Here is a 108,975-nt window from a genome sequence, read left to right as displayed (position 1 = left end):
TGCATTAATTTAAAGTAAACTTTATCCGGTATGAAATACTCATAATGTTTTTCTTTTTTTCGGGGGGGGGGGGTTTCTCGTGTATTTTCTCTATATTTGATCATTAACTATGTATAACATTGATAATAAAAACGGGGTACATCGTTTAAAGTAGATAAGGAATTTAATAGAGTTAATTAAACTTTTTTTGCATTAATCTTTGTTACTATTTCCGTTTTAAGTATTATACTAGTTTCTCATTATTATAACAATGAGCAAATGGTGTAGAGATTCAACAGTTTCTATTAATAAATAAATTGGTAACAATGTTTTGTCAGAAAGGGTTTTGTGGAGATTTTAGAAATTTCAATAGTTGAAATCATGAGTCAATTGAAGCTAGACCACCATGGAAATCCTGGAAGCACTGATAGGTCATTGGTTCGAATCTAACGGGGGGCGGGATCGTGGATGCGCACTTCTGGGGAGTCCCATACTAAGATGAAACGGCCGTCCAGTACTTCCACGTTTTCGATGATGGTCTAGCTTCAACTGACTCATGATCTGAACCATTGAAATTACTATAATATCCACAAAACCCCTTCTGATACTAATCAACATTTGCTCACTAGTGACTGGCTTCAAGAGATATATCCTGGAGTTCTAGTGAGAAGCAGTGACCAGTTGTGTTCAACCGGGTCAGTTGTGAGGTAGTAACTCACTGATGACAATGGTGGATATGTCACTCAATTTCGTGGATTAGTTGAAATTAGACATTAACACCGTTGGATGCCAGCTCAGTGGTCTAGTTGGTTAAGCTCCTGGCACGAGACTGATAGGTCCTGGGTTGGAATCCCGCGAGGCGGTGTCATGGATGCGCACTGCTGAGGAGTGTCACAATAGGACGAAACGGCCGTCCAGTGCTTCCAGGTTTTTCATAGTGGTCTAGTTTCAGTTGACTCGTGATTTCAACAATCGAAAAAATATTTTGTTTTATTACAATCAAAACACAAGGATTATAGCTTCCATGGTTCATTATAACAAGTGGATTAATTAATTAATTAAATTGTTGAATACATAGAAGTTTCTAGAATGATTGATAATGAAACAATCATTAGATTATTATTAATTAGTAAGATTTTTACATTACCAGATTTCATAATATATACTGAAAGTATTCAAGAGTATCTTGTCATTATCAAATGATTATTCAGTAAGATTCAATTTCATAAGATTTATGACTGATGGCATCAAAAAAATGATCTTTTATCTAATTCAATTACTGTCAGTAAACTAATTATTGAAGCTTCAACTTGATTAGATCTAATTTATAATAATCATTCATAGTTAGCGACAATATTGAGGTTAAACTTGATAATTTTCAGCAAATTGAGTATTGCGTAAGGTATTCATTGTAGAATAACGATACGTTCATGATATAACAAGGATTAGAAATTTAAATTATTGACTATTCATGAGACAGTGAAAATAAGTAACCGAATTCGGTTAGTAAATTATTAAAATGTATCAAAGAATAAGGCAGAATATTTGGTTCAATCAAAATTAAAATAGGTTTGATTATATCCACGAGTTAGTTTTCTACGGGATGGGGTCGCTAACTCCATGCCTAAACCTCTTCTTTTACCCGAGCTTGGGACCGGCAGTAACTCTGAGAGAGCTACAAGCGAATAAAGAGGATCGGATGCGAACATAAAGATAAGGATTGGCAAAACAAGGGTAAATGACATCGTGTTATCCACTTAGCCACTGAGCCCAGATAGCCAGTAGCTTGTACAATGGCGTGAAGTTTTAGTTCATTTTAGTTCATTTAAAGATGGAAGTACACTCAGACGAAGAGTCTTAAATAGGGCGAAACGCGCGTACTGGATTCCACTGCTAGTCACCATTCATCTTTGCTTGTAAAGCTTATGATTTAAGGCAATATTGAGGCAATCCTTACAGGATGCACATATGCCAATAAGAGACTGATCAATCGCAGTGATCATCATCGATGGTATGATTCAAACAGCCAATGCAAAAATTAATTATAAGAATTAAATAGCCCAGTTAAGCAAATACTTCTACTCAGACGTTTTGTATAAAGGTAAATCGGACAAAGAAATATTTCTTTTTTGAATAATTTTTCATCGCTCCTCTACACCACTATAGTTATCAAATTAAAATGTATGAATGAGCTAACTACGATCTAGAAAGCAACTTCAACTTCACGGTGCACACATCAAACTACAATGAGGATTATCTTATACATCATGATTATTAGAGTTACGAAATGATGCTCAATTTGACATACTACCATAAAGGTTAAGAAAAGTTGCACAGAAAACATTCATTGTAGTCAAACTGATCACTTGTTTTAATGATTATCTGACAATGTAAACGACCAACATAAACAGACTGCCTAAATTTGCCACATCAGTGTATTTCATTCAAATCAACTACTTCTGAAAAGTTAGTCATACAAGGCATACAACTAGACTAATCCGTTACTGTATCGCTGAACAGCATCCAGCCAGCTCAAGTTAAAGACAGTTAAGGATGGCTAAGATTTCTATATTCTTAATAACCTGGTTGACAAACGGCATCAAACCCATTTGAATGAAGCTCCTAAAGTTATCCACCGGTTACCATGAGATTCACAATTACATGGTTTTTATGTCCCCGGAACTGTCGAAACATGCATTTAAAAATAAAACCGTCCTTCGGTATATCAGACCCAATATTCACATGAGAACACTGAAATAAATAAGTTTAATTACGAAACTGAATTTTAGTACATACAAACCATAGGTATAAACACGATTGTTCTTCCAATACAAACAAGAAAACGTGAGGTGTGTAATCGACTTCCTCCAATAGTATGTCTCGTCCAAAAGTTCTTACCCACCGCCTAATCTTTAAATAACATTTGGGCACTGGCATGTAAATGAAAGTTTAGTTGTGTCGCACTCCTTGATGCATGACGTTTAATCTTCGAGGAATAAATTTTTTAGGATGTGAAATTGTATTTCGGTATATCATTATCTCCCTTATCATGCAACTATTCAAAAACGTAGTTCTAATCGTCCAATGAAGAACTTACTTTCCGATGAATAAAAACTGTGAACTTCAATGGAGTACCATTTTACAAATCTTGTTACCACAGTCATGTCATTTGACATGTCTGTAGCGAACAATTAGGTGAAGAATATGTTTGAAGAAATGTTTGTCAGCACTGGATTTTCAACAGAAGAAGAGTTTGTCAGACAGTTAACAGTTAATGGGAAGTAATTTTTCACTCGTTTTATTGTCTGTGATAGCTATCGAAAAGCGAATGACTTTTATATTAAGTATGTGTTCAAAGTTAAAGGACATAGGCAGTGGCTGACAATATCATCTACACAAAGGTACGTGTCACTAAATATCATGTACGTACTATTTTAAGCAAGTTGTTGGTTGCAGATGTTAGTCCTTTGCTCATGTTCGTCTGGTGGATGGACTGTTCACCGTAACCAGATGGTCAATGACTCATAAACATGACTTGCGACATATTTCTTATGAGAGAAGCTCATGTTACCATCATTTAACGGAAGATCAAATAAAAGGTATTTGTCCACTACTGTTGTCTGAACCTCTAATCTTCGTTGTAATGAACCTTGTTTCCCTGAATTATAAGTCTTTAAGACTTGAGAAACGAGCTTAAAACGGCTGTAGCAAATTACCATCCAGTTCTTGGCTAATCAGAAAACGGCTTTTATAAATAAATAACATATTAGAAAAGAAAGCAATACTATTTCAGTCATTGATAAGCCTGATATCTTCTAAAAGTCATTCTGCTTGTACATTGGAAAAAAACAATGATATATAAATTCGTGCTTATAGATGTTGATTGCCCATCTTCTCGAACTGTTATGAGGTCATGAATAAACTTTTAAAAGTCCTTTTATTGTTCCAAGTTAGCGTTAGGTATTTAGAGTAGGGGATAGGGGGTTAAAGTTATTGAAGTCATATATAAGAGGGACTTTGTGGTTAGTTCATCTGTAAAATATAGTACCAGCATGTTATTTTTTCGCATTAATTAAGGGTTTAGTGTTACAATTTAGTGATAGTAAAGATTTACCTGTTAATTACAATTCGAAGATGTAGAATCACATATCTGATTCATTTACTACTATCAACTGGACTATGATGGCAAAAAGGTAATTGTTTAAGTAGTCTATAAAGATTATAAATAAAGGTATTTCCCCCGCTCATTTTAAAGAATATTTGAATTTCGCCCAAAAACTGAAAGGTCCCATTCTCATTTTGGAATGACTCGTACATAAAGTGTACTGTTTTCTAGCTTTTATTGTAAGTTTCAAAGGTAAATCGTTATCTCCCAAATACACGTCAAGATCTGATATTCACGAATTTAATTCCTGACAGGTTTATAAATTTGTCCACTGTTTACAGAATATCAATTATCGCACAATCATTTTTGTATTTTCTTTTAATAAAATTTTTTCATCCCGTTTTGTCCAACAAAATGATTAGTATCAGACAGGGGGTTTGTGGATATTATAGTAATTTAATAGTTGAATTCATGAGTTCGTTAAAGCTAGATCGTCATGAAAAACCTGGAAACACTGGACGGCTGTTTTTTCCTAGCATGGGACTCCTCTGCAGTGCGCATCCACTATCACGCCTTGCGGGATTCAAACCCAGAACCTATTAGTCACGCGCACGAGCACCTAAAATCTAGACCATTGGGTTGGTATCCAACGGTGTTAATGTCTAACTTCAATTAATCCACGAAGTTGCGCAACCGTCCACCATTTTCTTCACTGAGTTGCTATCTCACAAAAGACCCGGTTAAACTCCTCCACTGGTCACTACTTCTCACTAGGACTTCAGGAAATACCTCTTGGAGACCATCACTAGTGAGCATATGATCAGATTGAGGGTTTATGGATATTATAGTAATTTAACAGTTGAATTCATGAATTCATTGAAGCTAGACCACCATAGAAAACGTGGAAGCACTGAACGACTGTTTCTTCCTAGTATGGGATTCATCAGCAGTGGGCATTCATGATTTCTGAAAAGTGATATTTTATTGTGATATGCAGTATCCGAAAATTTCATCACTAAGCCTCAGCAATCACAATAATCGTGCAATAAATATCAGCCCCTGTTTTACAATTCTCAAAACTAGGGTAAATCAATAAATATCAAACATAAATAATCATTCAATAATGATTAAGTGTATATCCTTCTATGATTTGAATGAGTTTGATTAGAACTACTTTATTTTCATTTAGTAGTTAGTTACATAGTTGAATGATTGATGGATTGGTTGAAATAACATAGTCTTTGTTTCACTCATATATTTCCGTGATCCTTTGATGTTGTTATTCTCAATTGAAAGACGTGCTTTATTGTTACTTTGATGATATCCTTAGTATTATCTCATTAATGAAAAATAAACTATGAATTGAAATTCCTACATTAAAGTTGATGTTTCAGTTGAAAGTAAACTGTGATTGATCTCAATGAACAAACACAGGCATTTCCGGGAAAATTAAATAGTAGAGATTATGTATAACTTAAAAATTCAATGTTTAGGCATTAAACCATTAACTAGTCTTAGCTAGATAGCCATTGTAAACCTGTGTTCAAAAGATATTTGTTCCATTATAGTAGTGAACTTCTTAGTGGCAGTACTCTTTTAAAATCCTTCCAGAGACTGAACCTTGGAAATTCTGTGTCCTGTGTGAACGCCTAATCTCTAAACCACTTAGGTGATATCCAATGGTTTGCATGTCAAACTTCAATCCATTCATGATGTTGTATGACCGTCTAGCTGAGTATATGATTTAAACTATGGAAACTTTACAATCTCAACAAACCCTCTTATACTACTAACAGTAAGCATGTGCTCACTGGTGACCAGCTTCATGATGCAACACCTATAGTTCCAGTGGTAAGCTGTGGTCAGTTGAGTTCAACCATATCGAGTTTGAGACAATTATTCACCACAGGCAGTGGGATATGGTCTCGCACTACCGTTGGCTGATTAAAGTTAAACCTGTACACTGTTGCTTGCTAGCTTGATGATCTAAAGGTAAGAGTCTCTGTGAGAAACAGAAGGTCCGAGGTTCGATCCATTTAGGAGTGGTAGATGTGCAATAGTTAGAAGTCCCATACAAGGTCAAAAAAGTTGTCTAATCTGCACATCAAATCCTAACTCCAATTCTTTAGCCTTAATCTTTAATTTTAAACACCTAAACCAATCTTCAACAATGTGGGGACTCTTAAGTATCTAAAACATCTTTATAACGCTTCTAAAAGATTGATAATCTATATCCATATGAATAAATTTATATTTTTTGATCTTCTTCGGCTGAAAAGCAGAGTAGTCTGTATCAGACTACAATAGATTTATCGATCATGTAAAATCTATTTCCTCTTTAGAACGTTATTGTTTTTTTCCCCACAAAACTATTCACTTACAGGAACGATCTTCTGATAGACTAACAGTTGGATAAAAACTCACCAGTTTTTTAAGCTTATCCATCTACTAAGTGTATTCTCTGACTGACAGGAGTTTAACAAGTGGAAAGACAGGTTGTTAATTTCAAAACAAATCTGGATCCACTAACAAAAAGAAGTAGAATGAGTATCCTACAGAAAATTCTAATCAAACAAGACTCAATGAAAGGATTGGTAAAACAGAAAGTTAATTATGTCTACCTAACAATCCCAGAATATAATAAAACCTGCTTTCAGGAAATTATTCTATCTCGTATTTTATTTATAGATGAACCAAAATTTATTACTAACTAACTCCTGATACTCCTCATGGAGCATAGACCATCAACCGGAATTCTCCAATCTACCCTGAGTTAGGCTCTCCTTCCCAGCTGTTGCCAAATGCTATTCGTCCTTTTGATGTCATGGTTGTAGTGTTTTATTTTATAGATGATATTGTGTTCATTCTCTTCCGCTGTTTTATCATTTGGTCTGTATAAAATAGTGAAAACTGTTTCCATTTGTTTGTGAGCGAATGTGATGACAAATTAGATACCTCCTATATCGAGATATACATGGACGTAGGCGAATCATTAAAACGATATAACAAAATAACTTACATATCAACGATCATCAATAGCCATGGAGATGAGCTCAATTGAAGAAAAACATTAGAATTCTGAACGGAGAAAATACAAAGAATAAAGAGGAATTTCTGGAAATATAATATTCAAGTCAGTTTGTTATTAAGAAGCAGATTGGCATGTACCGCGTTTATTAATCTATTAAGAAAAATTCATCCATTTCACGTACCCATCTTCTGTTTACAAAACTAGTACACTGTAGATAGATTTCTCAAAAGCTAATGAAATAACCTAAGTTATGTGCTTCTTTTGCAACCACGAATCACTTTGCTTATCGTAATGCTGAAAATTTACTTGGTATTTGAATCTGTGAGAACAACATCAATTGGTTCATGATCTCAATCAAAAATTTAATAATCTCCACAACCTCTGTACTGATAATTAACATGTGCTCACTAGTGACTAGGTTCGTGAGGGAATTCTCGGGGTTCTAGTGAGAAGCCGTGACCAATGGAGCTAATTCATGTCGGGTAGAGACAGGTATCTACCTCAGTACAATGGTAGTTGGTCGTGCAATTTCGTGGATCGGTTGATGTTAGACACTATCACTATTGGATTCCGGCTCAGTGGTCCAGTAGGTTAGGAGTTCGCGCGCAGGACCGAAGGTCCTGGTTTCGAATCTCGCGGGGTGTGGGATCGTGGATGCGCACTGCTGAGGAGTCCCACAAGGGGACGAAACGGCCATCCAGTGCTTGCAGGTTTCCAACGATGGCCTAACATCAATCGGTTCATGACCTCAATCAACTTAATAATCTCCACAACCCCTATACTAGTTAACTTTATACATTGAAACACATGTTCGTATATATAAATTAACCGAAAAGAAAATACTTTACTTTAGGTCGAATAGGACCTAATCAATATTGTTTGTTTCCAGTGGTTATTCAAGTTGTTGTCAACATGGATGTTGATTTGCAAATCATCTTTAGCATAGTCAAAATTAGGAAATATATGAAACACTAGAAAGATTAAACAAATTTTTAGGGTCACAAATTAATTAATGTTAAAAGTTCGAATATTTTCTTATTGCTAACATATTCATTTATTAAGTATTTTAGGGCAAACCTGAAGATCCTAAATTGACTTCCTGTTGATCTTTTTAGTGCAGACCGTTTAAGAATCTTATACAAGGTTAAATAGCTTTCTAATTTTATTTAAAATAATTTGGATTATTCTATTGTTGTAGATATCCAAACTCAGTAGCTCATCGGATAAAGCATTGGGATTCGAAACGAAAATTACTGAGTTGAAGTCCCGACGTGAATACTGATATTAAGATACTGTTACATCTAGATGATGAGTGCTAAATAGGACGGGAAGTGCTTTTTTGACTCCATTCTTAATCACATTCCCTCTATTCTATTGTAGTGACCTACTTTTATCAAGAGAACGCGATTGGTGTAATGGAAACAATTATTATTATAACCAATTGTACCAGGGATTATTTTACCGTACTTGTTTGTTTAACTGTACCAAAACACATGCATTCTTCCGTTGATTGTGACCTTGAACTAATTCGGTTACGCTTAGTAACTACACTTGTAACCTCGCACGATCTTGGTATTCTTTCGATACCACGAGATCGCTAACAAATACATCTCGACTACAGCCTTCAACTGCCTTTTGGTATTTGGCTTATGGGGGATCTTATCGGTTAACTGGCACGTAGTCCTTCCTGCGGTGGTGATCATAGTCAACCGCGACTCGACACCGCACTCATTATATAAATAGTTTTCTCTTTCTACCTTGATCCTAATGATGTTCAACTGTGATATCGATTACTGACAAATACCAACTATAAGTAATTACTATAAAAGAAGATATATTAAGACGAATCTGATCTAATCAATTGTTTGTATTCTGTTTTGTGTATCAACTTATTGATTTTATACTTTAATCATTTCAGAAAGATTAATGGTTCCATCAAAGTCTATGGGGAGATAATCCTAATATTTTGCATGTGTGTGAATGTGTGTCATTTTATGTTATCATCATATTTATATCATAGGTTTATTTTTGAAGCTTGTTAAATTATTATAGTTTACATTACGGACTGATCTTAGTTAGATAGTCATCATTAATTGAGAAGTAGTGGATAAACTTTCTGTATTAGAATGGGATTCCTCAGTGGTGCTTATTCATATGTCATGTAGTGAGTGTTCAACACTTAAAAAATTATTGAAAATGGTTTAGAACAAGTGATCTAATAATAGAAAATCTGTGTCAGTCTATCCTTATCTACATAGGAGAATATTAACTAGAAATGATTCAGGAATGATATTGGCTTTAATTAAGTAATGTACAAATGAATATCATATACTGCTGATACTTATTACTACTGAAAAACGATATCCTATACATCACTTACACCGATTCTTATAAAGTTCTTAAATTCATGAAACAGTAGTATATACGGATAGCTTTGGATGGAAATTTTAAAAGTCAAACTTCTGAAATAGACAAGATAAATAATCCACACAGTTACACCTTGATCATCTGAATCTTCTTCAACTATCTTCACGAATATCCTACAGTTGTTCCTTTGATCATTTGAGTAATAACTGACAAAATCTAAATCAAGGATAGGAATATAAATAGTTTAAATGGCAATAGATTGTCTTAGGTTTGTCAGTGTATGGAAAATGTGATGTTATAATGTTTTTGTGAATAGAAAGCATGACATAGTAACTTCTTTTCTGATCACTTTCGAAGGAGAAAATCTCTTTGATTTATCAGATTACTTATCAGCTGATATTAAATCTAAAATTGTCCCACTGAGTTAATAAAATATGGGTTACAAGTGCAAATTCATTTGGTATTGTTTGTTTGGATCTTTCCATTGATGTTTAGGACTGTAATTGGTCAGTCTGTTACTGGCATATATGCATCAGTAGGCATGTCCAGCTGACGAGTCTTAAATAGGACCAAATGCGCGTCCTGGATTCCTTTCCTAGCCACCATCCATCTTTGCTGGTAAAGAGTACTGTTACATATAATCAATCGTAGTTACTATCAATGTGTATGCTGCTGAATCCTGACAACTTCATGTCCTCTTACTATGGAGTTTAAAGTAAGTTGGAGAGAATGATTTAACGAATTATTTAAGTGTACATATAAGAGTTCTAGATAGGTACAACGAAGTAACATCGATTAGTATTTGTTTCGAAAGTTGGTTGACTTCAAACAAACAAACAAAACTTATACAAATGTAAATATGTCTAGAAGAAATAAACAGACATCATCTAATAAACTTTAATACACTTTAATGTATTTGTGTAAATAATTGAGCTGTTTATATTCATTTACTGTTTTGATGACGAACCAAAATAAATTAGATAACCATTGAAAAACTGTAAGAACTAAACAGCTGTTTCAGCCGAGTATGACATTCCACAGCAATACGCGTTCACGACCCTACCATTAGCGATCAAACTCTGTGTAGTTTTGCACATAGTAATAAATTGATATCCCCAAATCAGTTCTCGTTCACTAAATTACCACTGAGTCACAAAAATTATAAGCACAGATAGACGGTGACTAGCAGTAGAACCTAGGATACTCGTTCCATCCTGTTTGTGACTACGGGAAAACAACATCCATATCTGCTTATGATGTTTATGACTTAATGGAAATATCAAGGTAATCCTTATTGGATGCATATCTCCCATTAAGATACTGATTAATTTCAGTTCTCAAAAACAATCGAAAGATTCCAACAAAAAATACAAATAGACCATAGACTTTGTATTAATATTCTATTCCTAAGTGATGTGCACATCCCTAAACTGACAACTAAAAACAAGCTATCACAATAGAAAACCTCTCGTCTAGACTGTCTCTATAATAAACAATATACTGTCAGATGAAAGAATTCATATCCTTTTTCATGATGGCGTACATATTACTCAATAGCGAAATATATACACGATTGAATTTCCTTCGACTAACTAAAATACAGGTTTTGATGTCAACAAATCTACAAACAGACCCACATAAATTCATATACTGTAAGAAGAAAACAACTGTACAGATGTAGGCTTATTTAACATTGAAAAATAGAATTCCAAGTGTTACTCAATACACTTAATTTTAAAATATTATACGTATTTCTATTTAAAAGTATATATGTTACAACAGAGTAAAAAGCGATTGATTTACTGAGTTATTTCCCTGTTCGCAATATAGGGTCTAATGTCAAATGTCAGTTAGGGAACAGAAATAGCATAACAAGTTGAATGTAGATAAAAGTGCAAACCATCGGATACCAACTCAGTGATCTGGAGGTCAAGCTTTCTCAATGAAGCCAGACGTTCTTCAATCTAATCCATGGTGGAGTCTTAGTCGTATACTACTGGAAATTTCCATACTATGATGAGATACCTAACCCATGTATCATGCATTTCAGTTATTGTTTACGTGAAGTTGGTCAACAATGTTAACAACAAAAAAGCAATTTAATTAGTGAATATGTGCCGACATAGCCAACGTCCAACGAAGGTCGTAAGTTGATTAAACTTGGAAACGTGGACTACTGGATTTTAACCTAAATATATGACGATGTAACGTAATTACACAGACCTGTATCGTTCCTTTTTGGAGTTGTATGTACGCATTACAGAGGAGTTATTACAGTGAGACAAAAACGGCTATATTGTGCTTCATAGTTTTTGGTGACGAAGTAGATGGTGTCAGCTGATATTGGAAGTTAACTTCACATCGAATAACCTTTATAATATTTATCGTTCGAATATGTTTCATAAGTTCTAATGTAAAATGTAGGTTGTATTTCATCCAGGTTGATTTCTAATGAAGTACCAATGAAAACCAAAAAGTACTCAACAACTGTTTCGTCCTAGTTTCATACTCTTAAGCAGTAAACGCCAACGAAGTAACTAATAATACAAACCACTAAAATCAATTTTTCAGTTGATCACCTTCTCATCAGACTACTGAGATGACTTCTAATGTTACATACTTCCTAATTCGAATAATTATCAATGTTGTATCCATTTATTTTTGAATATAATCATTATGTGTTTAAATTACTTGAGATTCTGATACTAAGACTAATCATTTGTTGATTGTCCCATGATTCTCAGTCATATACCAACAGTGATCAGTTAGTCGCTAATATAACCTATCAATGAAATCGGTCTCCACGAAGCATCAACTAATGCAATATAACATATCTTTTTGTTGTTGTATCTTGTTACAATGTTTGCTTATGACATTCAGAGAATTTTTCAACATGCATAATATGATGTATTCATTTCTTTCATTGTTTGATACATTTGGGATATTAATAAAAGAAGACAATTTTTATGTTATAATAGAGTCAATGTCACCAAGGCTTAATTACAGAGGAGTATTTGTGTGATTTAGTTCGGGTATCGATTATTTCGTCTAGATTGTCTCTATATAGAACCAATGATTTTCGACTGGCAAGTGGCATGATGACAGTAAGATAACAACTGAGAACAGTACTTACGATTATTAATCTAAAATGAAGTTCTCTCATATTCACTCTCTAGTCCGATAACCAGAACAGAACAGAAACCAGTAAACTTCTAATTATGCAATTCAGTTTTATGATTCAACTTACATAATAGCGTAGAGTAAGATTTTCACCTCATAAACATAATTATAAAATTACAATATAGGCACAACTAAGCCATAAGTGGAATATTATGTGATAGGTTCATCATTAGTTAACACTAACTTGAGATAAGTCAAACACGTAATAATAGTTTGTAGGTCAGACAAAAGGTTACAAATATTAAAATAGAAAGATAGATGAAACTATAATTTTTTGATTGAAATCATGAGTCAATTGATGCTGGACCACCATCGAAAACCTGGAAACACTGGACGGCCGTTTTGTCCTAGTATGGGACTCCTCGACAGTGCTCATCCATTCTTGAGAAAATTCCCGGAGTTCTGGTGAGAAGCCGTGACCAGTGGAGCTAATCCATGTCGGGTAGAAACAGGTGTCTGCCTCAGTACAATGGAAGATGGTCACTCAATTTCGTGGATTGGTTGATGTTGGACAATAACACCGTTGGATGCCGGCTCACTGGTTTATTTGGTTAAGCGCCTGGCGCGAGACTGATAGGTCCTGGCTTCGAATCTCGCGGGGTGTGGGATCGTGGATGCGCACTTCTGAGGATTCCCATACTGGGACGAAACGGTCGTCCAGTACTTCCAGGTTTTCCATGGTGGCCTAGCTTCAACTGACTCATGATTTCAATCAAAAACTTAACAATCTCCACAACACCTAAACTGAAACTATAATTGATGGATGTCCTTTAAGCGATACTAAAATGATCTTGAAAATATTCACCTACTTACCAAAGTTAAAAGATTGTTATAAATCAATGTGAAGATTAGAACTTCGAGTTGAACGTTAAAGTTAAGAATTAGAATTAAGATTTCATCACGAATTAACATCGGCTATACTTTTAAAAAGCCGTATGAATGAACAAGTTACTTACCTACATTACAAACCTACTAACTTAAATCTGATCATTTCATACATAAATTATAGTGTCACTTAATGATATATATATATATATATAATGTCCGGGCGGCTTGTTTGAGTATCTGGGTTACCTGCTCCTGCCATCTAGATATTCCAACAAGTTATTTGTTCCCTTGTTTGTTTTAACAGATCATTATGTCAATTATTTGCATAACCTATCAAGGTGGATTTATAAAAAGTTTACAACCTTGCACTGTAGAAGTTGCAGAAAAACGCTCAGTCAGAGACATCGTGTTTGTTGGCAATATGCAACGAAAAGAATGTACATTATTTAGATATCCATTGACTAGACCGCTAGCTTCCAGCTAGCGGTTACTCCATAGCTTATCGTCAAGATCAACCGAGAAGTAAGAAACAGAAACTCGCTGAAAAACTTTGTGCTCATAATTCTATATTGTACCAAAAAGTACAATACTGAATAAAGTTAATAGTAATAAATAATTTTAATAATTGAAATGATGAGTCAATTGAAGATAGTTCATCATGAAAAACCTGGAAGTACTGGACGGCCGATTCATCCTAGTATGGGACTCCTACGTAGTGCGCATTCACGATCCTGACTCACGAGATTCGAACCCAGGACCTATCAGTCTCACAGGTGAACGCTCAACCTATAGACCACTGAGTCGGCATCCAATGATGTGAATGTCTAACTGAGATAGTAACTCATTGAAGACAATGGTGGATGTGAGATGGTGGAGTCACTCACTTTCGTAGATTATTTGAAATTAGAAATTAACAGTATTGCATGTCAACTCAGTAGTCTAAAGGTTGAGTGTTCACACGTAAGGCTGATAAGTCCTGGGTTCAAATCTCACGAAGCAGGATCGAGGGTGCACACCGCTTAAGAGTCCCATACTAGGATGAATCGGCCGTCCAGTACTTTCAGGTTTTTCATGATGGTCTAACTCCCCTAAACCTTCTCTCATAATTATAAATAAAATAAAATAAAAATATTGATCCTATTTCATTAATTATTTTTATCAAATTCCCTAAAATAAGATAACTCTATCTAAACATTCTTTCAACCAAATGATGAACATAAATAAACAACTCATTAAATCATATAATTTGTATATAATCTATATGAATTGATTGACGATTGAACAATTTTGGAATAAAACAACAACAACAACAAAAAGAATAATCCGCTTGATTTGAGAATTAGTTTTCTTTTGTTATTTTGAATTTTAGAAATGACACTTGTTGAATAAAGAGAAAAAAGTATCGATGAATGTTTAGTAAGAGAATGTATTAAATCTCTTGGTCTATTTTCAATTTCCGCTTGTCAAAATTTTCTATAAAAAAGCAATCACAGAACACTATCCGGCTTGGCTTCTAAAAGGAGAATGTAAGACAATTACTAATTCTATATAGAAGCATTTAATCAATTTTAGACACACCGCTCCCAAGTATTCTTCTTTTAAAGTGATCTGCAGAGTCAAAGGAATTGGATCGAAGGGGTGTCGAATCAATATTCTATGCATTGCTGAGGCATTGGCTATTCACGTACTCAAGCCTGAACTTTGCGTGAAGAAACGATTTGTCCAACCTCTCATCCTTCCTTGACCCTACTTCCCTTCATGGGTATGTCTCTGTTTTGTTTTGTTTTCTGAACTTTTGTTTGATTATTATCGAATTATCAGAATGGGTTTTGTGGAGATTTTTAGAAATTTCACAGGTTGAAATCATGAGTCATTTGAAGCTAGACCGCTACGGAAAACCTGGAAACACTGGACGACCGTTTCGTCCTAGTATGGGACTCCTCAGCAGTGCACACCCACTATCCCACACCCCGCGAGATTCGAAGCCAGGACCTATCAGTCTCGCGCCAGGCGCTTAACCAACTAGACTACTGAGCCAGGATCCAATGGTGTTAATGTCTAACTTCAACCAATCCACGAAGTTGCGCCACCGTACACCACTGTCTTCAGTGAGCTGATATCTCAAAACAGACCTGGTTGAACTCCACTAGTAATTTTACTTATAAAAGTTATCGTCTATTTGTTAATATTCTTAACTAAATTTTAATTAATCATTGACGGTATGTGTGTATCATGTGAAGATTCTCTCAATATAACTATTCTAGAATAAATAAGATGGATGAATTGTGTTTAGAGTTGGAATCGAAGTAGAACGTTTTGTTCTCTTTGAGACATTAATAGTCCATATAATCACTAATTTATGTAAAGGATACGATTTTGTTTTCTAGAAAAGCTTATAATATAAAAGTAATGTCAGGGCAATCTATATAAAATGAGCATATGCTAACTAGAACTAGAGTAGTGAAGGAGAACACAGGTGACGACAACCGAATTGTACTTAGCAAAAAAATTACAGAGTAGATTGGTAAAACAGGAAAACCATACTATAATACTTAATTTGCAAAATGTTCAATAATTGTCTCGAACTTCGTTGTTCTTGCATTTCCATACTAATTGCTTTCTATTCCCGCTCTCTCTTTCTTGATCTTCCCTATCTTCTGCTACCAGACATTACATTCCTGACTCACGTCATATACTACTTATATCAATATCAGTAGCATGCACCACACTAGAACTGTCTTGAATATCAACAATTAGATGATTTAAACTCTCTTCATCTAGTTGATGAGTACTCAATAAAATGGAATGCACCTTTTGGATTCCACTGTTAGTCTCGGTCTAATCAATTTTATGTATTTACCAATCGATGAACTACTATCCTATTAGATTAAATGTTAATCTTACGAGAAAGAAAAATGTAAATGTATTTTTATACCATCTCCAGTCTATTGAACTGTTATTCTCTGATATTACATCCAAGAGTAAGATTTATCTATTTAGTTACATTCAATTGAGAAGAAGAAAAAGCAAAGAGGATTGTGAAATTTCATACACATAGTTCCCTTTATTATTTTAAAGAGAGCAAGAACAAAGATTAGTGCAGAATAATATGAACCTAACGAGATAAAATGAATTCATATTATTCTGCACCAATCATTGTTCTTGCTCTCTTTAAAAGAGGATTGTGTTATCGATCGTAATCATAACGACATCTCTCAATGTCTAGTATATAACCATATAGAAAGGAGACGTTTGAAAGTTACTCTTTAAGGGTTAAAAAGGATAATATTAAGCATTGAGTAAGTTATTCTTCTCAATGATTACGACTGTTTGTACATAACTAGCTATAACTATAGCCTCCATTAAGCTGATTTATTATATGTGTATTTTAAGTGTACCATGGTTAACATAGATTCGAAAGATAATTTATCCAAACAATCGAAAATTTTATTTAAATCATGAACTAATCTAAGTCATGCAACCATTCGAAACCTGAAAGAACTGAATGGCCCATTTGTTCTAGTATGAGATTCCTCAGCGATACGCGTTTATGGTCCCACCACTAGGGAGCGAAACTAGGATGTTTCGATCCCACACATGAACGATTAGCCTCTAGATCAGTTAACCACCATCTAACGGTGTCAGTGTCTAACTTCGATTAATCCACCATATTGAGCAACCATCTTCCTTTACTTTAGATGGGTTTAGTCTACTTAGATCATCATATTTGAAAGCTCGTCACTAATATACACCAGCCGATTTAGAAAATCTTTATCATGTACGCTACTAAATAAAATTTTTGAGATGCTAAAATTATAATGGTTTAGTATTTCACTAATGTTGTCCATGCTAACATCAAGAATCCAGCTTCAAACATTCTCATTGTGCCGTACAGTATCGAATTTACAACAACCGACGTCATACATTTTTTCTAAAATTATTCACTGTTTACTTCCTTAAACTGAAGGTCATCTAAATTATGTAATTCACTCTTATTTAAACTTTAAACAGTCGTACTGTTGTGAATGAGACCACAAGTGGGGACAGTCAGACGTATTTTAATACAACATTACAGAATATCTTAGTAGAATATGAGAACCATGCAAAATGTCAATCAATCGTCTCAGACTTTATTGTTCCTTTATTTCCACACGAACTATTCTCTGTTTTCGTCCTCCTTTCCTCAATCTTCTTAATCTTCTGCCGCCAGGCACTTCATTTTCAACTGATGATACATACTACTTATATCTGACGACATTAGTAGTCGCACACCACAACACCATTTATGTTTAACCAGTGAGAAGAACTTCAATTTATGTTGTAAAGCTTCTGAATTCACAGTTTCAATGTTATCAACCGAATCGTCGCTCTTTTTTACACTATACTCATTCATATTTTTCCCAAGAACGTTAGCATAAGATCTTTCTTCTATACTGATCAAACCATATGAAATCTTTTACAATTTGATAAGATAACAAAATTTTCGAATTCAGTGGTTGAGATTATGAGTCAATTAAAGCTAGACTACCATAGAAAACCTGGAAGTACTGGAAGGCCGTTTCGTTTTATTGTGGGACTTCTCAACATTGCGCGTCCACGATTCTGACTTGCAAGGTTCTAACCCAGGACCTATCAGTTTTACGTGATATTGTAAGTGGAGTTGTTGTGCCAATGTTACTGATTTGTTTAAAAGGGACAAAACATTATGTAATGGCATTCATTTTTTCATATTGATTGGTTATGTTCGAATTCAGTTTGATTTTTACCAGAAGGTGTTTTGTGGAGATTGTAGAAATTTCACTGGTTGAAATCATGAGTCAATTGAAGATAGACCACTACAGAAAACCAGGGAGTATTGGACGGCCATTTCGTCCTAGTATGGGAATCCTCAGCAGTGCGCATCCACGACCCCGCACTTCGCGAGACTCGCCGGCTCAGTGGTCTAGTTGGTTAAGCGCCTGGCGCGAGACTGACTGGTCCTGGGTCCCATACTGAGACTAAACGGTCGTCCAGCGCTTCCAGGTTTTACATGGCGGTCTAGCTTTAATTGACTCATGATTTCAACCAGTGAAATTTCAGTTTGATTTATAATGGTCTAGTGTTTTATAGTTAACAATAAATGATGTGGGGAATACTTGACTGATTTATGGTTATTTTGTCGTTGTAATTAACTGCAGAACATTTCTAGTTGATTCTGTAGCACTGATATAATTTGTATACAAGTACTTGAAAAATATGATTATCTTAGTAAATTAATTCTGTATAGTTCCGTTGTTTTGGTGACAGTAAATGGGTATAATAGTTAAAGAAATCCTCTTCTGGGCTCTAAAAATTGACCGTTTATAGCCGGTAAGCTACAGTTGTTTTAAATGAAAGAATTGTTTACTCTTTTATTAATAATTATTTACAATCACAAATCAAGTTTTATCTTCTGACAGATATCTTTTCAAATCAGTAATTCATAAGTTATGTCCAAATTAGTTCGGTTAGCGGGCTAACTTACTTGATTGTATCAAAGTGGTTATCAATCATCTAAAAATATTTATATGAAACGAGTTATTGAATTGTTGTCATTCTCTTGGTTAATACCAGTTTGTAATGAAATATTTCCTTACATAATTCACATCATGTACTAGTCATCTTAGTGACTGATGAATGAGTCAATTCTTTATCAATTCTAGTATGGATAAGTTTCATTGTTTTAATTACGTAAACATAATAAGTAATTTCAACTTGGACTGACGTTATCTAGAAAATCATTGAAAACCACAAAGAATTGAACAACTGATTCGTCCTAGCATAGAACTTCTCATTAGTGGACATTTCATCAATGACTGGCAGATCTAACTATGAGATTGTAGTGTCAGTTATTATGCTAAGCCCATATACCTTATTCTAGCTTTCGGACGTCCCATTCTATTCATTCTACTTGAGTCATATTCTGACCTTGTCAATCTATCCGCTTATCAGTCTTGACTGTTTTTATATGAGCATATATGTGTGTGCCCTTCTTATCCCAGTAATCACATGTCTGTATCTTATTTTGTCTGACTATAAATATTGAGTAACGCTTGACTAAAATGGAGTTGGCTTCCCAGCCATCTTCCATACGTATCATTTTGCTATGCTATGTTTCATTCGCTTCATGTACGAAATATATGTATTCTCGAGTCAATTCTCGTTATTTGACTTATTTAATTCCGTTATTGGATAACGCGATTTAAGTCGACGATTATATACGAGAATAGGCGATAACAGACATTTATACGATCTAAATTGGAGTCAGATCCATGGGCCACCAAAAGATCTTAGTTGTAAGACCACCGATTTACATCATAATATACAGTCAATAAACAGTAAGTTTGAACTTCATACGTCACAGCCTCTTAATAGTACTCCAGGAATATCTTTTGAAAGCATAGGCTTATTGTGAATATATGTGGCTCTTGAGAATTTTAGTTTGTCATAGTGGTTATGTTCTAATCGCAATATACAAAAGGTTTTGAATTCAATCTCCGAGATGTTATGGTCTCAGTGGAGGATGTATCAGCCGTCCGTTTCTCTCTAGTTATCGTAGTTATCTAGCTAAATTTAGTCCGTACTATAAAATACAAATTGAACAATCTCCAAAAGCATATGTACTGACAAATATTTATCTTTTTTATATTAGGAAATCATTAAATGAATAAACCTGTCTTCCAATGAGTTCTAGTTTCTCTGACATAAATTGAGTACAATATACATGATTTTGAAATCTAAATTACCTACCGTATTACATAGATACTCTTAGATTAATTTTTTGGCGATAAGCGCATTAAATACTTTGCAATGGAGTTAGTTTTCTATCAGCTGATGCAAGATTGTATGATGGTTAGAAGTATTCGAATTAATAATCTAACTAAGAATTTCCGAGATAGTACAATTTAAGTCAGGTAGAAATAGATGAGCATAACTGAATTCATTCTATTTGGAATCCATAATAAGCTCACTAGTACAAAGGAATCAACGGTTAGTACAAATACCACAGATTGATTCTTTCTGATCCCTTGAATAGTGTTTACATTCGTTTACAAACCACATATTTTACAGTGGTATGGAACTTTTTACATTAGACTTAAGGAAAGAAATTCTCTATTGAAGAAAAAAATAGAAACCATAAAGTACTAAATTGCTATGTTGTTTTTATACATGACTCTTTGGTAGAGATCGTGTACAATCCAACTAGAGAATAGAACCCAGGACTTTCAAATCTTGCTTCGAGTGCTCAACATCTACACTACTGATCTGAAATCCATTGAATTATATGTCAAACTTCTACCAATTAACGACATCTCTCAACAATCTTTTCACTGATGATTAATTTCAAGATTTAATTTCCAGAATTTTGTTAAACTTGTATGATCAGTGGAGTTCAATCATAACATGGCAAATCAATTGATGAAGTAGTGATACTTGTTACGTATGCCTAAACACAAACTGCCTCGACGAGCGATGTTTTATGGTATAGGAGTAGGTTGGAAGAAAGCTAGGAGCGGCCAAAGCAAAACATGGCACAAATCCATCAAGTCACTGACAAGTGGACTGAGCCATGTTGGTAAGTGTAGATTACCTGGTTGAGATCCGCGAGATGATAGCAACAGATGGTTAGAGACCTTGAATGACATGGCTTAAAGTCGTTTGCAATGGCGCAGGTGTATCCACTCTCCCAAATTCTAATCTACTGATTCCTCCTTATCTCTTCCTTTTCTCTTCCCAAATTTATTTCACTGGATTATACTGATTGAATAACATCCTCAAACCCCGATCTTTCCTATTACTGCCTATACTCTTACTACCTCTACCACTACGGGATTTGAATCGACCACTGGATCCCTGTGCTAATGTGGTATGGCAACTCGAGCTGATGTACGTACGTACGAACTTCTAAGTTGTTACTGACTGATTGACTAACTGACTATCTTCTTATCAATGACATTGGAGGATAATTGTGTAAAAAGACCTATTGTATTAATTTTCCAAACATTTATTACTTATTCATTATCCCAAATATAATCATTTACATCTGTAACCTTTTCAATACAAATCTAATCAATCGAATGAAATATACCATAGAAACTAAGTGTAACAATATGTTTAACTAATAACCCGTTAAATTATCACTAATCGAAATACCACATTCCAATCTACAACCTAATAATGTAATTTGAAAGAGGAGTTAGTCTATGGACACACACACACACACAAATCAAAATGTTAATTACTTTGTACCAAATGGCGTCTTAGTTTTAAATTACACGGAATTTCATTCATTAATTGTTATTAATCTTTTAGCCTGTACATATTCTGAATGGATTGTCTTGATTTAGAACTTAGCCATTAGTTATATTATAGTATATAGTATGTATCTAGCAGTGGAACCTTAACATTTCATACCATTTTGGAATTTATCAGATAATGTTGATATCTGAATAATCTGTTGTACATGTAGTTGGTGAAATCTGAAAAGTCTTTTTACATTATAGATAAGATTTCTAGCTTGAGATAAACATTTTGAAGATGTAATCTGATTAGTCTTCTAATTAAACACTAGATTTGGTTCCTAAGCTCTTCTAGTAACCTCTAGGCTAAATCTATATAACAACTTGAACATAAGAGAAAGGCATGAAACGCTTTACTTCAAAAGGTTCGTTGATTTACAGAAAATCTAAGGTTTTTATAGTATTTTAGATGAATTTTGAGTCCCAGAAAATTCTGGAACGCTACTAAACACAGTCTAGTCACAGAAACTCAACTTGTGACTTCACTTTCTAGATGTTTCTGGCAAAACGTCTAGTGTATGCTGATTGGATAAGATGCTTCTTAGTGTTTTCAGAGCTTTTTTTGGCTTTTCTTCTATTTTTCTGGATCTGCTCAACAATCTTTGAATGGTTTTATCGTCAAGCTTTCATTGTTCTACTCAAACTTATAATATATTTCAATAAGAAGTGAGTAGCTAGAATTTCTCCAAAGCTGACAAACAGCTTGTTCCGGTAACATGGAGCTTGGTTGATTATTTATCGTAATTATTTGGGGTTATTTGTATGATTTTGTTAATCATTCTTATTACTGATCTTTGACTTTGGGATTGTTATCACTTTTCTTATTGGTTGAAAGCTTCATTTGATATCGGTATGTGTGTTGATTGATGACTGACTGGAGTGCTAGGCTTCTAATAATTCTCATGATTGTTTAATGTCACCTCTGTCCAGTATCTCTACGTTATCGTAATTGAATTCATAACCATAGTTGACCACATGAATTGATATCAGTAGGATAATGTCGTGATGCTTAACAGATAGTCGGTATTTACGTAGACATAGACACAGTGCTTTTAACAAATGCTTCAAATCATCTTGCAGATGATGTATAGTTTATTTCTTAAGTATATACCAACAGTTATAGCCAGTGACTTTTTGTTATTTCGGCTAAAGTTACAAACAGCCATGAAGAATCCTTAAACTTTGGTAAATTAATATAATTACACAGTTTATCTTTACTCTTACCTCTTATTAGTAGTAGTATTTTTCATGATTCTGTCAATCACTTAGATTTAGCGTCGCAAAACAACTATTGAAAACTGGAAAGTAATGAAAGGTTGTTTCATTCTGGCATAGGATTTCTAAATAGCGCGGTCCCACCGGGTGTTCAATCAATAACCTTCTGATCAAGCAGAAAACTCTTTCAACTTCGGATAATTCAACCAATTGTCAGAAGTTTACATGCCTAACTTTAATCAGTTTACGATATGGTAAAATCTATTTCATTTTCAATTACATCAAAACAGTATTTCACAAAATGATATTCAATTAATTTCACTAACAGATGATAAACACTCATCTTATTTATCCCTTTAGCTGTTATCAATATTCTTTGACGTCAGAATTTCACGACTTAGGTTTTATTTATTTTACAGTTTGTGTTTCTCTATTACACAGAATTCATATTCATATTTACTTAACGTTTTTGATAAACGGACACATTTTTTCCATCAGATATGAAAATGATGAATAACCACTGGAAAGTTCTGGAAAGGATTGTTCAGAACAAGGTTGGATGGAGATTGTTGTTGGGCGGCCTATGCTCCTCCACGAGGAGTAACAGGTGTAAGTAAGTAAGTACAAAATGGAGAATTATTTTCTTTTAGTAATAACACTTATGTCACATTATTCTTGTCTTGCATATTTTTTATTAAATAAATGAAAATAAACAATTAACACCGTTGGATGCCGGCCATCTTAGTGGTCTAGTAGTTAAGCGTTCGCACGCAAGATTAAAGGTCCTGGGTTCGAATCCCTTTAGTGCGGGATCGTGGATGTTCACTGCTAAGGAGTCCTATATTAGGGCGAAACAGCTGTTTAGCGCTTTCAAGTTTTTCAAGATGGTCTAGATTTAATGGACTAATGAATTCAACTATTAAATTAGCTATCTCTCAATGTATATCTTAATAATTCAGTTATTTAGTTTATATAAATACTGTAGGAAATTGTGCCAAACCAAACAATAAATCCCAATTAAATTCTGCTTGAATGAGTCTGAGATAATTCAGTAATAATTTGTGGTGTACTTGATATGCTTTACTCATTTTATGGATAAATCACTAAAACATTATTTGACGAATTATTTAGTAGAGCATTGGGATGCATTCGTCAATGTTTGTCTTATCCACTCCAAGTGCTTCTTCCTCCGATGGAATCTGGTTTGTTTTCTGTTTAAAATTATTTTTATTTCTCGTTAGAGTTTTAAGAAAAGGTGATTTCAAGGATGGATACAAGACAGTTCTACTGTATGAAATGGAAAGTTGGAGAACTACGAAATCCATCATCAAGGAGATACAGGTGTTTATTAACACTTGTCTACGCAATATACGTCGAATCCGTTGACCAGAGACTATCAGCAATAACCTCATATGGGAGAGAACAAACCAGATTCCAGTGGAGGAAGAAATCAGGAAGAAGCCCTGGAAGTGAATAGGATACACATTGAGGAAAACACCCAACTGCGTCTCACGGCAATCCCTCATATGGAATTCTCAAGGCCAAAGGAGAAGAGGAAGACCAAAATACATTACGGCGAGAATCGGAGACAGACATGAGAAAAACATCACTAGTGTAAGTAACCTCATTCATTTATGTTTTATTTTTACCTGATTTTTCATTCAATGATTTCTCTTATTTCATCTGTAATGAGTTACTAGTATAGGGGTTGTGGAGATTGTTAAGTTTTGATTGAGATCATGAACCGATTGATGTTAGACCACCACAATTGAAAACCTGGAAGCACTGGACGGCCGTTTCGTCCTACCGTGGAACTCCTCAGCAGTGCGCATCCACGGTCCCGCGAGCGGGATTCGAACCCATGGCCTTCGGTCTCGCGCGCGAACGCTTAACCAACTGGACCACTGAGCCGGCATCCAATGGTGATAGTTTCTAACATCAACCAATTCACGAAAAAGTATGTAAGCTGGTTGTCTAATGATGATTACTATTATGTTTAAATCATAAGTAACTGACAAGGAACTGGGAAATATGTTAAATCCTTATTATTCTACTACGTTAATTATTCTTCCTTTAGCCAAATTTATCAAAGAGAGAAATGGTATGAAATAAATGAGAGATTTTAACCAGCAAAGTTTTGATTTCTATTCAGAAGTTATATAAAAATAGGCTACTGGTTAAAAAAGTTTGCTTCATCTCTTTTTTTTAGGGATATAAATCTATTTTAGTGAATTTTTTATGTATATTACTATGAAGTTGGTTAGCTGAAGTTAGCTAGAAGTTGAAGCGTGTTCCCAGATTTGGCTCACCAGTTGTAGTGTTGTAGCGTGGCGTTGAGTCGCGGTTGCTTAAGATCACTACTACACTGAAACTATGTGCCAGTTACTGCGTTAGATCCCTCCGTAGCTCAAATATCAGAAGGTAATTGAACGTTGCAGTATGATGTATTTGTTGGCAATCTCGTGGTATCGAAAGAATATCAAGACCGTGCCAAAGAGTAAAAGCGGAACGTCTGAGCGTAAACAAGAGCGTGCAAGATCACAGTCAACGAAAGAATGTATGTTTTTAGTACAGTTAAACTAACAAGTACAATAAAACAATCACTGGTACAACTGGTTATTATAATAATTGTTCCCATTATACCAATCACGTTCTCTTGATAAAAGTAGGTCACTACAAGCCTCCCATTCAGTTTATTATTTTTCGTTTATTTTTTTTTATCAGAAGAGGTTTTATGGAGAATGTAGTAATTTCAATAGTAGAGATCATAAGGAGTCCCATAATAGGACGAAACGGCCGTCTAGTGCTTCCAGGTTTTCCATGGTGGTCTAGCTTCAATTGACTCATGACTTCAACTATTGATATTTTTTTATATTACTTACTTTCCCAGATAATAAATTATTATCCCCCCCCCTTAGTTGTGTGTTTTATTTTCTTGTTGAATACTTGAAAATAATAATGAAGGATAATTTAAGCTAATACATTTTCTATCCATTATTATATGATCAAGTGTTTTTGATATTCTAATCTAATGTTCTATAAAGCTCAATTCACTCTATTAGGGTTGTAATTGTTTCGATATCTGATATATTCAATATATGTGTAATTGATAATAAGAAATAACGATTGTTTGACATTTCAAAGTGTACGTTATCATCGATATTGAGATATTTTATTGTTTCTTAAATATCATTCTTCATTGTATGTTTATATTACAGATTTTGAAAGAAATCAAAACCGATAATTGAGAGCTAAGGTTTTCCAATCGTACTTTACAACTCATCTAACACTGTTTTATTTAAAGAATAAATTAATTAATTACTTATTTACGTCTGTTACTCACCTCCGTGGAGCATATGCCACCGATCAGCATTCTCCAACACACTCTATCTTAGGTCTTCCTTTCTAGTTCTATCCAATTCTTGTTCATTCTTCTTATATCTTTCTCCATTTCTCGACGTAATGTGTTCTTTGGTCTTCCTCTTCCCCGTTGGTCTTAAGGATTCGAAGTAAGGGCTTGCCATGTGACGCAATTGGATGCTTTCTTCAATGCATGTCCTATGCACTTCCAGCGCTTCCTCCTGACTTCTTCCTCCACTGGAATGTGGTTTGTTCTCTCCCACAATAGGTTGTTGCTGATAGTTTCTGGCCAACAGATCCGAAGTACGGATTAAGTCACTACTGTAAAGCAATCCTCATAAGTATATTTAAACTAAATTTATGCACTTAAAACAGACTCAATTGTCAGTTTTTCTTTTGAATGAGGTCACTACTGTAAAGTAGAATTGATCATTGAGTCATTTTTAAGTGCATAAATTTAGTTTAAATATACTTATGAGAATTGGTTCAGCAAACGTAATAAATTAAACTTTTTTTGTTTGTATGATTAATTATTTAGAAGAACTATGAAACATGAACACTATGATCATTGTGAATTAAATGGCTTGTAGCCATACTATATAAAACATGTTGTATAATTAGTTGAAGTTTCTATGAAATGTGCTCAGTGATCCAAGCATTAAAGATCATTTTTGATCTTTCAATGTATGCGCTTTGACACGTACATGTAAATTAGTTGACATAATTGGATGTAAAATTAAATGAGACTTTTTCCGAATATGACGGTGTTAATGACCACTTTGTTTTGATACCGAGAGATTAAATCACCATTCGAATATGTCTTTTATGTTATCACCTTTAATCTGAAATCAATCCTTTCAGCTATTTTATTACTATTGAAGTCAGGAATACATACTTCTTCTTAACCAAAACATACTACATTTCATTTTCAATCGTATCAGAAGATCATGTTCAAAATATAAAATTCAAGAGGAATCAACCATAGTTGAACGTTGTTTATGTGATAATGGTTACCCTCAAAAGCTGATAACCATCTATGGGGAGACTAAAGTAAAAGAAATGGAAAGTGGTTTGATTGAGTAGATGTCTGTGTTTCTAAGAAGTGATTACAGATTAAATGTCTTAACATAAAGAACATATTCAACTAGTAATTTAATCTCTCAAAATCAAACAAAAGGGTAATTAACACAGTAATATGCGGACGAATTGCTAGTTTATATGTACACGCAAAAGTTTATACATCAGAAATGCATATTTTTAGATCTGAATTCAGTAATCGGATATCCCAATACCAACCATGGGGTCTGAAGTACCAGTGTTCAAACCCTGATGAAGTTGTGGATATATACTACTGATTAGTTGTATATCAATACAGAATAGCTGGCCATTTTCTGATAATAATTATGACTGTTTATCATAAATAGTTTTGAGAAAAATACTATATCATATCCTTTTTTAACTTCATCCTTATGTATATACATTGCGAAATGTGCTAATTATCAATAGGTCAAATTATATTGTGAAACCAGTGTTTGCAAAATCATTCACTTAATTGTTCACATCAATCTATCTCAGTCAGTCAGCTTCAATGAAGGATCAGGCACACATATGCATCGGTACAGTTGCTATACCTGATTAGCACAACAAGATAAACACTGAATTCATAGAAGTAGTTAATTCAATGGTGGTAATATATAAAAGAAAGATTGCATATAAGGATGTAGTACAGGAAGAAAGAATTAGTTCGTAGAAAGAGTGATATCTAGCGATTTTAATCTCATAGTTCAAGGGAAGACAAAGAGTGTATACACCTACTCCATTGTGACCCAGAGTCTCCAACCATTGGTTACGATAGTCACAAGGACCCAAACCAAGTAGTTTGCATCTACCAACATGGCTAAGACTAGAAGTTATTGATCGGTTTGGCCTCCCCTAACTTTCTTCTAACTTCCCCTTAATAATAAAGTGGAAGATAGACAAGTATAGGTAAAAAAAGTACATGAAAATAACACTGTCAAATATTTTTTATGTTTATAATGAAATATTATAGTTGAATTCATAAGTCGATTGAAGCCAGACCACCATGAAAAACCTGGAAACATTGGTGGTCTAGCATCAATTAACCCATGAATTCAACTATAAAATTAATAAAATCTCCACAAAGCCCCCTTTAGATAATTATAGTGAAATAATTAGAAATAATAACAAGAAGCTTTTATCATGAAACATAAGCCTATAAACACTATACCTGATAGAGACTAATTTATACGTATGTTTATTACCTGAGAATTGTAACGAAATTGAAATTATATGTCTTATGGTATTCTGTATCCAATAAACCTAATCATTCAGTGACTAAAGGCAGTAAAAAATATTAATGAATGAATCAGGAAAAATGAATTAATCTAGACATTGATCATCAACATAATAACTAATAAGTAATATACAATATCATGTCATTACCAGAAAAGGTTTCGTGGAGATTTTAATAATTTCAGTAGTTGAAATCGTGAGTCAACTGAAGCTAGACCATCATGGAAAACCTGGAAGCACTGGACGGCTGTTTGGTCTTAGCATGGGACTACTCAATAGTCGATTATTGTCAACGATCTTACGTCAAAGCATATTGTATTCAAGATCAAGTCAATTAGACTAATAACTATATTCTAAATTAGTTAGCAGAACTTGATTAGCAGTTGTGAACTAAACAAATATGGTATTGATTACTTCTCATCGATCAATCAATCTACATATCTCATTTCTATAGAGAATCAGTTAGGAACTGAATACGTCCGTTTGATATTCCATACTTTAAGGCTATAATTTTTAACTGGGCCTATTAGTTCCCTTAAAGTAAACCTTATTGATGTGTGTAAACTGTCATAAAACCTTACTTATTTATTTAAACATATAAAAATTGGTAAACGAAGGCACCAAATATATATGCGCCACATAAATCATCCGATTTGTGTGAGGGCTGGGATACTGGTCGGGTATCCGAAACGAAACAGGTGGTTTTCGTAGAGGACAATATCTGGAACCTTCGACCTAAATCTCTCATCCACAAGGCAGTAGAGTAACGTCAAGAGATGCACTCCCATGGTAGCCAGTGACAAACGATTGCTTCATACACCATTTATTAATTCAGAATCATGGAGTCCATGTGCATCATTGGTTTGGAATCAAGGTTTTCCAACTCACCTATGTGGTCCCTTCATATCCACCAACTCGGTTAAAGCACCTGACATTTGCTTTTCATTCTCTCAATTTCGTAAACAACACCTATGTTTTGAGAAGGCAGTGAGTAAGATTTCGCTAGCAGTGGTTGTATGTACGTGTCCATATGAGAGCATTTCGAGAGGGAGAGCTAACTCTCCCCACCCTCAACCATACAAGGGCATTTGAGGGCGTCATAAAACCTAATTCATGCAGAGTTCCCTGCTAACTGCCATCATATAGTTATCATGAATGAAGTCATCACTGTGAACAATATCATTGTAAATGATGAATTTAGATTTTGTAAAGAGAAAACTAAATGTGAAACTATAATTACAAATTTAATATCCTACTAATCTCAATAAAATTTGTACTGGTTCATTCAAAGAAATATCTTCATAACTTAATTACAAAGTAACAACCTCTATACCCTAGAGATATATGTATATGGTCACTTAAAAAAAAAAAGAAAAATCAGAACTCGTCTAAACATTTGCGTAATAATTCTGTTAAGATAATGATGTCATAATCAGAATTTACAAAATGCTTAAATCTATCAGAAATAGAGAAGAAAAATGATGAAAATAATTTTTGTTACACAAAGAATTTAAAGTTTATTATGCTAGAAACATATGAAGTTTTATATTATATGAACAGATATAAAGCTAATGTTATCATTAAAAGAGATATGGCCCCCAAATAACCTGATAAAGTTGAGGGTGGGGGAGAGTTAGCTTTCCCTCTAGAAATGCTCTCACATGGCCACATGCATACAATCACTGCCTTCTCGTGGTGGGGGTGTTGTTTATGAAATTGAGAGAACGAAAAGCGAATGTCCAGCGCTTTAACCGGGTTGGTGGATATGGAAGGACCTCGTAGGGGGAGTTGGAAAACCTTGGTTCCAAAACAATGATCCACATGGGCTCCAGAATCTTGAAGGAACAAATAGAGTATGAACCAATCGTTGGTGATTGACTACCGTGGGACTGCATCCCCTGACGTTGCATCACTGTCTTGTGGATTAGACCATCAGGTCGAAGGTTTAGGGTGTGGCCTCCTAAGAAAATTACCTTCTTTGGTCTGGGCACCCGGGTAGTATTATAGCCCACACACAAATCAAGTAACTTGTGTGGTGCATATGTATTCAGTTCAAATAAATAAAAAGAAATAAAAAGGACTTAAATATGCCCATTTTCGATGATCATAAATGGAATGAAAGTAAATCCATCTGACTAGTCTCAAAATAATAAGAAGCTTATATCTTTCATCCGACTAATGACTACAGTCCATCTATTTTGAATGAGTATCTAATTAGTGCATTTCAGAAACTCGTTACAATGTTAATAGTAGTCAGAAAATGTTACTCATACTACATGTAAACATTTTCACCTCACACACTCTCATCTTAATTGAAAATTATTTACTTTGTATTTATAAGGTTAGAGTCATGATCAAAATTTAGGTTTGAGAATTAAGAGTAACTATTAGGGATATTATGAACGAATGATTGGTAGTTAGTTATTGATTTTAAATATCTAAAACTCATCAATCATGATTCTTTTTCATTACTATCGTGATGTTTATTAATGTCATACGTCTTACTAAATACATATTGTTACCGTTAAATTTTCAATTTGTACAGACCCATGTTATGATAAATTTTGAGTAAAAATAAAATAGACCTTTATCCAGAACACATGTTTCGTTCTATTTGAGACCCGTCAGCTGGGTGTACTTGGATCTAAGAGTTGATGTTTAGTACTGGACTAGAATCCAGTACTGTTCGCTTCAAACGCCATCGCGTTATGTACTTAGGCACTGAATACAGATAGTCAATGACTTGTATAATGGGGTGGACTTTTAATTCATTTTTGATTTGTTTGTTTGAATCTTTCCATTTATGTTTAAGATTACAACTGATCAGTCCACTGTTAGCGATTATCCATCTTTGCTTACAATGATTCTAACTTTAGGCAATATATCGAGGCAATCCGCACAGGATGCATATATGTCAATAACAGACTGATCAATTGCAGTCGTCAACATTGATGGGACGATTCAAACAAAAAATACAAAAATGAATCAATGGTTTAATGTTATTTAGTTCACGACAAGATTATGGGTTTAATCCTGGTTATGTGATTCTACACTTTTAAGTATTGTCCTAATAATATAAACCGACTTTCAACGTTTTTATAGTTATACTTACAGTATTTTAAAGCAAATCAACAACTTAATAAAATATAATATTCGCGAAACCCCTTTCCGACTATAATCATCAAATGCTCACTAGTGACAGTCTTCAAGAGGTATTTCCTGGAGTTCAACTGTGTCTAATGTGAAAAAGTTACTCACTGAAGACCATGATGGGCATTCGCGCAATATCATGAATTGGTTAAAGTTAAACATTAACACCGTTCGACCCCACCTCAATGGTCTAGAGATTAATCGTTCGCGAGTGAGATCGAAGGTCCTAGGTTCGAATTCCGCGCGCGGGATCATGCATGCGCACTACTTATGAGTCCCGTACCATAACGAAACGACCGTCCAGTGCTTCCAGATTTTTCATAGTGGTCTAGCTTCAAATAACTCATGAATTCAACTATGAACAATTCTATCTATCATCATTTAAAAATATTCTTCTCTTTCAAATATTTGTTAATAAATTATTTTTTTTAATTTTTTCTTAAAAAAAAAGAAAATTATTGACGAATGAATTATACTTTACGAATTCATTAACAGTAAAACAGGGAAAAAATAGAAGAAGGAGAAGAAGAAGAAGAAGAGAACAAAGAAGAAGAAAAGAAGAGTGACCTGAAATTATTTGACTGTTAATTTAATTCTATGCTTAAACAAACAAGCAACAACAACAACACCAAAGAAAACAACAAATTTTTCAGTGATTCAATCACATAATTAACGGAAAATTCATTCTATGCCTTAATCAGTTTAAACGATTTATCATTCAGTTTCTTAATTAGTATTTTTTTAATTATTCCGTATGATAAGTGATAATTAAATGGGTTGATTTAAAAAAATAATATTTAATACTATTGAGTGACTGTTAATAATGTCATGAATTATTCCAAGTTATAATTATGTCACAGGTTGAATTCATGAGTCAATTGAAGCTAGACGAACATGGAAAATGTGGAAGCACTAGACGGCCGTTTCGTCCTAGTATGGGACTCCTCAGCAGTGCCCATCCACGATCCCGCACCCCGCGAGATTCGAGCCCAGGAGCTATCAGTCTCGCGCCAGGCGCTTGACCAAGTAGACCACTGAGCCGGCATCCAACGGTGTTAATGTCTAAATTCAACCAATCCACGAAATCGCGCCACCGTACAACATGGTCTTCACTGAGTTCCTATCTCACAACAGGCTTAGTTGAACTCCACTGGTAACCACTTCTCACTAGAACTCCAGGAGTATCTCCTGAAGTCAGTCACTAGTGGATGCGCACTGCTGAGGAGTCCCACAATAGGACGAAACGGCCGTCCAGTGCTTCCAGGTTTTCCATGGTGGTCTAGCTTCAATTGACTTATGACTTCAACTATTAAAATTATCAAAATCTTCACAAAACCCATTCTGATAATTATAATTATATATTAGACACCGATCCATAGAGTTCAAATGATTAAGATCTGTCTTCAAATCTGAAGATTCCAAGATCATTTTCTGATAGATATTTTGAGTGCATACTAATGTGAAATTTCATGTTAAGACCCTCAAATGCCCTTGTATGGTTGAGGGTGGGGAGAGTTAGCTCTCCCTCTCGAAATGCTCTCATATGGACACGTACATACAACCACTGCTAGCGAAATCTTACTCACTGCCTTCTCAAAACATAGGTGTTGTTTACGAAATTGAGAGAATGAAAAGCAAATGTCAGGTGCTTTAACCGAGTTGGTGGATATGAAGGGACCACATAGGTGAGTTGGAAAACCTTGATTCCAAACCAATGATGCACATGGACTCCATGATTCTGAATTAATAAATGGTGTATGAAGCAATCGTTTGTCACTGGCTACCATGGGAGTGCATCTCTTGACGTTACTCTACTGCCTTGTGGATGAGAGATTTAGGTCGAAGGTTCCAGATATTGTCCTCTACGAAAACCACCTGTTTCGTTTCGGATACCCGACCAGTATCCCAGCCCTCACACAAATCGGATAATTTATGTGGCGCATATGTATTTGATGCCAATATTTATGTGTTTAGATAATAACAATAATAATAATAGTAATAATGATAATAATAATAATAAAGCTGTTCAATGCTTCCTAGTTTTAAATTGCGTCCGGTGTTTCAACTTACACAAAATATAACTACAGTTGACGTTATCTGTCACTTTTCCATATTCATTAATCTTATCGTGCCCACTAACTTAGGTCATTGTTCAGTTGGCTTAATAGATGATTACTGGATATTAGAGTGTAAATTTGTTTAAGAATTTTGTAACAATTCTTAGGGATTTTTATTTTTCATCTTAAAATGGGCTCCATCGGATATGTTAATAACAGATAAATGAGGATAATTCCAGCATCTTGAACGGAAATTTTCAATGAAGTTTAAGCTTTATCATTCAACAATTACTTATAAAATGAACGAAAAAATGGTTAAAAGTACTACGTACTTTCACAATCTAAATGTACCAAAAATTTACAACATACTAGAATATTGAAGGAATTCATTCAGTACAGATATGGTACCAGAGAACAATTCAGTGTCGTCATAAATGTCAACAACTGAGAAATTTAAACAGTTTGATAGCATAGTGGAAACTTTCACTTACCAGAACAGTATCATCATCGATGAACAAAGAGGATCGGATGCAAACGTAAAGGCGAGGATTGACAAAGCAAGGGCCACTGAAGAACATATGGAACTCAAAACAACTTTCAACCAATATCAAAGTCAGAATCTTCAGTACGAACGTCAAGACAGTCCTACTGTACGGAGTTGAAACTTGGCGAACTACAAGTGTTTCTAAATAGTTGCTTACGCAAGATACCCAATATCCGTTGACCGTATACCATCAGTAACAGCTTACCGTGGGACAGAACAAATCAGCTTCCAGCTGAAGAAATTAAGAAGAGGTGCTGAAGGTGGATAGGACATAAGATACGGAAGTCACCAAACTGCATCACAAGGCAAGCTCTAATTTAGAATTCTGAAGGGAAACGGAAAACAGAAAGACCAATGAACACACTGTGATGACAATTGGAGGCGGACATGAAAAGAATGAATACCAACCAGAAACAACTGGAAAGGACTTTCGCGGACAGAATTGAATGGAGAATGCTGGTGGGCAGCCTATACTCTTCCACGAGAGGCAACAAGCGTAAGTAAGTAGGCAATATCATAGTCCACTATTTGGCTTCTGACTTCTGAATATTTTTAAGATTAATATAAACGTTTCACTACTGACTGATACCTATTGAAAAACTATTGTAAACTTCTCGAAAGTTGATTTTTAATCTAACCCACATTAACAGTCTCTATCTATGAGTTTGTACAAGATCAAAGTAAGACATTCATGTATCGAGGCGACTCTGATACTTATCTATCATTTGTGATAACTATCACAATCTTTATATGGCTGAACCCTCAGCTGATGATTCTCGCAAATAAAAATTCACAAACGTTTCTTGAATTACCAGGATAAACATTCCTCAATTGGTAGTTCAGTTAAGATGTTAAATGATTATAGGTAGTCAGAGGAAAACACCCCATAATTCAAGCTTCTTGCTAGTCTGCACGAGTTAGCAAGACCTACCTAGAGTGTTCAGTACACTGATGCTTCCTGTAGAGTTCGAACATGAGTCACTAAGCTTCAAATTCTAAGCGGTTGCCGTTGGTCTTTTAACGTCACTAGTGACTTTTCGTAAGACCGAGATATTAACAATCCATTGATCACCACGTAGTGACTAATATCATGTTTATTTAGTTAACTAGTGTTGATCTAGTCATTCAATTGACAGAGATATTATTTACTACAGTACTGATCAACTGAAAAACTCCTTTTTAAGAGAAATGCTTTTCTTTTCTATGCATAAGCATAGAGGTGAAGCGACCTGCTTAGAAACAATAACTTTCACGTTCCATCAAGATTTGAAACTAGGTCATATCATACTAAACATTTGTTGTTTTTTCTCATTCATTCACCGAATTATGATACCTGCTTAAAGTTTTTACAATTTAGAGAAGTTTCACTGTTCATTTGATATTGAACAGGTTAGTTAGGTCATTATTTCAAACAAGACTGTAATGAATAAACTAAACTCAATATCTCATTAATTTAGAACAGTTACAATGTTAGATGATAATAGAATAGTATGATTATTGTATCATTCATGTTAGAAATGCGGCTAATCCATAGTATAATTGAATAAAGTTACCCTGCTCTTTATCCACTTGTGACATATACACATACATGCATACATACCTACATACAGTAGCAAACAAATACATTCAATTCAATGTAATTAATTTCAAACTGTCATCCTTGACCTCAAGCATCAAAATGATGATTATTTATATCAGAATAACCTGAATAGGCATTTTATCAGTTTGCTTATTGTAACTTTAGAGCTAAATGAATGACTGATTCTACGTTGAAATCGGCAAAGTTAACTAATTGTATCCAGAAATCAATTTCGGAACCTTCTCTGTTGCGCGCGAACGCTCACACCTCTGGACCGATGAACGGCCATCTTCCATTGCCTGTAGTGAATAAACATCTCATACGCACATTTGGAGAATAACTGAAAAGCTGTTGATTTTGTCCAGAACAATAATGAGAGCTTTTCCACTACATCATTTAGGTAAAATAAAAACACAACACCACTAATATCATTCACCTAAGTTACAAATTTCTTCTATAATTTCAACAACATCAGTGTTTGTTTCAGTTTTTTTCCTAATTATTGTACATGCTAACTATTGTAACAGCCATTTGAGGAATGAGTTTAAGTCGAAATTATTCCTTTTGCCATAAACAGTAACACTGTTTTGCAGAACGATGATAAACCTATGATCACAGCTCAAATTTCATAAGTGTTACTATTTTCTTGAAACAAGAACTGAGAACTAACAGCTTTAAATATACTACGAAGGGCATCTCTTATGCAGTGATCGGTCAAATTTAAATATATCGTTACCAAAGGAAGTCATTTATGGCATGAATGATCCAGCGTTAACATCATAGATTGTGAAACTGGGTGACGTGCGTTCGAATCCACTAAGGATTTTTAGTTCCTCAAACATTATAGGTATACTCTGTTAACGAATATTAGAAAGTATGAAACCTTGGTGATGCCGGGTTTACATCGACTTCCATCAACCACCCAATATCTCAACACAACGTACGCGTTATGGGGTACTTACACTAGTGGTCACATTACAACTTGGTCGATAGAATTCGATCAGCATTAATGGTTAATTAAACATGTCATTAGTTACCACTCATGAAACATTCGATTGTAAATTTCAGACCATGCCACCAAAAATCTCCAACTATTATCATATGTTCTCTGAACAGGTAGTTTTAATTTACTAATTGAGCTCAACCTCTCAGTCAATGAGTGTTAGTCCCCTCAAAATTCAAGGCGCTCCCTAAGGAAAAACGTCAACTAACATGGATCTAGCCTCTGGGTTTCCAAACGTCTACATTGAGTCACTTAAAATTTGAATTTATCATTTCTAATTTAAGGGCTACATTATTAATCGAAGAGTTTTACATATCAAATGTTTTGATAATGAATTAAAAAATGCTTCCGACTACTCCAAAATATGTATTGATTCCCGTGAGAGATGATATCACTACATCCCAATTATTTTTTCGAATACATTTTATAGTTGACACAAGTAGTCACTTCTGTAAATTATCAGATTGGAAGTTTTTGTGGAGATTGTAGCAATTTAATAGTTAAATTCATGAGTCGACTAAAGCTAGACCACCATAGAAAACCTGAAAGCCATGACCAGTGAAGTTTAACCGTGCATGTTATGAGGCGGTTGCTCACTGTAGACAATGGTGAACGGTGGCGCAATATCGTGGATTGGTTGAAGTTAGATATTAACCCAATCTCAGTAGTCTAGAGACTAATCGTTCGTAAGTGAGACCGAAGGTCATAGGTTCATGTCCTCTTGCTACAAGATCGTGGATATACAATACTTAGGAATTTCATACTAGAACGAAATGGTCATACAATGTTTCCAAATTTTTCATAGTGATCTAGCTTTAATCAACTCATCAATTCAAATGCTGAAATGCTAAATAAAAAGAAATACAATCAATGTCAAGTTTGGATGTTAATCCATAGAAATAAAAAACAACAACAACAGAACAAAAAAACAAGTGTGTTCATCTATTAAACTATTAAATCATTTTACTTAAGATCATGAACCGATTGATATCAGACCACTATTGAAAACCTAGAAGCACTGGACGGCCGTTTCGTACTATTGTGGGACTTCTCAACAAGACAAAACGGCCATCCAGTGCCTCCAGGTTTTCAATAGTGGTCTAACATCAATCGGTTCATGATCTCAATCAAAACTTAACAATCTCCACAACCCCTATACTGAAAAATTATTTTACATTGAATAAAGTATACAATTACTTATATGAATCAATTCATGTGTCATATTTGACCTTAAATATAAAACACACATACTGAATAAAAACAACTCGAAAGAAAGAAATATCTATGTATCTATGTATCAATGTATTAATTGAGCTTATCAAATTCCGGTTGTTTTTCATATAAGATCTGTTATGTTCAATATTGGAAAGGTTGAACATTTGGAAAGATATTTAAGATTCGTTTAATGAAAAAAAATGTATGTATATAGATGTCATTCTTAAAATGATTATCTAATTAAACTGAATTTATTGTTTATTTATTATAAGTTTCCTGATTATTGATTTATTGATTGATGAATGATTAGTAACTATTGAATAGAATAAATAAAAATCTACTTGGTATTCTTTTATTTGAAACTTCGTAACAATGTTCAGGACTGCAATTGATCAGTCACTTATTAGTATAAATGCCTCAATATTGCCTGAAATCACAAGCATTATAAACAATTATGGATATTGGATAGCAATGGAATTCTGGACTCGTGTTTCGTCCTATTTGGGACATGTCAAATAGATGTAATTGCATCCCAGAGTTGATGGTCACTCTGGGGCTGAAAATCAGTAAAGTTCACTTCAAATGCTATCAGGTTATTCACTTAGCTACTGAGTCCTGATAGCCAATTGCTTGTGCAATGGGGTGAAGTTTAAATTCACTTGATATTGTCCACTTGAATCGTTCTATTGATGTTTAGGTCTGCAATTGATCAGTCTCTTATTAACATAGGTGCATAGTGTGTGGATTGCCTCGGTATTGCCTTAATTCACAAACATTAAGAACAATGATAGATATTGGCTAGCAGTGGAATCCCAGAAGCGCGTTTCATCCTATTTGGATACTGAGTTCGAGTCCCAGAGTCAACATCAACACTGAGATGCAGGTACATCCAGCAAATGAGTCTCAAATACGACGAAACACGCATCCTGGGTTTCACTACCAGCCACCATCCAACTTTGCTTATATTAAATAGTTATGTTACGTGAATTAAATTTCCTAATTTTTTCTTACCAAATATCAGTGAAATATAAGTTGATGCAAACACGAAACTGATAATATCCATCACTGCATTGTTATTCCAGTTATAATTGAATGATTAAGACAATGGATTAACTCACATTTTAAAAAAAAAACTAAATATAGCTGACAATCTTTACAGTAGATTTAATTTTAGCTATGTGATTATCAGTCTGAAGAGATTAAATATTGTGACGTATCATAATTAGATAGACAGAATATCTTAACATTGAATCTTTACGTTAGTATAAATTTCTGTCATGATTGTACTGTAAGTCTTTTTCTTGATAACTGTCAACATGTATTGAAATCGAAACTCTAAATAAGCTTCTTAGTTCCAGACTGCTTAGTTAGGGTTCATGCAATACTTGTGATGTTAGATATGATACTTCTTTAAACACATAAAAGATTACACGAGTCAGTCTTTATCAGACTTGAGGTTCTGAATATTTTAAACTTATCACAGATTTTTAATTTCGTCAAACCTGCCATCATGAATCATAATCGTTACTACTACTATTATTACTACTATTACTACTACTACTAATAACAATAATAATAATAATAATTCCAATACTAATACTAATACTATCACTACCGCTGTTTCGACGTTTATCTTGATAATTTAATGTCGCTAATACCAATCTGCAAAGTTAACTTAAGCTAATGCACATAAATGCCAGATTATTTATTGGTGAACTGATTAAAATTCTCTATTCATTCATATCAACTGTAGTGTGTGCAACTTATACTGACGTAAGTAGTATATGATGTTAGCCGTGAACAAAAGGTCTGGCAGCAGAGAGACAAGAGGATCGAACAGTAAAGAATGGAAACAAAGTGCAATTTGTATGGAAATGCAAGAACAATGAAGTCTGAGTCATTTTGGGACAATCGATGAACATTTTGCAAATTAAGCATTTACTTAGATTCTATTAACAAGTCCTGTAATTTTGTGTTACATACATTCGATTGTTACCACCCGTGTTTTGTTCACTACACAACCACTTTTCGTTTTGTTTAAACTTGTTCAATGTAATTCAATTACTATTTTTGTAATTCCGATTTTCTTGTTTTCTTTGTTCATTATTTTAACTTTCATGAAACTGGGTTATTGGGCCTCTTTTTCAAATTAGCAGATCTTATCCTTATTTTAATTAACTTCTTAAATAAATAAAGAACGGAATTAAATTGTATTAACGTCAAACTACCTAATACATAATTCAACACATGATATCTTCTAGGAACTTCCTTGTCAAAGATGGACGAATGGTTTTGTAATAGTTGGGCAACGACTTTCTGGAAGATATCGAAATAGAAACCACAATGTAAAATTCTCGTTAAATGATATGTAAATAACTCCAAAAATTCACACGACAGCCTCGTTTGGGTTCCGTCAGGGATATAATCAAAAATCTAAAATTATCAACTGTAAATAATGTTTTTGGGAAACTACTTTGTGCTAAACTATTACCCAATGGTATTTAGATGATGAATTTGGAAGTGGTCAACATGTGAATGTGAATATAACTTATGTAGTGTAGAATATGGTGAAACTTGAAGAGAGTGAAGAAATGTTTATGAATATGTATACAAATCACATGCTAATAACCGTAGGCTAAATACATTGCTATAAATTATAGTCCTGAATAAAATTACTTAACCTGACAGTCAGTCATAATCCCAAATTGCCATGGGATGCACGAAATAAGAGTCAATAAATAAATGAATTTTTGTATTGATAATGAAAAATAGACTAGTTTTTCATGAAATATGCAAACATTATAACTGATTGAAGGAAATGAAAGTATGTTGCGGATATATATAAGATATGAGATGAGTAAAAAGTCGAAAACTAAAGTTATATTTACTGTATTGTCATTAGTTGTCATAATGCAGCTAATCAATCATTCGATCACTTACGTCTGCCTAAATATACAGAGCCTTAGCTGTCGGTCTAGTTCCACTGAAGTCTATTAAGTACCCAGTTTTTACCATGGGTTTCCAGGTTGTTTTTTTTAATGTTCATGTTCTATAAAATAATATTTGGTAATTCCAGATTTTTGATTATTTCCCTGAAGAAAATCAACCAAGACTCGAGCGAAATGTTACAGTTGTTTAGATTTTGTTGATAGGGAATTTTACATATTTATTCTTCTTTTTAAAGGCCTTAATAGACAGTCAGATAGAGAAAGTATGGATTCATCACACTGTAAAAAATAAGTCAAAATAGTGTATCTTAACCGTTCTATCTCCAACAACTATCAATTAAACCTAATATATATGATAAAAAGTAGAAAGAAAATTTATTTTGAATCACTGTGCTGTTAATATGTGGGATGGAATTTCGACCAATCTTTGTTGTACTATGTGCGTCCTGTAAGGATTGCCTTGACATACCCATTGTTTCGCAAGCTTTTACGAAGAAAAAAACATATATTAGTTGCACATGTATGTGGTTATCTGGACTGAGTAGCTTGGTGGATAACGCATTGAGTATCTGAGTTCTAATGTTATTATGAACACTGATATGTGGCAAATGTATCCCCTTGATAAGTTTCAAATAGTATGAAACTTGAATTCGGAACTCTGTTGTTAGCCATTTATTTTATTTTTAAAAAATCAGTTTGCCACGAGACGTATTTATTCATTTAATATTACTTCTGTACTGACCAGCTCCAATGAATGGGGAGATTCTATAAATTAACGCAGATAAATTAGACTTCATCCCATTAATTATATGAACTCAGTAGTTATAAAGCTTAGGTTGAAAGGTACTGGATTCGAACTCTAAAGTGAAAAACAATATTGAGATGTAGATACGTTCAACTGACGAGTCTCAAAAAGAATGAAATTCATTCTTCTCAAATTCCACTACTAGCCACTATCCATCTCCGCTTAAAATGTTCAGAATCTACTAATAATATGGAGACAATCTGTACGGGGTACACTTATATTCCCCCCCCCTTCAAAAAAAGAAGAATGATCAATTACAGTCCGAAACAGCCCCATAGAAACGTTTGGAAAAATCAATATAAATGAAGTCATACTTTTATTTATTGAAAATTTTATTTCTTACAGTATAAATGAGACAAGAAACAAACACAGAGGATTCAATGAGAAGATAACAATTAACTTTGTATATTCGTTTGTTTGCTACTTTTGTCACAAAAATAAAAGAAGACAGACAACCATATATTATTATATTACTTCCGGTGTTAAAATCAAAATAGTCTTAATAATAATAACAACAACATTATTTAATCATGTAAAGAAAACAACATTCACATCTCATTGTCAACACTAGATTCCCTTATTCAGTCACACACACACATTTGTCTATATAGATATATGCTAAGACACACACACACACACAGAGAGGACAAGGAAGAATAGAATATTTTCATTGTCAAAAGTATATTTTCAAAGAACAACTGATGAAAGATATTAATCCATATGCTTGATACTGTTTCTTTTTTCACTCATTAGTTACTCTCACATAAGTTGACATTGATTTGAAGAATGTTGTTAAACTATTACTTCACTATTATTATGATGATTATCGTTATATATCTTCATCTTTAGGCAATATATCGCTAATGTTGTAAAATTACATTACACATAAATACAAAAAGTCTCTTCTTATATGAAACATTAAAACTTAACAAAAAGCCGACAACTACAACATGTAAGTGTATACAGGTATGTAAGTAAGCAAGTAATTAAATGAGTACATAGATGATTAGATAAACAAATAAACTAAGATTAACATCAATATCAGAAGATAACAAAATATATAGATAAAAGAAATTAAGTATAAAAATGCAATAATACATTATAGATAATATTGAAAAAACATTTTCCTCTCCGTATACAAGCACTTCACACAAGTGTATTCTTATTCAAAGTACTAAAATGCTTGATAACTTGTAGGGAAACAATGAAATAGAGGGAGAGAGAGAGAGAGAGAGGAAACCATCTCGACTCAACATACTTGATTAAACGACTAAAATCCAGAAAAAAAAATAATGTAAACAGTAAAATTTTAACATACTTTACATGTCAAGATTATGTTGAGAATAACAGAGACACACAATGTGAAAAATATTGATGTGATGTAATATGGATAATCACCTACAATAATCATTTGAGGATAAGTGGTATAATAGAAGAATAGCAAGTTATTTTCTGTTATCCTTATTGATTTTTATCGTTGTCATTGGTGGTGGTGTTTGTTCTTCTACTGTTTTAATCGTTGAATTTGACAATGTGTTCACAACATTAGGAACTGAATATGAAATACTTGTTGTTTCACAACAACTATCCGATTGATCAGATTTTCTATTCGATAATTTATCGATAATTGTTTCATGTTCCATATTAGAGAAATTCCATTCAACATCGGATTTGTGTTTGGACGATTTGGACAGTAATGAAAGTGAATCATCAATATTCGTTGCATGGATAGATCCACTGGAATTTTGCTTAGTTGTTTGATCAAATTGTTGATCAGTAGCTTTCATTTCGTCATGGTCTTCTTCTTCTTCTACATTTTTCTCAGCTTCCATTTCTACCTCATCGTCACCTTCCACACCGGGCAAAGAGACACGATGTGCTAGAACAGCTTTCAAACTTAATCCATCAGCACCTTCTAAGTCTACCAAACGACGTTTTTGTTTGAATTCTTTACGTCTTGATATTTCTTCAGGTGTTAATTCTTCTTCGGTTACATCAGGAGCGATAGGTAGTTTCTAGTGTCAATGAGAGAGAAGTTCGAAAAAAAGGAAATTGTTCACAGTAAAATGAAAAACTTCACTGGGGTTAAGTAAAATTGTTAACTGAAATTGTAAAACGTAAAAAAATGACCGTTCGTTTTATTAATTTTGAAATCTTGTTTTTTCTAAAGCGGATACAATGTGTCAGTAACGATATCTAAATATTCGTAAGCTTCAGTACTTGCTTAGTCATGAGATTTAATTCATTTCTTCAATAGTTGTTTTAATAAAAAGGTTTAACTTCGTGGGAGAAAAAACAAATGGGAATGCCATAAAATAATCAATAATTAATTTGTAAGTGGTATCCATCACGGACTGAACTCAGAGGAGGTGCCATTATAAACCACGACACACTTGATTGCTATCTCGTCCTAGTATCAAACTACTCACCTTCAAACATTCATGAATTGAATGTAGGATTCTCAAATCTCAGGGTTATTCTTAAGATCGCAGGGTTTTCATTTAATTGTAGAAATTCTCGACTTTAGTTGATCTATAAAATTATGTATTGATCATCCAATGAAATCTGATTCACTCCTACCATAACATATCTTCACAAACACCCTTAGTTACCTAAGCTTGTTACCACCCGTGGGATATAGACCAACAACGAGGGATCTACAATCAACTTTTTTCCTGGGCTCCTCTTTTGGATTGTTGCTAAGGGCTCCATAAACCCTATTTAATAATTATATAATCTCCCTTACTAGTGATCCAGTTTGAAATGAGTTATTGAGAGTTTCATGAGTTGTCATTTATGACCTACAAGAATATCTGAAGTAAAATAGTTATCATTAATGAAATTAGATGATTGACGCTTTATAGCTTATAGTAATTGATGATAAATATTTCTTCTCCTACTTGGATGAAATCAAACTGTTATAACGTTTCATCATTTGTAACCATATGAACAACTTCAATTAATTACCATAAACATCCCTCTATATACAATAAAAACTTTGTAACGAAATGTTTTATGTTATATGTATCTTTCTAACTATAATCCATGTCTTGAAATATTGAGCTCTTTACGTGTACAACAATTTGAGTGTATATTTAGTTGGGTAAATTACTCATTATCAAATTATATTGTTCTAATTAAAATTCTTGATTATCATCGGTTTTATATGAACTTTATATCATATTTTAGGTTAGTAATATACGTATTTATTCTATTTTATCCCTAAGGATTATGTATTCTCTATATTTTATTAATTCCGTTTAGTTGGTAACAACTATGTTGTAAAAAAATGTTTCTTATATTTGTTAATCTAGAGATTAAAAATTAAAAATTAAAACAAAAATATTCTGAATTAAATTCATTTGATGTTGTTTTACTTGTATCTTCCCATTGTTATTTAGGACTGTAATTGATCAGTCTCATATTGGCATATGTGCATCCTGTACGGATTGTATCGATATTGTCTGAAGTCACAAGCAATTTTTAAAGCAAAAATGGATAGTGGTTAGCAGTGGAATCCATGACGCGTGTTTCATCCTATTTAGGACTCAACAGCTGAATATATCTACCCCTCAGGGTTGATGTTCATCCTGGAATTCGAACCCAGTACCGTTCGCTTTAAACACCATCGCGTTATTCACTTAGCTACTATGTCCTAATAGTCACCTGCTTGTGTAATGAGGTGAAGTTATATTCACTTGGTATTGTTTACTTGTCTCTTCCCAATGTTATTTAGGACTGTAATTAATCAGTCTCATGTTGGCATATGCGCACCATATGTGAATTGCCTCGGTATAGTCTTAAGTCACAAGCATATTTTAAAGCAAAGATGGATAATGACTAACAGTGGAATAGAACGAAACGCACGTCAAACTGGATTCCACTGCTAGCCACTATTCATCTTTGCTTAAAAAAAAACACATTCCAGATTACAGCAAAATGTTAGTCGATTTATTGTATTGAAAATATTTCAGCCAAGCTGATATTATAATATTAAATTGAACTCAATAATTAATTGGACTGAAAAAGCACAAACAACATTGATCTGATTGATAAACATGTTATACTAATTAGAATGATCAATAGTTAACTGATCTCAATAGTTTTGTGTATAATTTCTTTCTATGATTTGAAGTGAAAGGTATTAGATTTCAGTCTCTATGTTGATATTAGTTATTTGTTAGGCTCTAGATAAGATGACATTCAAATTCTGGATCTTAATGCTAACCATAGTTCAAATATATTAAACATGAGCTTATAGTTGTTACATTTTCAAATTTACAGTACATTTTTATATCTATCATTGATGAATTGAAATTGATTTAACAATTGGAAGTGAATTAAACCAAACCTTATCCATTGAAACTAAGCAGTTAGCATTGTTCGACTCATCAATTGGACATTCCTGTTCTCGAGCCCAGGATCCATAGTTCCATGATAAGGCTTTGGCACGTGGTTTGTTACCCTATTACAGAGTCTGAATATGTACTGCCAAGAAGTTTAACTCCAAGATGATATATCTGTTAGATGTTTCAAAATTTTCAATAGCTATCAAATATAGATCGATCCATGATCTTTATAAAGTTTGAAAATTTTACACAAACTCCATATTGTACGATTTCACTTTACCAAACTAAATGTTTAAATAATTACTAATACAACATATAGCTAGATAATTAAACACTATAAAACTTTGTTTTTAAATATATTCCCTTATGTTTACTCGAGAAAATAAACTACTGCATTGATGGTCTGTGAAACTTTGTGAAAATTCCCATTTCGACTTTTGGTAAATAAAGAAGGAACAAATCGAGCGAAGAAATATGAAAAAGAGAAGGAACAGAATATTTTGATGAATGATCGTCATCGTATAACAGAGCACCATCCATCGTGGTTGAGCAAAGGACAGGTAAAAATGATTAAGAGTTCTATTCTCGCTCACTTGGTTGACACATGTCATCAAGTTGAACTGAATAAAGCTTTTAAAGTTATCTACCATATTTCATCGAATATGCCACATGGTTTACGAGTTCGTCGTTTGCACATTGCTGAAGCGATTGCAATTCATGTTCATAAACCTAACCTTTGCATCGAAAAGAAGTTTGTACAACCACTTTCGTGACCTTTGCCATCGGTATATGGGCGTCTGTAGCACAACACTGATAAACTATTTTCTTATTTCTTCCATTTTTTGTTTTTTGAACTTTGTATTTTACTTATTCTCAACAATGATCTCTTAATTCTTACATAACTACTATTCTAATGACCATTCATCAAAATATTCTGTTCCTTATCTTTTTCATATATTATGTAACGTAGCAACTGCTTGATTTTCGAATAATTACTTTGTTTATTATTATTAATAATCCTCTTTCTTCCAATTACTCAATATTAATTTTGAATCGAAATGCCATTATGTAATTGGTACGTAACATATCCACTCGACGAGTATTATTTCTGATTGAGATCATGAGCCGATTGATGTTAGACCATTTAAAACTTGAAAGCACTGGAGAGCCGTCTCGTCCTATTGTGGGACTCATCAGCAGTGCCCATCCATGATCCCGCTCGCGGGGTTCAAACCCAGGGCCCTCAGTCTCGCGCGCAAACGCTTAACCTAATAGACTACTGAGCCAGCATCCAATGGTGTTAGTGTCTAACCTCAACCAAAGGCATTTCTTCACCCGATTCGTTCCTTCTTTGTTTCTGAAACTGACAAGCATAAAACAATGTATAACAATAAGGAAAAAAAGGGAAAATTTATGGAAATAATTAGTTGTCTCAATAATAACCAACATATTTTCCTAAATAAATCGAATTCCTCTATAAAAGAGAAAAATAAAATAGAACCATGATTTCGTGGGAAAATATAGTCTGCTGATCATAATCTAACATAGTTTGTTACAATGTTGTGATATTTACCAATTACAATGTAAAACAAAAACAAAACATGTTGAACGAATTAAAAGTTATAATTTCTTTGGATAGATAGATAGATATCTTGGTTAGTTAGAAAGAGGAAAAATTGCCCTGGGCAATATTATCCATTGAAAGAATTTGTACTTTAGTTTGGTTTCCTAGTTGTAAGAAACTGAAATGTTAATTATACACGAAACAGCTGATATAATCATCATACTATCATTACTACTACTGTTATTATTATTACCATATATACAGCAAGTTCAAAACTTATCCGCTCATAGTTTTGTTAAGAAAATCATCCCTGACAAACATACAACAATATATTTTAGCCAAGAGATAATAGGTCTAAACAACAAGATAAACTTTATTATACGAAAGAACTGATTATTATACAATTCTCTTATTTTTCTCTATTAACAGTTCCTGAATAAAAGACAGATTTGATGATTAAGCAAAGATGGATAGTGGTTAGAAGTAGAATCCAGGACGCGCGTTTCGTCCAATTTGGGACTCGTCAGCTGCATGTACCTGCATCTCAGAGTTGATGTTCACTCCGGGATTCGAACCCAGTACCATCCTACTCAAGCGCCATCGCGTCGTCCACTTAACTACTGAGTCCTAATAGTCAACTGCTTGTGCAATGAGGTGAAACTATTTTTACTAGGTGTTGTTTGCTTGAATCTTCCCATTGTTATTTCGGACTACAATTGATCGGAATGCACATATGCCAACTAGAAACTGATCGATTGCAGTCCTAAATAACAATCGGAAGATACAAGTAAACAACACCTAGTGAAGATTTGATTGTTATTATGCATTTTTTGTTGACAATATCTTAATTAATCTTTCGTTGTCAATTAGAATAAGCGTAAAACTATTCTCGTTAGATATCAGTAATTTACAACTGTGGTGTGTGCTACTTATGTAGACATAAGTAGTATATAACTCTGGTCAGGAATAGAACGAGAAAGCAATAAGTATGAAAATACAGGAACAATGAATTCTGAGATGATTGACTAATATTTGCAAAAGGAACAGTCACGTTTGAGACAACTGATTGACATTTTGCAAATCCATAGACTTTTATATTTCTGCTTTTATAAATAGACTTAGTTTTTAATGAACTATGAAAGGTTTTTTTAATTAACACTTTAATCAATACATCAGTAAAGAAACATTAGTTGGATTATCAGGAACAATGAATTATAGCCTGTATCACAAACTGACAGTAGTTTAATGACCATTGATAAATAGGGTAGAACTGAACAGAGCTCTTTTGTTTAAGTATAAGATTCTTCATTGGTTCAGATCTACGATCATATAGTGGATTGATATAAACTATAAGAGTTAGCAATCTCTAAAAACTTGTTTCGTTGATAAATAAACTATACAGATACTCATTCACTTTTGTATTGCTTGTTTTAATATCTGTGATTTATGACAGTATTGAGACAATTCACATAGAATGCACATCAACAGGAGGATTCAAACAAACAATACCAAGTGAACTTAAACTTCACCCCGTCGCACTAGATAGTGGCTGTCTGGAATCATTAGAGAAGTAAATAATGTGATAGCATTTAAAGCGAACAGTGCCGGGTTCGAGTCAAAGAGTGGACATTAACTCTGAGATGCAGGTACATCCAGATGACGAGTCCCAGATAGAACGAAACGCACATCCTGGATTCCACTGTTAGCCGCCATCCAACTTTGCTTATTATACAGGTACTAGTTGAATTATGCTGAGAATATAAATGAATACATCTAGAAACTAGAATAATGAAAGATTTTTTAAATGTTAAATATTGTAAACTAAATAGTCTGTAATATATATGAAGTGGTAGCTATGAACCACAAAATATTTTAACCTCAATCTACCCACTTCATCCTTGTTAACTGCATAGTATCAACCAACCCTAAAACTAATGGGTGTGGTTTGAAGTTAAGTATATTTATTTATACCTGACTAATGAATGAATAAACGATATGAATGGGCTGCTAATATTATTTACTTTCGTATATCTCTACCGATATAACTTAGCATAGCTTGAATAAATGATGTTATCGGAAGAAGAAAAAAATCTTTTTTTAATAATTTGCTATTAAATTTATTTATAAGTTTCTTTTTTCCAATCTAAGGAAATTTGATACAGAAACTCAGTTATATTGGTAGAACCAGATACAGTTCGCTTCAAAACTGTTTATTTATTTATCTATCATATTGATAAAACGGAACCATAAGATTTCAATGACGAAACTCATCATGTTAAACAACTCATTGATTGACAACTCATCTAAATTGAAAGGCAAATCACTAAGTGATAGGTTGTTTAGTTAAAACCCGGACGAATATGATTAGTGTACTGAGGGGAGAAGTGAATTTTAAACACGATACATATTTAGGATTAAGTAATAAGTTTATACATATTGATATGAAATAATCCTTCAAATATTATTAATCATCCTAAGAATACAACTGCGCTGTCTGCATGTTAAAACTCTTTTTTTTTAATAACCTCTGCAACCCTATACTAACAATTATCATGTGCTAACTAGTGGTTAGGTTCAAGACGTAATTTTCGAAGTTCTAGTGAGAAGCCATAACCAATAGAGTCTAATCCATGTCGTGTGGAGACAGTTATCCTGCACAGAAAATAGATGAAGAGTTGCGCAAGATGGTGGATCAATCAAAGTTAGACATTAACATCGTTGAACGCCAGCTCAGTGGTCTAGAGGTTAAGCGTTTGTGCCTGAGACCTTCGGTCTCAGGGTCGAGTCCCGCGCGAGAAGTCGATATACGTTACTTAGGAGCTCCATACTAGGTTGAAATGGCCGTACAGTGCTTCTAAGTTTTCAATAGTGGTCTAACATTGATTGGCTCATCACCTCAATTAGTACTCAATAATTTCCACAATCCTATACTGATAGAGAATATCCAATACTAAGTCCTATCTTCATAGCTTTCAAGTGATGTGAATTATACGTAACGAGGACAGTAATGAATAGTTCACTACCGTTTCCCTAGAATCGATATTGTGTTCAAATGTAAACCATATCTTAGTATCGAACTAATCATAAAGAAGTATTTCTTCGCTTAAGTTTTAGTTTTATAGGAAGATATAGTAGTGATTAAAGTTTCAACAATAGAAAACAATATGTTTAGATAAATATCTAATAAACGCAACTGGAATATATGAAGTGAGAATATACAATCTTCACATTTCACATAAACTGCTTACGGTATAAACATAAATTAATCGTTCTATTCTTCAGTTATTTTGACATCACTTTTAGATAAATAAGAGAAATGGTGAGAATTCATCTCTTATGTACCCAGGCCTGTATTTGTAGAGAAAATTACTTAGAACTTAGTGTCCTAAAAATATCTAGTATATAAATAAGCGGATACATAGTTTAAAGGTAAACACCTATTTACCGTGAAACAGTTATTCAAATCAAGATATAAGGTGTATTGTATGCTTAGTGAGAAATGAGGTTATCTATCTATCTATCTATCTATCTATCTATCTATCTATCTATCTATCTATCTATCTATCTATCTATCGGATTGTTACCGAAATAGATATCCGTGGAATGACTATGATATTCCATAGATTGCTTCGTATATTATGAATACTTTCTTTAACACGTACATATGTCATCAAGAATATAGTTGAAAATCAGTTACGTTTAACATGAAAATGTGACTGATTTAATCAACGTAAACTGATTCACTAATCACTGTGATGATTATGAATTGATTAGGCGTGAAAATATGAGCTATTTGAATATGATATAAAATTTCTGAGATACCAAATTTATAACCCTTATAGGTTTGAAAGTCCATACACTATAGGATTTACCAATTTACAGATAACAGTTATCAATTCTTCCTATTTTGCAATGGTTGATATTAGATTGATGTACATTTCAAAGGCAAAACATTATCCATTCGTCTACTTTATTTGTTTATATTTGAAACGGCTTTATAATCTCATAATCCATTTTCTAGTGGGAAGCCGTTACTAATGGAGTTCAATCAGGTCTGTTGTGAGATATCAGCTCACTGAAGACAGTGGTGTACGGTGGCGCAACTTCGTGGATTGGTTGAAGTTAGACATTAACACCATTGGATGCTGGCACAGTGGTCTAGTTGGTTAGGCGCCTGGCGTGAGACTGATGGGTCCTGGGTTCGAGTCCCACGGGTTGCGGGATAGTGGATGCACACTGCTGAGGAGTCCCATACCGAGACGGAACGGTCGTCTAGTGCTTCCAGGTTCTCCATGTTGGTCTAGCTTCAATTGACTCATGATTTCAATCTGTGAAACTTCTAAAACCTCCACAAAACCCGCCTCTGATATTTACTAATTGTCAACAATATAGTTTCAAAGTTATCTGATATTAACAAATTAACTAGTCTAATCTAAACTTAAATTTTATTTTATTAACAGAATTTGTGTATGTATTAGATCATAAAACGTGTGTTAGATTTCACCATTCATTACAGTGACATTATATACAACATTCATAGTGCAAAGATTGCCAAACAGTGTATACATTCACTTGCTGTTGTTTTACTTGTATCTTCCCATTGTTATTTAGGACTGCAATTGATCACTCTCATGTTAGCATATGTGCATCGTGTGCGGATTCCCTCGATATTGCCTTAGATACTGAGTTCGAGTCCCAGAGTGAACATCAACTCTGGGATGCAGATATATCCAGCTGACGAGTCCCAGATAGGACGAAACGCGAGTCCTAGATTCCAGTGCTAACCACTATCCATCTTTGCTTAAACATTGTATACGTTTACAAAAGGAGTTATTGAGTATGTTATTACCTAATAAACTATAAAAATGAATAATATATAAAAACAATAATGTATTCTTACTGTTCTAATCTATTATATATATATAGGATGAGGTTGAATTGACTAAAATCATATACGCTTAAGTGTCGATTAGCGGCAATGTATTTCAAGATATATTACAGTAACAACTGCCACTTGTCATTACGTATCAAGTCATTTTGATCGAAATAAACTTGTTTACATAATGTAGATCAGAGATTGGTTGAGATATATAGTACTATACTATTTTATTCATTTACGTATATGACTTATGAGCTAATTTAGTAATAATGGAATTTTAAAAAAAAACACAAATCATACAAATAATCCCATTAATTGCAGTATCCAAAACATTAAATTGTAATGAATGATCACCGAGTTTGTTTAATTATTAGTGTCGATTAAAATCTAGGAGTAGAATTTCACCGCCAGCTACATTTAACCACTTAATAATATTAAAGCGTAATTATTATGGTACTTAGATTGGTGACTGAGACATTACAACTTTCATCAACAGTAAATCGAATTAAATCAGTTATAATCTGATGATCAATCAATTTAACTATCTTAATCCTACAAAAAGTCAATCACCGCACAACTTGCTCGATGGTAACGTTACAAAGTACATGTGGAATATACTTAAGATCAGTTGAATAATTCCAGCGGTTATATTGTGCTTTAATCAACAACAAAAAAGTTCAGATTTACGTTTAGAAAATAGGTCACAAGTTGTTCATAAATTACCATAAACGTTTAAAAACATTGTCCTGTTTGATTTTATCAATATAAACTGGCCGATAGAATAAATAAACAAACAATCTCAGCTTGTTTTGATATGAGTTCATAGACCGAAACAAAACAAATGAACACTGAGTTTAAAACACTTTTTAAAAAAAACAAGCTATCACTATGAATTTTCAAACTGAGCAATTCTATCATATTAGCTATTTTATTTATTATGGTAATACACTTGACCTCGATATAATAGTGTGTATATTTTCATTTCAAGGTGTACAGGAGATTACTGACATTATTTACTGGCCTTGGTTGGATTATTGATGTAAACCAGAAAAAACTAAACTGTAGGGGACTCGACAACGTTGCTCGAAGTAAAGCTTGAAGGTCTTGATTTTCATCGCCTATAAACTTACAGATATGGATCGGTGTGGAGTGTTATAGTAATAACATTTGGTTCTTGGTTTTCATTGATTGTCAAATACAAATAATTCTATTATATGAAGGCTTATTTATCAATATGATATATGCGGGTATGTCGTTTTGAATGCAATAATTAATGGTTACAGTTCCTTATAGTTTCTAATTCGAATGCCGTTTGTGTTATTGAGTGCTTGATATATGATCTTGATTATTCCGTATGTTTTCTCAATGAGAATTAAGTGATCTCAAGAACAAATTAGATTGTAAGCAGATATAAATGACAACTAGCAACGGAACCCGGGATACGTATTTCGTCCTATTCGGGACTTGTTAGTTGGATGCACCTGCATCCCAGATTTGATGTTAAATCCAGGACTCGAACCCGGTACTATCCGCTTAAAACATTACCACGTTATTCAACTTTGAGATGCAAGTACATCCACATGACGAGTCCCAAATAGGATGCAACACGCGTCCAGGATTCCATTGTCAGTCACCACCCATTTCTGCTTATAATGGTTGTGACTTAAAACCATATCGAGGCAATCCACACAAGATACACATATGCCAATAAGAGACTGATCAATTGCAGTCATAAATGAATTGATTAAGCTTTACTGTATTTAACAGTTTTCTATTAGATAAGTCATCTTGTCATAAAAATTATCATTCTGAGTTTGTTAATTCAATAGGTTATATCAGTCCATTTAAAATTTATTTATAAGTGTTAGGTAGCGCGATAGTAAATTATCATTTAGTCAAAGAAGACTTAAAGATGTTCAATACTTCATGTCCATCAGTATTCTAATTATCTAGGATCCATTTTAATGAATGAATAGTATATCTACTGTAGTCTTTTTTCCTGGAACATGGAAAATATGTCTAATTCTTTTGTTATAAGTATTCACAATATTTGACTGGTTGAGTATCCACTTAATAATGTTATATCCTGCTTGGTCAAATTATTTAATAACATATACATGTTCTTCAAAGTGCACAGTAGTTTATGTACAATCTTCCTAATAACGTAATAAATGGTGACCGAAATTTCAAACGTAGTATTTGTAACAATCTTGTACTAAATGAGATAGTTACATTATGAAATTCATTGTTAGATTAATTGCTATCTTCATTTTCGTAACAATCAGTTTTCTATAACTGACTAGATCACATTCCCATCAGTAAGATAAATAGTTACAACGGATTGATTACAAGGAATTTAGTCAGTTTTATTTGTAAACTTTAAACGATTAAATTTATCCAACGCAAAACCCTTAACCACCTAATTTGCTTACTACTTGCTGTTCGTCTGTAAAACGTACCTTAAATCTTGAGTAAACTAATCATTACATTTGTATTTGGGTGTATATCATCCAGTGTCAGCGACATTACGACTGAATTATTGTTGAGTCTATTGAACTCCAGTAGGACCGAATTATTTAAATTGATCAATCAGTGAGTAATGATCAATGTGATTGTCATCTATTTGTTTAGTGTCGACGGAATTCAGTAGATCACTTTCCAACCACTTAAAGTATCAACATAGTGCATGCGATATTGAATCCCTCAGACCAGTAGCCACATTGAAACCTGATTGATGAAATCCGGTAACCACAAAAATCACTACTCAATGATCAACTAACTGTTCTTAATTCCGGTTTCTTCAAAGAAGTTTGTAAGTGACATCATCAATCATTTTGTAATAGAGAGTACTAAAAGCACAGCACTTGGGGAAATACACCTCCACATTGTTCTGATCACTGTTCAAGTAATCATACACAATAAACATATTAAGTAGTTACAGTGATGATATTTTATTACACTAAAATTTCTATTTAATGATTGAAAATATTGTAGTATTGCTGAATTTCCGAATGAAAACAAAATCGCTACTGACTGATTCTTCGTTTAATATAAAATACCATCATTCATAAGCTAAGTACAAAACTAGTGAATTAAGAATTATCATGTTATAAATGAATAATTATAAATGAAAATAAAGTATGAAAAAGGAATCCATTAGTCTTCATGTATATTTATCATTCTGTTAACTAGAATTAACATGAATCAATGTCCACTAGGCAACGTATTACTGGTTTCTTACTTATTGACTAATTAGTACAAATAAACTAAATTTATGGCTTTGGTTTTGTGAAAACCTTTGAACGTTGAATAGTTATGATACATAATGAATCTACTTAGTTCAGAGATCACAACAACTCTAGTAGTAGTTAATGTTACTGTTGCAGGAAAGGTAGATGATATAAATAATAACATCAAGTACTTATATCTTGTAGATGTAAGACAATGTTTGTCGTTATAATTTTGATTATATAACTTACTGTTATTATGATCTTCATTACAATATCATAATGATAATGTATTTTTCATACTTCTTCAAGAAGTCAGCCCATTAGCATTTGTTTGAAACATTACATAACTTGTCTAACAAGTAAAGATTTATAGAATTGACTTTAAACGAAATCTCACTGATTGAAATCATGAGTCAATTGAAGCTAGACCACCTTGGAAAACCTGGAAGCACTGAACGGCCGTTTCTTCCGAGTATGGGACTCCTTGGCAGTGAGCATCCACGATCCCGCACCCTGCTGAGGAGTCCCATACTAGGATGAAATGGCCTGCCAGTGCTTCCAGGTTTTCCATGATGGTCTAGCTTCAATTGACTCATGATTTTAACCAGTGAAATTTCTAAAATCTCCACAAAACCCCTTCTTTTAATGTAATCGTGTTTTTTTCAATATGGAAACTGACGAAGCAAACAAAAAGATATTATCACATTCATATAAGCACCGCTTTAACCATTAATAATCTGGTTCATTCAACCACACATATATCTTATCAATGAGCAAGTTAATAATCAATTTACTGATAAAATATATTCTCTTACTGAATCAATTACTTTTTATTGATATTCTGATGAGAGCTATAATAGTAGTAAACTGCTTTAAGTAAATTCTTTATTGATACCTTTTGTTAGTTAATATCATATTCCAAAAACAGAATGAAATCTTAATCAAGGTATAAAATTCTAATTAATTCCTAATAAATATATATATATTAGAATGAAAGTTTGTGGAGATTATAGCGATTTTATTAGTTGAATTCATGAGTCAATCTAAGCTAGATCATCATGGAAAACCTGGAAGCACTGGACGGCTGTTTCGTCCTACTATGAGACTCCTCAGCAATACCCACATATTCTGGAAATAGTTTCTTCAATATTTGGATTATATCTAAGCATTAGTTTGTTTGTTTGTTTTTCTTTCAAAAGGACTAAATGGACCATTTTTATATTGAATAAGAAACTAGTAAATATCCATATATGCTAATGAATTAACATTAATAGGTTAACAAAATACAGCTTACAAGTAAATTGTATTAAAATGATCGTGATTTTACACTAATCCTTAAACGAAATGACGCCAAGTTAACTGAATTACTATAATAACATTATTAGTAGTAGTTATATCATTATAATGCTATTTATGTATTTGCTTATGCATATCTGAATACTATACAATATGATTTGTGATGAATTATAAATGAGTCAGTTGTCCTGTTGTTGAACATTTGACTAATTTTAATCATCGGGATTTTCATTTGGAACCATTCATCAAGTTAGAAAGACTAGTTCTAAAAGAAGTTGTCGTTTTGAAATTTGTACCGAACTAATGCATCATTAATTCATTGATTCAATCCAGGAGTTGATATTTAGATTTAGTATATCTGACTACGTATTTTGTCATGATTCTAACACTATCATTTCATATTTTTAATAACTTATTTCATGTTTCATTGCATTTTTATTCTCACATTTGCTTATCCTCCTTATATGAGTTAAGTGGACAATTATTTTTCATACCTATCTTCTATATGTTATTTTCACCTTTATCACAATTTGATGATTAAATAAGTAAACACTTCATTACAAGTGCAACGATTTTCTATTGTATATTTAAACTGGTATATATCAAATAACTATAAATACAATCCACTTGGCGTTGTTTTACTTGTATCTTCCGATTGTTATTTAGGACTGAAATTGATCAGTCTCTTGTTGGAATATGTGCATCCTGTGAGGTTGCCTTGATATTTATTTCCTCAAGTCACAAGCTTTTTAAGCTAAGACACTGATCGAATGCAGTCCTAAATAACAATGGGAAGATACAAGTCAAATAATACCAAGTGAATATAAACTCACCCCATTACACAAGCAACTGGTTATTAGGACTCAGTAGCTAAGTGGATAACGCGATGGCGTTTGAAGAGAATGGTACTGGGTTGGAGTCCTAGAGTGAATATCAACTCTGAGATGCAGGCTCATGCACCTGACGAGTCCTAAATTGGACGAAACACGCGTCCTGGATTCCACTGCTAGCCACTATCCATCTTTGCTTAGAAAACTATAAGTACAGTTGTTCTGTCTTAGTATGAACAATTATTGAAAAGATATTACTGACAAGTGCCAACTAAGATGAAGCGTAACTTCATCACGTTTTCCTGTCGGCTATCTTCAATCGTAGAATGAAATTTTATTCGCCAAACTATTTTTATTATACCTCATTCCAAATTTATGTTAAAAACTGACTACCGGAAAATCAGGTTTACATCTCATGACTGGAAAATGAATATCCGGTAATCAATTAATTATACGTATCAATACCATGGTTAAACTTGATAATTTCAAATAAATTGAGCATTGGATAGAAAGTTAATAATAAATATATTTTTTGGTTAAATCCAAATCTGTAGAAAATTATATAGAGAATATAAGTTCAAGAAAAGTTTACTTCCTTTTTAATTTAGATCATGATTACCAATGAAAATCAAAAAGCCATTGACAACTATTCCGTTATAATATGGGATTTCTTAGTAGTCCATATCAAAGATCTCATTATATAGGGGCTCAATTAAACGTTTAACCTTTAATCTTCTAACCCATATCCAATAGTACATACGTCTACAATCAATTCATTGATGATATTGTTCAACTATCTACAATTTCCTACTCATTAGGATATAACAAAAAGTCATTTGTATAAACCTTCATTTTTTCACAAAAAGACCCGTTGTGAATCCTGGATTACATAATAATTGAAGTATGAAGAGATAACAGAAGCCCCTATTACATTAACAGTTTATTACAATATGTTTTCACTTATTCAAAATCAATAAAGTGTAAAACAAATCATTGATTTCTTTTTTTTCTTTTTCTTCCTTGAAAATGTTAAAATATTATTGAAACAACCATTAAGTCAAAGTGTCACTCTATAACAACTAACGTTTTTACGTCAATTATATTACAATCAACAACAACAAAATATGTGCTTAAAATGTTACGAAGAACTTCTGTATTGAAAAAAAACTTAAAACAAGAAACACGGTAACCTTTTTTTTAGTTTTTTATACCAACCAAAAGTTTCCCTGATTAAACTCATAGGTCAGTTGAAGCTAGACCACCATGAAAAACCTGGAAGCACTGGATGGCCGTTTCATCCTAATCTGGGACTCCTTAGTAGTGCGCATCCACGATTCTGACTCACGAAATTCGAACCCAGAACTTATCAGTCTCGCACGGGAGCGCTTAACTACTAGACCACGGAGCCGTCATCCAACGGTGTTAATGTCTAACTCCAACCAACTCATGAAATTGAGCGACACATTCACAATGGTATTCAATGATTTAATATCTCACAGTAGGACGAAACAGTCATCCAGTGCTTCCAGGTTTTCCAAGGTGGTCTAGCTTCAATTGACTCATTATCTTAACTAGTAAAATTACTATAATATCCACAAAACTCCTTCCGATTTATTTTTATGATGAAGTGATTTAATCACTATCTATCTACCTAAGTAAAGTGTACATGATGACTTACTATTGAATATTCAGGTATAATACATAACTAATATATTTATTAGAAAAAAAAATTGATTAACAACAGTTCAGCGGTTAAACAATTGCGGAATGAAATAATTACTAATTAGATATCAGGTTAAAAGAAGTACACTGTCGTAGAATATATTGACTGTACCAAAAAGTAGAATCTACATTACATGTGAATTAAATGGCGTTTATCCTCACTATCTGGTCAATTTTACTGGATTCTCTGTTCAATGTGTTTTAAATACATCCAAATCAATTGTAACTTGGGTATATGATGACTCAAAATTATTTCGCAGGGGAGGATGAACTCGGAAAATTTGCAATCCGGATGTCAACTCCGGATCTTCAGGAAAGGGGAGGTGTGTTATGTCCCAACAAAAACAATGAATGGTAACTTTTGGGATCCATATTAAGTAACTAAACTATGCATATTCATATTCCTCTTATTATGAGCTTTCTTTTGACTCATAAACTATTATTATAAGTTATACCATTCTTGAGTTATACCCAGTATATTAATTACTACCTCCCTCATTCACAGCCACATCCGGCTAATTCTTGTACAAATATTGTCTCATATTTTATTGGTACGTTGTGGTCTGTTTGATTGGTATATAAACTCAGTATGTTTGAAATATAATGATTCATATCGCAGAGACTGAGACTTGTGTTGTGGACTTAACTGGCTGGGCTAGGCGGAAAGCAGGACCAATCAGGACTCTAGGCTGCTCCCACGTGTTTTATGCGTCCTTGGTCCGATCGACAATTCACTGCTCTAATCGGCGATCACAAGTTAGAAAAAATTGCTACTTAAGACTCGTCTCCTGGATATAATTACCATGTTCAAATATTGATATTGACACCGGGACTCAAACCTAATCTATTTTTTATATCTGACACCAAATGAGTTATCCAATTAACTACTGATCTAACTTGTTCAGTTAGCATTGTGTAGATAAATCCGGCTGACGAATTCCAAGTAGGAAGAAAATCTCATCTAGAATTAAACGTTTAGCTTTCATTAATATCAGGTTGATTTGTAAATGATACATATTTATCATAGAAAACTTATCGAAGTTCACAAATTCACTTAGAAACATTTTGATGGAGTTTTATTCTCTGACCTAGATGGTTTGGTCATGGAGCTTTCATCGTTCTTATGAACGACATCATCAGCACAATCAGGAAAATTATGCACAAGCATAAAAACAAAAATCAAACCAATGGGAGATAAAATCAAAACAAAGAAGTAAACAATAACAGGTTTAAGGTCAACAAGAACCAATCAACATCGAAGTGTACAGAACAATCTGTGAACCACATGTGGAGAAATTCGAACACTTCACTTCTATCTGAAGTTTGTGCTGTTGATGTCGTTCAGAAAAGTGATAAAAGCTCCATGACCAAACCATTCAGCTCAGAGAATAAAACTCCATCAAAAAATCATTCATCTGAGCTACAAATCTTCTCTACCACTTAGAAGAATATCAAGTAAATTGAAGTTTATTAATCAAGGACTACATCAAACATAATCCTGTACTTAACATACTGATGTAGAATTGAATTATTTTGTAAATTACATATAGGGAAAACAATACAGAAAATAAATAATCATATAGACATATATATGTACCATAAACTTTGCATAAATTATTCGATTCTTTATAGATGAAATGAATCAACTTTATACACATATATGAACACATTATGAGTATTCATAATAAGAATGAACAAATATAAGTGATAATTTCATTATATTTGGTACACTACATGTTACTTGCTTCATGGTTCTACACACACAAATATAGTTATATGGTCTTTAAAAATAATTAATAAAAAAAACTTTTATCCAAGTCTCCACAACTACATCTCTAAATTAAAGGAAAAAAATTATAATGTAAGGTAATTTTGTAAGCAATGATGGATAGTGGCTAGCAGTGGAATCCAGTTTGACGCACGTTTCGTCCTATTTGGGACGATACAAGCCAAATAATACCAAGTGAATGTAAGGTATTGTTTGAATAACATATACCATGAAGTTTGCTATTAGTATAAGTTTACAGAGAATGATATTGAAGAGACTTAAGTAAGTCAATAAATAAATCAATCTCCGTATTTAGACCATATTAAAAATATCGTTCATTTCTTCTCAATTTCAGCGGATTCTGTAAAGATATTAGCCCCTTTGTTATTATTTTACATTAATGAAGTATCATGGCCGAATTTTCATACAAGCTATTATGCATATATAAGTGAGTAAATATTTATAATAGTGGGTACATTTAAAAATAAATGAATATCCAAGTGTTTACCACATGGTCTTAGTATTATGTTGATAAATTAAAGTATCGATACTCTTATTGACTTTAAAAACTTCTAGTCATCATTGACCATTTTTAGGACACATCCTTTCTTCTGATAATAAATAAGCTTACACAAGATCATTCTAATCATATATGAATATACAGGAAATTTTTACCCACCCAACTACTGTTTATTATCATTCGTGTCGTACAAAAGGGGATTAAACGCTATTGACACTATTATTCAGATTCATGAAAACGTTTAATGTAATCAAAAATAAATCACACCGAAATTTAAAAAATCCAGTCACAAATAAAAAAAATACAGTCACTATATACATATATATACATCAATTTCGGAAATTTGTGTAGATTGTAGTAATTTGATAGTTGAATTCACAAGTCAATCTAAGCTAAACCATCACTGAAAACCTAGAAGCATTGGACGGCCGCTCCATTCCGGCGTGGGACTCCTCAGCAGTGCGCGTCGACTATCCCGCACGCTGGAATCGGACCTTCAGTCTCGCAAGCCAACGTTCGACCTTTAGACCAATTAGTTGAGATTTAGGTCTTTAACGGTGGTCTAGCTTAGATTGACTCATAAATTCAACTTTGAAATATATACATATCATTCAGTTACTAATCAGGATACACATTCACTAAGACTATTTACGAAATAACATCAAACAAATTGAATGTTAATCATACGAATTATCGAGCTACGCGTATATATCAACAGAACCAAGTTAGTGAGTAGTATTTATATCCAATTGCAGAATACGAAAGGCATATAAAATACAAGTGTCTTCTTCATGATTAACAATATAATGAGAGTTTATTCATTATAGAAACAAATGATATACTTTTTTACATCTACATATGGCAAAATAATGCTAGATTTGAGACTTCTGGTTTCTTTTAACTGTAGAAGAATATTTAGAAATTAATAGAGGAACACTAGTACCTTAAGGATTGTAGATTCCTTTGATCATTGAAATATCAAAACACAACACAAGTAACGTCGAGTGAGTTACACTAGTGACCACAATGCAACATGATTGATAGAGTCTGATCAATACTAAAAGGCCATACTCACATGACAATGATCACTACTCAGAGATCAATTAATGTACATTTTTCTATTCTAGATGCGGCCAGTCAAGATTAAAATGGCCCAGTGGTAATGTCTCACACTCTAAAGTCGGGTGATATGGGACCTAGTTCCACTGGGACCACAAAATTCCTCAAGATTACAAGTAAGCTTATGAAACTAGTGCCAACTAGCTTTAAACCATGTTTTTTCAAAGTTTCCTATCAACTGCCATGAATCATTTAATAACTGATCATTTTGAAGACAAGTGTTGGTTGGCAAACTGATGGTTTTAACTCAATATCTGGTTAATTGTCTAATCCCGCCATAAAGAGTTCAGAATATTTAAAATAACACTTAGAACCTAATATGATGGTGATTGATATGACGGGAAGAGAAGTCAAAATTCGATTAATTTACTCATTATGAGTTTTGTTCAACATTAATTCCGTTTTGACTCAACGTGATGATTATTCAGTGTAGTATTCGGTTTTGTTTTCCCTTATAATATTTCATCAATTTCTTATAACTGTGAGTATTTTTTATATATGTGATTTCATCCTGGTTATTAATCAAAATGGGTCTACAAATCAATATATAAATGAGTGTATTTTTGACTAACGTCGTCCTCGTCATGTTTTGGGGTTCATAAATCTTTACTTATACCAGTCTTTGTGTTCTTACTTTTAGATTGTGGGAATCGCAGCGGTCCATCGTTTCGAGTATAAGTGATAAGCGTTTCCTACGCAATAATCAGCGACAACCAAGTATAACAACTAGCGTCCAAACAACAAAACATATCAGTGGCCAAAATCTATAATTCCATATTAAATCTAATCAGTAGTTTTATTTATTATTGACAACTAACATTTATATTAAAGGTAAGCTGTAACAAAGAAAATTAAAGTACACAAAAACAATATGATAACCGCTATGGATAATCAATCAGGGTAGGCTAAAGGTAAGAATAAATTGTTTTTTGAACATATAAAGGGGGTTTCGCTTTCCGTATTGAATGTGTAACATTTTCGAACAGTAACAAAAACAGAATGGTAAATAAAAAAAGTTAAATTTTCGTAGTTTTTACATCAAATACTGACAGTTTAGAATAATCCATTGTTCATTATCAATCATTATTAAAAACTTTGACAGTAACGGTAACCTCTATTCATCATCTAAACTAAGATAATATAAGAGCCAAAAAAAATAGATTGATTTTGTTGTTTTTGAATAGACTTTATTTTTCATTAAAATCATGAACTGATATAAGTTAAACCCGTTTCAAAAACCTGGAAATCCTGGACGAATATTTTGTCTTATTATGGAACTCTTCATCAGAGTCCATTCACAGTCCCTTCATGCAGGAATCGAACCGACGACCTTCGGTCTCACATACGAATGCTTGATTTCTAAATACCTTATTATTATTGGAAAAGAATGTATTCACCCTTGATGGAATAAATATATGATATTTTTGAAGATATGAAACGTGTAATTTAGAACGTTTTTGTAACTGGATGAAAAATAGTGTATTAGTGATGTTTTACTGCTTTTACGTAGATAATTTGGTATATTTATATGCATAAAGTGAAAATACAATCAAATATGATAGCTGATAGTCATCCTTTTTTCTTAAATTGAATTGAATCGACTTTTCATTCGTTTCTAATGGATATCAACAACAGGTGTAAAATATATTACTAAGTAAAAAGGAAATAATTATAATTTGGTTAAAGAGATTTTATAGAGATTTGTTTAACTTGTATGGTTGATCTAGTTCAAGCGGTTCTGACATCTCAGTAGTAAAACGCTATACTATAGCTTGAATAGACTGAAGTTGAACTTGTGTTACTGGACTCCATTCCAATGGTCTTAAAGGTAAGGCTTGCATCGGAAGACTTGTATGTACATAGGTTTGACCATTGATAGAGCATGATTATACACTACTGAGAAGTCCTACACTAAGAAGAAACGCCTTTTTCACGACAGGTTATTTAAAACAGTAAAATGCGGTGATATAGTTCATCTTTGAAAAAATTATGATGTATTCCGTTAATGGTGTATTCAAAACATTCACTTTTGTAGTTCACTTCACGGACTAATCTTGGACGAAAACCACTGAAAACCAGGAGGCACTGGCAAGTTATTTCACCCTAGTATGATACTCATTGACATTGTACACTCTTAACCCTTTCAAGAATCGATACGCAGATCACCAGGTCTTGCGACAAAGACTGAACGGAAGTACCATACCAGGACTAAATAACTATCCGATTTTCAGTGGTTGCGTAACAAAGATCAATCTTTGATGTAAATAATGAAATTCAAAAATCTCCACAAACCACTTTAGCTAAAATTTGCTTATCAAAATATCTTATCCGAAAAGCGAGAAGGATCAAATCGATAAAAACCTAATAGAGATTGTATCATAATACGAGGAATAAGAAGTTATATATTTTTCATTATTAAAATAGATTTTAAGGACATTTTGCCTATATCGAGCATAGTTCTACTGAATAGGTCACAAAAGACAATTGTTATGTACGTCCTCATTTTACTTTGATCATTGAAAGTCCACATTTTTGTCAGATAAATGAGATGTTTATGGCTGTAGTGTAATCAGGTTGAGAGTTACCCAACTTAATTACAATATAATATTCATTAACAATATCTAGATGTTAATTAAACAATCTTATTCAGTTCAATCATGTAAAGAAACAAAACCAAACATATATGCAAATAAACAATGACTGTTTAAAGTTGACATCAATAAATTGTAACCAACGTTATGTTTATCTAGCCCTTTACTGTTAATCGACTTCAACCAAACAAGGTATATTTTACTAGTCTCTAGGCTAAGTGACTCAAAATCGCCTAAACTGTTTTGTCACTAAGTCCTTGGAGTTAATCATCAGAAATCCCTGCTTGACTAAGGTTTTGTGTTGATTAGCTCTCAATATTAGATCAATCGCAGACTGGTAAAGTCTTCTGCCGTCAAAATGAGTGATGCTGGAGTTAATCTATCAGGTGGCATCAATTTTTACTTGAAATTCCAATCACGTTTTGCAGAAGATCAATTAAAAAGAAACCTAATCTACTGAGGGTTCTCAGTTGATCAGCTCAAACCGTCTACATTAACAATAACAACAATGATAACAATAAGCACAATAACATTTGATACTGATATGGAGAGCCAATCAGAAGTGACCTAAAGGACACACTGAAGGCAGGTTGAACATCGGGGCTACCTGTTCCTGCCATCTAGATATTTCAACAAGTTATCGAATTTTGTTTGTTTAAATACATCATTATGGCTATTAATCACATAACCTAGTCAGGTGCATTTCTGAAAAGCGTACAACATTTCGTTGTACAATTTACAAAAGGTATAATCATAAATATTGTGATTGCTGGCAATATGTAGCAAAAAGAATGTACATTATTTCAATGTCGATTGACTGGACTGCTAACTTCTAACTGGCGATCACTCAATATTTATCGTTAGGATCGACCAAGAAGTAAGAAACGGAAACTTGTCGAAGTACATTATGCTGAGAATTCTATATCATACTAAAAATATAATAATGAATAGAGCTAATAATAATAAATGCATTTTATTGGCTACCAAATGAATCAATTTCCTGAGGATTAACCACTAGACCACTGAACAGACATCCAATGGTGTTAATGTCTAACTTCAACTAATCCACGAAATTGAACAACACATACACCATTGTCTTCACTAGGTTGCTACTTCACAACAGACCCGGTTGAACTCCAGTGGTCACAGCTTCTCACTAAAACCACAGGAAATACCTCTTGGACACCGTCACTAGCGAGCATATGATGATTATAATCAGTTAGAGGCTTTGTGGATATTATAGTAATTTAATAGTTATCTTCATAGATATATGATAGTTTTTTTAAAAGATATTATTTTGCTAAGTTAATGTTAAACTAATTTTTAACCAAAAGTGCATATTACCATAGAAGTTAATTAATACAGGAAGAGGAAGTGATCATTATTGATACAGGTATTTATATATATGTGTAAATCTATCTGATAACTGTTAGAACTTATCTACTAATACATTGGATATAAATGAAGAAATTACATAATTAATTAACACTTATTGATTGGTTATAATGTGAACGTCCTGAATAGTATGTTTGTGTTTCTATGTAATTGTGTGATACATATACACAACAATCCAAACTAATATAATAAACCTTAGTTGAAATCATGAGTCAATTGAAGCTAGACCACCGTGGAAAATCTGGAATTACTGGACGGTCGTTTCGTCCTAATCACTGCTCACTGGTGACTGACTTCAAGAGGCATTTCCTGGAGTTTTAGTGAAAATCCGTTACCAGTAGAGTTCAACCAGGTCTGTTGTGAGATATCAACTCACTGAAGACGATGGTGTACGGTGTCGTAACTTCGTGGATTGGTTAAAGTTAGATGCTGGCTGGCTCAGTGGTTTAGTTGGTTAAGCGTCTGAAGCGAGACTGATAGGTCCTGGGTTCGGATCTCGCGGGGGCGGGGGCGGGGTCGTGGATGCGCGCTGCCGAGGAGTCCCATACTAGGACGAGACGGCCGCCCAGTGATTCCAGGTTTTCCATGTTGGTCTAGCCTCAACTGACTCATTTCAACTAGTGAAATTTCTAAAATCTCCACAAACTCCTTCTGATAATATAATAAACCTTACCTTATTATTCAATGGATAACAAATATAATAAAAAGAATAGTTTGTAATATAAAAACGTTACTGTACTAAAAAGAAACAAAACTCAATTAACTTTATACGACAAATCTGATCAGATTTTTTATTCGTATCAATTCATAATGTATAGAATAGATTCTATTTGAAAACTGACGTTTATATTGATTAATAGTTCTGATGAAATCAGTTTATAGTTTTATAGATTGTCAGTGTTTACTGATTTCAAAATCTGTTTAATCATCAGGTCATTAGAGATATACTTCAAGATGTTACTGTAGATTTATTGTGAAGTTGTAACTGATGCAGTTTGAAGATATTGGGAATGAAACAGTTATCATATGGTCATCGAGCTATATCACGTAATGATTGATGACGAAATTATATTGTTAGACGTCAATAATAATAGCTTTGTTTGTCAGAGAGTTGATAACTAGGCCATGAGGTCCTAAATTGAATCTCTGGTGGGACAGTAGGTATATACCATAGGGGAGTTCTATGCTAAGACGACATAGTTCTTGAGTGTCTACCACAACTGAGGTCAGTATGTGATGAATACTAGCTATAAATCAAACTAATCTCTATGACACCCCTCCAAATAATAAATCGTTGAAAGTGGTCACCTAAGATAGTTTTTTATGATTCATTCCAGTCGGTATTCGTTAACATGATGACAATGAAATTTGTTGGCTAAATTTCATTCTATATTACAGAGATGTATCAGTGAACTCTAAGCATCGAGATGTTTAATTCATTAGAGCAGTGATTGTGTTGACAGTCAATTTATTTAGATCTAATCATGATTACTTAGGGTTTAATAACATAATACTGACTGTGTTTACAATTTTCCCTTGATATCAAATGACTACACATTGAAATATCTATGCCCTAAACATGGTAATTTATACAAATTTCATAGTATTAACACATTGTGCAAAAAATGCACAATGTCTATATCTTACTTTAACTGATCATCTACCGGAAACGCTCATAAATTTATATCGCATAAACCCGAAGGAATAGTATCTAATATCTATCTATCTATCTATCTATCTATCTATCTATCTATCTATCTATCTATCTATCTATCTATCTATCTATCTATCTATCTATCTATCTATCTATCTATCTATCTATCTATCTATCTATCTATCTATCTATCTATCTATCTATCTATCTATCTATCTATCTATCTATCTATCTATCTATCTATCTATCTATCTATCGGATTGTTACCGAAATAGATATCCGTGGAATGACTATGATATTCCATAGATTGCTTCGTATATTATGAATACTTTCTTTAACACGTACATATGTCATCAAGAATATAGTTGAAAATCAGTTACGTTTAACATGAAAATGTGACTGATTTAATCAACGTAAACTGATTCACTAATCACTGTGATGATTATGAATTGATTAGGCGTGAAAATATGAGCTATTTGAATATGATATAAAATTTCTGAGATACCAAATTTATAACCCTTATAGGTTTGAAAGTCCATACACTATAGGATTTACCAATTTACAGATAACAGTTATCAATTCTTCCTATTTTGCAATGGTTGATATTAGATTGATGTACATTTCAAAGGCAAAACATTATCCATTCGTCTACTTTATTTGTTTATATTTGAAACGGCTTTATAATCTCATAATCCATTTTCTAGTGGGAAGCCGTTACTAATGGAGTTCAACCAGGTCTGTTGTGAAATATCAGCTCACTGAAGACAGTGGTGTACGGTGGCGCAACTTCGTGGATTGGTTGAAGTTAGACATTAACACCATTGGATGCTGGCACAGTGGTCTAGTTGGTTAGGCGCCTGGCGTGAGACTGATGGGTCCTGGGTTCGAACCGATTATACTAACCGAAACTTTTTAATTACGATAGTGTTTAAACCCATAACTATTTATTACATAAACGTGATCAGAATCTTTATTACATAATCAAAGAAACATGATTTTCATTTAATATCTTGTTACGAAACACAAAATATACATTAGGTTGTTGGTGAGACTATAATTTATGGACGAACCAATCAGATATAAGATAACAGGTGTCGGACTTTGGCGCGAAATTTACTCAACCATTTGGCTAAATGAAGTTCGTAATAAAAACCCTAAATGTAATGCCTAACCTTAACCATCAACTGTAAATCATAATTCAAATTCATCACATTAATTTATAACCGTCATTTAGTCCTAATTATTAGGTGGAAACTCTCAAGGTCAGTCTAGCGTCGCTCAAAGCTCGTCCATAAACTATAGTCTTACCATCTATATATATTGTACAACATGATATTCTGTTTCCACAATTCCCATCTGATTTCTTCGTTTCGTTTTTTTGGTTGTTTGTTTGGAAATCAGTTTACATGTTTATATCATTACAGAAAATACAACGATCAAATTGTAATAAACATAAAATTGAAACAATAAAAACAGGAAGGAACATAATTTGGACTAGTTAAATATGGGGAATTCATCTATCTATATGTTTATCATTTGAGAGGAAAAGTAATGGAAATAATGAAAACCTTTTTTGTGACGATATTATTATTATTTATAATAACTTGTAACGGAAATACTATGTTGAAAGTACTGCCACAATTGAAAAAGGAATATAGTTTCTGAGACTATGTACATCTTTGAGATAAATTTCTTAATCAGAGGAGTTCTGTTTAGTAATAAGCTTTTCTGGGTAAGTGTTTACGATAAACTTCTGCTTTGGGTCACTTTATTGTCCAATCATCAGTTTTTTTTTTAAATTTTATTTCATAGACCATGTTATATTGGCCGTACAAACTATTCACATGGTAAACGAATATTCAAACATTAACCTAAAGAGGAATCGAATTCAATCAACTGCTTAATCTTTGAACACATAGTCAATTCCGATCATTTGTAAATACGAGGATTTCTGTTTTTAGTTTGGAAAACTGACTCAAAAAGAAGGTTTGCATTAGGAATTTGTTCACAGATGAAGCTATGGGAATTCACTATTTTGTATCTGATCTCTATGTTTAAAACAGTTATGCTCTATTGCTTATTCTTCCAAGATCAAAGCATTCTTTCTAATTTTACCAATTATAAGTGTGGATTATTACTCCATACTACACCTTTAATTAAATGATGTTATACCACTTCATGTTTCTAGACTTTTACACTCGATACTTAAATAAAGTTGACTATATTTGATAATTTTGTAACACTCCTCTATCGTACTATAATCTACAATGCATAAAACATTTGGTGAGATTATAATTTATGAACGATCTTTAATAAGGGTTATAAAGCAGTGTGATGAATTAGGATTAGGATTTACAGTTGATGGTTAGGGTTAGGAATTAGATTTAGAGTTTTCATTACAAACTGGCATAAACAAAAATGTCAAAAATTTATTTAGCCAAACAGGTCAATGATCGTTTTATCCTGTACTGTAGTTTGGAAGATGTAAAAACTTTTACATTGATGAAGGCGCGGATCGGTAAAGCAAGAGCAGCATATTTATAACTAAAGAACATATGGAACTCAAAACAACTGTCAACCAACACCAAAGTCAGAACTTTCAATACAAATGTCAAGACAGTTCTACTGTTTGTGGAGGAAATTCGGAGAACTACGAAAGCCATCATCCAGAAGATACAAGTGTTTATTAACAGTTTTCTACGCAAAATACTTCGGATCCGTTGACCAGACACTATCAGCAACAACCTATTATGGGAAAGAACAAACCATATACCAGTGGAGGAACAAATCAGGAAGAAGCACTGGAGGTAGATAGGACACATATTGAGGAAAGCACTCAACTGTGTCACAAGGCAAGCTCTTACTTCGAATCCTCAAGGATAAAGAAGAAGAGGAAGAACGAAGAATGCATTACATCAAGAAGTGTAGAAAGACATAAGAAGAATGAACAACAATTGGATAGAACTAGTAAGGATTTTTCAGGACATAGTGGGTTGGAGAATGGTGGTTGGAGGCCTTTGCTCCATTGGGAGTAACAGGCGTAAGTAATTAAGTAAACTGTAGCTTGGTGAACAAAGCTCCTTGTCTGAAATTTAGTAAACATCGGTATTTAGTTTTGTTATAATATGTCCTTGAAAATTACTGCTTACTGCCTCATTTGGGGGATCCTGTTTATAACTCCGTGGTTCTAATAACCCACTTCTTTTTTAAGTTTATATTAAAAATGTTTTTTAAAGTGACAATGGAAAACGTTTTGACTAAACTATCTAAGTCAGAAAGAACGTAACACTGACAAAATCCAGCTACTCCAGTACAAATATTCCCATTAGATCAACGATTATTTAATCCGAGGAATTGATTTAAACACAAGAAGCATAAAGTATTTATATGCCCAACAATTGTTTTTAAAGGTTTGGAAAATATGCTAAACTGACTAATCATATTAGAAGACAGCATAAATGTATTTGATTCTAGAATGCATTCAAAACATTTCCAAGTAGTGTTTCGACTAATTGTAAGTAAATTAAGCAAACTTTTTCTCAACCAAAGATTTTGTAATTACCATAAACGAAAGAGTTAAATTATAATTAACGTCGTCAGTTTTTTCAGGTAATCCATAAACTATGTCTTCCAAGGATGAGCGGTAAGCGATTAGGAGTTCTATACTTGAACATCTAATCGACTGTAATTATTCTACAGTTCCAAAGTTTGATTTTAAGGTTGTATATATGATTCGTTCAAATCTACCTAGATTTCTTCGTATCTAACTCCTAAAAGTAGCCGAAGCTCTTACCATCCATGAGCTTACACCAGAACTATGTGTACAAAAGAAGTACGTCTTATCGTTATCGTTACATTGGCCTTAATTATTATTATTATCACTTCATTCCCCCTTTACTTATGTCTTATATTCTCACAATACTAGACTACGTAATGCAGATAATAACAATAAATTTAGTGAATGTAATAAGATGATTAAAATGATTAAGACATTTTGGTTGCGATAATTAAAGGTCATAGAGGTGTATGAATAAATAAGGTGATATAATGAACATTTTTATTTATAAATGTAGTAGTCTAGTATTGTGATCTTTCTATTACGTCATCTCGGTTAATCGTGTTCACATTGACTCACGGAATTAGTACTTTAACAACAACAAAATTTCATATATATAAACAACTATACAGCTTGATAATAAATTCATTATCAGAATGGGTGTTGTGGAGATTTTTAGAAATTTCACAAGTTGAAATCATGATTCAATTGAAGCTAGACCACCATGGAAAACCTGGAAGCACTGAACGGCCGTTTCGTCCTAGCATGGGACTCCTCAGCAGTGCGCATCCACGATCCCGCACCCCGCGGGATTCGAACCCAGGACTTACTGATTTTGCATGATCGTGGATGCGCACTGCTGAGTCCCATACTAGGACGAAACGGCCGTTCAGTGCTTCCAGGTTTTCCATGGTGGTCTACCTTCAATTGACTCATGATTTCAACCTGTGAAATAAATTCATTGTAAAGAGATCCTTTCGCTGAACTTCGTATTTTTAATTTTTAATGTATAAATGGGAATTTTCTATAAATTGATATACAATTTCTCTGATCATAATAAAGTTCCTGGTAGATTATTTGATATATTATACTGAGAAGTGGTTACTAGGATGAAACATCTCATCTATAATCACTTGTTTCTAACTGATTTTTTTGAAAATAAAAATCAATCAGTGAGATGTAATTAAATGTTATGTAAAATCAATTGGCAATAGAATTCTTAGATTTGTTTCAGATATTTAGTTAAATAACTCAAGATAACTAATAGTGTATGTTATATACATTTATCTTGATATTCGGGTGTTTCCTTCTATTCTTTATTGTTTCTGATAAATGTTTATGAAAAAAATAATACATCACTAAGTACATAAACAAATGGATTTATATCAGTTAGAATAGAAAAGATCTACAATTATATGTACACGGATTTATAGTGTGTGTGAACATGTATAGGTTAACAGTTACTTAAGCGCATCATGATAAGGTCATTGTATATTTATACAAAGACAACATTTAATGAAATAAAAAAAGTGCAATCTACATACAAACACTAAATATTATACAATTTAGACTATAAGATGACTGATGCTTGTAATGCAATAGATAACTATTTCACAGTAAATAGCAGATGCAAATAATATGAAAATGTTTGTCAGTCATTATAAACGATTGTGTAGTACCCAAAAGAAATAGTCTCAATCAATGTAATACGTTATTTATCTTTTTAAGCAGTAAGAAAAACTATGTCAAGGTCAATCACGCCTTACTCTTATGTTTCAATAATAATCTATTCAATGAATATCAATTATATCATTCGTGTTACATTATTCTGTATATATTGAAATCATTTAATCAGTATTCACTGATCATTTGTAATACTACATTAGTGATTTCAATAAATATACACTGATAAATGCATAAGTACAAATATTCATTTAAAATAACTAAACAGTTTAATGTTATATGAGCAGATGGATAGTGGCTAGCAATGGAATTCAGGACGCGCATTTCGTCCTATTTGGGACTCGTCAGCTGGATGTACTTATATCTCAGAGTTGATGTTCACTCTGCGACTCGAACTCAGTACCATTCGCTTCAAACGTCAGGACTCAGTAACTAATTGGATAACGCAATGGCATTTGGAGTGGACAGTACTGATTTTGAGTTCCAGAGTGAACATCAACTCTGAGATGAAGGTACAGCCAGCTGACGAGTCCCGAATTGGACGAAATGCGCATCCTGAATTCTACTGCTAGCCACTATCCATCTTTGCCTATAATTCTTGTGAACTAAGGCAATATCGAGGCAATACGCACAGTATGCACATATGCCAATAAGAGACTGATCATTTGCAGTCTTAAACATCAATGGGAAGATTTGAACAAACAATATCATTTGAGTTTAATGATAGATTATAAAAAAGCGAATTGTAACTTTCCTATTCTATTATTTTATTGAATTGACCTTTTATCTATTATTTGCCATCAGTTGTCTTTTTTAATAGTTGAATTCACGAGTCACTTGAAGCTAGACCACCACTGAAAACTTGGAACGGCCGTTTCGTCCCAGTATGAAACTCCTCATCAGCACGCATCGACGATCCCATATGCGGAACTCGAACCCAAGATCTCCGGTCTCTTATGCTAACGCTTAACCTCTAGACAATTCATAGTTTTACCAAGATTTTTGGTAAGGTCATTCAACGTTGTATTAGTAGAATAAATTTAAATCAATAAGAAATTAACTCCCTTTCAAATAACCAGTATATGATGATAATGCGAAACAGTGAAATATGATTGTCATATTAATGTCATTGTCTGTGATTATAATAATGATTTAAATCCTATCAAGAAAACTAAGATTACGGATAATTACTTTTTACAAGTGTTGACTAGTAATTTCCCTAGTTAAGATGATTTCTATAAACGGTTTCTACCTACGAAACACCAAATAAATTTATTAGAATGGAACAAGTAGTAGAAACGTTGGAATTTTTGGAGTTTTTCTTCGCATCAATTGATTTTTATTGGTTTTCTAATCTCGTTGACGTTATGGACTGCAATTCATTAGTCTTTTTTGGCATATATGCAATCTAAGCAAATCGCCTCAATAATCCCTTAGTGACCACTTAAAAATTGGGCTGAAGATATGTACACCTGACGAGTCCCAGGTAGGACGAAACGCGCACCCTGGATTTCCTTGCTCGTCACTGTCCAACTCTGCTTATATTTATATGATTAGGGTTATTAGTAATTTTATTGTGTAAGTAGCAGTTAACTATATAATTGTATTTCGTTATTCTTTTTAATGAGGAATCCTGGTTGCCGTATTAGCTATTTTGATGTGTTTTGTCACTCTATAATTATTGCTAGTAAATTCTAGACTGTTTGTTTCGCTCTCCCACTTATTGCATGATAGTGTCTTTAAAGTATAATCTTTTATTCAGCATACTGTGCTGTCTGATAATTCATTTAAATAAGCTGGCTGTTTGAATGAGATGATGAACTGAATGACTGGAATATAGTAATGGTAGAAGCTCGTCTGTGGACTACTTTTCGACCTCAAGACTGAGAATAGAGTAAAGCTTACAGATGGGAGACCGATAGAGGAGAGGCATATGTCATCTTATGGCCGTTTATGGAAGATATATTATATAATCGCTCGAGAATAAGGAAGCTAGACTATAGTCGGAATAGCAGATGCGGTATAGAAATGTTATAATTAAAATTTTGATTCGTGAATTTACCACGTCATAACGATTAGCGTCACTATGTTGTATCAGTCAAACCAGTGACTAAATTGGCAAGTTGACTAAAAAAATATTATTATCAATCATGACAAAAGTTGTTAGTACTCAATGATCGATTTATGTCAGCAACATACCCACAGAGGTGATTTACTGCTCACTATAACTATACAGTGTTCTGTAACTCGGTGTATAAATGTATGTTATCGATAATGATGCATGGTTTATGCAGTTAGCGATATAATTGACAAGTATGTGTTTCATGTTTTCATAATGGATGAAGCGCGTGATCTACATGCTTCATCATGTGTAATAGATTGTTTTCAGCTATGCAACCATTGTAAATTGAGAAATATTGAAAAGTAATAGTCATTCGCTCACTGGTAACTAATTTCTAAAGGCAATCTTCCGAGTTCTAGTGACTAAGGGAGTCCACCAATATCAGGTCTGAGGTAATTACCTATCAACAAACACGAAGATGGTTGACCAATAACACGAATTAATTTAAGTTAGAAGTGTAAACAAATTATTTCCACCTTATTAATATGAAGGTTATACACTATACCTGAGACCTAAAGATCTGAGGTTTGATTTTTAGTGAGCACTATACCTGAACAAAAAAACAAGAGTTCAACGTGCCCTGGTTTTCAAAAACGAAGGAATGTTCTGGTCATGAAAGAAAACATCTATTTCAGTATTGAATGTTCTACAAATCAAATGATAAAGAATGTTACACTTTTACATTTATAATATCAGGATAATTCATTGTCTATCCTTTCTTTTTTTAAAAAGAAATTATGTACAAATACTGTTGTCCTCAGAGCATATCATGTTTAATTTACGTTTTATTGAAATCTTCCAAAACGCATACTTCAGACGACCCATATATATATCAAAGTTACAGTTTAAATTATACGGATTGATACTCAATCAATAAGACAGTAAACATAAAAGCAATAATCATTTGCCGATGTGATAATCAGTCAGTTAGTTATCCAGCTACAACATCGAGCCAGGCACATATATACATCGGTCCAAGTTGCCATACCTCATTAACAAAACAAGATGAATACCGGATTCATAAAAGTAGTTAATTAAGAGGTGGTAATATATAAAAGAAAGATTGCATATAAGGATATAGTAAGGTATTTCTATATACTAATATACACTAAACTTATTCCATAAAATCATTCACATCTCAAAAATACCTCACACTACTGATTAAATCAATATAATGTGAACCTAACACTTTAGTGTTTGGAAATATAACACATTCACAAAAATAAGATGATACGAAAAAAATCACTTCGTTATGAAAATTAAAACAAAGAGAATAAGAGGATAAATAGAGATATATTTGACCTGGATCCTTCAACAATTAATTGAATAGTTTTCGAATTCAATTATGATGCTTCAATGACCGATCAATCGATCTATCTATCTATCTATCTATCTATCTATCTATCTATCTATCTATTTAACTATCTATTCATATATACATATCGCTGATAAATGTATACAAAATTTAAATGTTCCGCATTCTATATATCTGTCAGATGATTATTTTACAATTATACAAATATCATAATTAATTACTAATAGATTAACCTGATTTAATATTTGGTGGCATTTAAATTAATTGTGATTGTTTTACTGGTGAAAATCAGTGAATACAAAAACACTAATGGAATAATGTAAAGAGAAAAGTTGTTGAAAGCGGTAGAAAGTAGGCAGAAATATCCTGTCATATTATGATGTATATCAACGTATTACAATTAAAAATCAACAACATACTGAACTCGAAAACATCAAATTTCTCTTCTTTTATGTTCCGATTTCAATGCTTCATCTGAAAAGTAGTCAATAGTTTTGTCCATTTTGGTCAGTGGTGTCACGTATTGTCACAATTGTCTATTACACCTCAATCTACATTAGTTCTACAACTGATATCAGACAATGCTGAATACTCTCTCTTTTAATTGAACACATCTCCACAAATCGTGTATGTGAACAACTACAATGCTAACAATTCATTTCACACTCATTTCATTATCAATGAAACCAACCAAACACTAAATCATTAGAGAATAAACAGTCATCACCTAATTCAAATAAATCATTTCGAAGTAATGAATTGGAAATAGTTCATTGGAAATTACTGTCTTATTTAGCCTATTGTAAACATCCTAAACTTTCCATTTTCTATTGTATTTCATTTCATTTGAATAAATTTAATAATCATTCAAATAAGCGTTATTTATGTCACATATAAATGGGTTGTAATACTAGTAGTAATAGTATTATTATTATTATTGTTATTAATAGTGGTAGTAGTAACAGTCAAAGTAAATTTTATTGCTGTGGTAATTGTTTTACAATAAAGGTTAATTATTTTGTAAAGACCATAGGACAGATTAAATGAAATAAATATGATATCTCACTAATTTGAAAAGGTACAATTAAGACATTATTCAGTGACCGATTAGTTAGATGGTTGGAGGTAACTGATAGGTAAACTTAACTAATCAATTTTTCGTGCTATTTATTATGAATCAGAAAAGCATACCTTCCATACTTCAGTAACTGATGCTTCTTGTGTGATTCGATCCCATATGCGGCGGCCTGCTTGAATATCTGGGCTACCTGTTCCTCCGATCTAGATATTTCATCAAGTTATCTGTTTTGTCGTTTGTTTTAGCACATCACTATGTCTATTGTGCGCGCAACCTATTCAGGCGCGTTTATGAAAAGTTTACAAGCTTTCGCTATACGGGATACAAAAAGGTACAATCAGCGACATCATGGTGGCTGGCAATATGCATTGAAACGAATGAACAGTAATCAAATGTGGATTACCGAACTTCTAACATCTAACTGGTCATCATTCAAAATTTATCGTCACAATCGATCAAGGTATAAGAAAAGGAAACTTGTTGAAATACTTTATGCTGAGAATTCTATGTTGTACCAAAAATATAATGTTGAATAAAGCTTCTATTAATAATAATAATAATAATAATAACTTGCTTTGAAGTTTTAGACGTCAGTTCTAACTTATTTGTTCACGATTCATCTCGTACGGTATTGGGATATTTACAGTGAACAAATAAGTGAGTAATCCCTAATGTTATACTTTTCCAATCCTTTAGTATTGATTAAATTCCATCGATTAAGTGGCTATGTACTGGCCTCTAGTTTAAGTGGCTCAATTTCGAGTGTACAATCTTTAGATGTTCTGTGATTAGAATCAGTAGACTCAGCAAAACCAATAGCCACTACACTAATTCTTGACCTGTAGAATTTGATCAATACTAGAGAATTTACTAAACATTACGCAGTCCACTACTAAATGATTGATTCATTATACACATTTAGATAATATTCATTTCATATCAACTATTTATCTTAATTTATTAAGTACTCAAATCAATATTGAATCTTAATGTTTCCCAGTTTTTCTTAGTAATGTTGACTACTATTTGAATTTAAGATAAAGATCTTAGTAAACACTTAGAAAAAAACAGTTACATTTATCAAATTCATCTTGAACTCCTGACTTCATTTCAATGATCAATTCATCGTTGGCTCCGGTAATTTAAGTTTATGTGAATAGAAGATAATATAAACAATAATATTGAAGAATGATTTATGAAAAAACAAACACATCATAAATCAGAAGGGGTTTGGTAGAGATTGTAGTAATTTCAATAGTTGAGATCATGAGTCAATTGAAACAATACCATCATGGAAAACCTAGAAACACTGGATAACCATTTCGTCCTATTGTGGGATTCATCAGCAGTCCACATCCAATATTCCATACACGGAACTCGAACCTAGGATATTCGGTTTCTCGTGTGAACGCTTATTATCTAGACCAGTGATTTGGCGTCCAACAATGTTGTTGTCTAACTCCGACGAATCCACCAAATTGAGTGATACATCCACCATTGTCTTCAATAAGTTACTATCTCACAACCGACACGGTTGAACTCCACTGGTCAGTGCTTCTCACTATAGTGAGAAAATACTTCTCGGAGACTGTCAATGTAAACATATGTCGATTGTTATCAGAAGACGTTTTTGTGGAAATTATAGTAATTTAAATGTTGAGTTCATGAGTCGATTGAAGCTGAACCGCCATAGAAAATCTGGAAGCACTGGATAGCCGTTTCATTCTACCATGGGATTACTAAGTATTAGGCATCCAGTTCTTAAATTTTTTTAACAATACGCCTATATTAATCTCAATTTGTAAGACTGATCGATAAGATAAGGAAGGAACAGTAGTGATATGTCAATTTTTTTTAAAAATTGACATTGAATTCAGCAAATACTCTTATAGGTTAAATGTATTTTGATTAGATCCCAGCTTATTATTAACTTTTATGAGGTATTTGTAAACATCTAAACTTTACTCATTCAGCTTCATTAAAAAAAGTTTATTGAAACTGATGAATTATATATCATAGATTCTATCAAGTTGTTTGATTTGTGGCTAAATATAAATTTTTTTTTATTCCCAAGCAAAATTTAATTAAGTCATTGCCGAATCATTACAAATTAAGTTAAAAATTCATACCTAATGCACATATGTATGGTTATTTGGACTTAGTAGTTGAATAGATAATGCATTGAATATGATGTTTGTATTCTGGAGTAAATATCAATTCTGAGGTGCACGTACACCTGATTAACAAACCTATAAATAGTACGAAACCTGAGCTGTAGATTTCACTCTTAGTCACATGCTGTATATACTAAATCACTATAAAATCAGTTTAACTTAACGCCTATTACTCCTCATAAAGGAGTATAGGCCGCTCATCAGCATTCTTCATCCAGATATGTTGCATTGTGATTTGTCACAATATTCCGTGATCAAGCATAGGTCCTTACATATAAAACTTTGTCACATATACTTTCTATAGGATTGAAACTCCCCACTGTCATTCATATATTTTTCTATTTATGTTACTAAAGTACAACTTTACATTCAAATATATCACTGTATATAACAACTTGATATTCATAATAATATTATTTGATAAATCAACAAAATAAAAACTGACATTAATATATAATAGGAATAATTCATAAAGAAACATAAAGGGAATAAGTCAATTTATATTTTGTTCTGAGAATATAACCCCTAAAGATAAAATCTATTATGATTAACGTTTAAAGTACACTTAAGAATCAGAAATAATCTACAGTAAACAAATGAAATTGAATAATTTAAAAAAACGCGGTTAGTTATTGTATAGAAAAAAAAACAAATAGCGAACAACATTGAGAATATTACACAAGTTAATCGTTATCTTGGCAAATTTATGAGTATACTAACTTTATCTACAATAATATATTAAATTCACTTGATGTTGTTTTACCCCTTCTATCTTCCCATCGTTATTTAGGACTGATATTGATCAGTCTCATGCTGACATATGTGCATCCTTTGCGGGTTGCCTCGATATTGTCTTAAGTCACAAGCTTTTTTTTCAAGTCTCGGGGTGAACATCAACTCTGGGATGCAGGTACATCCAGGTGAAGAGTCTCAAAAAGGGCGAAACGCGCGTTATAGATTCCACTGCTAGTCAATATCCATCTTTGTTTAATAATATATTAGTATCAGAAGGGGATTTGTGGAGATTGTAGTAATTTCAGTAGAGCTCATCAGTTAATTAGTTGTGAGATAGCAATTTATTGAAGATAATGGTGGATGTATCACTCAATTTGGTGGATTCGTCGGAGTTAGACAACAACATTGTTGGATGCCAAATCACTGGTCTAGATAATAAGCGTTCACACGAGAAACCGAATATCCTAGGTTCGAGTTCCGTGTATGGAATATTGGATGTGGACTGCTGATGAATCCCACAATAGGACGAAATGGTTATCCAGTGTTTCTAGGTTTTCCATGATGGTATTGTTTCAATTGACTCATGATCTCAACTATTGAAATTACTACAATCTCTACCAAACCCCTTCTGATTTATGATGTGTTTGTTTTTTCATAAATCATTCTTCAATATTATTGTTTATATTATCTTCTATTCACATAAACTTAAATTACCGGAGCCAACGATGAATTGATCATTGAAATGAAGTCAGGAGTTCAAGATGAATTTGATAAATGTAACTGTTTTTTTCTAAGTGTTTACTAAGATCTTTATCTTAAATTCAAATAATAGTACATGATCGTGTAGATTATTGAACTTCATTGATATCAAGAACCGGTCAAAATTAGAAAACCATACTGACGATCTTTACAACCCTATACTGATATGTATCATGTGTTCATAAGTGACTATCTTCAAGAGGAAATCTCCAGGGTTCTAGTGAATTGATGCTAGATGGAAGGTTATATGTTCTATTTCTGATTGTAAGATGGTGAATATTGAAAATTCTCATACGAACAAAGCTATCCTTTCCTTTCAGGCTTGTAATGGTAGTCTGACTAAGATCTATCTATGGTGTACATTATAAAAAATGGATATTACCAAAATTTGAACCAATCAATTTAATTTTTGAAAAAAAAATAAAAACATCCCTTCTTTCCCCCCCCCCCGAGAAAAAAACAAGTAGAATGAGTAACTTACAGCTTCAATGACACAAGGTGTAGTTGGTTCACATTTGTCTTGGATAAATTGTTGTAAAATTACATCATCTTTGAAACTGGCACGTTTTGTATAAATATTATATGTTCCAAGTGTAGCTAAATTTATGGGTAATTATTCAACAACAACAAACAAAAAGAATATAAGTCAGTGTTATTATTGCAAATAGTATTTATAAATGTTAATAGTATTTGTAAGCTATGATGGATAGTGGCTAGCAGTGGAATCCAGACAATACCAAGTGAATGTTAATAGTAATGTTGATAATTTCCTAACCAATACACCATTCATACATTACAATTTGTAAATAATAAACTAACATAAACAGATTATCACTATAAAGGATTTGTAGAGATTGTTTAATTACATACTTGTCAGAAAGGGCATCGGTCTCGTGACTTCCAAAGAAATTCGGCTTTCATCATGAGACGTCATAGTTTTTCTAAATGAAGACCTTCTGACTCCCAGGGCAAAGTTTAAAAGGTTTGAATAATTTTTTCTGGTTAGCGTTTTTTAGCGAGTTAGTTTTCTACGAGATGGGGTCGCTAACCCCATGCCCAACCCTCCTCCTTTATCCGGGCTTGGGACTGGCAGTAGCCCCCAGAGGGACTCTAGACGGAGTTGTTGAATTACATAATTTACATAAATAACTAATGTTATTTAGATAACCATTGAAAACTGAGAATTTGTGAATATCTGTTTTTTATCTAAGTATGGCAATGTATATTAAAGACCTAAGTGAAGATCGAACACGTAACCTTCATATTTCATGAAAAGTGCATTGAATTTGAACTATGGATTCGGTATTCAATGGTCAATATTTCTAATCAAGTCCAATGTTAGATATTTAACCACCAATGAGATTGTATAAAGGGTAAGCAATATAGAGAATTGATTAAAGTTAGGCACAAAATTCAGTACATAACTAAGCAGTAGTTTAAGGGTAAAAAGCTCACCGCAAAACCTGAAGGTTTTGGGTTTAATCCTCAGTAGGATCTTGGATGTTCAGTGTTAAAGAGTCGTAGGACGAAACAACTGTCCCATGCTTCCTGATTTGCATGGTGTTTTTTGACTAAAATCAGTCCATATTTATAAAAAATGACACTTAACAACTTTTACGAACCCCATAGTAAATATATTTAACCAATTAGTAGTGTGTATTTTTTGCGCCATTCACAAATATCTAAGCTATTCGAAATAGGGATTTTTGCTTAAATGTCATGGGAAATAAAGTGATGGGATTATACTCAGTTCAAGGTTGAATGAAATTGATTTTTTTCTACTTTGATTACTGGTTAACTTAATGCATAAAATAAAAAAGCCATCTATGATGAATAGAATTATTTATTGTAGTCAATATCGGACATTGTATAAATTACATTTACTTTTAAAAAAGGATACCGGAGAAGAAAGAAAAATTTATTACCATACCTTGGAGATTACTTAGGTTTTGTATAGATGAACTAAAACTAAGTTGCATACATCAGAAGGTAGAGATTTAGTGATTTAATATAACGGAAAGCAGTCATCAATATGATGTTGTGGAAATTGCTGAATTCAATTGAAACCATAAACCGATACAAGTTTAAAAGAAACACGGAAAATCTAACATTTCGTCCTACTATGGGAATCTTCAGTAGTGCACGCTCACGACCCCTCAACCAATAATCAAATTCAGAATTTTTGGTTTCTCACGTGGACGCTTAACCTGTAAAACATTTGGTCAGTACTCAGTGGTGTACAAGTCTCATTTAAACCACTCTATCGTATTGAACAATCATCTTTCATTGTCTTCAGTGGTTAACTTCCTCATACCCGACACGCACGAACTCCACTGATCACGGACTCCCACTAGAAATGTGTCATTGATCAATCACCGATTCGAAATCGAAAGTGTATGCTTATCTACTCTCTTCTGTCTCCGCCAAAACAAAATGTGACATCAGTGCTTGAAGTCACTAACTTCTAGTCTTATCCATGTTGGTAGATGCAGACTACTTGGTTGGAGTCCGCGTTACTGTCGTAACCAATGGCTGGAGACTCTGAGTGATATGGCTTAGAATTGATCACAATGCCATAGATGTATACATTCTCTATCTTCCCTTGAACTAAGAGATTAAAACTGCTTCATATCTTTCTTTCTACGAACTAAATCTTTCTTCCTGTTCTATACCCTTACACACAATCCTTCTTTTATATATTACTATCATAAAAGTAACTAAATCTATGAATTCAGTGCTCATCTTGTAATGATAATGAGGTGTGGCAACTTGGACTGATTCATATACGTTCCTGATCCTACGTTGTAGCTAACTGACTGACAAACACATTTACAAATACATATATGTATGAGATCAAAGAGTAAGTCACGTTACAGTATATAATTAGACAATTAAAAGAAAATCCGTTGAAATACTTATGGATAATATTTATTCTCAACACTCTTTCTTCTAATTCTGTTGAGATGAATATCTGCAAAGTTTTTCTCTTTAAGGTTGAATAGCCAAGAAATTCGGTTAACAATGCAATTTCATCAGTTTGATTCATCTCATGTGTAAAATTGAAATTTATACATGTCACGTTTCATATAAACGATTTCAAGTGAATACTTGAAGTCAATAAATGTGATATGAATTTTCTATTGACTCATATTTCCTTATATTTCAATCCTATAATTAATTTTACAACTGTAATGGTTTAGACTAACGTGTGGTTGATATTTTTAGCGAGTATAAACTTTGTACGGATTACGTTGATATAAACTTTATGACACAAGTTTCTATAGAATAGGTAGCTAACAGTGGAATCTAAGATGTGGGCTTCATCCGATCTTGGGACCTCTTAACTGGATAAACCTTCACTCAAGAATTTATGTTCACTTTCGGATTTAATCCCAATAAATTTCACTTTAAATGCTAGCACATTGAACTAGTAAGTGTCGATCTGAACTCAGTAGTTAAGTGGGTAAATTGTTGGGTACCGAGTTCTAGTTCATAGGTGAAAATTAAATCTAGGATACAGGTACATCCTAACTAAAAGTTCTAGATAAGACAAGACCCTTGTTCTGGTTTCTATAGCTAGTTGGATTCCATATACTTTAATTTACAACCATTTATTATAAGACAAATCAGTATTCAAAGTACCTTCTAGGTCAACTAAATTGAATTCCAGATATATCAAACAATATCATTCTGTTAACTATGGTGTATAATATTTTAATGACTGAATGAAATTCTTTACATCGGAAATCTTCTCCTTCTAACGTACAAAAGAAATCAGACTAATTATGTTTAATAAAGCATATAAAATAATTTCTGTCCTCCAGCATAAATGATATATATCATTGGTGACTTAGTTAGTAGCATGGTATATATATTCACATGTTATACTGAGTGAGATAGATACTTAAAATGGTATTATTTGTTTCGACTAACAAAAAAAGACAATGATTTTTAAGCTAATCTAGTTTGAACCTAAAAGCTCAGTACTATACCAGAGTTTTAACAACGATAATAACGGATTAATTTAATGAAGTATTCTTGGAGTTAAACCGAAAAACCGTGACTAGTAAATTTCAACCATATTAGATCTGTGGTAGTCACACATCAATGGCCGCAGAAGATGGTCGCTAGACATCGTGTATTGACTTAAGTTGAAAATTTAAACCAATGTTTTCAAACTCACTGGTCTATGAATTGAGAGGTAGTGGGTTCTCATTGACAGGGTTCAAAACTAGTGTAAATGAACTATCCAGTGCATGCTACCTTTCGGTAATTATCTAACTAACATCAGTACATAATGTAAACTATAAGTGCAGAGCATCACTAAAAGTCACTAATTGTAAAACAGCTACATTTGTCATGGATGCGCACTGCTGAGGAGTCCCATACTAGGACGAAACGACCGTCCAGTGCTTCCAGGTTTTCTATCGTAGTTTAGCTTCAACTGACACATGATCTCAACTATTGAAATTACTACAATCTCCACACAAACCCCTTCTAATACAAATAAAAATGTCTTTTAAAAGTCATTTATTTAAGTAATCTATCATTTAAATCCACTTGGTGTTGTTTTACTTGTATCTCTCCATTGTTATTTAGGACTGCAATTGATCATTCTCATGTTGGCATATGTGCAGTCCTAAATAACAATTGGAAGGTACAAGTGAAACAACACCAAGTGAATTTGAACTTCATCCCATTGCACAAGCAAGTGGCTATCAGGATTCAGTAGCTAAGTGGATAACGCGATGGCGTTTGAATCGAAAGGTGCTGGGTTGGAGTCTCGGAATGACCATCAACTCTGGAATGCAGGTAAATCCAGCTGACGAGTCCAAAATAGGACGAAACGCGCGTCAAACTGGATTCCACCGCCAGCCACTATCCATCTTTGATTAAAATCTATGATTTCTTTATTACTAACTAGTCTAAAAACGAAATAGATTTTTCACCTTTTTTTGCAGACCAAAATGTCTTGATTTGTATATACTCAACCTTGATGAAATAATAAAACAGTAATTCATTTAAAACACTGGGTAAAATAAACTATGGTGCATTGTAAATTAACTAAATTCGATTCAGCAATACAAAATTTAAAAAAGAGATTCTCACTGAATAAAACAAATTCCACAGTCATAAACTGTAAGCAAAATGGTGTAGTAAATGAATACTACTAACAAATTACAACACTCAGTTCAAAAATTATGGCCAACCGTACTTTTTTTGACAAAATCAAACAAACAGACAAATGAGCAAGATTTTGTTACTGATGACATAAAACATCAATCAGGGCCCGCCCTCCCTCTCGACATGCTCTCATACAGCCACGTGCATACAACCACTGCCAGGGAAGTCCTACTCACTGCCTTCTCCCAACATTACTGTTGTTTGCAAAATTAAGAGAACGAAAAGTGAATGCCCGACGATTTAACCGGGTCGGTGGACATGGAGGGTCCACCTTGGAGAGTTGGAAAACCCTGATTCAAAACCAATGGTGCACATTGGCTCTATGATCCTGACGGAACAAATGACGTATAAACCAGTTATTGGCCACCGGCTACCATGGGACTGCATCTCCTCATCTTGCTCCACTGCCTTGTGGATCAAATCTCTGGGTCAAAGGATCGGGGTGTGGCCCTCTGAGAAAACCACCTGCTTCGATCTGGGCACCCGGGTATTATCACAGCCCAAACACAAATAAAATGAAATACAAATCAGTCTGAATACTACTTCCAAACAGATTTTTGTTTAATCAGTAGTAAAATGAAATGTACTGAATAGATAATAATAATATTTAATAGAGTTTTAAGAATGATCCATCCATAAAGAATAGAACATCTAATCAACAATTGTATTCAATAAAACTATTCAATTATATTACATGTTTGTGTAAATTTTGAGAAGGAACTGAACTAGCTTTATTGAACTTACACATATGAAACAAGAATTACATATTGATAGATTTTCTTTTTGTGTTTAAATTCAGTATAAAACTTAATGGATGACTTTCAATATGTTAGTAATTCTATGAAATTGTTTAAAAGCAAAAAGATAATCACTATCTTATAGTGGGAACTAAACTGAGGGTTACTTAACTGAAATACAAAACAGTCTCCAGGTATATATATATATATATATATATATATATATATATATATATGCACTTAAATATGTTAGTTTGTCGTTTGTGGTTACTAGATTAGTTACCTGTATTCTGTAGTTTCATATTTTCCATCAAACACTTAATTAAACAACCGCTGAAAACCAGAAAATATTGCCCAATTATTTTGCATAGTATGAAATTCAATAGTGTCCATCCATAACTCCACCTTGTATCTAACAATTAACTTTCAGATCTCATGGTAAACATTTAACCTTTAAACAACTGAGTTGATATTTAATGGTGCACGTGCTCAAATTTATTTAGTTTGCGATATTGATTAATCATATTTTAATGTCAAACAGTGTTATAAACTCTTAACTGACATTTATAGTTGACTAGCATAGCAACAAGAAAAAAGTCTCATTCATGTTTTACACAATGAATGATTCAGAAATTTTGATATTATTGACCATAATGTAAGTTCATCAGTCCAACTGTTCCTATATAAAAGCTGTAATGGTTACAGTCCAATATAGTATTTTATCCATTGTTTAATTCATCATTAATAATCTTTTTCAACTGAACAGTTGAAAAATTAGAAAAAATACACAATTCATTCATATCTTCTTTATGTTCAATTCAAACAGTATAGAATAGATTTCAGTTATTCATCAGGATTAACTCTAATGTATGTAAATTAAGATTGTAGTATTTCAGCAGTTGAATTCACGAGTCGATCGAAGCTAGACCACCATGGGAAAACTAGAATCACTGGACGACCGTTTCATCTCATTATGGGACTCCTCAGCAGTGCGCATCCACGATTCCGCACATGGAACTTGAACTCAAGACATTCGGTCTTGCTCACAAACGCTTAACCTCTAAACCACTGAGCTGACATTCAGTGATGCTAATATTTAACTTCAACCGATCCATCATCTTTTGCAACCCTTCATCCATTGTCTGAAGTGTATAATTGTCTCCACACGACATGTATTTTACTCCACTGATCACGGTTGAAGAGTTCCATACTAGGACGAAATGACCCTCTAGTGTTTCAAGGTTTAGCTTAGATCGACTCATGAATTTTTCGAAAGTTTATCTACTGAAAAAAAAAACATTATTTATTATTTCCATAGAACTATCTATTAAGAAATTAACTCTTTATCATTACCTTTTAATAAGGTTTAGATAGAATTTTATATATCCTGATCACGTCAACATTAATTAAGTATTCATGAGTTAATGAATAGTATTTAAACTTAACTATGAAAATAATGATAATTCGGTATTGTGGAGATGAGTTAAAAATCCTATTTAATACAGTAACATTAAAAATGTCATAGATTTATTCATTAAACAAAGTGAAATCAGTTATCATTACTGATTACATAATAAACCGCTGAAACCTTTTTTTGTTAACTGATCAAATAACTAGATCACTTATAAACATGTAAATGTTCATAAAAGTTAAATAACATTACAGATTTTATAAAAATGTTTATACTAAAATTATAATATATGAAGAACACAATAACAATATGATAACGTCTTACATAAGTTACGGAACTTTTAAAATCATTAACTGAGGTTGGGCTGTAGTAAGTATACAATATGAAATGGGAAAACAAAACAGTTGTTCAATCCATTTTAGTTCTTGTCAATTTCTTTTTATCAGAAGGGGTTTGTGGAGATTTTAGAAATTTCAGATTGAAATCATGAAAAGATATGTAAACATAATTTTTCCATGGTAGTCTAGTTTCAATTGACTTATGATTTCAATCTGTGAAATTTCTAAAATCTCCACAAACCCCTTCTGTTAGTAATAATTTGCTCATTAGTGACTGACTTCGAAAGATATTCCTGGAGTTCTAGTGAGAAACCGCTACCAGTGGAGTTCAACCAAATCTGTTGTGAGATATCACCTCACTGAAGACGATGGTGTACGGTGGCGCAACTTCGTGGATTGGTTGAAGTTAGACATTAACACCATTGGATCCTGGCTCGGTGGTCTAGTTGGTTAAGCGCCTGGCGCCAGACTGATAGGTCCTGGACTCGAATCTCGCGGGGTGCAGGGTCGTGGATGCGCGCTGCTGAGGTGTCCCATACTAGGACGAGACGGCCGTCCAGTGCTTCTAGATTTTCCATCGTGGTCTAGCTTCAAATGACTCATCATTTCAATCTGTGAAATATTTTCTGATTAATATCAGTTTATGCTAAAAATATAATGTTTTCTTTCACTAATAAAGCACTTAGTTATCATAGTTTAATCAAAGTGTAAAAAGTAGTTGTAGTCCTGTAGTATTGTGTTGTGGATTACTTATATCCACATAAGTAGTATGTAACGGTGGTCAGGCATAGAATATATTTCAGCAGAAGATCGACAAGAAAAGAATGGAAACGGAACGTAACTGGTATGAAAATGCATAAACAATGAAATCTGAGACAATGGACTGATATTTTGCAAATTAACTATTTACTGTATTGTTCTCAGATTTTAGTAGGACGTTCTGTAAATTTGTGTTCAAATACATTCGATTGTCCCCACTCGTGTTCTTGTTCACTACAGTACTACTGGTATTATAACCCATTTATATGTGACATAAATAACGCTTATTTGAATGATTATTAAATTTATTCAAATGAAATGAAATACAATAGAAAATGGAAAGTTTAGGATGTTTACAATAGGCTAAATAAGACAGTAATTTCCAATGAACTATTTCCAATTCATTACTTCGAAATGATTTATTTGAATTAGGTGATGACTGTTTATTCTCTAATGATTTAGTGTTTGGTTGGTTTCATTGATAATGAAATGAGTGTGAAATGAATTGTTAGCATTGTAGTTGTTCACATACACGATTTGTGGAGATGTGTTCAATTAAAAGAGAGAGTATTCAGCATTGTCTGATATCAGTTGTAGAACTAATGTAGATTGAGGTGTAATAGACAATTGTGACAATACGTGACACCACTGACCAAAATGGACAAAACTATTGACTACTTTTCAGATGAAGCATTGAAATCGGAACATAAAAGAAGAGAAATTTGATGTTTTCGAGTTCAGTATGTTGTTGATTTTTAATTGTAATACGTTGATATACATCATAATATGACAGGATATTTCTGCCTACTTTCAACAACTTTCTAGTTGATGTCTTTTCGTGAATGTGTGTTGTATTCTTAAAACACTAAATTGTTCCGTTGATATAATCAGTGTTGTTAGCTACTTTTCAAATAACAACAATTTTCTTTATTTAATTTCATTGTATAATTGTATGTAAAGATACATGACTGATTATCATAATACTCAATGATTGTTATCATCAGCAAAAAAAACCATTAATATATTATGTGATTACATATCTGAAAACAATTTTCAATCACGTGTACCTGTAAAACTTCTTAAAGATTTACTATTACTATGTACTGACAAAGTTCAGTTCACTTTTGAAGGTGAATACTTTCGTCAGATTGATGGAGTTGCTATGGGTAGTCCGCTAGGACCATTACTAGCAGATGTGTTCATGGCACATGTTGAAAATCAGACTGATGAATTAATCGGAAACATGTCACTTTATAAGAGATATGTGGACGATATCTTAGTTGTTTGTGAGAAAAAAGAGGATATGTACGGTTTATTAAATAAACTCAACACTCTCCAAAACCATATTAGTCTCTCATGTGAAGAAGAGAAAAACGATCAGCTTCCCTTCCTAGATATACTCCTGAGTAGACGAGAAGATGGTTCAGTAAAGCGATCTATTTTTAGAAAACCAACGTGGACAGGTCAATATCTTAGTTATTATAGTTATTGCCCTGTGCAATACAAACGTGGTTTGATAAGGTGTCTTTTCAACAGACTCGACCGTAATCGTGATCTCAACATTAGGGTGAGTGAACATGTACCCAAATGGCTTCAGAAACAAATACAATCAAGTGACCCAATAAGAGCAGAGGATAAACATCCATCATCCTCTATTGCTAAACATATAATTGAAACAGGTCACAAGATTGATCTAAATTCAGCTTTTGTAGTGCTGTATAAAAGTGTAAAAGGGCGTATACTAAGGTTCATTGAAGCCTTAGCCATACGAAAATTCAAACCCCCTTTATGTGTTCAAAAACAGTTTGTTCTTACCTTAAACCTACCCTGGTAATATTGACTTATTATCCAGAGTGATTAGGTTTCAAATTGTGTTCACATTATTATTATTATTACTCTTATCATTATCCTTATCTCCTCTTACCCCGTTTCCTGTCTAGTTGACCTTTTATTTTTATATATAAATGCTCTTAACAAGTATATGTGTGACCAGATTGTTCGAAATGTATTGCGCTAATATATCACATAGTTCTGATAATCTTCGTCTTTTAATATCATTATCGAAATTTATCAAAGGGACTAATTGTTTTAAATCAGCAATAGTGTTTAACACATGATATGAGAATCTGTACAAGCCAAGTTGTAAATTTATTCAATGAACAGTTTAAGAATGAGGATTTTGAGGAATTATACTTAAACATTAAAGAAAACATGGTGTGTTTTGCGAAGGACTATATTATGTACAGAGACGTTTTTAGAAACTGATAAACAATGGATTATCTTTATATTAAGAATTAAAAAATTGAAACATTTGTTTGAATTTGAAAATCAAAACAAATGGTATTCTGTTGTCAAGAGCACACATGTACTTGTTTTCGTTTTAAGTTTTAAATATGGTGTCTGAAAAAACATTTGGGTTGAAATTAAGTTATAGAAAGAATATTTTCTCGAGGATGTTAACAAACCAGCTTCCAGCTGAAGAAGAAATTAGGAAAAGACGATAGGACATATATTACGCAAATCATCAAACTGCATCACGAGGCAAGCCCTAACTTGGAATCTTGAAGGGAAGAGGAAAAGAGGAAGGCTAAAGAAGACATTATGTCAGGAAATAGAAGCAGATATGAAAGAGATGAGTGACAACTGGAAGGAGCTGGAAAGGATTGCCTAGGACAGGGTTGGATGGAGAATGCTGGTGAGCGGCCTATGCTCCTTCACGAGGAGTAACAGGCGTAAGTAAGTAAGTAAGTAAGTTAATTATCCAAATTATTGACGATTGTATCTAGCCATCAAACTATCAACAATTTATGTAAATTTCATAAATGTTAATTTCTGAATTTGAATTGAATCGTTTGAATCCAATGATTCACAAAATTTAAATAAAATTTAGTGAATAAAACACAATATAGACACATCCAAGACTAATATCTAGTGTTTCCTTAGTAAAATATAGGTAAGCTTAACTTATCCAAATACTATTAATGATCAACTCTTGTGTTTGAAGTTCATCTCAAGCTAAAATAATGACTTGTATAAATAAAAGATATTCATTTTAATAGGATTCAACATATAGTTATCTGCGATATTATCAGTTGACCAGACAATATCAGCAACAATCTATTGTGGGAGAGAACAAACCAGATTCCAGTGGAGGAAGAAATCAGGAAGAAGCGCTGCAAGTGAATAGGATACACATTGAGGAAACCACGCAACTGTGTCACAAGACAAGCCGTCACATGGAATCCTCAAGGCCAAAGGAGAAGAGAAAGATCAAAGAACACATTACGCCGAGAAATGAAGACAGATATGAGAAGAATGAACAACAATTGGATAGAACTAGTAAGGATTTTTCAGAACAGAGTGTGCTGGAGAATGCTGGTCGACGGCCTATGCTCCATTGAGAGTAACAGGCTTAAGAAGAAGAAGACATTAGTAATTAAATGACAGTGAAATATTCACAGTTTAACTGAATGATACTTCAAACATAAATCTGAATTCATTATTTTATGAGTATTGAATAAAACGTATTATAAAATATATGTATACACAAATAGATGTATTCAGTAAGAATAGCTTCTAACTACTGACATTTAAATGAAGTGGGATCATAAATCTTCAATGATGTAGATTGATAAATGTAATGTAGTTTTCTGAATGTATCATACAATTAGACTGCTTCTTTTTAACGGACTGATATAATCAGAAGAACTATTGAAGACAATAAACACCTCTTCTTAAAAATTTTGAACAAATACTTAATAGAGGTTAAGCGTCTGCTCGCAAGACCGATAGGTCCTGGGTTCTAATCTCGCGGGGCAGGATCGTGAATGTGTACTGCTGAAGAGTCCTACAATAGGACAAAACAATCGTCCAGTGCTTCTAGGTTTTCCATAGTGGTCTAGCTTCGATTGATTTATGATCTCAACCAACAAAATACTTAATAAACAAAGGATTTTATTATTAGTCAATCAGTTATCTGGATTTCTTTGATGGTTTTATGAAGACTAACTGTCAGCAGTTTAGCCAATCACATTAGTCTAAAATGATATTAAAACTATTTAGATATTCAATTCATTTTTCCATTGGTTGTTTGAATTTTTCCATTGCTGATCCGAATTGATGTTTAGGAGTGAACATCAACTCTGGAATACAAGTACATACAGCCGACGAGTCTCGAATAGAACGAAACACATGACCTGAATACTACTGCTAATCACTATCCATCTCTGTCTATAATACTTATATATTTAATTTTTATAATCAAGTATCAATTTTATTATTCTTGTCATTATAAAAGCTAAAAAGTATTATAATAAATAATCTAGTTGTTAGACAAAATAAAATAAATTCATCAAAAAGTCTGATTGTTTATCATTTTATGTGGAGGTTTGTGGGGATTATTAAATTTTATTAGTATGGGGATTTATGAAGACAGTAGTACTTTAACAGTTGAATTTACGAGTCGACCTAAGCTACGCAGTTCACTTAACAGTTGACATCACGGACTGATTTTAGTCAGATAACAATTGAAAATCAGGAAGCATCGGATATATGCTTTCATGAGTTTAAGTGAGTAACTGTGGTCACTGGAGATAGTCGCATATTACGGTGAATTTATTGAAGTTGAAGGCTTGCCACAAGTCCTGAAAATCTTTGATTCGATTTCCGGTAGTGTCGTGGATCCACATTGCTGAAGATCCCTATACTAAACCGGATGATTTGTCCAATGCTTTCATTGGCTTTCTAACTAAGACAAGCCCGTGATGTAAATTGTAGTGGTTTTTTACTATAAATTCATGAAATATATATCAGAAAGAAATTAACTGAAAACTGAAACAATGAAAGGATACTATAGATATGCACTTCATACTGCCTAAATAATCAACTTTTTTCATGCATGTCTCTCAAAAAAGTTAATACTTTTTATGGATTATCAAATCATCCAATGTTTATGTATATTAAACTAAATACAACAGAAGCAGTTAGTTAATGTAAGGTCCAGTATAAACTCAGTATGAATGAGTTCGAATTTCTCTTACCATGCAAGTAAATTCCATAACATAAGCTGGTAAACTATAGATAATAACTTGATAGCACTGAGTTCAATCAGCTTTGTTTTTCATGAACAAAGAAATTATGAGTAACAAGAAGATTGCCTACTGACCTATTGTGATGAGGTTTTTAAAAAAAGTATGCCAGTAACTAAAATAAATCAATCCTCAAACAATATCATACTTTGAAATACTATATTTTGCGCTAAACTGATTCCTTTAGTCGTAGGATCATATCAGACTGTTCGAAAAGGTTGGCTATATAATAGTGATAGAAGACATATTACGGAAGTCATCAAACTGTATTGTAAGGCATGCCCCAACTTAAAATCCTTAATGCAAAAGGAAACGAGACAAACCAAATAATATTTTGCTCCAAGAATTAGAGGCAGACATCAAAAAAATAAATAGCAAGTAGCAGCAACTGAAAAGAAGAGCCCAGGACAGATTAAATTGGAGAATCTTGGTCCGTGCTCTTCCATGAGGGGTAAAAGGTGCTAGTTAGTAAGTCATACTACTTAATTTGATATCTTTAAACTATGCACATACTTCTATGTGATGCTGTTGGTGTTCACTGCTATACAGTCCTAAAACATCAATTATAGGAACAGATATACTGTAGTTTATTGTTTCCAATACTTTCGTCTGATCAGTGTTAATTCATGGTGAAAATCATCACAACCTTCCCAACTTTGAATAATGGTAATAAATTGTTATTAAAATGAATTCAAGTCATAAAATTCAATTTCAAACAGACAATAATAATCTGAATGAAAAAAATTATCATCGAATGGATTGTTTATAAACTGCGCAAAATGAAGGTGAAAGTAACAAATATGACATTTGATGAGTTTTATACTACTTACTGTTTTATAATGCGTTTATTGATAGAACAGATATATGAATAAATAATCATTTTTAAAATTTATAAATAATATGAATATAAGTTAGAGTTTATACAATCCACACACAACCTATGTGGATCGCCATGATATGGTCATTCTGTCACACATTTTATAGAAAAGATAGATTAAAGCTGGTAGGGTTGTCCAGCTGGTTTTGTCTGCATCTTGGTGGTGATGTTTTTATTGATACTCGAGTTTAGTCATTTTCATTTCAAACACCTAATGAGTTATCTACTGAACTATTGAATTCAGATGACCACGAACAAATACATTGTGTTATGTCCCTATTATTATGGGCTTTATTTTGACCTATGAACTATTATTCTACGATTTACCATTATTGAATTATGCCCTGTCCATTAATTACTACCTCCCACATTCACAGCCACATTTGGTCAAATCTTGTATAAATGTTGTTTCCTATTTTATTGGTACGATGTGGTCTGTCTGGTTGGTATATAAACCGACTATGTTTGAAATAAATGATTTATATTGCAGAGGCTGAGATTGGTGTTCTGGACTTAACAGGTAGGACTAAGCACGAAGCAGGACTGTTGAAGACTCTAGACTGCTCGTACGTGTTTTATGTGTCATTGGCCCGATCGATAATTCGCTGCTCTCTAATTCGCAGTGTCGTTACGTCATACATGAACAGGGCACTCAGGCCACAAGTTATAACTATTGTTTCAATTATTATTTGTATATCGAGCCAATTCATACAGGATCTATATATGCCGATAAGGACTAATCAAAATTCAGTCTTTATTATCAACAATAGATTAACAATAGACATTAACACCGTCGAGTGCTGGCCGGCTCAGTGGTCTAGTGGCTAAGCGCTCGCGAGCGAGATAGATAGGTCCTGGGTTCGAATCCAGAGAGGCGGGGTCGTGGACGTGAGATAACTAGGACCAAATGAGGGTTATAAAACAGTGTGAGGAATTAGGATTACTGTATACAGTTGATGAGTAAGGTTGGAAATTAGAGTTAGGGTTTTTATCACGAACTGACATCAGCTATAATGCCAAAACTTTATTTATCCGAATGAATGAGTGAATTTCGCGCCGAAATCCGAGACCTGTTATCTTATACCTTGATTGGTTCGTCTATAAATTATAGTCTAGCCTAAATCTTCTATCTGAAGTTTTGATAGTTAACTTAGAATGCATATACTGTGAAAATGAAGAGCATTGTGAACCCTATATGAGTAACAACGCAAGCATATTTCGTAGGCATTATTCTCCCTCTAAATGTAAAATATTATTTCAAGACTGCAAATGTGTCAAGTCATAAAGAATAAGCTTATTGTACCCATTGACAACTTTACTTACCTCTAAAGTTTTATCAGCCTTAGTAAGTGTGTAGTTAACTTCATTTTATGTATTATTTATGTAATAAATTTTCATTAATTAGTTTTTCATTTAAGTAACTGCTAAAATTGTTATTTATTTATGTATTTTGAAGCTTCTATTAAAGGTTTCTATCTTAAACTGGTGTGAATAATGTGTATCAATTTTGACGTAAATGGGTATTTTTTTCTTACCAAGTTTAATATTGTTTCCAATTGACTGAATATATTCTCAATTTCAATGTAAATCATTATCAAATATCAATAATGTCTACCTGATAAGAGAAAGCTTGATCAATTGAATATTATATTTAAAGTGATCAGATTAGAGATTATAGGACTATTGTCATGGAATTACATTTCACTAATTTCATTCTCTAAACTACATTTTCATCAGTTTTATAGTTGAATTCATGAGTTCATTGAAACTAGACCACTATGGAGAACCTGGAAGCACTGGACGGCCGTTTCGTTCTATTATGGGACTCCTTAGTGGTGTACATGCATGACCCCGCCTAGCGAGATTCGAGCCCAGGACATATTAGTCTCGCGCGTGAACTCTTAACCTCTAGACCACTGGGCCGGTCAGCATCCAACAACTTTAATGTCTACCTTCAACTAATCCACGAAACTGAACGATACATCCACCATTATCTTCAGTGAGTTACTATCCCACAACAGACCTGGCTGAACTCCATTGGTCAGGGCTTCTCACTAGAAATCCAGGAAATACCTTTTGAAGCCAGTCACTAGTAAGCATATGTTAATTCATATCAGAAGATAATTTGTGGATATTATAGTAATTTTAATAGTTGAGATCATGAGTCAATTGGAACTAGACTACCATGGAAAAATTATGTTTACAAATCTTTTCATGAATCCAACTAATATATTTTTTCCCTGAATGAAATAAATAAATAATTAAACAAATATGATTATTTTAACATTATACTATCTAACATTGAAGTCTATCCTGTGATGGTGGAGAAGATTTGTAGCTCAGGTGAATGATTTTGATGGAGTTTTGTTCTCTGAGCTGGATGGTTTGGTCGGAGAGCTTTCATCGTTCTTCTGAACGACATCATCAGCAAAAACGACATCAGCACAGACTTCTATCTGAAGTTTGTGCTGAGGATGTCGTTCAGAACAACGATGAAAGCTCCATAGCCAAACCATCCAGCTCAGAGAACGAAACTCCATCAAAAAATTCTATTTTGTGTTTTAAACATTTGAAGGTAATCACTAAGTCATAAACGTGAACTTTATACTAGTTAGAACAGTAAAATATTAATGTACTGACAGAACAGTCAGATTTGTTATAGAAAATAAAAACATAATAAGAGAAGACAAATTAAATTCAAGTCAGTATAGTAGTTTAACAATGATTTATCCATTTTTAACAAGAATCTGTAAGTTGTTTAGATTTAAAATGGAAAAACCTATTTATGTGACTACAAACCATTCTCATTCTATGATCATAACTCCTAATTATGAACAAAAATAATAATATTAACCCATTTAAAAGTATACATGTACAGTTTTATTATTGTTTTCAAAAGTGATTATGTTGATGATAATATACAAATCATTTATAATGTCAGTTGCTACGAAAGCGGCTGAGTGATATCTTCTCTAACTATGAAGCTGAATAATGTGAGTTTCAGTCTCACTGGGATCATCAGTCTTCTCAAGATTGCATGTACGCTTTGCTGACAAGTGCCTAATAGTACATAATCTGAGTAATTCGGGATTTCTTGTCGACTCCTTTCAACAACCACCTTAAATCTCAACACAGTATGAGCGATGTCGTGTAACTTGGACTAGCGATCACATTGCAACTTGTCCGATAGAATTCTATCAAGACTAATAACTAGATATATATAGCATTGGTTACTATTGGGTGATCAATAAATTCTAAAGTGTGATTATAACTATACAAAATAAACGTTTTTTCAGCATGCAAATTTTCTTGCTGTTGAAATACAGTTTATAAAGAAGAGTCATAACTGAAACATTTTAGTAGACTATGTAGGTAGTTACAAAACATAGGGTAAGTACGCATACCTCACCAGCTGTAAATAACGTTTAAAGTCTAGTGAACTATGGCTAATGGTTAACAGAGCACTGATTGAAATTCAACTGGAACTCGGTTAGTATTCTATTTTAGTGTACCAAAATACCAAGGTTCACTGCCCTAAAATCATCGTTTACACTAATATATTACCGAGCATTATCTAAGACTATTTTATCTGACCCTTAGTGTTAATCAAGTTCTAACAAGTATCAACTAACTAGAAAAATGGATCTAGGCCTTTGATCTTATATTCTGAATAAGATTTCACCTTTTTTCCCAATTTTCAAGTGCAACTAGTTAGCGTCACTTGAAGATAATCATGCTCTGGATTATTGAAACAAGTTGTTTAAGAGTACAAACATCAAATGATGATATATTTTGCTTAAATAATCAAGTGATAGGGAATCGTCTTTATATAGATGGATAGATAAATAAATGAATAGACTTAATGTCATCATTTACTTTTGCTATGACATGAACTCTAATCATTCATAATCTAGGTTAGGAGGATTATCAGTCAGTCGATTTTCAGGCACAAACCAAACATACAAGGCCCACATATACTTCAGTTCATAGTCTACTAGCCATAATCAACTGAATTCTATCCGTTTCTAATTACTAGACAGCGTGACTTTCATCATTATTATTATCATTGATTGATCAGTTAGTATGAAAGAAACAACATTATGATTGTCTGATATAATTAAATGCAATTTAACTAGATACTTATCATTAGAAACATGATTTATTCAATATTTTTGTTCTCATGTATTTCACTAGTTCCTAGCTATTTGACATGTAAATCTTGTTCAGAGATTTTGTAAATTAGTTACACGTAGCTTTTACGATTTAAGTGACCTGTTAATCAGAGAATATAAGTTATAAATATGTTATATTCATGGATTTAGATCATCAAATAAAAAAAATGAATTGCTTTATAACCTACTATTTAGATTTGTTCTATAAAATTTAACACAAGAGTACTGACTTTAAGTGAACAACAAATACGGGGATATATATATATATATATATATATATATGCCCTGGTACGGCCGAGAGTGAGAAGAGTAAGCCCTCCCTCTCGAAATGCTCTCATATGGCCACGTGCATACAACCACTGCCAAGGAAGTCCTACTCACTGCCTTCTCACAACATTACTGTCCTTTACGAAATTGAGAGAACGAAAAGTGAATGTCCGGCGATTTAACCAGGCCGGTGGACACCGAGAGTCCATCTACGGGAGTTGGAAAACCCTGATTCAAAATCAATGGTGTACATGGGACCCAGTATCCTGAATGAATGAATGTCGTATGAACCAATTGTTGGTCACTGGCTAGCATGGGACTGAATCTCCTTACATTGCTCCACTGCCTTGTGCGTCAGACCTTTATGTTAAGGGCTCCGGCTGTGGCCCCCTAAGTAAACCACCTGCTTCGGTCTGGGCACGCGGGTAGTATCACAGCTAAAATTTTTGTTTAATCAGTAGTAGAATGAAATGTATTCAATAAAAAAAGATTAATATTCAATAGATTTTTAAGAATGATCCATCTATAAAGAACAGAACATTTAATCAACAATTGTATTCAATAAAACCACCATTGAAAACTTGTAAGCACCGAACGATCGTCTCGTTCTGGTATGAATAAAGGTTGAGAAATATTGTGAATTAATTGACGCAAGGCATCTATACCACTGGGTGGCAGTTCAGCACTCTGAATGTTAGGAATACATATGTGAGACTGAAGATCCTGGGTTCGATTACCAGTCTCCTATTCTTGGATATCCATAAATGAGAACCTACATACTAGGATGAAATGAACATCCAGTGCATACAAGCTTTCAATGCGGATTTAACTAAGATCAGTGCGCAGTTTAAAATTTATGAAAACTTTACAATCACCACAAATCTCCGTTTACTGAGTATAATTATTTATCTGTTAGAATTTGATTAATCATATGTAATTTGACGATATCATTTTAGGTAAACAAGCAGTTATTGAAGGAGATAATTTACGAAAAATAAGAAATATACGATCGATGAGGTGAAAAGGTAACTGACAATATCGCAGAGTTAAGATAAAGATGTATAAAGGACAATCAATAACACTGGATTGAAACAATCTTATAAAAATAATTGATAGTGATAGTTAATTAGAATGAATTAAAACTATTTTACATACGAAGGAGTAGGAAGAAAAAATGGGGTGAATATTTGAATAAACAAATGAAAACCACAAACTAGGACTGTGATAAAAATAAAGACATCTAACAAATTGTTGTTACCCTAGATAAACCAGGTTTTAAATTATGGACAGCCAAGGCTGCTTCAATGTAAAGTAGGTTGAAGACCACACTTTTCAGTATCTTTGATTGAATTTTCTAAATATTGTTTAATTGTGAGTCAGAGACTGAACGTCCAGTTTCTGTTTTATGTTTCAGAATTAGTGGTACCAATTACTTATGTCAACCACCCAGGTAGATTCCACAGAGTGTGACAAAAAAGTGGTCCAAGAATAAGTTAGTATATAAATCCACAAGAGCGAGTAGACTAGTAGATAAACACGGAATTATTCATTCCTGTATATTTATCTTCCATTTGACGGCATATAAGAGAATGTCTACAGTAATTTAACCTGAAATTTTCCGAGTTATATATATATAATGAAATTAAGTTTACCTGGGTAAAAAAATAAAAGAAAGTTTTATCATATTGTTATTGTGCATATTGAAGTAGGTTTTATAAGTGTATAATAATTAGAAGTGGCAGCTAGTCTGTTTTATACCAGAATGAACTATCCTGGAACGTTACATTTTCAGTCGTACTAAGGATTGAATTGATTCAAATTTGACAATTATTCCAAACAAATTATTATTTAGCCAATTGATCATAGTCTGATAAAAGATATTAGTCAGAGTTTTATCCGGATAATTATTGAAAAGTAAACGAACATGGATAGCGGTGTCACCTTAATATGGCACTCTCTAGCGACATTCATTGACGATTTGATAATGAATCATACCCAGATTCTTCAGACCTAGTGACGTCCACATTAACTTTAAATACTAAAACTAGCACCCAACCACTTATATCAATAATTTATCCATTTAGTTAATACTGATTAAACACTATGGCATTTCACGCAAACAGATCGATTCACTTGGATTATACTTTTCTTCAAAATTTTTATTAACTTCCTCTACACGTAGAACATATTTTACTGGATAGGTTATTGAATTTGTCCCGAAAATAATATATATTATTTCATTTAAAAGCAAAATGATGTCTACATAGTGCACTTTCAATTCTAATGACAAGTTATTTTTTACAAAGCCTTAATAAATATATAATGTCCAGTGAGAAAGTGTTCACATTTATGAAGACAAATTATTCATTATGTAAATAAATAAAACAAGAAATGGTTTTTCTTTAAAAAATTACTTTTCATTTTCGTTGTCAGAATGTAGCAACTTCAATAGTAAGAGAAATAATCATAATATCAAAATCAAACCAAGTAAAAACTGTGACAAAATATGTGACAGATCATATAAATATTCTCACTAATATAAATGTTTTTTATATTAAGTGCAATACCTTTAGATAAGAAAATACTTTTTTAAAATCCATTAGCCATTACTTGAATATTAAAATGAATTAAAACTCGAATACAAAAATTCAATTAATTTGATGATAGTCTGGTGAAACGTTTACATTTTCGGCCTAAATGGATTGTTAATCTACTTGTAAGGATTTGTATTTCTCTATTATTGATCAGTCTCTTTTGGCATGCATGCTTTCTGAACAAAATGCCTGATTATTGCCATTTAGTTACAGGTTTTTCCTCGGAGAATGAGACTGTGTATAGTATTTGAGACCAGGGTTTCTCTTTCTTTCCATTTGGGACACGTTAGCTGTATGCACGCACATCACACTGTTAATATTCGGGCCAAAACCTTAGCTCATTATCTTTTGCTTCAAGTGACTATTGTTTTATTCACTCTTACGGATAGGATTGAGAACGATTGCAGAATCTGGTAGCTATTTGGACTCATTGCTTTACTTAGTAATGTGTTAAGCGTTTAAAAAGACAGGTACTGGTTTCACGTCTTGGTTTTGAAATATAAACAATGAGATGTCGGTATATCCAGCGAACAGATCCCTAATAGAACGAAATACGCATCCTGTATTCCATTCCTAGCCAATATCCAGCTTTAATTAATGGAACTACTCAGAATTATGGCCATACTTGTGTACAATTTTTGCAAACACTGAACCAGACACATTAATATTATACTAAATTCATGTAACAGTTAATTTCCTCATGACAACAACCGTAAGCTTGAATAATCATCAAAGGTCTTCAACAGCGACACAGATATCAGTTCAAGGTACAAAAACTAATGGTAATAATAAATAAACACAGTCTGATATAAGGACATAAAAGCTGAGTGCGAAATAAATAAACTGTCGGAAAAAATACCAATCAGTTAACTAACTGTCTTAAAACGAAGGAAAAATCGACACATCAAACGACCGAAGATAGTGAATTTAAACTATTATAATGTTTCATTATTAATATGAAGAAAAGAAAAAGTCCCCGTTACAAAGTGCTTCACTTTTTTGGCGCATCATAAGCTCAAATAAATCGGCTTCATTATATTGAGTGTTACGTTACATCAGATAAAACGCACCTTTAAACCTTTTATTTTCGTACTTTTACACCACCAATCAACTTCAGCTATTTAGTCATAGCATGGAACTACCCAGCAATGCGAAGCTACAATCCCAACAGAAATCAAACTTAGAATCTTCATGGATCGCAGTAAGCCCACAACCCTCATACTTCTGATATAGGATCCGATGGTATACACTCCTGACTTCAGTTTGTTCTGTGCATATCATGTATTAGATTATCATTTTTTTTCTTATAGAAATATTCAGATAGGATTAAACATTTGAGGATTTACCTATGAATGAACTTTAAATATTATTGTGCCAGTGACTAGTTAAAAAATCATTCTAACGCACTAAAGTCTATGCAACTACACCGTGTTTTAGGGTTTATTAACACCAATAACATACGTTGCGAGCGATTCATTTCGAGCTGTTTACGAAATTGTACCCATGCTAACTTAGTGTGTTTGGGTTCTATACCGTGCTACCAATTTTAAAAAAGTCTATGATCATGTGATTAAAAGCTAACACTAATAATATTCCCCAAACATGCCACTTTTATAATGCGTTCTCAGGCACCTTTCGCCATGTTCTCTCCTCTTCACTTTCTTTACTTCAATTTTTTGGTTGTCTGCCGGGATTAATGATTGCATAAAACATATGTATTCAAAACAGACTCTCCAGTTATCCACTAACACAATTTAAGTAGCGAGGATTGGTGATGATCATATTTTAATAACAATTGGAAACGATCAATCTGGAGTCGAATCTCCAGGCCACTAAAAACTAATTACCACTCTGAGTTTGACTCAACGCCGAACGATGTTCATGCCTGTGCACCAAAAGTAATCTTTCTATTATTTTTTTAACATTTGTAAAATACAACAGCTTTAGTAGCTTGCAGTATAGTTAAGGCAACATCACAGAAAAGCGTTTCCATAAACAAATAAATGTTAACTTTAAAACGTCCTTCGCCAAAAGTCAAAATGGAATGCATAAAGAAGTTTGATTACTATATATGTAGTAAATAATAAATTGTATTCCATTTGACTTAATTGTACATACACAACTTATCAATGAATGATCTTGTCAGTGGATTCCTACAATATAATCAAAAAGCAATAAAGCATAAAATATCCACCCCAAATACGTGAATCATGAAATATTTTATTTGTTTTTTAGTGATATATTGAGTAAAAAAAGATAAACTTGTTATTATGATGTTTACAAAATTGCGATTTAAAACTTCGACACCCAAAACTGCATCCCACAAAAATCAAGAAATTGACTCACTTGCTTTCTCGTGATCAGGTTTTAAAATACTTTTCGATGGCTTTTCTTTACACGTCATAATGGATTACATAGCTTGAAAATGGGTTCCGGATCAAGGTTGACAAAAGATGTACTCTTACTTAATTCAAACAAATTACAGCATTCGTAAAAGTGTGCATTATTGACTATATTTGGCTGTCTTCAACAACTTAAGTGTGAAAGATACAGCATCAAGTATTTGATTTGAAGGCATTTAAAAATTGCTTGTTATTTCGTTATTTTAATATTCCATCTGACATATGGTTCATAATCACTTCTTAATATGCTAACCATTTTCCTACTAACCCACATTCAGCTGAAGAATATACTACTTGATAACGATATTTTTATGTCCTATATTTACTACATATAGATTGGCTTGGTTTAATTCATTTCGCCAACCCCATTTTTACAGAAAGCTTGGGGAGAAGACATTTATGTGAACGGTATATTATTTTAACCTCATACAGCGTTTATTGGCTTTAATCCCTGTAAAGTTACTCTTCATGTGATAAAATTGGATCTTCAGGCGCTCTAAAAATAATGCAGCCAAGATAAATACGGTGTATGGACGGGGTTGGATAGAGAGTGGTGGTGGGCGGCCTATGCTTCTCCACGAGTAGTAACAGACGTGAGTAAGTAAGTGAGTGAGTAAGTAAGTAAGGGAGTTTAAGTCTTGAAGTGCTACATCTTATCGTAGATAGAGATAGAAGGAACCCAAACTATAAACTTCCCAATGAAATTAGGGACATCTAACTTTAGTCGATTTGTAATGTGTTATAGCGAAAAACCTTGACTAAGTAACTTCACTTTACAGTATCTGTTAAAAGAAGATAGAACATCATCAATGTCTCATCACTATAGATTTATTTACTTTAGGGAGTTATCCATCACATTTATTTTCACTCAAAAAAACTAAAGTGCAATGATTTTGTATAATGGAAAAGTTCATAAACGACTGGCCACGTTTGTACTCCGTCTTATACAAGCAGTATTCCAAGAATATTTTGAGACTTTGAAATTCAAATCTACTTTGCACACTAAACCAAAATGATCTGCATTTTATATATTTGATATCTAGCAATATATTTTGTTTTTATCCTGTGAATTTTAAATAATACAGCGAAAGAGAACCAATCTATAGTATTCTAATTGTCGTATGAATTAGGAATTCCAGGATTAACGCAATTGAATTAAGAAGACACAGGCACGAACGAATGTATTGTATTTAGAATTCGAAATCAAGCATTCAACCAGTACAAAGGTATCATTGGTTCATTCAAACACCACATCCGCCACAGCTTAAATTGGAGTCTAGGTGTTTGTAATCAATCGTACGTCTTCTTCTCAAATTCATCCTGAGTCTGTCTGACATTGTATTGGATAAGGATTCTGTATTATCTAGAATATGCTCATTAGCATTAGAATTAACAATCGAAATTGGAACCGACTCACCTGGTTCCTGAAATTGTATTTGATCTACATGTCGACTATGTGTACTTAAGTCATCGATGTCTAGAATTCGCACCATCGATTTTCCGACATTCTTCAGAACAATACCCGTAGATGGTCGAAGATCATTTCCTCGATAGTATGTAACTTCTGCAGACTCCAGACATCTCATATTCGACCGAAGAATTCTTCCTTTCATTAGCTTCGCTGGAGTGTCCTTCGTCACCGAATGTTTGGCATTTCTATATTGCAATAAAAAGGTATCTACTCCCCTCTCCAGCTCATTAAATGTTGAGGGGGCTATAGAATCAATAGCAGTCTTTAATGTCCTAACAAAATTCTCTGCCTGACCATTAGAACACGGATGTCTGGGAGCAGTAAATAGATGTTTGCACCCTATACCGTTCAACCAGGTAGTGACTGCATCTGCAGCAAAATGTGAGCCATTATCAGTCACCAACACCAAGGGAACACCTTCTCGACTAAACACCTTTCTTAATGCTTGTATTGTGAAATCAGAATTTGGTGAAGTTGTGAAAAAAACTTCAGGCCACTTTGAAAAAGAATCAATGACTACTAGTGCGTAGTATTTACCAAGAAATGGTCCACAATAGTCAGCATGAATCCTCTGCCAGGCCTCAGACGATACTGGCCATGGCACCCACTTCGAAGGATGACTTTTCAACTGATGACATTTCTCACAATTGTTTGCCGTACGACATATATCTGCATTTATCTCTGGCCACCAGCATGTGAGCCTTGCCAAGGACTTCATTTTCTCAACACCTAAATGACCACTATGAAGATCTTCAAGAACAGATTTACGCAATAAAGGAGGAATGACAACACGATCATTTAAACACAGAATACCATCAGGAGTAGTAGATAACTCATCCCGCTTTGAAAAATAGATAGGAAATCTCCGTTTCAAATTAGCATTCCAACCTTTCCTTATAGCACTGAGTATACATCCAAAATATCTACGAGTTTCTCTAATGAGATCTGAACGTCTCACTGGTAAAGGTTGCACTAACAAACAATCCGAAGTATTAATAGGTTTATCTTGTAATGACTGTCGAGAAATGTAATCAACATGTTGAATCTGTTTGGCACTTCTGTGCTGAACCGTATAGTCATATGCACTCAAAGCAATACTCCATCGCTGAACCATAGCTGCTGAGGAACGTGCTAAGGATTTTTCGGGATGATAAATAAACTTTAAAGCTTCATGATCAGTAACAATAGTGAATTTCTTTCCGAATAAATATTTATGAAGTCTTTTAACGGCCCAAAACACAGCTAATGCTTCTCGCTGAGTCTGTGAATAACCTTGTTCAGTAACAGTGAGTTTGCGTGAAACACAAATAACTGGTCTACCTTCCTGTTCCAAAACTGCA

General features: G+C 33.2%; 1 protein-coding gene across 1 annotated transcript; it reads right to left on the bottom strand.

Annotated features, from left to right (window-relative positions):
- Positions 1–43,442: 43,442 nt before the first annotated feature.
- Positions 43,443–106,166, bottom strand: MS3_00008439 (uncharacterized protein; the record flags this gene model as incomplete). The annotated part of the gene is made up of 3 exons (XM_012937058.3): positions 43,443–44,012; positions 82,818–82,933; positions 106,109–106,166. 3 exons carry the CDS (start codon positions 106,164–106,166, stop codon positions 43,443–43,445), a joined length of 744 nt encoding a protein of 247 aa, XP_012792512.1.
- Positions 106,167–108,975: the final 2,809 nt, after the last annotated feature.

Source organism: Schistosoma haematobium, chromosome 6, assembly GCF_000699445.3.
Source record: "Schistosoma haematobium chromosome 6, whole genome shotgun sequence".
In the NCBI taxonomy this organism is placed as follows: Eukaryota; Metazoa; Platyhelminthes; class Trematoda; order Strigeidida; family Schistosomatidae; genus Schistosoma; species Schistosoma haematobium.
The sequence above is the reverse complement of the archived record's forward strand: the minus strand, read 5'-3'. Positions and strand labels throughout refer to the sequence as shown.